At 37.8% G+C, this 144,179-nt stretch overlaps 2 protein-coding genes across 8 annotated transcripts; both read right to left on the bottom strand.

Annotated features, from left to right (window-relative positions):
• Positions 1-52,994: 52,994 nt before the first annotated feature.
• On the bottom strand, positions 52,995-100,145 carry FHL5 (four and a half LIM domains 5). Of its 7 annotated transcripts, none has more exons than XM_004767070.3 (8): positions 99,982-100,145; positions 89,826-89,853; positions 88,883-88,948; positions 70,320-70,490; positions 69,341-69,515; positions 68,206-68,397; positions 63,098-63,284; positions 52,995-56,779 (listed from the first exon to the last, which is right to left on the bottom strand). In XM_004767070.3, the coding sequence occupies exons 4-8, from the start codon at positions 70,406-70,408 to the stop codon at positions 56,616-56,618; spliced, it is 807 nt and encodes a 268-aa protein (XP_004767127.1). In that variant the 5' UTR covers positions 70,409-70,490; positions 88,883-88,948; positions 89,826-89,853; positions 99,982-100,145; the 3' UTR covers positions 52,995-56,615. The 7 variants fall into 7 exon arrangements, with proteins under 7 accessions (XP_004767127.1, XP_004767122.1, XP_012919273.1 ...); XM_004767065.3 differs by having other exon boundaries at positions 68,206-68,375; XM_013063819.2 differs by lacking the exons at positions 88,883-88,948; positions 89,826-89,853 and adding an exon at positions 99,357-99,378 and having other exon boundaries at positions 68,206-68,375.
• A 5,260-nt stretch (positions 100,146-105,405) lies between these two features.
• Positions 105,406-137,578, bottom strand: UFL1 (UFM1 specific ligase 1). The gene is made up of 19 exons (XM_004767063.3): positions 137,392-137,578; positions 135,977-136,122; positions 134,979-135,007; positions 133,981-134,078; positions 133,291-133,405; positions 131,352-131,482; positions 126,463-126,521; positions 123,597-123,743; positions 122,158-122,333; positions 120,572-120,751; positions 117,822-117,942; positions 115,258-115,374; positions 111,982-112,099; positions 110,664-110,830; positions 110,453-110,583; positions 108,827-108,907; positions 108,464-108,549; positions 107,767-107,947; positions 105,406-107,164 (listed from the first exon to the last, which is right to left on the bottom strand). The coding sequence occupies exons 1-19, from the start codon at positions 137,466-137,468 to the stop codon at positions 106,946-106,948; spliced, it is 2,379 nt and encodes a 792-aa protein (XP_004767120.1). The 5' UTR covers positions 137,469-137,578; the 3' UTR covers positions 105,406-106,945.
• Between the last annotated feature and the right edge of the window lie 6,601 nt (positions 137,579-144,179).

Raw genomic sequence — 144,179 nt, 5'->3', positions numbered from 1 at the left:
TTCTCTTTATGTAATTTCCTACACCAGGCCTCCCCACCCGCCATTCCTCCAAGGATATATTTCAAAAACCCAACACAATGAGAGATCTTCTTTATAGACCCTGACACACACGTTCCTCATAGAAGTGAAATGTTGCTCACCTGCTCCTTCCCAGGGTGGTGCTGCCTGCAGGGGCCAAGCGGACAGTTGCAAGCCTTGCACGGTGAGAAGATGTGGAGTGGGCAGGCCAATCCCCAGTGGAGTCTTTTGGCACCTAATGCGCTGTCCTGTGAGATCCGTACTCACATTTAGTCAGCTCACACTCTATTTTTATTCTTCTGCATCCTCTAGTGAAACTTGCACAGCCAAGCCGTGGTTACATGCGAATGAAAGTAATGAGCCTCCAGACTGAAGAAAGAAACTAAAATGTAGACTTAGGTTGAAAACAACTATGAAGGACCTTACATTTGAGATCTCATGAGCTGTTCCTTAGAACACGATTGTTATTTGTTCTGACCCCATCTATATCATGGAAGCCATGAATGTAGATGGTAGTTACTGCAAGTATTTGGAAAAAAAGAGTTTAACTGTTGGAATAATTGAAGTGACTACTGGCACTTGCGTGCAAATTTGCGGCATCCCAGCATCCCCACACACCCACTCTCCAACCCCGCTTGTGAAATTCCTCTTCTGCTCTGTTCCTGGATCTCACATTTTTGTTATAACAAACACCTCTTCCTGGAGACAGCTTAATATCTACACATTACTCCTTGATGAATCTGTCTACTGATGCGGTAGACTTTGTAGGAGGTAGATGTGATGATGGGGGCTAGAACGGAGATAGTTGGCTTCAATTCCTGGGACTTCATTAATAAATCAAGAAAAAAAAAAGGCTTCTCCTATTTCTAAAACAGGATTTCTCAAAATGTAGCCTTTCCCAGAAATGTATGATTAGCATCTCCTAGAGAATGCTTGTTACATGCTGATTCCTGGGTCTTTCCAGGTACACTGAATCCCCAGAGGGTAGAGATCTGGAACTATGTATTTTGAAAGCACCATAGGCAATTTTGTTAGGCATTTGAGAACCACTTCTACGGCAAAAGAATAGAACTACCTTCTTTCCTCTCTCAGATTGCGTTGGAGTGAATTCTTTTTCCACTGAAGTTGACTCTGAACGTATGTGTTCATCTCTTGGGGCTGCTATCAGAGAATACCATAGACTGGGTACTTCATAAACAACAGAAATCTTTTGTCTTATGGTCCTGGAGATTGGGAAGTCCAAGATCAAGGCACTTGCAGATTCAGCATCAGTCGAGAGCCTACTTCCTGTTTCATAGATGGCTGTCTTCTTTCTGTGTCCTCCCACGGTCACAGAAGGGACATGGGAACTCCTTGGCTTCTCGTTTATAAGGGCACTAATCCTTTTCATGAATGCTCTGTCCTCATACCTACTCACCTCCCAAAGGTCATACTTCCAGACACCACCATGCTGGCAATTAGGTTTCAACAGGTGAAATGCAGATTCCCCATGGAGTTGGGAGCCTGATGTGGGGCTCAATTCCGGAACTCTGGGATCATGACCTGAGCTGAAGGCAGTCTTCAACCAACTGAGCCATCCAGAGAAATCAAATGAGATGTACAAATGCTATGTGTGACATATATAGCGTTATGTGTTAAGGGATGCGGGATGTTGCATTGAAGAGGTACATTTGACCTGGGCTTGGGGGCTCAGAAGAATTTGTATTCTAGAAATGGGCATTCCACTTGTCAGAAAAGTCATAAGCAAAGTCTCAGGGAGAAGAAAATATATGGCAGATTAAGAGAACAAAACATGTAACCAATTTTGGCTGAAGCAAAGAATACTGGGAATCATGTATAATAAATCATAATGGTAAGCTAAGGCCTGTTTGAAGTTTCATAATCTTAGGAGTTGTAAGCATTGAATCATACTGAGTGATAATTCTTTTTTTTTTTTTTTAAAGATTTCATCCATTCATTTGACAGAGAGAGAGATCACAAGTAGTCAGAGAGGCAGGCAGAGAGAGAGGGAAGCAGGCTCCCCGCTGAGCAGACAGCCCGATGCGAGGCTTGATCCCAGGACCCCGAGATCATGACCTGAGCCGGAGGCAGAGGCTTTAACACACTGAGCCACCCAGGCGCCCCCTGAGTGATAATTCTGATGAGAAAATTATTCATGTGAATAATGGTGGGGATGGTAAACAGGTCAAGAACATCTGGTATTGTCAATGGGAAATATTTGCTTTCCTCAACAGAAAAGTTGATTTTTTCTAAACAAAGAATTGACATGAGGAGGGAGTTAGGAGACTAGCAACTTACGAGACAAGAGGAAACAATGGCCAATATCTGTGTAAACATGCAAGTCAAATATTTGAATTGAACTTCTGCCCCTCCCTCCATGCTAAAACAGCAGTAAAGAAATTTTAGTTGTTTTTTTTTTATATTTAATATTTATACATTCACATTACACACAGGAAGAAATAAAATTGTCATATTTGTAGAACATGGTTATATACATAAAGCATTGTTTAGAAATTTTAGTTTTTAAACCTAAAATGACAAAGAGAATGAAGAGGAGCCAATAGAAAAAATTGGGGAGCTGGCAAAGTTGATGGATGAACAAAAACTTAATTAGCAGACCTGAGAAATATGAAGAGCTGAAAAGCAACCCAAGTTACAGTCCGGAATTCTCAATGGCTAAGGAGTTGGTGGCACCAGGTGGTTCTGGGAGTGTGTGTGAATTTGGGACTATAAACCAAAGAATCAACTGGAAACTTATTTAAGTAGAGGATGGTCCTACGAGGGTGGGGGGCAAATTTTACTTCTGTGCATTTTAGGTTTTCAGCTGGGACTCTACCAAAAAGAGATTAACAAGAGTAAACAACAGTTTATTAACATGGGCTGTACATATCATGGGAGAGAAACCTAAACCCAAAGTAAGTAATTCAAAATGATGGCTTAGAACTCCAGCCAATATAGCATCTTCAACAAAGAACAATACATTTGTAAAGAAATGACATGAAAGGAAAGGCAGTTTTAGATTTCCAAGGGCTGCAAACTGGGAAGGTAAATATATGTGATGAAACTAATGGAGTCAGGTTTGCTTGAAGATTTCTTTCGTGTCATCTCTGGGCTGATAAGAATCTGTTTCTAGTAAAAGGAGAATTATATCCTGGCTTCAGGTAGACAAAAAGGGAGCCTTCCCTGGGTTTTCTGCTTCTTAATTGCCTTCAACTTAAAATACTTCTTATGTCAAGGGGGCATATTTTGGGGTGACATATTCTGGTTTCCTTCATCTCTTTGTGTTCTTTCTTCTATTGCATAAAGGCAAAACAATTGTCTCTTTTAACCAGGCAGGACACCAGAGATTTATTCTTTGGGAATTATAAAATAGTCTTAGGAATGGGGAATACCAAATCACTTTGAGGGCAAGATTATTATATGAAAACAGGGGCAATAAATGTACTCTGAATCTGAGACTCTCAGCCCACTTTGTCCTCTCATTTATCATAATACTTACTGGTAGCTAGGCTTATACCATTCAAGCACAAATTGGAGGTTTTCCCTAGAGAATAATCTGATCATCCAAGAGGAAATGTTTTATAGAAATTGATATCAGGTATTTCACCCCAAATCCAGTCTGACTCTTTAAGATTACCCTTTAGTCAGGCTTCTCATTGAGAGCTCCACACATTCATTCAGTCAAGGCTTCCAAAGAGCCCATTAGTGGGCCATTCCAAAAATGTAACCCGTGATATGGAAGATAGAGACCAAAATAAAAACTTAGAGAATCAGACTATGCAGAGAAAAGAAAATGTCAAAGAAATCAATTATTAATATCTTCCAAGAGGAAAAAAAAAAGATTTTATCCATAAAACAGGATCAGGTGCCTTGAAATGGAATAGGGAACAAAGAAGAACTTTTAAAAATTAAAAATATGAGATACCATAAATAAATTAAAAAAAAAAAAACCAAACCTCTAAGCATAGTAATCAAAAGTAAATCTCCTAGAATGTAGAGGAAAAGGGGAATGTTCTAGTGAGTTCAACATCCAAATATTAGGAAGTTTAGAAAGAGCAAACAGAGAAAGTGAAGAGGAAATTTTAAAATTATATATAATATATATTTCAATTAAATATATAATATTTTAATTATTTATATATCTTATATATAGTATATATCATCTATGTAATACATATATATATTATATATACTAAATATATAATGTGCATATATATGTGTGTGTATATAGAAAACAGTATCTTCTATTCTCCAGTGTGGCTATTATCTGATTTTTATTTTTTGGTCCTTTGTATGAATTCCATTTGCCTACTACTACTATTTATTTTTTTCTCTCTGGAAGCCTGTTGGATCTTACCTTTGTCTCCAGTGTCCTGAAATTTCACAATGATGTGCTTCAATGGGAGTGTAGTTTCATCCATTTTGCTGAGCACTCAACTCAGAGAGCCCTTTCTATGTGGAAACTTAATGTCCTTTAATAGTGAGATTTATATATACATTAAGTGAGATTTATGCATACAGTATTTTTATGTGCATAATGAATGTATAAATCTCACTATTGAAAGACATAACTTTAAAAAAATTTTTATTTATTTATATGAGAGAGAGAGAGAGAGAATGAGAGACAACATGAGAGTGGAGAAGTTCAGAGGGAGAAGCAGTCTCCCCATGGAGCTGGGAGCCTGATGTGGGACTCAATCCCAGAACTCCAGGATCATGACCTGAGGAAGGAGTCACTCAACGAACTGAGCCACCCAAGTGCCCAAAGGATATAACTTTTCTAACCTAGAATTCTATACCCATACATACCCTCAGTCAAATGTGAGGATAGAATTTTACAAGTCTTAAAAATGTACCTTGTATGCACCATTTCTCAAGGTGCTCCATCAGCAAAATGAGAAGTTATGGCTAGAAAAAAGAAGACATGGAGTCCAGAAAACAGAACTCCAACCCAAGACTTGGAAGATGGGATTCATCAGGGTGATGGTGGAGGGTCATTAGCCTGGGTTTGGGCAGGGGTAGGGAGTGTCTGAAGTTCCGTGAGAGGTGTGGCTATGATGAAACTGAAAGTACACCTGAGCTGTCCGAGCATATTGAGAAGGTGCTGACACCATAGGGGAGGGAGGATTCATGGTTGAATTCATGATTGAAAACTCAGCAGATGACACTCCAGAGCAAACAGACGGTTCATTAAGGAGGGGAAAGACACATTATGCTACATGAGTCAATGAAAGTGTATGCTTGGTCATAGCAAACACTGATCCAACCAAAATCACAATGTGTTTATATTTGAAGGGTGAGATTGCTGTGGGAGTGGGAGCTGGGGAGAAAGAGAACAAAATCTTCATTCTCTGTTGAGAGAAATCAATGGTCAATGCCTAACATTAAAAACTCAAGCAGTAGCAATATATACATGTTTCTTAGAATAAGGATGTACATATCCAAAAGAATCATCTAAAAGAGCAGAGAAGGGCGCCTGGGTGGCTCAGTGGGTTAAGCCGCTGCCTTCGGCTCAGGTCATGATCTCAGGGTCCTGGGATCGAGTCCCGCATGGGGCTCTCTGCTCAGCAGGGAGCCTGCTTCCTCCTCTTTCTCTCTCTGCCTGCCTCTCCGACTACTTGTGATTTCTCTCTGTCAAATAAATAAAATCTTTAAAAAATAATAAAAGAGCAGAGAAAAGAAGTGGGAGTCTAAAATTAGATGAGTGAGTGTGTGTGTGTGCTGGGGGAAGAGGGTTAGGGCTAGGTGAGAGAGATGGGTTACATCTACGGGCCTGGGCAATTGGCTGGATAAAAGAAGGCTGAAAAGTGGTGACAGAGGGCTCAGGCAGGGTAACTGAGAGTACAGTGATGTTGCTAACAGAATTCAGAGAAGAGAATTTCAGAGAAGACATGGGTTATAGTAGGGGAAGATAAAGAAAGACAGTGGAATATAGTAGAAATATGATGGCTCAGGAGTTTGAAGACCCTCATTCTGTAGCTTTGTCTATGTCGCCTTGGACAGACCACATAACCTCTGTGGGTTGCAAGTGTCCTTGCTACCAAGTGGGAGAGGCAGTAGAGCATAGCTTGGAGGAACCCACTCTCTGGAACTGGGTCACCCACGTTCATATACCAGCAAACCTCGTGCTCCTACCCCAGTTACTAACCATACAGTTTGGCCCATTTACCAAACTAACGTGTGCCTCATTTACCTCCTCTGAAAATGGAGATAATAATATCCACATTATGTATGTTTGGAGAATTAAATGGATTAATACATGAAGCACTTAGAACAAAATCCTATATACAAACTGGCTGTTTTTATTTTGGTTAAACTGTAATGTCCCTTCCACTTCTAAGCCTTTTGTGAATATGTGTTAGGACATGTTGTATCTGAGATTCCAATGGAATATTCAGGAGAAAGAACAGGACAAGCAGTTAGAAATACACTTCTGGAACCTGTGAGGGGGATGAGGATGATCAAGATAGGCAAGTTCTTTGACTAAGGTGATTGGTAAAACTGGGAGAGAGAATGAGATTGTTTAAGGATAAGAGGGAAAAAAAACCAACAATATAAAACAAAATACCTGATTGAACATAAGTTATAAACGGACTAAATTTGAAAAATAGGAAAGAGGCTGTGCTGCAGCATCATTAGACTTTCCCCAAGTGCACACCAGGTGCCATAAACAGGTTATGGTGAGAACGTGGGTCTTGGACCTGAACAGATCAGGGTTTGAGTCTTGATTCTCAAGCCATATGTGAATTGGTGACATCCCTAACCTACTTTACTGAATTTCAGCTGGGAAGTCATGGAAGTTTTACATGAATTAAATCACCTATAACAAGCAATGTGCCCCAAACAGTGCATATCGCAGAACAAGCATTCAAGTCCTCTATACACATAATGGGAGTTATTTAGGTGAATATACCCAGGATATCGTTGCATGTGTGCCATCTGGAGTGGAGCTGTTTCATTCCCTCTACCAACCCCTTTTCTAGGTTTCTTCTCCCATCAATCAGGTCCTCATCTCTCTTAGACTCCTGTGCAGCTATAACTTTCTAAGTGTCCTTAATCTAGTGTCTGCTCTGTGAATAAGGGCACTACTGAGCTAGAGCCATGACCATGTACAGCATAACATCTCTAAAGTAGGCATAGTATTTTGCATCTGCATCCTGAGTTAATACCCGATGCTGTCATTGCACTCAAGGTCGTGATTAGATTTGAGAGTCCTCTGGTTTGATGTAATGAAGGAAATTCAAATCCTGGAAAATGCTATGCTGACCTGAATGTTATATCCCGTAATGAAGAGTGAAGCAAACAAGGTTTTATGGGCAGGATATGAATATACTGGAGGTTGGTTGCAAAAGTAGGAGTTCAGTACATTTTTGTTTTATTGAATGCTTAATCTGTGATCCAAAGCACTGGTCTATGTACTTGAGGAAAGCAGAAAAAATGTTAAAATGACAAGGAAATATGAACAAATAGGACACAATCCTTCAGATAGATTGACATAGGATCATAACTGATCATAAGTTAGGATCTGATAGTAAAGATGTGTGCTAATACATCTTTGTATTATACAGCTTATGGCATATTCATAGTCTCATCATAGCCTACATTTTAGCTTTTCCTTCTTATTTGGGCATTCTCATGCTTCTCTAAAAAATGTTATAGTATTTTGTCATTTAAAAAACGAAATGCAAGAAATCGATCACAACTCACAGAATATTATTACATCCTCCGAACTGTATAATCAGAACCTTGGGCTTTGAAATTAGGTCTTGTAGAATTGGAAAGAAAAAACCAGAAAGTCCTTCATATCCTATAAGGTATATTGCATTAAATATGTCCATCTGGGAGCAAGAGGACCAGGAAAGGAAGATGCTTCAAGCTGTTCCATAGCCCACGAAAAGTGCTGGACAAGGCTGTTTTCTAGTGACCCGCAGTATAATTCCAACATGTGGATTTATGCTCTATTTTACACTCCAGGCTTAATGCTACTGGCAATGAATCAGTTGGTTCTAGGTAAACTTATCAGGTTTTAACCAATGCTCATAACTCGTTAATCATTCTTAAGGTTTTATATGACTTAGCCCAAGCTAGTCAATAAGATCAGAGTGACCTCTAGTCATAAGCGATATTGTGGCTCTTCTGAAGAGTTTCCCGCAGCAAGGAATGAATTGCTTAGATCCAGCAAAACACATGTAGTGTGGGGAGGCAGCGTTGATTTTGAAGCTTGAGAATTTGTGGGTTGTGTATCTTTGGCTAATATTAAAGCATCAGTTCCCTCTTTTGTAAGGTGAAGATAATAATATCTTACAGGGTTACTGTGGACACTAGATGATTAAACATGTTCCCAACTCAGGGTCTGGCATATATTTAGAACTCAGTAAATTTTAGCTGATTTGTGTGTTTCTCTGAATGGGAAAAGAAAATGCTTCGAGACAAATGACTACAAAACCCATTTTTGTGTAGCTGAAGGTAGAAAGGAGCTTACCCTTGTAGTCACATCAACCCCCGCCCCCTTGCATTTCACTATGGTCAGAGAGGGAAGCATCTGTTGGCCCAGCCAGCTTGGAGCCCCGCAGCCATTTTTAGTGGAAGAAGACTGAGAAAGGCAGTCTTGGTCAAACGCCAGCCACTCTGGGTTGCTCAATTGATGTTAATTAATCCTTCCTGGCAGGATTTTGGCAATAGACCTTGACTTGTGTGACCTTTCCTGCTGGATCGAATTAGTCTCTGGTGTTCCATTTCCTCAGCCAAGCCCTTTAGAACCTTCTTAGGCGTTTGGCAGAATTCCACGAGCACTCCAGTTTCCTGAGAAGTCTGAAATTGGCACCTTCAATGTGTTATTGCTAAGTAAGTGGAATGTGAGACATTGCATATCCAATTCTGGTGATGAAAGATACCCAAATAATCACTGTAAATATACAAAAATTCCCACTCTGAGCTCTGTGGAGGCTCAGGAGGATGAAAATAGTCTCCTGCTTCCTACCTTGGATCATTCACAAGGTCTGTGGTTCTTTAGCTGTCCATCCCCCGTGACAGGGGTATCCAAACAACTGCTTCTCTGGGAGCAGAAGCACCCTCAGTTTCGCGCCTGGAGTTGCGTGGGCTTTCCATTCCTTTTGGGTCTCCTCTCACTTTTCCTCCTGCTGTTTATGAAGGGCTTCTCATGACGTGATTTTTTTCTGTACTTCAAATGAAGGCAGCAGGAGTCACAACACTTAGACTTCTGGCCCCACGTGAGCCTCTTGCTGCCCGAGAATGGTCAGGCCTGGGCCCCGAGGGCAGCAAAGGAGGAGCATGCAGGGTTCTCACCATCTTTTATGTCCCCACGACCGACTGCATTTTTTTGGACGGTGTGTTTAATGCAACTTAAAAAAAAATCCACTTTGAAGATGATTCTCAAGAACTTGGTGATAATGGTTTTTATTTTGTAGCTGAAGACGCTGTTCCTGCTCTCACCTTCTTTCCTGAAACCTCAAGGCACCTGTCAGGTGTGTTGAAATTGTCAGTTCACTTTTCTTTCTCTTCCGTCTTCATTTAAGGCTTTTTTCATTGCATCCCAAGCATCTGGGACTGTAACAGGTACAGAGTCAGGGTTTCAATCAATACTGGCTGAAAGGGTGAATGAGGAGGCGAGACACCAATGCTAAAAATGTGGCCGGGGGCACCTGGTGGCTCATTGGGTTAAAGCCACTGCCTTCGGCTCAGGTCATGATCCCAGGGTCCTGGGATGGAGCCCCGCAAAGGGCTCTCTGCTCAGCGGGAGCCTGCTTCTCCCTCTCTCTTTGCCTGTCTCTCTGCCCACTTGTGATCTCTGTCAAATAAGTAAATAAAATCTTTGAAAAAAAAAGTGTGGCCAAAAATTTAGACTTCATCTGGTGAAAAAAAAAATTTTTTTTTTCAAATTATTTCACTCCCTCAAACCTGCCCTTGGTTAATTCCAACTTATCCTTCAGAGAAACTGACTTTCTCCTTCTTTCAGGCTCCTTATCTTCTAAGCTTTGTTAAGTGCAGAGACTTCGTTTTGTTGTTCTGGCCCAACACTCTAGTTGTAGCACTGAGTGAAGAGCCTGACATTTATAACGCAGCCAATATTCAGTGAAAAACTGCTCTGTGCTCCGACTGCTCCTCTTCTCTCTACATACGCTAGGCTCTCATCATGATTCATTTAGGCATGTTAGTGATCTTAGTGCTGGACTTCCTCTTCATCCCCCCCGCCCGCGCCTGCCCCACTGGTTTCGGCTTTGGGCACAGCTGCCAAAATAATTTTCAGCAAACAATGCTCAGGCCATAAACTTTCTGTCCTTAATTGCTTTCAAATTATTTCTATTTGTTAACTTGTAAATAGGGACTTTTCAGTTTTATATCAGTTGCTCTCCATCATCTTTTGAAATCTCATTTCTCCATAGAAGTACTTTGTACTATTCAGCCATTTTTGCTTTGTTTTTATTTTTATTTATTAAAAAAAGATTTATTTGTTTGAGATAGAGAGAGAGAGAGAGAGAGAGAGAGAGCAGGAGCAGAGGGAAAGAGAAGGAGCAGATGAAGAGGGAGAAGCAGGCTCCCTGGGGAGCAGAGAGCTCAATGCAGGACTCCATCCCAGAATCCCAAGATCATGACCTGAGCAGAAGGTAGATGTTTCAACAGCTGAACCACCCAGGTGTCCAGTTTGTCTTTAAATTTACGTATACTTCTCGGGACACCTGGGTGGCTCAGGTAAAGCCTCTGCCTTCCACTAGGGTCGTGATCCCAGGGTCCTGGTATAGAGCCCCACATCGGGCTCTCTGCTCAGCAGGGAGCCTGCTTCCTTTCTTCTCTCTGCCTGCCTCTATGCCTACTTGTGATCTCAGTCTGTCAAATAAATAAATAAATAATCTTAAAAAAAATAAATTTCCATATACTTCTGTCCAGGTTCACCCTGGTTCTTGTCTTTCCCTGAGTCGTCAAGGTTCAGGTCTTCCTAGTCATCTTCATATTGCATATTCCACATGCTTTACATGTATGGAAACGACCCAGAAAATGTTTTAGTTCCATGGAAAATGGGCTCAAGATAAAACAGCGCATAACATGAGGACATGAGCCACAGACAGAGACCTGAAATTATTGAAGAATCTGAGTGAAACTATAAACTAAGTATGTTCCAGCTGATCATAGAAATATAAGTGTTTCCCTGTCAGCAGGGGAGGGGGAGGAAAGAGGAAGCAGGGAGCGGGGGTCCCCACTGTGTCACTGCTGCCTCACTGATCTCTGAGCTGGAGTGGGGGGCCGTGGAGGTGGGAGTCTTGGAAGTGAGTGCAAGCGCCTGGAGCTGGTTAGTAGTTGATAAGGATAAACTCAGTAATGTTAGCAGCAACATCTGTTGGCTGTTGGAAGTGAGAGGGTCAGAGCTTGGGGACAATGTCCAACTCTATCAGAAAGAAATCAGAGGTCTATCCTTGAAGTCTTAGAAAATCTCTCAGGTAAGATATCTTATTGGACCTTGAACACCACTCAAAATATGTGTTGATGTCCATGGTCTGTCTGTCTATCTATCTATCTATCTATCTATCATCTATCTATCTATCTATCTATCTATCTATCTGTATTTGCCTTTTTTAAGTATGGTAGTTGCTCCCCAAACAACTACTATTTCTTGAGAACATTAGATGGGAGGGGGCACCTGGGTGGCTCAGTGAGTTAAGCAACTGACTCTTGATCTCAGCTCAGATCTCGATCTCAGACCCGTGAGTTCAAGCCCCATGTTGGACCCCACACTGGGTGTGGAACCTACTTAAAAAAAAAAAAAAAAGATGAGCAAGTATCCTTGCATTCACTAGGGACCATCAGTGTACTGTTGGCCTCCAAAATCAACTACCCAGATGGGTTTTTTCTTCTCAAAGGAAATTATAAATGTTAATTAAATTTATTAATTTTATAATGAATGTAAAATAAGATACGATATTGAATCATGAGTAATTGTAAAGCATTCCCATAAGTAAGATTTAGAACTTATATAGTAAGCCTTTCTGTTTGTTAAAGGTTAATATGAACTTTTGCAAAGACACCAAATTAGTGTGGAGAATTTGATAATGCAATTGTCATGATGAGTGTAGAAGAAATGCTTACATGTATTCTTTCTATATTTTTGAAGTTTCAGGAAAAATAAAGCCAAATTTCAGTAGATTCATAATACCACCAAAGAGTAGGATCAAAGAGCAAGCAGAAAAGCAAAGAGATCAATTTAATATTGTTTACCTGAAAGTTTTAATGCAATATGGTTATCTTGCATTTTTTTTTAATTTTTTTAAAAGATTTTATTTATTTATTTGACAGAGAGAGATCACAAGTAGGCAGAGAGGCAGGCAGAGAGAGAGGAGGAAGCAGGCTCCCTGCTGAGCAGAGAGCCCGATGCGGGACTCGATCCCAGGATCCTGAGATCCTGACCGGAGCCGAAGGCAGTGGCTTAACCCACTGAGCCACCCAGGCGCCCTATCTTGCATTTTTTAAACTAATGTGTAGTAGTCTTTTTTTTCCCCCCAAAATAATGAGTTTATGGTTCCTCCTTAATTTATCATTGTATAAATGGCAGTTGCTAATTACAACATAAAAATAAAAGATTTTCTCCATTTCTAGGTATAATGTATATCAAATTATATTACCTGTTCCATTTGCAAACAACTTTTGTTCTAAAAGGTTACAGCTATAAATTCAAAGCCATAAATATAGAATTGGTCTTATTTGTCTCTTTAAATGTATTATGACTGCTTATTTCTTATTTTTTTCCATCATTTCTTTATGTTTATTTACATATTTCCTTCAAAATTTTAATTCCAATACAGTTAACATGCAGTGTTATATTAGTGTCAGGTGTACAATATAAGGATTCAACAATTTCTTACAGTACTCACTACTCATCACCCTAAGTGTATTCTTAATCCCCAACCCTGCACCCCACCCCTCAACATCCCCTCTGGTAACCATCAGTTTGTTCTCTATATAGTTAAGAGTCTGTTTTTTTGGTTTGTCCCTTTTTTATCCTGTTGCTGTGTCTTAAATTTCACCAATGAATGAAATTATAGGTCTTTGTCTTTCTCTGACTGACTTATTTCATTTGGTTATAATCTCTAGCTACATCCATGTTGTTGCGAATGGCAAGATTTCATTCCTTTTTGAGAGGGAGAGAGGTGGGGGAGGGGATGGGCAAAGGGAGAGGGAGAGAGAGAATCTTAAGCAGGCTCCAGGTCCAGCACAAACCTGGCATAGGGCTCAATCCCACAACCCTGAGATTATGACCTGAGCTGAAATCAAGAGTCACATGCTTAACTGACTGAGCCACTCAGGTGCCCCAAGATTTCTTTCTTTTTTTATGGCCAATAGTCAGTATCCATTCATCAGTTGTTAGACACTTAGGCTGTTTTTATAATTGCACTATAGTAAACAAGGCTGCAGTCAACATTGGGGTGCATGTGTCTATTTGAATTAGTATTTTCATATTCTTCGGGTAAATACCAAGTAGTGGAATTACCAACATATCATAGTTCTATTTTTCATTTTTGAAGAACCTCCATACAGTGGCTGAACAAGTTTACTTTCCCACCAACAGTGCACAAGTTCCTTTCTCTCCATATCCTCACCAACACTTGTTATTTCTTGTGTTTTTGATTTTAAACATTCTGAGAGGTATGAGGAGCTGTTTCATTGTGGTTCTGATTTGCATTTCCCTGATGATGAATGATGTTGAGCATCTTTTTCATGTACATATTGGTCATCTGCATGTCTTCTTTGGAGAAATGTCTGCTCATGTCTTCTGCCCATTTTTAATTGAATTATTTGGTGGGGGGTTGGGTGTGTGCTGAATTGTCTTAGTTCTTTATATATTTGGGATACTAACCCTTTATTGGATATGTCATTTGCAGATACCTTTTTCCATTCAGTAGGTTTAACTTTTAGCATTGTTGATTGTTTCCTTTGTTCTGCAGAAGCTTTTTATTTTGGTGTAGTCCCAAGAGTTTATTTTTGCTTTTGTTTCCCTTGCTTCAAGAGATGTATCTAGAAAAATGTTGTTATGGCTGATGTCAGAGAAATTATTTCCTGTGCTTTCTATGATTTTTATAGCTTCAGATTTCACATTTAGATTTTTAATCTAATTTGAATTTATATTTATGTATGGTGTAAAAAAGGGGTCCAGTTTATTCTTATCTATGTTGCTGTCCAGTTTTACCCTCATCATTTGTTGAAGAAACTGTTATTTTCCCATTGCACATTCTTGCCCCCTTTGTTGAAGATTAATTGACTATGTAATCATGCATTTATTTCTGGGCTCTCAATTCTGTTCTATATTGCTCCATGCGACTATTTTTGTGCCAGTACCATACTGTTTTGATGACTACAGTCTTGTAGTATATCTTGAAATCTGGGATTGTGACACCTCCAGTTTTATTCTTTTTTTGAGATTGCTTTGCCCTTTGGCTATTCAGGGTCTTTTGTGGTTCCATGACAATTTTAGGATTATTTGTTCTAGTTCTGTGAAAAACACTTTTGGTATTTTAATAGGGATTGCACTGAATCCGTAGATTGCTTTGGGGACTGTGGACATGTTAACAATATTTGTTCTTCCAATCCATGAACAAAGAATATCTTTCCGTTTGTCTGTGTCATTTTCGATTTCCTTCATCAGTGTTTTAAAGTTTTCAGAGTATAGGTCTTTCACCTCCTTGATTAAGTTTATTCCTATGTATTTTACTATTTTTGGTGCAACTATAAATGGGATTATTTTCTTAATTTCTCTTTCTGCTACTTCATTATGGCTTACAGTTAGCTGTGGGATTTTCATAGATGCCCTTTATTTTGTTGTGGTATATTCCTACTAAGCTTGGTTGGATGTTGCACTTTGTCAAATGCTTTTTCTGCACTTATTGAAATGATCATGCTTTTATCCTTTCTCTTTTGATGTGAATTGTCTTGTTGATTGATTTGTATCAATTTGTATCTTTGTATCCCAGGAATAAATCCCACCTGAGTGTGGGGAATGATTTTTTTAAAAAAGTATTGTTGGATTTAGTTTGCTAATATTTTGTTGAGGATTTCTGCATCTGTTTATCAGCAATATTAGCCTGTTCTCTTTTTTGTAGTGTCTTCATCTGGTTTTGGTATCAGAGAAATGCTGGCCTCATAGAATGAATTCCATTTCTTGGAATAGTTAATTCCAAATAATTAATCCAAATAGTTATTTGGATATAAACTTGAATATATAATAATCCAGATAGCTAATTCCAAATAATAATTAACTTATCTTTAAATGTTTGGTAGAATTTACCTGTGAAGCCATCTATCTTGGACTTTTGTTTTTTGGAAGTTTTTTGATAACTGATTCAATTTCATCACTGGATATTGGCCTCTTCAAATTTTCTATTTCATCCTGCTTCAATTTTGGGTGGTTATATGTTTCTAGGAATTTACCCATTTCTTCTACGTTGCTCAACTTGTTGGAATGTAATTTTTCATAATATTCTCTTACAACTCTGTGTTTCTGTGGTGTCATCTGTTCTCTCTCATTTCTGATTTCATTTATTTGTGTCCTCCCTCGTTGTTTTTTTAAGAGTCTGGCTAATGGTTTTATCAATATTGTTGACCTTTTCCCAGAACCAGCTCCTGGTTTCGCTGATCTATTCTATTGTTGCTATTCTTTCCCCAGATTCTCTATTTTGTTTATTTCTGCTCTAATCTTTATTATTTCCTTCTTTCTACCTGTTTTGAGTTTTGTTTTTTCTTCTTTTTCTAGCACCTTTAGGTGTTAAGTTAGGTATTAAGGGTTATTTGAGATTTTTCTTGCTTTTTGAGGTAGGCCTATATTGCAATAAATTTCCCTCTTGGAGCAGCTTTTGCTTTATATATCTCAAAGATTTTGGACTGTTGTGTTTTCATTTTCCCTTGTCTCCATGTATTTTTTAATTTCCTCTTTGATTTTTCTGGTTCACCTCTTCATTGTTGAGTGTTATTTAGCCTCTAGGTATTTGTGTTCTTTCCAGATTTTTTTCTTGTGGTTGATTTCTAGTTTCCTAGTGTTGTGGCGGGAAAGATGCATGGCATGTCTTCGATCTTTTCGAATTTGTTGGTACTTGTTTTGTGGTCTAATGTGTGATATATTCTAGAGAATGTTCCATGTATACTGGAGAAGAATATGTATTCTGCTGTTTTAGGACAAATGTTCTGAATGTATCTGTTAGGTCTGTCTGGTTCAATATGTCATTCAAAACCACTGTTTCCTTGTTGATTTTAAAAAAGATTTTATTCAAATTGCAGTTAGTTAACATACAGTGTAATATTAGTTTCAGGTTTACAGTATAGTGATTTATCAATTCCATGCAACATCCAGTGCTTATCACATATGTATTTCTTGATCCCTATCACCCATTTAACCTGTTTCCTCATCCACCTCTACCCTGGTGCCATCAGTTTGTTCTGTAGAGTTAATCATCAGTTTCTTGATTTGCCTATCTCTTAGGCAAATGAGTAAAGGCTTTTTATCCTTTACCTATTCGTGTTGTTTCTGAAATTTCACATACAAGTGAAAGAATATAGGATTTGTCTTTCTCTGACTGACTTATTTCACTTAACATAATACTCTCTAGTTCCATCCATATTGTTGCAAATGGCAATATTTCATTTTCTATGGCTGAGTAATATCCCTTTATATATACATACTATGTCTTCCTTATCCATTCATCAGTTAATGGACACTTAGGATGTTTTTGGAATTTGGCTTTTATAGATATTGCTGTTACAAAACTAAGCATGCCTGTATTCCTTTGAATTAGTATTTTGTTGCTTTTCTGTAGTTGGCATGTTGAAGTTCCCTGCTGTTCTCATATTACCGTTGATTATTTCCTTTATGTTTGTTACTAGCTCCTTTATGTATTTGGGTACTCCCATGTTAGGTACATAAATATCTATAATTGTTCCGTGAATTCCTTTAACATTTGTTTGTCTGGGGAAACTCCTCATCTCTCCTTCTATTCTGAATGATAGTCTTGCTGGATAGATTATTCTTGGCTGCAGGATTTTTTCTTTTAGCACTTTGAATATATCATGCCACTTTCTTCTGGCCTGAAAAATTTCTTATGAAAAATCAGCTAATAACCTTATGGGGTTTCCCTTGTGCATAACTGTTTTCTTCTGTCCTGCTGTTTTTAAAATTCTCTACTTATTATTACTTTTTATCATTTTAATTACTATGTGTCTTGATGTGGACCTCCTTGAGTTGATTTTGTTGGGGGCTCTTTGTACCTTCTGGATCTGGATCCGTTTCCTTCTCCAGACTTGGAAAATTTTTAACTATTATTTCTTTCTTTCTTTCTTTTTTTTTTTTTTTAAAGATTTTATTTATTTATTTGACAGACAGAGATCACAAGATGCAGAGAGAGAAAGGGGGAAGCAGGCTCCCTGCTGAACAGAGAACATGATGTGGGGCTCGATCCCAGGACCCCGGGACATGACCAGAGCCGAAGGCAGAGGCTTTAACCCACTGAGCCAGCCAGGTGCCCCGCTATTATTTCTTCCTTTCCTTTTAGAAATGGATTTTTTAAAAAATATTTTATTTATTTATTTGTCAGAGAGAGAGAGAGCGAGAGAGCATGTGAGCACAGGCAGACAGAGAGGCGGGCAGAGGCAGAGGGAGAAGCAGGCTCCCACTGAGCAAGAAGCCCGATGTGGGACTTGATTCCAGGATGCCAGGATCATGACCTGAGCCAAAGGCAGCCACCTAACCAACTGAGCCACCCAGGCATGCCCTGCTATTATTTCTTCAAATAAATTTTCTCCTCCCTTTTCCCTCTCTTTTCCTTTTAGGATCCATGTAATGCTAATGTTATTATGCTTGCTGGTGTCACTGAGTTCACTATGTCTATTTTCATTTTTTACTATTATTTTTTCTCTTTTGTTCAGTTTAATTACTTTCTATTACTCTGTCCTCCAGATTACTTATCTATTCTGCTTCCTCTAATCCACTAGTTATTTCCTCTAGTGTATTTTTAAATTAAGTTATTGAGCTCTCATCTTTGATTGGTTCTTTTTCATGTTTTCTTTCTCTTTGCTCAGGATCTCACTGAAGTTCTCCACTCTTCTCAAATTCAATGGGTATTTTTATGACTATTACTTTAAATTCTCTGACAGGAATATTATTTGTCTCCATTTCATTTAGACCTCTTATTGTAATTTAGTTCTGTTCTTTCATTTGAGACATATGCCTCTGTCTCTTCATTGTTTCTAACTTTCTGTGTCTGTTTCTATGTGTTAGGAAAGTCAGCTATGACTCCTGCTCTTGAGGGTAATGGCCTTAAGAAGAAGAGGTCCTGTAGTGTCCTGAAATAAAGTGTCCGCTGTTCACCATAACCTGGTGCTTCAGGGATATTGGGATATCCCCTGTGTGTTTTTTGTACCCTCCGGTTGTGGCTGAGCTGTGTTTGCCTTCAGTCCAGTCATCTGCAATGGCTCTCTTTGCCTACTGTGGGAAAGTGTAGTCCCTGTATTGTTAGAGGGCCAGCCAGCAGGAGACAGCCTTTGTCTTAAGTTGAATGAGAGTAGGTGTTTGCTTGAGATGAGGTAGTACCCAACTGCAGTGTGCTTTCCCTTTGTTTCCTCTTGTGGGGGCGGGGCCTGCAGTCACACCAGCTGTCTGCCCCTAGCCCACAGTTGAAGCTACAGGTCCACTGTGGGAGGATACCTGGACATCAGGGTTGGCTTCAGGATGTACATCTTCATGAGAAAATGGAGATGGGGTGCACTATTAGCAAGTTAGGTGGTGGTGTTTCCGCCTGCTGGTTCCTGCAGGTGTAAGTGGCTAGTCTAGGGGATAGGGAAGGAAGTGGTTCTTGCTAACTCCTTTTTTACTGGAGAAGTCTCCCAAGAACCTCTGTTTCTCTGAGATTAGTGAACAAATCTATATGCCCAATGAGTTTTTCAAGCTCTTCCTTCTGTATTGTATATCCATGGGGCTGTTTGTTGTGCTGTGTCTTTAAAGGGGGAAGACTCCATTGCATTTTGTCCTCTCTGCTCTCTCAGAGAAAGACCATTGATTTTTAAATTTCTGGGTTTTAAGCTCTGATGATTATAAGAACTCAAAACCAGCTAAGGTTTTTGGGGTATATGGCACTATTGTTCCCAGATTTTTCACCCCTTTTTATAGTCATGTCCCTTGTTATATTGAAACTGGATGAGAGGTAGTGACCACTGTTGCAGGTTTTTGGCTTTGAAAATCAGATCTGTTTACAGATCCAAGCAATATTCTAGCAGGCTGCCAGTTTATTTCATTCCCAGAGACAGTCTTGATCCACTAGCCAACACCAAACATCTCTATAGGTCAACATATTCTGAACACCACTGGGTGCCTGAGTCCTTTTTATTTAAAATATCCACTTTGTTTTTGGCTGTAAAGTGCTAACATTTGGTCCCTGCCACTTTGGCATCCCCAGGGTAGTGAGGGAACCCATCTAAATGGCCGTATCCCAAAGGTCGTTATTGGCTTAGAAATGTAAGCAAACACAGATATTTTCAAGAATATTCTTACCAATATATTTCTCAATGTCTCAATGAAGGGAATGAATGCTTTTGGGCCTTCTCATAAGACATGGTTGGAATGTGGCTATACAATGTTGGTATGTAGGTTATACAAGATAAACCCATCCCAACATACCTGTCTTCCTAAATCTTTGTATTCCTTTCTCTATATTGTGCCTGAGAAACACTGGAATCTCAGCTTCGTTAGACATAGGCCACCACTGAGTCCAAGTTTCAGTTAAATTAAATTGCTAGAGTACATTCTGACTGTACAAGCTAATTAAACCAATTATCTTTAGTAATGCACCAATATCAAAGAATTCAGCCTGATAAAGTATTATAATCTGTTCTTCTTGGTATACAACATTAAAATCTATTCTCGTACACATTCCCCATGATTCTCCAATATACATTAGCAAAATATTACAATTCTTTGGTATGTAACTACTTCTTCTTTGGTCCTACTTCTATTTCACTCCTTGGAGCAAGTTCATATTTGACCTTAGTTATGGCTCTAGTCAAAAATGGTGTTGGGGTACATTCTGAGCAGAATGGGCATCCTTTACCAAGGCATCTGTCTCAGGTGAAATTATTACAGAGTTTACAAGCAAAGGAAGGATAGTCTTCTTACAAGGAAGAGCAAGCTCATTCTACTTGTCAGAAAGATTGACGACTCAGCTTTAAAGATTTTCAGTTTTGTCTAAGTTGAGCCAGATATTCCCCTTCAGTTTCAAGGTCCAATTACTTACCAGATGGTGCACTAAATGTTACATCAGAAATTTGATGTAAAAAAAAAAAAAAAAAAAACCAACCAAAATTCAACTGTTTTTGTAATTCTGCAACCCACATATTAAATTTTATATTTAATTTTAGTTAATTATTTTAGTATATGTGCTGCCGAAGCGAGCACAAGGATTATATCATCACATTACTCAGGAGGAGTTTGAATCAAACTTCTACTTCATATTATGTTTGACAGAAGGGATGACACATGTGAATTGTCTTTCTATGTTCAGTGCGAAGAGTGTTCAGGCTCCGTTTAGCTGGACAGCCTGTAGAGGCATACCACTGAGCACTTCTGTTTCCATTTTAAAACTTAAATTGTAGAGCTCTTGAAAAGATAAATGAGGAGTGAAAACTTAGTATACAGACTTCTCATTTCAACATTTGTCATTTAAAGCATCTCATATTCTTACCGATGTAAAATAAAAATACCATATGCACATTATTATTCTCCTAATTATTTTCTTCAGGAAGTTGAAAGAATCCATAGAAATAGAATTTTCATGGTAGTCTCCAGAGATCCCAAAGAGACAGTCATATCTGTATCCTGAATCAGAACACATCTATCATTGGCAAAATGAATTAGCGGGACTGAAACACAAATGAATCTTATTTTTGCCTCCCTCACCGCCTTCAGTGTACTTATTTCATTTTATTGTTATTGTTTGTTTCATTTTCTGCCTATGACAGTTTAAGCTAAGTAAAGGCAGAATTTATGTGCCCTCTGATGTAAAACAATCTGTATTAAATCTAATTGGATTGTTTCACCCTGTTGTCACAGTACTTAATGCAATGTCTGGCTCATGGTAAATTGTTTAGTAAGTATTTGTTGAATGTGTTGGAAGAATAAATAGATGAATAATGCTATGAGCTCATTGCTAAAACAATGCACTGCTAAATAGATGGCAAAAATTTTTATGTAAGTGAACTAAAGCCCATAGTAGGGATAATCAAATGATTCATCCTTGGCCAATGGTCAGTGGCTGAGCCAGTAATATTCAACCTACTGGGAAATTCTAAAGTTTAGCCATTCATTATATCCTTTGAAAAAGCATTTATGGAACACTTGTTATGTACTGGTTCCTAGAAAAAGCTTTAGCATGGAAGTTTCCAACAGGAGCAGTACCCAACTCCCACCTCCCTCCCTGGTGGTGTTTTGGAATTATTGGGATATTTTTGTTATCATACTCATAATATTTGGCAGTCAGGAACCAATAATTCTAGACCTCTTGCAATTTCTTAAAAAATATTTTATTTTATTTATTTGTCAGAGAGAGAGCAAGCATGAGCAGGGGAAGGAGCAGGGGGAGAAGTAGACCCCACGCTGTGGGAGGCTCTATTCTGGGCTCGATCCCAGGACTCTGGGGTCATGATCTGAGCCGAAGGGAGATGTTTAACTAACAGAGCCATCCAGGTGTCCCTAAACCTCTTGCAATTTGTAGGACAGTCCATCACAATGACGAATTGTTTCAGGTTCCACAGGATTTCTTTTTTTTTAATTTTTTTTTTATTTATTTTTTTTTAAAGATTTTATTTATTAATTTGACAGAGAGAAATCACAAGTAGACGGAGAGGCAGCCAGAGAGAGAGAGAGAGGGAAGCAGGCTCTCCGCTGAGCAGAGAGCCCGATGCGGGACTCGATCCCAGGACTCTGAGATCATGACCTGAGCCGAAGGCAGCGGCTTAACCCACTGAGCCACCCAGGCGCCCCAGGTTCCACAGGATTTCAAAATATTTTGCAAGACATTTGTGTATCATATTTCATTTAATAAAAGATAGTATTGATTTTAAGATGTACCATTATTTTATGTAACTGAGGAGGAAGAAATGCTGCAAGTGAAATGATGGCACAGTGCTTTTACTACAGTTCTGCATAACTCTCAGGTCAGTCTCAACAGCTCTGGTTCCTTTGAAATCTCTCCTAGCTTCTCTGAGGGATTTACAAATTCTCCTGCCATCTGTTGTATTGAATGACATGGAATAGGCAATTCTGACACGTGTTTTATTAAGAAAAAAAATATAAGCCACCAGGTATTTATGGTGCCTTTCTTTCTCAAAGAAGAAATGTGCTTTTCTTCTTAAAGAAGGAAGCAATTAGATGGTCCTTTGGAAAACAAATATTGAATGATGGTCATTCTTCCAAAGATGAATATTTTAAAATTTCAAAATGATGTCCCATTGCTGTTTCCGTGCTTGTGAATAGCTACTTATTTCAAAGCTGAATCACAGCATCATTCTTTAAAATGACATTTTCCATAGTAATTAAACTCAAGGCAGTTAACTCAATTGAAGTGACACTGAGCCCCTGACAATATTTGCTGATGTGACTGCCACCTAGGAAAAAGAAACTGTAAGAAGCCAAGAACTTTAAGATGAAGTCCCTCATTTCAAAGAGGTTGAAGTGCGAGGAAACCATGTACCCAGCAACGATAGGGGAAAGTTTAGTTTTTGTAATTACCTGAGTCCAGAACCGAGCCCCATTTTATTAATGTATGCTGATTCTCCCAGGAAGACAAATATGTGAGAAACACAGTCAGATTGTACTTTGCTTCACTCAGAACATGCGGAGTTGTTCATCATTTTGGAAAGTTGAGTCACTGATGGAAAAGGTATTTGTGGTATGGGAGTCTCTACAGCACATGCCTATAACTGTGTCAGGAACTACTATGTAATTCTTCACATAGTTGCAAATTGGACTAATTAAAATTTTGTTCTGTTTAAGGATTTTCCTATTGACGTAAAGCCTCCTTAATTATAGGTAATTCCCTTTTGTTACTCCCTTATACTGGCTGAAGGCATTTTGTTGATTTTTTTTTTTTGAATAAAGAGTGCTGCTTTATTATATTTATAGCAATACATAAAAATAGAATTTCTTGTGATTGAAATTGCATTGTGTATTGTGGTCAATAGTATTTATCTACTGACAGTGTGGTAACGTTTATATAATACTTGAAATTCACTGACCTTCACACAGATGTAGATTTGAAATGCATGCCCATGTTTTTTTAAGGTCTGCAAAGTTTTAATATGCTCTTTCTTATTCATATTCTTAGAATTTTCACACATCCTTAATGAGTTAACTAAACTCCAGGATTTTTTTCTAAAAGAACTGGCCTTTTTTACTAAAACAGTTATCCCCCAAGAAGCTGTTCGTATTGATACATATTACCTGCTAAAATATGGATGGGCTTTTACCTAGTTCTTTCCATACAGAACAAAACCCAAAACTTCCACCTAGGCAATAAGATCGCCTACTAAAGACTTGCTATATCCTTGGATCAAGCTCATTCAAACACACTCTGACAGTCATTTCCATTTTAGTAGTCAGATGAAAATTGTAGCGTTCAATCTGAAAATCTTCAGCTTTGAAGTTACTAATTATCGCAACTTTTTGAAGATTGTGAGCTTGACGAAAGGTGTCATTATCAATGGTCTGGTGTGATTTAAATAGTCACGAGGATCTCCCAAAATTTATGAACAGTCCCTTGGCTTCAGGTTCTTACGTATGGGATCAGTTAGGTGATGCTGAGGGGCTCTGTGAGGCCCATGTCTCGGTCACTCGGACGGCACCAGCACTGGCAAAGGGAGATTTTGTGGATTGTAAGCACACCTGATGATGTTTTTGTCACTGGGTTGGTTTTGATTGTGTCAATAACTGAGAGCAGTTGGTTCCCTCCTTGACTTGAATAGATTATTCATCACTTTGCATTCTGTCCCTGTTTCTACTGAAAAAGCTAGTTTCCAGTCTCCTCCTGATGGAAATCTTAGACTCTCCACAAAGGTTTCTGCATCCCCTGGCATCTGATCTTTGCTTCCTTGGGAGACAATTATTAAGTGTTTGTGGATGCCTTGATAAGCCACAGTTTCTCAGGGTACACCATTGGCGGCCAGCAAGGGCAGCTGCTCTCTTGGCTGTATGTCACGTGCCCCTGGCATATAGACTGCTGGTATGTCCTTCCTGAAGCCACAGCGAGGAACTGTTCGGTTTTCCTTGGGTCTCCGCGGGGGGGGGGGGGGTGCTGCAGAGATGCGTTCTGGGTCCCAGCAGGAGGGCTCCAACAGCCAGCGCTACCCGTCTGCGCAGCACGCAACTCCTGGGGCTTCTGGAAGGCCATTGGGCTTATTTATGTTCTAAGTGTGTGTTTCTGTAGGGTGCGTTAACTCTGGATTTCACTTCAGTATGGTGGAAGGACAATATGACTACTAAATAGGAGGGTTCGGTCTGATAAGATTGAGAGCCACGGAACAGAAATACATGATTTCTGTCCTTAGGCAGGTAATGGTGCCATCCAAGAGGTAGAAAGAAACGGTTGCAGCAAAACAGGAAAAGTGTTGTGATCGAGGCAAGCACATGGCGGTGCTAGAAAGAAGCAATACCGAGAACACTGAGCACTGAGGGATGAAAGGACAGGCGGGGCTTCCCCGGGGGCAGGGGGCTGTCTCTGAGTTGACTGGAAGGAAGGATGGAGTCACCCAGATGAACGGACACGCTTCCAGGCAGACCCGTAAACCACGGAGGTGCGAGCCAGCCTAACACGGGTGGAGATCTGCAAATGGTTTGGGAAGCTGAATCCAAATAAGTGGTCGTTAAAATCAAATCTAGACTTTGTTTCAGATACCTTGCCCCACCCCAAACAATAGGTATAAAACCACAGGGAGAAAGAGAATGAGAGAGATGTTAGTGGGTGGACTTTTGTTACATTTTTGTGAGGTAACAAAGTTAAGAATAGTAGGGATGATATTTAACATAGTTGAAAATAATAATAAATGGCACAGGGTCTGAGCCACTAAAGAACTGGCAGATGTGGTGCCGGAGTCGTTTTCTGGGGACCCTCTGCGGAGGCAGCTGTGTGCCGCATGATCTCTGTCATGGTCTGCTCTCCACCAGACCCTTCCGGCATAGAGGGTTTGACTCCCTGTTCTGCGGCTCACAGAGGCACGGGGGTGGGCAGTGGTGCTGGCGTCAGGCTCTGTTTTCTGCTGGCCGCTTCCCTCCTGGGCCAGCGTCCTGGGCTCTGCCGAGGACCACAGCTCCTGCAGGGTGCCAATGGCTCTGCAGCTATAGCTGTGCTTAGTTGTGACAGCTGTCCCCTTTCCCTGTCTCCTTAGGCCTGGAGGAGTTGAGAGCTTTCTAATCTTGATGATTCCTGGAGCCTGACCCATTGTTTGCTGATTTCTCTTACCTTGTCCACATGTATGGCAATGGCTTCTTCATTAAACCCTTCAACAATCCCATTTCAGGGTGTGTGTGAAGATGTGTGTGTGTGTGTGTGTGTGTGTGTGTGTGTGTGTGAAGTGCTCCCCAGAGATGCCCCCATGTTCCCAGAGGGCACATCGGGGTTTTGGAGTGGCAGCTGATGACCAATAGTGCAAGAGTATTTCTCTTTTAAAAGCTAAAATGACTGGGCTGATGAACTCCGGTTGCGTCTCAGGACTGGCTAGAAGAAAGATTACATACTTAGCAGAACAGAATTTTACACAGAAGAGGGGAGGGCTTCTCTGTCCCCTCATATGTAGAGAGTCCAAATTTAGGGATGGTGCTTATGTCGAAGTATGGGAAGGAAAGTCGAAAAGTGAAAGTGGTGCAAACAAAGGCACTGATCATGTCTGTATATGGAACCGAAACTTCAATTGCTATCTCCCCCTCTGTGGACATTGAATATAAGTTTGGATGTGCTGCCTTTAGACAGGTGCTTGTGTATTATTACTCTGTAGAAGCTGAATGAGGAACACTCGGGCTTTAGGGCAAATGCGGGTGTGTTAATTGAAAGTCTTCATCATGCCACATTTACTGAATTGGTGTATGAATTCTAGTAATTTGGGGGTGGAGTTTTTTGGGTTTTCCATACAAAGTATCATATCATCCGCAAAGAGAGAGAGTTTGGCTTCTTCTTTGTCAATTTGAATACCTTTTATTTCTTTTTGTTGTCTGATTGCTGTTGCTAGGACTACTAGTACTATGTTGAACAACAGTGGCGAGAGTGGACATCCTTGTCATGTTCCTGATCTCTCAGTATTTCTGCATTGAGGATGATATGTCGCTCTGGGCATTTCATAGACTGATCTCTGTTCCCTTGTCCCCATCCAGCCCACATTGCGTGTACCTCCAGACAGATTATTAGACAGTTCTCTGGAGGATCGAATGGCTCTAGAGAAAAGGTCTTTGCACGTTGAGCTGATCCGACAGGAAGTCCAAGAATTCCCCAGCAAAAATATGGCTCCGGCTCCCACTCAGTCACCCCAAAGTAAAACATACCAGTTGACGCAGCTCTTCCATACATAGAAAGCTACCAATTAGCTTTGTAAACCTTTATCTTTAACAGGTATTAACAATCAAAATCTCTAGGCATGAGTAAAAGCCTTCCAGATGAAAGCAAGGCCAAACAAACATTCGGAAAAAATACCCAGGGGAAACAGAAATAATGCAGAAGTCATAATTAAACTCTCCCAAATAAAATTTCATGACTCTAGTATTTTAAGATGAGCAAGAATATGTTACAATTATCCAACAACAACAACAACAACAAAAGTAGAAAGGAAGGAAAGAAACAAAGAAACCAACCAACCAACCCAGGGTACTACTTTAAAAATCAGTTCAATCGAATAGATTTTTTTAAAGATTTTATTTTTTTATTTGACAGATCACAGAAGGGCAAAGAGGCAAGCAGAGAGAGAGGAGGAAGCAGACTCCTGTTGAGCAGAGAGCCCGACTCGGGGCTCGAGCCCAGGACTCTGGGATCATGACCTGAGCCAAAGGGAGAGGCTTTAACCCACTGAGCCACCCAGGTGCCCCTCCAATAGATTTTTTAAAAAGCCGGGCACATGCACTGGTTTTATAAAAACATTTGTATGCACAGAAACAGATGAGTCTGGAGAAGGAGACAGGAGTCTCCTCTTGCTTATCATAGTTAGTAGTTTGCAGGTGCCTGTGATCAGAATAATGTTTAGGAGATGACTGATGGTGAAATGGAGAATAGAGCCGAAGGGGCAAGAATTGGTAGCTCTAGGGTGCCTGGGTAGCTCATTTGATTAAGCCACTGCCTTTTGTTCAGGTCATAATCCCGGAGTCCTGGGATTAAGTCCCACACCAGGCTCTTAGCTCCATGGGGAGTCTGCTTCTCCCTCCGACCTTCTCCCCTCTCAAGCTCTCTCTCACTCTTTCTCTCTCAAATAATAAATAAAATCTTAAAAAAAAAAAAGAATTGGTAGCACTACCAAGCAACAAAGAAAGAGGCTTGTGTATAATTAGATGAGATAATGAAGATTAAATGAAGGCTCTAGCAGAGAAGCTCAGGTCAAGCCATATCAGAGAGAGCTGGAGCTGACAGAGCTGCGTTATCAACCATGAGAAGAGAGTGGAGCCGGGAAAGAGCTGATACAACAGGTGGTGGGTCCAAGTCACTTGTCCAGTTAAGAGGATTTGCAGGAGAGGAATTGGGCTCGTGTAGGAGTCACTGGGATCCAGGTGGACTCTGAAGCTATGGGAGAAATTAGTTCTACATCTAAGAGCAAAGAGCAAGGAAGATAACAGGAACACCGGGACTGAAGGGAAAGGGAGGCTTCGAAGAAATTAAAAATGAAAAAGTGGAGGTTGGGTCTGGGGACTAGCGGGGAGCAACGGGAAATAATTTCAGGGAGTGTGTCAGCATTCTTCAACATGATGAGGCTGTTGGGCATGTCCACTGGGTTAGCACCTGTGGTGCTGATGCCAGCCTCGGTGGTCTGAGGAGCAAGGAGTTCCAGGGCACAGAGCACAGGTGCTGCAAACACGAGAAAAGCAAATGGAGCCCCGGGCTGAGGGCTGTTCTCTCTAGAAGCCTGTCTGGGAATGAGCGAACCGGGAGAGATTTGAGAATGTTTATACATGAAAGTACGGTTTCAGAAGGGGAGAGAGAAGCAGAGAGAGAGAAAAGAGGAGAAAGACTGTACATGAGCGAACGGGTCCCTGAGGATCTGTTCTGTTCTGATTTTTCTATTTTGCCTTCTTAGATGAGTGAGTTTTGTAAATCCCAAAAAGATGAATTATTGTTCTTGGCACTGACTTACATAAGAGCTGTTTTAAAGCCCTCATGGGAAGGCGTGTTTTTCCTGTTGTGTACCCTTTATCTGTATGTTTTCTTAAAATAAATAACAACATATGCAAAGGAACACTGCGAGGGGACTCAATCCCCAATGACACCCCAATGCTAGGGGTTATTCTCTGTGCCCAAACAGAAATAGCTCTGTTTGACAGCTTTCCTATTAACATGCCACCTCTAGGAAGAATGGGCAAGTGCTGTGCCCCACAGTCAGAAACTTTCTATTTCATCTAATCCAGAAAGGAAATTGAAGGATTTTGTCTGGTGTAAAGGAGGGTAGCAGGTGTGTGCATTTGTGTGTGTGTGTGTGTGTGTGTGTTTCAAAGAGACTCTAGAGTTGAAATAGAACTCTAAATATAATTAAATAAATATTTTTAAAACTTTCAATGGGAACAATGACAAATAGAATGAAATATATATGATTTCAGGTGTGACCCAAGGCATTTCTGCTAACAAGCAGTAGATGCGGGCCGCCTCTGGAAGGCGGCTCCTGCCACTCCTTTTGAGAACCACAACAGGAAAAGTGCACATAGGAGAACAGAGCTGCTTTTCTGCATTAGCATCTGACTGACCTGGGAAATGCATTGCTGTTAATATTGAGGACAAGATAAATAAAATCTTTTCAAAAAGGTGGGGGGCGCCTGGATGGCTCAGTCAGTTAAATGTCTGCCTTTGGCTCAGGTCATGATCTTGGGGTCCTGGAATCGAGACCCCCCTCCCACTTTCCCTGCTCGTGTTCCCTCTCTTGCTGTCTCTCTGTCAAATAAAAAATCAAATCTTTTAAAAGTTTGAGGACAAGAGCTGGATGGTTATTATTAAACTATTTTGAATACGTTTTCAGTGCATGTGCTGCTTGACTTGTAAGGAACAGGTGATTGACATTTACCATGTTGAGAGAGCTGATAAATCTCCAAGAGAAATGGGTTTCGTGATTACCAAGCATATGTCCTTCTAGGCAAAAATACTCTGATTTGTGTTCCTCATATGAATTCTGACTTTTTTGCCAGGCAACTGTGCTACACATTTTAAAAGTATTTTAAAAATTCTAGTAATTACAAATTCTATGTCATAAATACTAGTAACACCCTGTTTAGCCAGAGGCTGAGTTTGAGACTGAAAAGACGTTCCTACATTTTGAGATTTGGTATGTGAGATTTAAAGCTATGAGGAGGGAGGCCAGTCTTCCTAGCAGTGGTATTCTGAGGCAAAACAGCTAAGATATGAAGAAAAAATTCTTATTTAGGAGCACTAGCTATTGAGCGTCCCTTATGAGAATCCTTATATCTAAGAAATTTTCATCTTACCTGGAAAACTCAGCCAAGTTCTGCTATTCTGATTGGTTATTTCCATCGTGTATGTTCAGTCATATATGTTACTTGACAACGTCTATTGTTACTTTTCAGGGTTCCTCATTTTATGGAATTGATATAACTAAAATTGTGGGCCAGTAGTATTTTTTTCCTTCTCTCCTCTCTTCTCTTCCTCCTTCCCATCCTCTCTTTCTGTCTGTCTCCCTCCCCCTTCCTCCTCTTTCTTTTCTCTCTCTCTTTCCAGATGCCTATGGCTCAGTTTAAAAGGGGTCCTGCTGTGAACACCAAGTAAAGAATAACTTTATGTTATTAAAAGTATAAATGAATACTTTCCAAATAAGTACACTTGTCTTTAACTAGCTGCTGCACAAATAGGGATCTGACGGCTTCAAAATATGTAGCTAAGAGATGGACTCCTTGTAAATTGAGCACTACGGCCCGTGGTGGCCACTTAGAGATGGAGCTACTCTCTGCCAAGGGGACTGAGGCACTTTGGGCCTAGGATTACTTACAGTCCAGGGGCACCCGATCTCATGTCCTCTTCTTGCTAGGAGTAGCTATTCCATCTATGTTCCCATGGTTCCAAATCTGTTATAGAATATTTTTATAAGTTTCCTATAGCCTCCTAAGAAAGTGTTATCATGTGATCCTTTATTTCTTGCCTGTTTTGTTTATGTTGTTGTAGACTTCTAGCGACGTGAGACAATAGGAAGACGTATGCACGCCGCGCCCTTACCCAGCCACACCTCTTGCTTACCCTTTGCCTCACTTGCTCTGTCATTTTCTTTCACTTGTTCTAAATGTTTATTTGTAATGTTTTTTCTGAAACACTTGAGAATAAGGCTTAGACATCATGCCCCGTTGTCCTGTGACTTCATTGTGTATTTACTGGGAACAAAAGACATTTTCTTATATAACTTGCATAATAAATGTAATTGTAAAATTAAAAAAAAACACTGATATATTACTCTTATGCAATCTATGGTCCATATTCAAATTTTATCAACTGTCCCAATGATGTTCTTTATAGTTATTTTTCCCCCCAGTCCAAGCTCTGACCAACGATCATGAATGGGTTTAGCTGTCATGCCTCTTCATTCTGGAACTCCCTCTTTCCCTTCCTTCCTTCCTCTTATCCTCCCTCCCTTCCCTAAGAACGCAAGTGATTATTATTTTTTAGAAGATTGTATTTATTTATTTGAGAGGGAGAAAGAGAGCATGAGAGAGAGAGCTCAAGCAGTGAGGAGGGGTAGAGGGAAAAGCAGGGTCTTTGCTGGGCAGGGAGCCCGATGTGGGGCTCCGTCCCAGGACTCTGAGATCATGACCTGAGCCCAAATCAAGAGTCAGATGCTCAACAGACTAAGCCACCAAGACACCCCATACTTTGGTCTTTCTTTGCCTTTCATGATCTTGATATTTTAAAAAGGTATAGGCTAGTTATTTGTTGGAATGTCCCTCAGTGCGGGTGTGTTGATATTAACTCATGACCAGACAGTAGATCATGTATCATTAGGGAGAAAACAAAGCAATGATGTTCTGTCCTTCTTGGTGCTTCCTAGCAGGGCAGCACAAGATTCACTTACTCCCATTACTAGTGATCCTAACTTTCACCACCCAGTTTAGGTGCCGTCTTCCAAGCTTTTTCTCTGTAAAGTAACAGCTTTTCTCTTTGTAATTAACAAACAACTTGAGAGGCATTCATTGATGATTCTTACCCGAATCAGGTATTACTGTGATGTTGCAATATGGTCATTTTCTAACTCCTTATATAGCAGGGAACTTTTTCTCCATCATCATGTATTTATTCATGTATTTATTTATATCAATTTGGACTTGTGGGACTTTTATTTGATTCAAAGGGCACAATATTTTTTAATCATCCTGTGAGGTGATAGATGTGTTAATTAAGTTGCTAGGGGAAATGCCTTTGCAATTTATATGAGTGTCAAACCATCACATACACTTCAGATATCTTACAATTTTGTCAATGATACATCAATAAAGCCAGAAAAATACATCCTTACAACATGGAATTTGACTCTACTTAATATATACAAAATCAATTATGAACAATTAATGATTTTAAAGACCGGTAGTATGCAACTTTTTAAACAATCTCTTAATACTACTAATTTTTCTTAAAAAAAAAAAAAAGAAAACTGGTGTGGTGTGAAGTTCACCACCATCAGTTGCCTGATTTTCTCTTTCAGATTCTAGGTACTGGTACATTCACGTTAGTCAAATCTTCTGTAAGATTTTTCTGGTTTCTCGGCTTGGGGACCCTCTTAACTTCAAAGAAGAGAGGTCAGGAATAAATCAAAATGTATGTTAGTAATAAAGAGTTGCTCCTAATTATTATTGATTCATTTCTTTGTGTGGCTTAATCTGGTAAGCATTATTCATTTGGGCTTTTATTAGGTCTGTATTGTTTGGGCTATCTTTGAGTCAGTCTCTTTTTCAAAACCCTACATTATAGTATTTTCAATGGACCTTATTTGCTTGTATAGAAATCTAGAGACTTATGCCAAGTAGAACTGTGGCCATAAACTCAAGTGTGAACCTACTGATGATCATTGCTTCTCCTATTGTCATTGAACAAGGAAGGCATGGGAAGATTTCACTGATTTTACACCCACAAAACTCTATACATTGGTTCAAAGGCTAAAAAACAAGGAATCTATTAAGTGTGAAACTGCTTGGAGGAAAATTTGTTTGCAAAGACATCAAATCTATATCAGAGGTAAGGAAAACATACATATAATGCTTTTTTGACCAGATGTCTTCTTGGATTTAGGAAAATAGGTGGGACTATTTGGAGGGAAAAAAGGGCTCTAGTGGGGCAGAGGCATTGAAGTAGGGCTAAGGCTTCCATTCAGCAGGTCACTGAGGTCTTGAGCTAGTTTTGTGCCTAAGCCAAATAAGGCATTCTGTTGGTGGGAAGTATTTTCCCTGAGCTACTCTAAGTCCTTACTATGTTCTGTGGTATTTTTAGAAAGCAGCCTTGACTTTGCATTAGACAGATGTTTACTTGAGTGTGAAAACTGTTATTTTACGAGGTGAAAACCACACTGAGGTATCACTTTGCTACACATATGGTTTTTTTTTTTTTTTAAGATTTTATTTATTTATTTGACAGACAGAGATCAAAGGTAGGCAGAGAGGCAGGTAGAGAGAGGAAGGGAAGCAGGCTCCCTGCTGAGCAGAGAGCCTGATACGGGGCTCAATCCCAGGACTCTGGGATCATGACCTGAGCCAAAGGCAGAGGCTTTCTCAGGCACCCTGTACACATATGGTCTTAAGTAGTACCTACTTTTTTTTTTTTCCTAAAGATTTTATTTATTTATTTGACAGAGATCACAAGTAAGCAGAGAGGCAGGCAGAGAGAGAGAGGGGGAAGCAGGCTCCCCCTGCTCTCTGCTGAGCAGAGAGCCCGAGGCGGCACTCGATCCCAGGACCCTGAGATCATGACCTGAGTCGAAGGCAGAGGCTTAACCCACTGAGCCACCCAGGCGCCCCAAGTAGTACCTACTCTTAATCATATTTAGATAGTTCTCTTGGGAAAATAGATTCTGTTTGTTTGCATTTAATTTTAGGGAAATGCTATTTGTTTACCCATGGCCTCAATTCAACTTATCTGAAGTGTTGGTGCAGGAAACACAGCACTCTATAGTAGGTTCACATTTACTTGCCAGAATTGCTGATAGAAAAGTTAAATATCTCTCTGCTGCCTATGGTAGTGTAGAGAAAACGAGGTCAGGTGACTGCTCTGTCCGGGTGCTACGGCTTCTATTCTTCCCACACTGATTCAAACAGCCTGAAAAATAAGTCCCGTTGCAGAAACTGAATGCTGCCACTCTGGGCTGTGGGGGCATAATGACTTTCCCATTCAGCCTCACCATGCTGGCTGCAGCTCCCTGATCACTCATCAGCCCTGTGGTAGAGAGCTTCAGAAGGAAAATGATGACTCCTCCTGAATTCTACAGTATTTTGTTCACACTCACGTTAATGGGAGGGCCTTTGCCTCTATACTATTGCCGTTATCTTTCTCACAAGAATAGAAGGATTTACTCACAATCATTTAGTCAGTTAATTCGGGACTGTTTTTATATTTTAGACTCATCTTTATGACCAGTTGATGACTAGTTTCAAGTTAGAAGCAAATGTTGATTGATGATGATATTTATTAAATACTCACAAGTACTAACTGCAGCATAAAACGTTTGCAAGCCATGTTTCCTGTCATCTAACGGCTCATTATTTAAGATGCTAAGATAGTCATATATTCATCCTTCTGCCTCACTTATCCATGAGATCCAAAAGAGAGTGGCAATTAGTCTGTGCGTGAAACAATAACTTCTCTAGACGTTCTTAATTAAGTCAGCTGTTTGTTCAGTAGAAGATGTTTGAGAATGTTTTGGGGAGGGGTAATTGATTACAAGTGGGCCCAAGGGAAGTTTTTGGATGATGGAAATGTCCCATGTTGATTGTGCTTGTGTCTACATGCTCATTCATTTCGACAAGTGAATACATTTGCCTAAACACATCAAACTACATATTCAAAGTGGATGAATTTTAATGTATTTAAATCATACCTTGCTTCTAGTTTATAAAGCAATCCTAGATGTTAACATAAAGCCTACCTAACTGATAGAATGTTCTTCAAAGTATGTGAGCAAACAATTCACAGAAAAGGAAATACAAATGGAAAGATACATACTGATGCTATACTCTCCTCAAAATAAAGGAAAAACACATTAAAATAACATGAAATTTCTACTCCTTTTCACCTGGAGGTTTGGGGGAAATGACTGATAACAAATACATTGTGTGGAAAAATAGGTACTCTCATACTTAACTGGCTGAAGTGTAAATTGGTACATTCCTTTGGAGTTTGACAATAACTAACAAAATTACAAATGCATATATCTTTTGAGCTAGTAATTCTATTTTGGAGGAGCTTGTCCAACAGATATAATTGCATGCATGCAGAATAATGTATGTATCACATATTACTCGTAGAATTGTTAATAATTGCAGATGATTGTTCAGATGTTCCAAAATAGGGGACTGGCTAAGTGAGTTGTGGTTCATCCACGCAGTGAAATACTATGTAGCTGTGAAAATGAGAAAGTCTTTAGAGGTTCTGGTACAGAGAGTTCTTGTTAGTTGAGTGAAATGATAAGGTACACTTTCCAGGAAGATAGAGTGGATATAATTTTCCCTATTCCTTACTCTTAAGTACAAATAAAAATTCTGGATATTTATATATGTGTAAACAAAGAAACAAAATGATGAAAAGACTGAAAGACAGAGAGAAGGCACGATTGATCAGGTGGGAATCTCAGGACCAAGAACCATGGTGGTGAGTGCTTTGGGTTTTCCTGGTGCCTCATCGTATCCAGAGTTATTGCTGAAAAAGCTGGCAACTTGGAAATGTTAATGGGAGAAGACAAAAATGCCTCGACAAAAGCTTGCTCGTTCCAACCAAAAGACTGGGAAATGGAAAGGCTAGCAGAAGAAAAAACTTGCAGAGTAACTACACCAGCTAAGTCCCACAGAAAAACCTGAGCACAGGTTTTTCGAAACCTGTGCTCGGGTACCAGGCATAAAAGCAAAGCCTGAATGGGGGAGGAGATTTCCACCCCACTGTTCCTACTCCCCTTTGGTCAGGATTGTGTCAGACAATGAGCACTAAGTAGGGAGCCCAAACTTTCATCCATGCTGGGGATAGATTAGACCTAAGAAATAAATTAAATTTGTGAATGACATTGTTAGAGGATGAAAAGATAAACCTTGATTGGGAGAAAATATTGGCAAACTACATACTAACAGAGGACTTGTAAGTAAAATATATGAAGAACCCTTAACACTCAACAGTAAAGAAAATCCAACTATAAAACAGGCAAAACCTGAAACATTTTAATGAAGAGGGTATACAGATGGCAAATAAACACATCAAAAATATGTTCAATGTCCTTAGCCAGCAGGAAAATGCAAATCAAAGCCATGATGAGATGTTATTGCATACCTTTCAAAATGACTAAAATAAAAACTAGTAATAACACCAAATGCTGGTGAGGATGTGGAGAAAATGCATCACTTATTTGTTGCTGGGGGGAATGTTAAATACTACAGCCACTCTGGAAAATAGTTTAATATTCTCTCATTAAACTAAATATGCAATTACCTTGTGCTCCATGATTTTTACTCCTAGAAATTATTCCAGAGAAATACAAACTTATGTTCACACAACAGTGAATATACATGAATGCTTATATTGGTTTCATTTATAATAGACAAAAGTTTCTTGATGATTGAACGTTTGAGACTGTGATATATCTCTACTATGAAATGGTACTTAAAAAAAAAAAAAAAAGAATGAGCTATTGACATATGCAACAACCTGAAAGAATCTTTAGAGAATTGTGTTTTGTGAAAAAAAAAACAAGTAGGTTACATACTACATGGTTTCATTTATATAATCTTCTTGAAATGACACAATTATAAACTTATTTTTTTTTTAAGATTTTATTTATTTATTTGACAGAGAGAGAGATCACAAATAGGTAGAGAGACAGACAGAGAGAGAGATGAGGAGAAGCAGGCTCCCTCCTGAGCAGAGAGCCCAATGCGGGACTCGATCCCAGGTCCCTGGGATCATGACCTGAGCTGAAGGCAGAGGCTTAACCCACTGAGCCACCCAGGCGCCCCAAAATGACACAATTATAGATATGATGAACAGATTTGTGGTTGACAGGATAGAGGTGGAAGAAGGAATTGGTGGGAAGTTAGTAGGAAGTGGCTATGCAACGGGCAATATAAAGATCTTTGTGGTGACAGAACTGTTTTTTTTTTCTTTTAAGATTTATTTATTTGACAGAGAGAGACACAGTGAGAAAGGGAACAAACACAAGCAGAGGGAGTGGGAAAGGGAGAAACAGGCTTCCCACAGAGCAGAAAGCCCAATGCGGGACTCAGTCCCAGAACCCTGGGATCATGACCTGAGCCGAAGGCAGGCGCTTCACCGACTAAACCACCCAGACGCCCCTGACAGAACTGTTCTGTATCCATACTGTATCAATCTTGGTATCCTGATTGTGATATAGTTTTTTTTTTTAAAGATTTTATTTATTTATTTGACAGACAGAGATCACAAGTAGGCAGAGAGGCAGGCAGAGAGAGAGAGAGGAGGAAGCAGGCTCTCCGCGGAGGAGAGAGCCCGATGTGGGGCTCGATCCCAGGACCGGGATCATGACCCGAGCCGAAGGCAGAGGCTTTAACCCACTGAGCCACCCAGGCGCCCCCTGATTGTGATATAGTTTTGCAAGATGTTACCATATGGGGAAACTGGGTAAAAGATACATGGGATCACTTTGCATTATTTCTTCTACTTGCATGAAAATCTATAATTACCTAAACAAGCATAATTTTAAAAAGTCAATGTACAAAATAATATATCTGAAATGTTACTTTATATGTAAAAATTGTGAGAAATAATCTATAATTATTTTGTTGTAAATGAATAATGATTTGCTAGAAAGACCCTCTAAGAAACTTAGAAATCTGGTCACCAGGGGAGGGAGGAATGCAGGGAAATGGGGACAAGAATAGAAAGGAGACTTTTCCTTTATACTCTTTTAACTTTCCAATTTGTATGTATTTTAGATGATAAACTCTGATAGGCATATATACGTATGTATTCTTTTGATACAGACCTGCAGTTTTCCATGCAATTAGTTTTCTTTTTTTGAATAATCTTAAAAAAAATTCAATTAGCATGTAATGGATTAATTAGCATGTAATGGATTATTCATTTCAGAGGCAGAGTTCAGCGATTCATCAATTGCATGTAACACCCAGTGCTCACTGCATCACGTGCCCTCCTCAATGTCCGCTACCCAGTTGCCCCATCCCCTCACCTCCCTTCCCTCTAGCAACCCTCAGTTTGTTTCCTAGAGTTAACAGTCTCCTATGGTTTGTCTCCCCTTCTGATTTCTTCTTATTTTATTTTTCCCTCCCTTCCCCTATGATCCTCTGTTTTGTTTCTGAAATTCACATATGTGTAAAATCATGTGATAATTATCTTTCTCTGATTGACTTATTTCGCTCAGCATAATACCTTCTAGTTCCATATACATTGTTGCAAATGGTAACATTTAATTTTTTTGGTGGCTGAGTAGTCTTCCATGAGATAAATATATATAAATATATATATATATATTATATATTCCATGATATATCTATATTCCATATAATAGATATTTATCAGATATATCTATATCATGGAATATAGATATATCATGGAAAATATATATATATATATATATATATATATATATATGTATATACCACACACATATATATGACACATCTTCTTTATCCATTCATCAGTTGATGGACATCTGGGATCTTTCCAAAGTTTAGCTAATGTGGACATTGTTGTTATAAACATTGGGGTGCAGGTACCCCTTTGGATCACTACATTTTTATCTTTTGGGTAGATATCTGGTATTGCAATTGCTGTTTTGTAGGGTAGCTCTATTTTTAACTTTTTGAGGAACCTCCATGCTGTTTTTCAGAGTGGCTGCACTTGCATTCCCACCAACAGTGTAGGAGGGTTCCCCTTTCACTGCATCCTCATGAACATTTGACTCAACTCTGTCTCTTGTTACTCTGTGTGTGTGTTTGTGTGTGTGTGTGTGTGTGTGTATGTGTGTATGTGTATGTGTTAGGTGGAGGGGGAGTGAGGAACAAGGAGAAATGGCATATTCTACAATTTAGTCTTTGGGTTTCTATTCATTTCTCAATTTACTTTCTATCCCCAAAGGCCACATGTGTTAAACAATTACATGTCAGGTACATGTTAGTACTTTATATATTAGTTAACTTAATCCTTGTAACACTGCTATGAAGAAAGTGTTATAATTATTACCCCCATTTTACAGGTGAAGAAAATAAAGATAAGTGAGGTAAACAACTTTCCCAGTGCCACCTAGCTAGTAAGGGATGGAACATAGATTTAAATGCAGCTGTTTCTGACATCAAAGTGTATGTTCTTTGCTGCTTTGCTTATCTGGCTGAGGAATTATTGCATGAACTTTAGGAGAACAGAGATGATGCCTTGATGAACTACATGTAACACATCTCCAGCAGATTTCATGGGGAGAGAGGTGAGAAATGGGTAATACACTGACCAGGTAACAGTAGTCTATATGTGAAGGGCCCGAGTTACCATCAGTGCCTGGGTCATTATGAAAGAAATGCATTCTTTATAGAAAAAATAAAAACTATTTTGTAAAAACAGTTGAGTGTGGGAAAAAAGAACAAAGGGTTTGAGGGGAAAGACATGGTTTTGACTCTCACCAGGGATCACTGGTAGGGGAGTTACCTTGGTTAATAAAGAGAGAGAGAGAGAGAGAGAGAAATGCTTCTATTGCCTGATTTTGCTAGATGTGTCAGGATTTTGTGCAGACAGAGAATGAGGAAGAGGACTGGCTATTTGATAGAGGAGAAAATTGGTGATGTGAAGTATATCTTGAAGTCGTGACTCAGGATGATTAGAATAGCTAAACTTGTTATAGATAGTGCACTTGGAAAGGAAAGGACAGTGCTAGAACAAAGATGAAGAAAACCACACTCCTCGAGAAAAAGAGGAGGGAAGAGAGTTGAGCATGAATCAGTTCAAGGATAGATGGATAAATCTGAAATAGGTCTTTGAAAGAAAGTATCAGATACATCTTGTGCACCTGTTTAAGACAGGATGGTTCTTTGTGCTGAATTATGTCAGTGCATAATTTTCAGTTAATTTTAGGCTGATAGAAATATCACTTTCCTGTAGCCTGCTATATCTCACTTCTCCTCATGTTTGGCTTTCTGCCACTGAAAGTACACTCAGGGACCAGAGCCATAGCAAAGTGCCAAGTCCAATTCCAACTCTAAAATTGGCCATTATGGCCCTTTGGGAACCCCAAAGATAGTCTTCAGTTGTAAATCGTCGCCTTTCCTTTCTGCACCTCTTCACTTCGTGAGGCCAGAATTGATGCCTGGCTCTCCCAGATAAATGTTGGGTGGCTGCCAGCGCTGACTGGGACAGTGGTTTAGAAAAAGCCTTTCATTGATCTCAGGGAATTTGCACACAGCGTGGGAGAAATACTCCTTGCTGTGGCCCACACCTCAGAGACTTCGCGGATTAACTAACTAAAACAAGAAATCTCTGCCTGGGGCAACAGCCTCCTTGTTAGTCCTGTGTCTTCCAGATGAGAAAGTCTAAGCCCAAAGAGCTGTTGTCAAGGTCATTTCCTTGTTGAGAGTACTTCCTCCAAAGGCAGCTCCCCTGCATTGCACTGTCCAGTTGCAATGAAAGTCTCCCCTCAGCTTAAAAATTATCATCCAATCCAGTTTGGGGGATGTACAGTAGAGTTCTCTGGTTTGTTAAATCACTGTGTCCAAGATCTAACCCACCATTTGTTGCTAATGTCTAACCAGAAGAAACATTTCTTTTTCCTCAAAGGAAATGGTTACTAAGGAGATTACAACCATTTAACAAACACAGTCACAAATTTAAACAAAGTGGTAGGGGAAAACAAGGTAAACTTTAGTGCAGTACTGAGGACTTTTATATTCTTCCTGGTTAAAGTTTATCTGACAAAACACTTTCTGAAAATAAAAATTTGATTCCTCAATGCTAACGTACACTCCTCAGGGCTAGGACATCCAATAATGAATGAGATCCAAATAAAATGGTTAATAAAAAGGTAATTATTAATTAAATACCATAGAATGATTATGTTCTCTTAAAGAGAGCCCTTTTCTTTTTGAGAGTCATTCTAAAATTCTTACAGATGAAATAATGTCATGTCTGGGATTTGCTTCAAAATAATCTGTATGTGAGGTGAAGGGAACAGGTAGAGGTACAGATAAGAGATTGGCAGGGAGTTAATAATTGTTGACTTTGGGTGATGGGTGCATGAGTGTTCATTGCCTCACTCATTCTACTTCTACATATATATTTTTTCCCATCATAAGAAAAAAAAAATAATACCACATCATGGTCACCCTTAGGGGCGTTTAGTTCTTGTGAACATCATTATTCTTCTCAGAGACACATCATCCAAAAGTTCATAGCAACTGGACATCATACTTACTATTTCTCTCTGTCCCCTAGGTCTTCATTTAGTGAACTGTGTTGACAAAAAGTGTTAATGACTTTCTGAAGAGAAGCTCCAGGGAATTCAGCTTGATCAGCCAAGTGGGGAAGAATCTTTTCCATACCCTCATGTGCTTCTAAGGAAGGTCTCCCGGCTGGGTCAAGAAACCTGCATGTTCAATGCCAGACAAACAAAAATGAGGTTTTAAAAAAAGAAGATAGAGGCTGACAGAAGTCAGTTCTTGTGAGCTCTGGGGTCAATCCCCTACGATTTACTTAATTAGAATTTTCTTGAAAATTCCAATAAGTGCATTTCAAATGCTCTTATTTTGCAAAATACCAGAGATTACTGAGTTCAGTTACAATCTCATCCAGAAAAACAACACTCCCAAATACACTGATTTTTTTTTCTTTTTTAAAGATTTTATTTATTTATTTGACAGAGATCACAAGTAGGCAGAGAGGCAGGCAGACAGAGAGGAGGAAGCAGGTTCCCTGCTGAACAGAGAGCCCAATGCAGGCTCAATCCCAGGACCCCGGGATCATGACCTGAGCAGAAGGCAGAGGCTTTACCCCACTGAACCAACCAGCTGCCCCCCCCTTTTTTCTTTTCTTTCTTTCTTTCTTTTTTTTTTTTTTAAGAGTTGTCCTTTGCCATAGTTCCCAGATATAGTATGCTAATTTTCCAAACAGGTCAGTAGTTATGACTTAAATAACAATGTAGGAACCATAACTGTTAGTGCAGGTACAATTTTACAATTTTAGGATAGAAAAATAGAGATGGATATAGTTTATTCAATAATCAACTATTTTTGAGGGAATTATGACATGCTATATGCTCAGACTCTGGAACCAGACTGCTTGGTGGCATCTCATCTTTCCTTCCGCCTGTGTGGCTTTGGGCAAGTTGTGAAACTTTTCTGTGTCTCACTTTCCCCAGCTCTGTCACGTAATTTTGTGGATTGACTAAGTTAATATTCATGAAGGATCTAGAACAGAATTAGCTCTTGCACTCATGGAGTATGTCGTTAGACACCAATTCTAGAATTTGATGCTGGAAAAAAAGACTCGAATGTCTAGTCCTACCCTCTTATTTTATATGAAGAGACTTTAAAAAAAAAATACCGATGGCCAGATGTTTGGGGTCTGGGGTAGGACCCTTAGGTGATTCTACTGTGCAACAGGAATGAGGGCTGTGGCCCGAGAGTTACAGAAAACCATCCTCCTGGAGGCTTTTCTGCCTAACTTTAATATTTGACATGTGGATGGAACATTCTATGTGGGATCCCAGCCCTTCTCCCAAATGTCTGTGCATCTGTTCGTACTATGTGAAAGCAGAGCAACAAAAACATATAATTAGCATGCTCATACTTAATATTTATTACTGTGAAAGCCTCTGATTTTTCCCAGCTTAAAAATAGCTGTTTTCTTTAAAATGCCATATTTGGGGTGCCTGAGTGGCTCAGTTGGTTAAGCATCTGCCTTTGGCTCGGGTCATGATCCCAGAGTCCTGGGATCGAGACCCATGTAGTGCTTCTTGATCTGCGGGAGCCTGCTTCTCCCTCTCCCTGGCACTCACCCCTGCTTGTGGTCTCTCTCTGTGTCAAATAAATAAATAAAATCTTTTAAAAAATGCCATATTTGAAAAGGACAGTATGGCTAGAAGTACAGGGGAAAGCACTTGCATAAATCTGAAAGTGAGGAGCTGGGATTAATCCAGCAAAGTTGCTTTGGACCGTAACAATTTTCTGCCATCTAGTGGATAATTCAAAGAATAGACCATGTCTTTATTTTAAGATCCAACATTAACCCAAAACTATGATTTCCAGGCCTCCTGCTCCTGGAAGGGAATGTTTTTATGTTAACAAAACAATCAGTTTCCCACAAATCGTGCTTCCAATCTATTCTCACGTTTTTATTGATCTGTTGGTTTTTTAATGTAAAAAAATTCATTGTGTCTTATGATTTCTCTTAATGTTGCAAAAAAAAAAATTGTGGACACTCAATAAAATGGAAATCCGAGTAGAGTAGTCACCCTTATTCAGTTTTGCTTGCTGCAGTTTCAGTGTCCTGGGGATCAGCTGTGATCTGATGGTCCTCTTCTGACCTATCAGAAGGTCAATAGGAGACTAATGCTATGTCATTCACCTCGCTTCATCTCGGTCTGTGGGCTTTTTATCATCTCACTTCATTAGGAGAAGAAGGTGCGTTCAACGCAGTAAGATATTTTGAGAGAGGGACCACATCCCCATAAGTTTTATTACAGTATATTGTCACAATTGTTCTATTGTATTATTAGTTATTGTTGTTAATTTCTTATAGGGCCCAATTTTTTTCCTAATTTTTTTTTTTAAACTAACATACAATGTATTACTGGCCCCAAGAGTACAGGTCTGTGAATCGCCAGGTTTACACACTTCACAGCACTCACCTTAGCACATACCTTCCCCAGTGTCCATAACCCAACTACCCTCTTTCTACCCTCCTTCCCTCAGCAAACTTCAGTTTGTTTTGTGAGATTAAGAGTCTCTTATGGTTTGTCTCCCTCCTGAGCCCATCTTGTTTCATTTATACCTTTCCTACCCTCCAAACCTCCCACATTGCCTCTCAACTTCCTCATATCAGGGAGATCATATGATAATTGTCTTTCTCTGATGGACTTATTTCACTAAGCATAATACCCTCTAGTTCCATCCACGTCATTGCAAATGGCAAGATTTCGTGTCTTTTGATGGCTGCATAGTATTCTTTTGTATATATATACCATTCTTCTTTATCCATTCATCTGTTGATGGACATCTAGGTTCTTTCCATAGTTTGGCTGTTGTGGATATTGCTGCTATAAACATTCAGGTGCACGTGCTTTACAGGGCCTAATTTATAACTTAAATTTTACTATACATATGTTTGTATAGGAAAAAGCATAGTATATATAGGGTTCTGTGTTATCTGTGGTCTCGGGCATCCACTGGGACTCTTGCATGTATCCTCCACAGATAAGGTGGGGGAGGGGCTACTCCATGCTCAATTTCTAAATGGTTGAGTACTTATAGCCCTATGGTATAGACAAATGTGTCTATATTTGGCTCTTTTAAAAAATTCTCCTTTCTCCAATGTTGGAGGAGGCAGTGGTATCCAAGGTTAAAAGCATGGACTCTAAGTCCAAATTTAAAGTTGGAGATCTCCCTTGTGCTAACTCTGGGAATTCGGAGAGCTTAATCTGTCTGTTCCCCTATTTCCATCTGGTCACGATCCTACCTGCGTCAAAGGGCTGCAAAGCACTTAATGTTCAATGTCATCACTATTTTTTACAATTGTTATTTGTCTACAGGTGTGCCAGTAATTACTCCTTATGAGGAGGAAGTTCAGAATTGGCTTGTACCCAGACTCAGTTCAATTTAAATAATCAACAAACCTTTCTTTAGGCTTATTTTATATTCAGCATTATGGGAGATACAAAGCCGAAGAAGACATTGCCCCATTCTTGAGTCAATGTTCTCATAAACTAATAGGGGTAAATTAGCTATATTTCAAAGCAAATATAATGAGTGTGAGGTCCCAGTTATTATAAACAAAGTATGGAGGAGGAGAAGGATGTTTCCAGTGGGAGACGTCAACTTATGAGCTGGAACGTAAATAATAGGTAAGTTTTAATGGGAATTAAATCATGTAAGTGGAGATGGTAACAAAAACTCTCTAGGTAGGAGACTATTTTAAGCAAAGGAATCAAGTTGGAAAAAAAAAATCAGAATTTACTTATTTCGGGAGCCGTGAGTAATAAGATTTGACTAAACCGCAAGATTTCTTCATTCTTATTTGAGCACCTACTCTGCCAGGGTCTGTTCTAAATGGTACCTACATGCTGGTGAATAGAATATACAAAGATTTGTATTCCAGGGTAGAAGAAATACTGGGAGAGAAACCTTAGGAGAGAGGATGGTGCTAGACTTGGGAGGGGGTCTAGTGGAGAGCCAAGAAGCCTGCTAAGCAAGATGGGGCCATGATCAGGCATTACTTAAGAAATACGTATCTGGTGGAGGAAATATGAGGGGTAGACAAAAGAATGAGGCATGGAGCCATGGAAACATATTTTCATAGGAGGCAAGTCCAGGTGAGATGTGATGAAGCCTTGCACCACTGGAAGTGAAAAGGACAAAGGAGAAGGAGATCCAACAAGGGGAGACTGGCATCCGCAGGACGGGCTTCCGGAGAATGATGTGAAGTGATGATTCTAGGTTCACTGCAGAGAGAGGAGACATGATGTGTCCAGGGTATCATTTGCATCACGGACAGTGTAGCTTTTAGAGTTGGGGCCGCCTATATTGTAACAAGTTGTGGCAGTCAGTTTATCTCTTTAAAGCTCAGTGTACACGGGGAATAACTGAACCTGGCATTTTTCAGAGTGTTGTGGAAAACAAAGACAACATCTCCCACATTCCTGGGAGTGTGGCGACCCTCCACCCCGGAGTCTGTAATGAGAGGAGTAAAGAAGTAACGCAGAGTCGTCTACACCTGCTTGCATTTGGCATCAGAGAGGAATTTGAAAGGGAATTTGTTCCCACCTTGAGATTGACCAAAAAAAAAAAAAAAAAAAAGATAATTAGCTGAGAATTTTTCAGCAATGACCCCACATTAGAAAATGAACCACAAATCATAGGATATTTTTTAAAATTTGGGAATCAAAATCATTGTATATTTTGATATTATTTTGCTCACCCACTGGGAAAAACTTCATTTCAGTATCTGGAAACATACTTCTGATGCAGGGATAAAGAGAGATTTCATGAGAAATCCAAGAATGAGAATTTGACTACGATTTCAATCCCCTGAGTGTTTTATTTCCCCAAATCTCAGAGCCCATCTCTGAACATTTGCTGACTGCTGACCTCTACTAACCCACCCTTAGGAGCTATGCACAAAAATGCTTCTGAATATAGAAGCATCAGGCAGCAGAAGCGTGCGCATTGGTTAAGGAGCGGGCGGTAACAGATCCAAAGAGGGCCTAGATGTTTATTTTCTGGAATTCCACCCAAAATAACTCTGTGAATAGTTGCAATCTAAGTCTGGAGGGAATTAATGCACATTAAGAGAAAGAAAACACCAAAACAGGAGAGGTGAAACTGTCAAGAAAAGGAGAAGCTTAATAAGGAGGAAGGAGAGCAAGGCGGGACCCCGGGTGGCTTGGGCAGCCCATGGCTGTGATGAGAGAATTGAAGGTGCCCAAAGCGACACATACTCCGTAATAGGTTAAAGTAGCATCCTCTGCCCTTTTAAGAGACGCAGAGAATGCATTTGGTTGTTTAAGCAAAGTAAGTGCAATCACATTTCTAACTTTGAGTACATGATACAAAACTTGTTGGACAGATGGACTCCAGAGTCAGCAGGCTTGGGATGGTCTGGCTTCATGTAAAGCTATGTGGGGTAGGCAAGATCAGCTTTCGAGGTCCTCGAGGAAAGCTTCAGAAACAGCCAGTTCTTCTCCAGAACACCTGGACAGTACGTGTCTCAGGACACCCTGGGAGTGCTGGCTGCGAGGCACACTCTAGGGATGGGTCGTCTATAGACAGAGGAAACAGTGACATCAACTTGAAAAATTCCAGGCCGATGCCTGAAATTGCAGTTGCTGATTTTCAATCCAGCTGTGTCTTAATGGGCCACTCCCTAGAACATGATCAAGGCGAGTAGGGAAAGGGATTTACATATTTAGTCATGGTGAGTGACAATCAACATAGGGAGAATACTGTTATAGAAAGAAGACTATTTTCACAACTAGAATTTAGTTCAGAAATTGTTGGTTGTCTATCACATGCCAGACATTTTGCTAAGCACTGGGTTTATGAAAGATGAATAAACACATGATCCAGGGGTGGGTTGGGGGATTGGAAGGTAGGTGAAAATAACTGATATTTAATAAATATTACTGAGTTAAATATGTTGCCAGTAGACGTGAAGCAGTTTGTGTATATTTCCCTTAATATTAATTACAGTTTCTTAAAGTTCGTATTCTAGGTCCCCACTTAAAAATGGGAAAACCAAGGTCCAGACTGTTCAGTAACTATTGTCCCACACCGAGGAAATGGCAGAGCTGAGCTCTGTACACAGTTTTTCTGGCTCCAAGGACCATCTTTTTTTTAAATTAGATTGCCTCCCATCCCTAACTTACAATTGGAATCAAGTTGTTCAAAGTTCTCAGAGAATTGTAAAAGTTGAAGAATAGTGATTACATTTTTCTTATTTCTTTTTTAAGATTTTATTTATTTATTTGACAGAGAGAGAGACAGCGAAAGAGGGAACACAAGCAAGGGGAGTGGGAGAGGGAGAAGCAGGCTTCCGGCCGAGCAGGGAGCCCGATGCGGGGCTGGATTCCACAACCCTGGATTTTTCCTCCAGTTCATGACCTGAGCTGAAGACGGAGGCTTTAACTCACTGAGCCACCCAGGCGCCCAAATGATCACATTTTTCTAATCCATGTTCGTAAAGATTTTACACCAGAGGTCACTTGGGTCCGGGTTTTAGAGGGTTACGGTTTTGGCCGGTACGTGAGAGGAGGTGGCTCCTACGCACAGAAAAATGAATAGGAATGGGATTTTGGAAAAACAAAAGCTTGCAAGGGAAAGTTAAAAAGTTATAAATTTTCCTGTAGGATTCAGAAGTAAGGCATCGAGGAAAGGAAGAGTGAAGAGAGATAGAAAAAACAGCTTTGTTGATATATTTTACATATCATACAATTCACTCTTTCTAGTATGTAATAGAGTTTTACTAATTTTACCAAGTGGTACAACCACCACCATAAATGAGTTTTAGAATATGTTCATCCCCTCAATAAAGGTCTCTCATTCCCACTCAGAATTAATTCCCATTCTCACTCCCATATACTCTGTCTATAGCTGGGCCTTTTCTGGGTATTATATATAGTTAGAATCGTACAATCTGCGGCCTTTTTTGTCTGGCTTCTTTGACTTAGTATAATGTTTTCAAGGTTCATCCATGTACCCGAACTTCATCCCTTTTGATAATGGAATAATATTCCAGTCAATGCCTCTTCTATGTTGTGCTGATCTGCTCATCATTTGAGTACTTGAGTTGTTCCACTTTTTGGCTATTATGAATAATGATGCTGTGAACACTTGTGTGAACATATGTTTCCACATCTCTTGGATAGATACCTAGAAGTAGAATTGCTGGGTTTTATGGTAGCTTTATATTTAACTTTTTGAGAAGCTGCCAAAATATTTTCCCAAGTGGCTGCACCATTTTACATACTTGCCAGCCGTGTATGAGGATTCCTGTTTCTTTACATCTCAATGGCGCTTGTTACTGTCTTATGTATCACAGACATCCTAGTCTGTGTGAAGTGGTATCTCGTGGTTTTAATTTGTGTTTTTCCTAATGACTAATGGTGTTGAGCGTCTCTTCATATGTCCAAATCATAAATTACAAAGGCTCTCTTTGGATAATGTGTTAAGATGCAGGACAAAGGAAGATAAGTGGAGTTTGCAGGAAGGGTAATAGAGTTGCAAGGAACTGTTTGCACAACACTGAGTTGCATTTGTCCAGAAGGCTGTGAAAAATCCGAGACTGTACCTCAGAACTTGAGGCAGAGGATGTAAGTTTGGGACGCAGCTATGCAGAAAAGGCAGTTGAAATCATGTAACTAGAGAAGCCCATTCACATAGAAAATGTAGAGCAAGAGCCTTGAGGAGAGGATATTTAGAAATATCTGTTTGTAAGGAATAGATGATCACTTGATTTTTATTTTGTAGAATTCTTAAAAAATCCTAGTGAAACATTATATTAAAAATCTAAAATAAAACAAAATAAATCTTAAAAAAAGAAATAGATGAATCATCTACAAAGTTTTAGGGGACTTAGGGAAGACTGGTATCATGGATACCATTGGAAGAAACTTTTTTGTTGTTGCTAATGTTAAAATTTTATTGTACTTCTTTGCAGAATTTTCTTCACATGTATATAGCAACAATGGATCATATCATACATGTTATTTTATAACATTCTGTTTTCACTTAACCTTACATCATGAACATAGTTCCATGTCATTAGGTAGTCTTAAGTTAAGCCTTTTTTAAAAAAAGAATTTTATTTATTTATTTAGAGTGTGATGAAGGGAGAGGGAGAGAGAATCTCCAGCAGACTCCCCACTGCCCGTGGAGCCTGGTGAGGGGCTTGATCTCATGTTCATGACCTGAGCCGAAATCAAGAGTCAGAGGCATAACCAAGAGAACCACAAAGGCACCCTTTAAAGTTATGTCTTAATGGCTATTTTAAAAGTATTTTATTGCAGTTAGGTATCATAATTTTTTGCTTTTGTTTTATATATACATGTATGTATATATATCCACATAATATATATAATTATATATAATTAAATATATATAATTACACATAAATATACACATATATAGAAGTTCCTTTTTATTTGGACCTTTAGGTTGGTTTCTTGTCAGAGGCTATTTTAACAGCACTGCAATAAACTTTCTAGCATAAAAATATTTGTGTGGCTCTTCAGTGACTTCCCCAGTATAAGTTCTCAGGTATTAGACTATCTTGCTCGAAGCTAATGAAAACAATTTAAAGACTCTTTTATATGTATTGCCAAATTGTCCTGAGAAGTATTTTCCTCTCCCCAGCAATGTATGAAAGTAATATGACAAGTGTATTGAGCATGAAAAATATCTCATAAATGTAAGGAAAATATTTAATACCATTACTATTTCAGAGAATCTGTTTTAAAGACTGGTATGAGTAACTACTGACAGGACTGCCTCCGAGCATTTGTGGTTGTTTTTTTTTAAGTCTTTGAAGTTATTTTATTTTTTAAAATAAAAATTGTACATATTTAAGATGTACATCATGGTCAATTGTCATACAAATATATAGTGAAGTGATTATTACAATCGGATTTTGAAAGAACAAGGAGAGGCTTACAATCACAAATACCTCACAACAGCAGAGAAGGCTGAAGAGTACTGACTTTGGTAACTGCATAACCATTGTTGGCATCTGAAAGAGTACTTTCCCTTGCTGGGAGGAGACAGATATTATATTGTAGTTCCCAAGTACAAAATTCTATTGCAGTTTTTTTTAGTCCATTTAGTTTTTTTACTCCGGATGCCTTGTGGTTTTGGAAATTTTTTATTATACAGGGAAATAAATTAAAAATGTAATTAATTTGGTTTTATTTCAGGAATGTCAGTTTTTATACCAGTCTTTTTTATTCATTTGCCCTGTATCTATACTTCCTCACTCATTTCCTGTTTGAGGGCTTGGATTGGTGTTCTCATATAAATGGCTCCATACGTGATGCTGTAGAGACAAACCAGAGATCTGTCATTTGTATAAAGAAAGAATAAGCCTTTGGGGTTCAGCTTGTGGACTTCCATAAATATCAAGCTTGATTTTTGTTTTTGCGTGTGATCAGAATAGCATTTAATGTAACTGTTTGAGTCATTGAATGGATGTCTGTTGAGCTCATTACTGTTTCTTGTTCAGAGAACCCTTTATGGACATCCACTCCATAAATTTATTACCATTCGTGGGAAAATATTTGACCCACATATTCTCTGCTCCTCTGTGACACGGGTCATAATTCTATCACAGTGAGCTGTTTCCTTTTCAACCGCAGAGATATACAATCCAGTCATTCCAGATACACACATATCCTACTATATCTTTTATGTAGACTCAAACTTGAGCATGGATCTGTTGCTGCTTTTCCCTCCTTTCTGGGTCCCAGTTTGTGAAGTCTCTTTTCCACCTTCACATTCAACAAGAGAGCTTGTCCTAAAGCTGATCATTCAGGAAAATTCAGAATGGTCAGAATTCTGGAAAAGAACTTCTCTAATTTTCTCCGTATGATGCATATTTAGTGCCATCTGGGAAGCCATACAGATATCTCAGTGGATGGACTCATTTCTAATTTCTCTGAGTGGATTAAGTGAAGATGCTTGGTATCCTTGCTCCTTGGTGTCCATTTGTTACATTGGCATAAAAAATCCAGATACCGTAATTTCTGAAAAGTGGTAAGGTCAAATCTATCTTCTGATATATTTTCCCAAGTTTTGATAGATCTTTACCTGTCCCTAAAAAGGGGTCCTCTTTATAGGACCTTTAGTTTTTTTGTTTTGTTTTTTTAAAGATTTTATTTATTTACTTGACAGACAGCTCACAAGTAGGCCGAGAGCCAGGCACAGAAAGAGGAGAGAGCAGGCTCCCTGCTGAGCAGAGAGCCTGATTGTAGGGCTCAATCCCAGGACCCTGGGATCATGAACTGAGCTGAAGGCAGAGGCTTTAATCCACTGAGCCACCCAGTCGCCCCTGGACCTTAACAGTTCTTTACAGTCACCCCCAGCTGACTCTTAAATAAATGTTTCTGGTTGAGTTATAGCGATCTAAAGATCTGACATTTCTTGGGGGAGAGGTTCAGGATAAAAGTACTATCTTAGCAATTATAACTTCTAGTGACATTCTGACTCTTTTGTTGAAGAAACACTGTTCCAAGCCATAAAGTTTTTTGAGTTACCCATTCAAATTTCATTATATTTCAAAGCCATGTGATTTTCAAAAATGAGTTAGAAATTTTTGGTAAGAGAGGTTTTTCCAAATGTTTCTCTGTGGTACACACCTGCATATTAAATGAACTCATAATCTATAACATAACTCTGAAGAGAACCCAACTAATGCTTACAGTGTGAATTAGCTAGTTTCTTAAAGGCTTGGGTTACAGACACAAAGTTCTCTTTAGATAAAATAAATAAGAGTTTAAAATCACTTTGATTTATTTTGAGATATAATTGACATGTAACCTTATATTAGCTTCAGGTGTGTAACCTAATGATTCAGAATTTGTATATATTGCAAAATGATTACCCTAAGTCATCATACTAGTTACAATTTTTTTTCTTGTGATGAGACTTTTAAGATCTACTCTCAGCGTTCAGATATGCAGTACCGTATTATTAACTATCGTCACCATGTTGTACATGACATCCCCATAACTTGTTTTGTAACTGGAAGTTTGTACCTTTTGATCCCATTCACCAATTTTACCCTCCCTCACTCCCCGTTTCTGGCAACAACCAATCTGTTTTCTGTACCCAAGAGCTTTATTTTTTTTTTCTTTTCCATATTTTGATTTAAATTCCAGTTAGTTAGAGTACAATGTAATATTTGTTTCATGTGTAGGATTCAGTGATTCATCACTTACATACAACACCCAGCGCTTATCACAAATGCCCTCATTAATTCCCATCACCTATTTAACCCATCCCCCTGCCCACCTTCCCTCCAGGAACCCTTAGTTTGTTCTTTATAGTTAAGAGTTTGTTTCTTGGTTTGCCTCTCTTCCCTCCACCCCCACCATGGTCATTTGTTTTGTTTCTTAAATTCCGTGAATGAGTGAAATCATATGGTATTTTTCTTTCTTTGACTGACTTATTACACTTAGCGTAATACTCTCTAGTGCCATCCATGTCTTTGCAAATGGTAAAATTTCCTTCTTTTTTATGGTCAAATAATATTTCATTATATATATACACACACACATACCACACCTCTTTATGCATTCATCAGGTGATGGACATTTGGGCTCTTTCCATAATTTGGGTATTGTAGACAATGCTGCTATAAACATCGGGTGCCTTTTTTTATACCCTTCAAATCAGTATTTTTATACCCTTTGTGTACCCAGGAGCTTTAAAAACACTAAGAATTCCAGCAATTCCTCCAATATAGAAATAATAAGAAATTAGCTATAGCTATCCAAGTTAAAACAGGGTAATCAGATTAAAATAGGCCTTTTCTGATAAGATATTTTTAGGATCACAGAAATGATAATTAGAAATAAAATAATTCCTAGCTTAGAATATATAAAAAATTTGATCACTGTAGGAAGGATCACAGATGTGTTATTTGGGTCAGCTAGAATTCAGTTGTGCTATTTTTATATTAATACTCTGAAATGGTATCTGAACATGTAGTTAATTTGGGTATTGTAAAAATGGATGGGACAAGAAGATAAAAGTCATCATGCTACCTTATGTACTAGAAGTAGAAACACAACAAAGCTATTCCATATTGACACAGTTAATGTAAAAAATAAATCTCTAAAAACAATTGAAGAATGAGTATTGTGCAAATTTATTCAGCATAAGAAACTTCTGAAAATGACAATTTGTAAAAATACGTAAAAACTATGTTATTACAATAGTAAATATCTATCTAAATTATTTGAGAATAATTTATGTGCTCACTTAAATATATCTGAAACATACTCTAACAATCATTTTCTTATTTAAAATATGATTATGAGTATACCAAGTAGATTAAAAAATACCTTTTTTCTTAAATTCAAAACTGGTGTCACTAATATCAGAGATATGTTATTAGGTTTTATTTTTTATTTGTGCTTCTATATTTTGCAACAATTTTTAACCAACACCATTTGTGACAGCATCATGCATTTTTACAATGGTTGGCCAATCTTTCATTCCAATGTGTAACTTAATGTTCTTTCTTTTCTTAATGTTCCTTTTAAAGCTATAGTGACTGGGTACATTCTGAATCCAGGATGGTACTCTGTCATACTTCACTTAACCAATGAACCTGGACTGTTCCAATATAACATGTTTATGATCTTGTTAAGTGAAAATTGAAACCTTGTGTACCCTACCTATTATTATGGAAACAGAAATTCTTTTGTTTTTCTTTGTTATATTTAATCCTAACATGCTAACATAAAATATTTTGATTCATTGACTTGTATTCTCATCGATAGCTCTTGGCTTGCATTACCCATTGCTCCTTCTTTGTTTTCTGTGGCCACTCACCAAATGTGTTACTGCATTAAGAGACTTAGCTTTTGAAATCCTGCCCCCTTCAGTTCTAGGCCATACAGAATCATTAGCATAATGTTCCTCAAACACAGGCATAATGCTTTTCTCCTCTCTTTGAGAGCAGTTAGTCACTTTCTAGTCTCTGTTATATCACATATAAAGCTTTTATCCTCAGAATTAATATTCTGTCTTCATCTGACCTTTTTAGCTCTCTCATTTCTTCTTGCTCTTTGGCACAGTCTCTCTGCTACTTCCAAGCCATCTGGTTGTTATTAGCACACAGGATTGGCTTCTAACTGTTTTCCTGCCCATGCACATGTCACTCCTTGAATCACTGGGTGCCCACTGCTTCCTGAGGCAGTCTATTCCATCTCTGGATAGGTCAGAGAGCTTTTCTCTTTACTGACCCAAAATCAATTACAGTATACAGTATTTATATCTTTGTGTGTATGGCAGTCTAATGAGGTCTTCTTTCTTCAGAGTTTTGCATATGTATATTACGTCCACAGTGGCACTGTTTTTCAGCTCTAGGGAAGATTTCTGTATCTGGCAATCTCGCATTTCCATAACGTGATCTCCCACCACCCCAGAACCACAGCGGTTTGAGCTCCAACTCTGTGCATGGTACAATACATATCTGATAATGAAGCTAAATTCTAAATATGAAATTATTTATATGTGAAAGTATATGTATTTAAGTATATGTATCAAAGGAGAAACGAATATCTCAGATATGAGAAAAAGAATCTCTATCTCAGAAACGATTCTGTAAATTTTAATTGTACAGATAGAATGCAAACCTGACCACGTGCATACTTGCCCATACACAAAGCGAAATGCTTAAACATTACTCATTGTTTAACTTAGAAAATTCATCACATTTTGCATGTTTTTCTGTAACTGGTTAACTGAGACAATGTTACATATCATATATTTATCCAGACCTTTTAAAAGGGCTTGGTTTTCTAAACATATAATGCACTATTATGTTCTGGTTCAGAGAACAATTGGAGTGTTTAGTTCTATATGTGCAATTTCAAACAATGCAGGAAAAATATTGACGGTTTTGCCTACGTCTTAAACTGTGAATGTGAAAAGTTATCTTGGTGTTGTTACTACACATACACAAAAAAAGACAGTTATATCTTTCAAACAGCCTTTGTAACCTGACCTTTTATTAGCAACTGTAAATTGTTAGCATCTCCAAACGTCCTTGCATTTTGAACTATTTCAAAAATTGTGTTTCCATAACAATTTTAATTGCATCTCCTGTGATACTATTTTAATCACTGTAATCAGCTACATCATATAATTAGGTTTCAATCAGAACCTTTAGTGCTAGGCAGTAATCTGAAAGTAGACACTTATAAAAATGTTACGTCCGCATAGCTTTCTTCTGACCTCCCTCTACTCCACCTAAGTGACACTATAACAAAGACAGTAATTGACCATGGAGAAAAGAGTTTGCTTTTCATTTGTCCCTCATAATGTGGAAAATATTGCAGCTCGGTAGGGCGATCATTAGTTGATGTCTGGCAGAACGACATGCATATGGTGATAAACTTTTCCTTAAGGCTGTTTCTTCTCTTGTGACCGATAAACACTGACTTATTTGTAGAATGGCTGCTCAGGGTTGGGAGAGAACCTGTGGGCCATGCAGGAGCTGTGGGCCATGCAGGAGGTTGGAACTCTTGGTACATGGTTGGCATGGGGTGAGGGGGGTGGCACAGGTGTGGCGCAACAGTGGGGAGGGCTCATCTACCGCCCATATTGGTCTATGGTATTGCTTTATAGGTCCAGAATTATCAGCAGTGAATTATTTTTTCTCACTTCTTATTATTACTAAATTCTGTCAAAGCCCACTTTCATGTCTTCTCATTAATCAACTGTGTAATTTTAGAAGGCAAAATGCATGAAGCTCAGAGGTAATTATGCATTCTATTATGCCTGTAGATATCGGGATGAAAGTCATGTTCCATCGCTCAATCCCTTTCCTAAAACTCATTTCCACAAGTGATGACTTAATGATCTATTTACTTTAAAGGTTTGCCTTTGGGGACAATGATTACCCCAGTTAGCTCATTTGAGAGAATAGACTTCTCTTTCATGGAATCTGTTAAGTATTTAGAAAAATCATGTGGGCTTTGAAAATGCATTTGGTGCAACATGTGTTGAAACCTAGGCTTTAACTATCCCCAGGTAGAGAAGATCCCTTCATAACCATGCAGAGTATGAGAGCCACAGTGTCCAAATTCTCATTTCCATTTGTTAAACATGGAGCCAGCTAGCTCTGGAAGCAGCATATAGGAGGTCAAACTGCAGTTTTGTTTTGCAGCTCCAAAGTCAGTATGTGTGAATAAAAGAATGATAAAGGGGCAGAATTCTCAAATCGGATGATTACTGATCAGTTTTTCTGATCAGTTTTGTTCTTCTACCAACAATAGCCAGTCTATCACTTTATATATAACTAGCTAGCTAGGAATGCAAACATTAGCTTCACATATGCCTGTCAATTTAATCTCTTAATTTCCTTTTTTTACTCTGCAGTTTTAAAACCATCAGTCTTTGGTAATAACATCCATACTTCTAGGTATAGGTCATATGTTTGATTGCAATAAGGAGATATACTCCTATGCTTTTAACAGCAGAGTGCAGTATTTTGCAAGGAGAGATGCCTTTGTGAGTTAGGATATGTTCATTCCTGTTCGACTGCTTTTTCTGAGCTCTTATGATACAGTTCAATCGGTGTGTGTGTGTGTGTGTGTGTGCAAAAATCCTCCTGCTATAAACGCTGCATTAAAATGTGCTGAAACATAAGTCAGAAATACTACTTCAAGCAAGGTCTGGATTTAGTGAGAACAAAAGCAAGGTGGATTTCAGGTGAGGAAGGGCTCTTCTCCCTCTAGATGTCAGTTTCCAATCCAGAGCCACATTTGCGGCAGAAGATTTCCTTGTTCTGGGTCAGGAAGCCTTCCCCCACCAAGGAGACTGAGCACTTTCCACAGTTAAAGCATTCACTGTGCCACTGGCGGTCTTGAAAGCAGATAAATTTGGCGCCTCTGAGACCTGTAAAGGAATTGGGGGGAAAAATATTCTTCCAATGAACAGATTAAGGATTCCATCTGGTAGAGTCTCCTAGGAACTGTAGAGAACAGCAACGAGCAAGAAGACCGCTTAGAGGCAAGTATGACCTTCCATGCCCCTGTGTCCATCTGGGAATGTCACCCTAGGCAATTTCCTGATGAGGTCCAGTCTGAGTCCCAATTTTTTCCATAATTTACAAAAGTAGATAGAATCTGAATGTACAAAGCAGGTATTTTGGGAAACACATAAAGATCACCTAAGAGAAGGGGGACAGATTTCAAATTAAGAGATACCTGGGTGTGACTATCTTTTTTTCTCTCTTCATGGCCCTGTTTTCTTAAAGCAAAATTAAGATACAATAAAATAAATGTATACTACCTAGCCTGGTGTCTGATGTTTTAATGACTTTGAGTTTTCTTTCCTCTATTTCTATGTTAAGTTTTACTCAAGATAAATTCCCATGGTCATACTGTGGCTTGGGACATGATTTCCAAAAGTCCCCAGTAGAAGATTTCATCCAGACCATCATGTAACTAGCCTAACATGATACCTGATTGCCTTGCCCAGAGACAACATCAGCCCAGGCTTGCAATAAAGATCTGTGAGTCTGCTCACTCGGGCCACTGAAGCCATGCTATCCAGTAATTTGTCTCTAAGAGATGCCTGGTCAGCCTCTACAACTTCTACCTGGGCTTCGCCTGAACCGTAACATTTCCAAGAAAGGGAATAGAATTTGAGTCTTCAGTGACAATCTCTTTCCATATCCCTAATATGGATCTAGACTACAGTTTAAGGGACTGACTTTGAGGAGTTGAAAGGGAGAAAAGATGTAGCGGTTGGGAATGGTTTGGGATGCCTTGGGTCTTTATTTATTTGCCAAGATTTTTTCCAAGTGATCATAGTGTTACAAACCTCCCGTGATTTGCTTATTACTCACAAAGTGTGGCTAACATAGTTCGTGGGTTGATTCACATGTAATTTCCAAATATTCCATTTGGGGAAGCAAAAAACAAGAATAAGCATTCTATTTCAAATAAACTCTCCTTAAATATGGATATATATATAATATAATATAATATAATATAATACAAATATATGGTAAGTTATAAATTTATAACATAAATTTGTATATAATACATAATATATAAATTTATAAAATAAAAATATAAATATGGATATATACTATAATAATACTTAAATATGATAATGAACACTTATTTCCATACCAGAAATGCTATTTGATGTCTTTACATGAAATTTATTAGTTTATAAGTAAATGCACATCAAATTTCTTTACCTTCTTTAATTAAATTTATAGCTTGCTTATTTATGATGCTATCATCATTACTTGCTAATAAGAGTAAATCAATAATGAACCAATTAATTCCCTGAGTGTTATTCAAAACATTAATAAGCTGACTGCAAGAATCATGTTCTATATATGCATGAATCATCGCTGTTCATAAAACTGATTATTACATATCTTGCATTTTGATGCTCATGAGCTTTTCTTGATTTTATTAGTAAGCCCATATAAGGGGTAAATATAAAAACAATTCTGGAGAAATAGAAGCATCTGGTAGCTGGAATTCAAGAGAGGCAGACTCAACATGTCAGATGCTTATAAATTGTTTCAATTTTGAATAAATTTCCTCCATTAAGTCATGAGGGTCATTGTAGTAGGAAAGTCCCCCAAGAAACCTGTCTCTGGCCCTTGTTTTATTTGACTTCATTTATTAATGAAAATTCAATAGAATAAAAGCTAGCATCTGTTGAGCACTTGAAAATGAGTCCATCACTATCCTAAGCCCTTCACATATCTGCATCACATAGCTCTCATCTTACCTTCATGAGTAGATATTATCATCAACTCTGCTTTGCAGACAAAAATTTATGAACAGAGAGGGTCAACCACTTGCCCAAATCAGCCGTTTGGTATGTAGCAGGTCTGGGATTCAATCCTAGGCCATCGGGCTTTAGGACCTGTGCTCTTAACTTCCCCAAATTCACTCTGAATTTATCTGTTGTAAAGACCATAGCCGGGAACACTAGCATTCTTTTCTGAAGAAATAACATCTGAAACTCCTTTTACTCAAAATAAATAGAAATGGCAGAAAGTGAAGATATGATCCTGTTCAACTGCGCATTTGCAAGTAAGGAAATGAGGAGCTCCATGCTGGTGAGTCCTTTACCCAGGGTCACACAGTAGTCAGGGGGCACAGGCAAGGCCAAGTTCTTTTACTCCTACTGCATCAAGCTGCTTCACTTATCCCAGAAAATTTGAAAGGTTGATCCTATCTTAGAGGAGAAAAAAATTACAGTTCCACCTTGAATTTGTTCAAATGAATCAAATTTATTTGATGAGATTTAAAAAAAATCACACCTGAGACTCATAGATAGATTTAGTTAATACGAAAAAGTATTTTCAAAACACCCTAACATAGTTTCTTAGATTGACATATTGTTGGCATGAATGTGCAACTTTCAAAAGATAAATATATGGCAGCATAAGAATTCCCTGTGGAACATTAATTCAAAGGGCTCAATTTTAAAGAAACACTACTATAAAGCATATATATATATATATATATATATATATATATTCAGATAAAAAAATAGTGAAGTGAATCGGAAGTTTTTGCAGACATTATAGTCTCAGGTGTCTCTCATCAGGGCCAAAAGAAGATTATGATAATTATAAAAAAGCTGATTATTCTGAATTAACTACATAGTCCCATATTTGGATTACTTTTGGGTCAAATCTGTGATTCTTAGGGCATCCTTATATTACATGCAGGACAATGTGTTTTTTCTCTCTGAACCTCAAAGACCTGGGCTCAGTGATTAACAGAAAACAACCCAACAGAAAAAAGTCACTTATCTACATACATCTGTGATGGATCAGAATTGAAACTCCTCAAGCTCAGGGCTCACACAGGCTCTTTGCAGGTCAGTATTAGCCATTTGAGTGCCCAGGAAGTTTTTAAACTCATTTGATTTGTTTAATTTTCTCATTTCCTCATAGAACTCCCCCCGCTCCTTTTTCTGGCTAGTTAAGAAAAGTGTCCTAGAATAAATCAACTGCATGCATTGGGCTGTAATTGCAGATTCTACCAAGGAGATTTATGAGCTCCCAGTACTGATGCATTTCTGGAAGTTCCATTTTCTAACCCAAACTGGTAGTGAGTGACAGTGGCTTATTCCCCTGACTGTAGGACATGTGAGATGTATAGAGGCAGGGGAGTGGAGTGGTGAAGAACCCAAGTTTGGAGCCTGGTCGTCTGGGATTGCCAAAGGAATCCAGCGCAAGGGCTGGGAATGTAACAGAGCAGAGGGATGGAGAGGAGCTGTGGGGAACAGAGCACTGGGGCAGCCACTGAGCCTGTGACAGAGACCCAGCTGGGGTACGCGAGGGCAGTCTGCTCACCCCGGGCAGGCTCTTCATGTACTTTTGGCTGCAGAGATGGGTTTTGCACTTGTTTCCAAACATGTGCAGGCCAAACAAAACAAACCTGCCAGCCAGCTGTAGCCCTGGACAGGGTGGGATGCTGAAAAACAGGCCCTGTGCAGACAGATTGTCAGGGTAACTCTCTCTCTCCCTCTTGCAAGTCAGTGAAAACCTGCCAAGCTGGGTTTGCAGTGAAACTCTTCTTTCTTTGGAAATAGAAGAAGATTCAACTTTTATTTTGTGATATATTTGAAGATGGAGGAGGAGGAAAAGGATAAAATAATCTTTAATTCTATGTTACATAAACTGAACTAAAAGAAATGGAATATGATCTAAGAATCCCAGGAATGGGGAATAGAAGTACAGTTCTGCTTAAAATTGTAGCTACTGTGGTTCTCAGGTCATGCTAAATTCTTCTTCTTCTTCTTCTTCTTCTTCTTCTTTTTTTTTTTTTTACTATAGGATTAGCATTTTTGATGTTTCTCCAAGGAAAATAAAATGCATCATTTTACCTTGAAAATCTTTTAAACATGAATCAATTTATCATTTGTGATATTTTAAAATCATATCACATGTATTTTGTTCATTCAGCACAATGCTATCCTGTTTTATTTCATCTATTCATAATTAAAATATATTGCAAGTGGATAGAAAGAAAAGAGAATGATATATTTGTTAGAAGCATCTTAAAATGAAGTTTAATTAATTCCTGACCTATGCCACCCTAAATATTACAGCTATAGATTTTTGTACAATACTTTGCATTTAATTAAAACCTTTTCTATTTCAGGGACCTTTGCCCTTATTTGGAATTAAGCAGGATTTTTCTTTATAAGTATTCCTTTCTCCCACTCAAATCGTTAAATGTCAGGCTCCTCGTGAAGTTCTTCTCTGACCTCCCAGCTCATCCTGTTCCTGAATGATTACTTTACTTTAGTCATTACCATTAGGTTTAGTATTAATTACCCTCTACAGAACATGGGTGCCTTAATTATGCTCTCCACTTGCTTTGAGGGGGTCTGTGTAATATTTGTATTTATGTGTGGGTACCCCTACATGTGTATCTTAGAAGACACAAAGAGATGAAAGAGCATTCCATGCTCACGGATCAGAAGAATAAACATTGTTAAAATGTCTAGACTGCCTAGAGAAATCTATACTTTCAGTCCCATCCTGATAAAAATTCCACCAGCATTTTTCAAAGTGCTGGAACAAACAATCCTAAAATTTGTATGGAACCAGAAGAGATCCCGAATTGCTAAGGAAATGTTGAAAAAGAAAAACAAAACCGGGAGCATCACGTTGTCTGATTTCAAGCTTTACTACAAAGCTGTGATCACCAAGACAGCATGGTACGGGCACAAAAACAGACACATAGACCAGTGGAACAGAGTAGAGAGCCCAGATATGGACCCTCAACTCTATGGTCAAATAATCTTCAACAAAGCAGGAAAAAATATACAGTGGAAAAAAGACAGTCTCTTCAATAAGTGGTGCTGGGAAAATTGGACAACTATGTGTAGAAGAATGAAACTCAACCATTCTCTTACACCATACAGAAAGATAAACTTGAAGTGGATAAAAGACCTCAACATGAGGCAGGAATCTATCAAAATCCTAAAGGAGAACATAGGCAATAACTTCTTCGACATCAGCCACAGCAACTTCTTTCAAGATATGTCTCCAAAGGCAAAGAAAACAAAAGCAAAAATGAACTTTTGGAACTTCATCAAGATCAAAAGTTTCTGCACAGCAAAGGAAACACTCAACAAAAGAAAGAGGCAACCCATGGAATGAGAGAAGATATTTGCAAATGACACTACAGACAAAGGGCTGATATTCAAGATCTATAAAGAACTCTCAAACTCAACACACACAAAACAGATAATCAGGGGCAGAACATATGAACAGATACTTCTCCAAAGATGACATACAAGTGGCTAACAGACACATGAAAAAATGTTCGTCATAATTAGCCATCAGGGAGATTCAAATCAAAACCATATTGAGATACTAACTTACACCAGTTAGAATGGCTGAAATTAATAAGACGGTAAAAAACAAGTGTTGGAGAGGATGTGGAGAAAGGGGAACTCTCTTACACTGTTGGTGGGAATGCAAGTTGGTGCAGCCACTTTGGAAAGCAGTGTGGAAATTCCTCAAAAAATTAAAAGTAGAGCTACTCTATGACTCTGCAATTTCACTACTGGGTATTTACTCCAAAGATACAGATGTAGTGAAAAGAAGGGCCACCTGAGCTCCAATGTTCATAGTAGCAATGGCCACAGTTGCCAAATTGTGGAAAGAACCAAGATGTCCTTCAATGGAAAAATGGATAAAGAAGATATGGTCCATATATACTATGGAGTATTTTGCCTCCATCAGAAAGGATGAAGACCCAACTTTTGTATCAACATGGACGGGACTGGAAGAGATTATGCTGAGTGAAATAAGTCAAGCAGAGAGGGTTAAATATCATATGGTTTCACTTACTTGTGGAGCATAAGGAATAACATGGAGGACATGGGAAGATGGAGAGGACAAGTGAGTTGGGGGAAATTGGAGGGGGAGACAAACCGCGAGAGACTGTAGACTCTGAGAAACAAACTGAGGGTTTTGGAGGGGAGGGGTTGGGGGGGGTTGGGTGAACCTGGTGGTGGGTATTATGGAGGGCACGTATCACATAGAACACTGGGTGTAGTACATAAACAATGAATTTTGGAACACTGAAAAGATATAAAATAAAATAAAATGAAAAAAAGAAGATTATCATTTTTTGACTCACCTTTCCCAAATTAACTATATAGCATCCACATAGCCATCATAGGACCATATTAAACTGAAGAACTTACCAGTAATAGACTTGGTACAGGCTGCACACTTTTTGGCATAAAGATGATTGTAGCAGTCCAGACAGAATGGATAATCATCTCTGGACATAAACTCTTCTTCACAGAGCTCTTTCCTACAGCTACTGCACAGAAAACACTCTTTATGCCACGGCTGGTCATGAAACGTTATCCCACCTGATGTTATCACCTGCCAAAGGATCACAAAAAGCCAGTGACCATGGGATCTAGTACGATCTGTCATGATCCTCTTCTGTGTCCACAAGTGATACTTTGGGCTGCTCTATCACCTTGTGTCAGGATGTCCTTTCCCTGTGATTTTTTTTTTTTTAATCAATATGAGAAGCAAAAGGCTATAGGGATTAAATAGAACTGGCTAGAAATATCCTAATTTTTTTCCTATAGTGGAATAGAAAAGAAGCAGGGCCATCATGGACTCAGGAAAATGAAAAAGAAGTAGAGCCTTGATTACTTTTCTCATTGTTCTCTTTTTTTGTTGGGCTTCAAAGATATGCCATCAGCACTAAGATATTTTCTGCACCAGGTTCTTATTTCCATGTCTGACTTTTAAGGATGCTGAAAAAGTGGCTTTTCCCTGAAAGCTTTAATCCAGCAGTAACAACCCTGAATAGCATTGTTAAGCACCATCATCCACTAATCATGACTAATATTTCTGAAGTGAGCTTTCAGTCCTCAGCCCTGTGCTAAGGGATGACCTCTTCTTTTGTTCTTAACACCACAACACAGCTAAGACTATTATCTTCTCCCCTTTAAGAGATGAGAAACTACTGAGTGTTAGAATGGTCAGGTCACTCGCCAGGTCTCACAGAACTAGCATTCAAACCTACACAGTCTGACTCCTGAGCCTGTGTGCTTAGCCAGTAAAACAATACTGACCAAGGTTACTTTTCGCTCTTGAACAGTTGATAAGTCCTTGTCCAATGAGTGAACAAATGCCAAGGGAAAAAACATTTGGACAACAATTCCGGTATTGTATCGAGCACAGATGGAGTGCTGTGCCAACTGTGTGGGTTTTCAGCTTTAGAACACTATGTAATGAGCACAGCTTGTATGTCGAACCTTAATGTGTGATGTGCGAGGGTTTTGTCAGACATACTTATTATTCCTCCATAATATATATAACGGAGGAATTATATATAAATATATATACACACACACACACACGCACATATATACCAAACCAGTTTGTTTGTTTGTTTATTTTTAATGATTTACTTATTTGACAGAGATCACAAGTAGACAGAGAGGCAGGTGCAGTGGGGCAGGGGGAAGCAGGCTCCCTGCTTAGTGGAGAGCCTGATGTGGGCCTCGATCCCAGAACCCTTGGACCATGACCTGAGCCAAAGGCAGAGGCTTTAACCCACTGAGCCACCCAGGTGCCCCATATACCAAAGCAGTTTAATCCATGGGTTGTAATCAGATGGGTAAATATTGGACAACTGTTCTTGGGTAGCAATTTTTAAGTCACAGTGTCTTTAGAACCCATGGCTGTTGAGCTCTTGGAGTAGCTCTGGAATCTAAAATGTGTTCCTCTGCTCCCTGAGGCAAGTCCTGCAATCTCTGTATTCAAATTAACTGGACATAGAAAATGTGGAGACTCTTCTAAGCCATCTTATTAATGAAGAATTTTAAAAATATGTTGTATATGATACAGGCTTTTGAAAAGATGATTCTAAAGATATTTTTGAATCTACAACAAATATCTTAAAAATTAAAGATATTTGATAGAAAAGTTACTTTTCCTACTGGAAAAAATGTATACTAGTCTAAATAAGTAATGGGAAACATCATGGTGTGTGTGAACTAAAGCAATTTAAAATACCCCCTACTGATTTCAAATGCCTCATTGCGGGCACAGCAGAATTCAAGATGCCTTTGATTTGTTTGGTCAAATTATTAGCAGGCAATGCTTTAAAGATTCCAAGCTTGAAAAATATATTCACAGCAAAAGAAAACTTGATATATACACCAAAGACTGTTTAATTAGACAGAAGAAACTCTGGAACATTAAAATAGTTTGCTTGTGATGATGTTCCTTTTGAAGAGGCAAGCCCGCTAAGATGAAGCTGGATATCCAGGCGTGATGTTTGCCATTGGTTAGTCCTGGGATTTGGAACAAGTTTCTTCTCTGGCAACGTGGAGGCAGTACTGGTTTTGTGCTTAGTAGCCATAGCCAGTGAATCTATTTGAACCTCGAGGAGCTTGGATTCAAAGCACCTGTGGTTTGAGGTTACTTGTTTTTGGTAGAAAATAAGTTTTATCTATTTATTGATCTATTTTTATTTTATTTTATTTTATTTTATTTTAGAGAGAGGGAGGGAGAGAGACAGTAGGGGCGGTGGGGGCAGAAGGAGGAAGAGAGAATTCCAAACAGTCTCCATGCCCAGCGAGGAGCCTGATGTGGGGCTTGACCCCAGGACCCTGAGATCATGACCTGAGCCAAAATCAAAAGTCAGACCCTTAACCAACTGAGTTGCCCAGGCACTCCAGAAAATAAGTTTTAGTTTCACAAAATAAAATCTATGAAATCAGTTCTAAGGGGCTGGTTGTCCAGTATTTTTTGCCCATTTTGTTTGTTTTATCTGGTCTTTGGTTTGAGTTGAAACATTGTTTTTCTTGATCAGAAACATTTATATCCAGCTTTCTTTAAAAGACTTGTGGTTTTAAAAATTAAATAGAAAATAATCTGGCATGTCGTGGTCTGTCTACTACCCAGTATAAATATTTCACAAAGTTTTGGTGACTTCAGATCATATTCTAAATATAGGACAGGCTCCTATAACTTGGGAAATGCCAGTGCTTTGGCCTCAAACAGTGCTTAACATGGATATACTAGAGAAATTCCTTCTCTTGAATTTTTATAGCATTGAAAGAAACTTTATTGTATGCCCAATAAATGATTTTAAGATAATTTCCACAAGTCTTATTCATATTTTAACTGAAGTCTTTAAGAAACATAATGTGAACATGGTCCACTTAGTTGTCCTACAGAACAGTGAGATAAATCTATTTGTTCCTAGCATCTGTTTCTAAAGATTTTATTTATTTATTTGACAGAGAGCTCACAACTAGACAGAGAGGCAGGCAGAGAGAGAAGGAGAAGCAGGCTCCCTGCCGAGCAGAGAGCCCAATGCGGGCTGAAATTATGACCTGAGCTGAAGGCGGAAGCTTAATCCACTGAGCAACCCAGGTACTCTCTAGCATCTGTTTCTAAAATGGATGTCTTCAGGGGCTCCTGGGTGGCTCAGCTGTTAAGTAGCTGCCTTTGGCTCAGGTTATGATCCTAGGGTCCTGGGATTGAGCCCCGCATCAGGCTCCTTGCTCAGCAGGAGGCCTGCTTCTCCTTCTTCCACTCCCCCTGCTTGTGTTCCCTCTCTCACTGCGTCTCTCTGTGTCAAATAAAATCTTTAAAAAAAAAAAAAAAAGAACGAATAAATAAATAAATAAATGCATGTCTTCAGGGTGCCTGGGTGACTCAGTCGGTTGAGCATCCAACTCTTGATTTCAGCTCACATCATGATCTCAGGGCTGTGGGATGGAACCCCATGAGGAACTCCATAACCAGCATGGAGCCTGCTTAAGATTCTCTCTCCTTTTTTCCTCTGCATCTACCTACCTCCCTCGTGTGTGCTCTCTCTCTCTTTCTCAAAAAGTAATATAATAAAATAAAAAAATAAAATGCAGGTCATCAGCTCTAATAAATCGTCTGAGCTACATATATTGCAGGGTCATAGGATCTGAAGGTTTTCTATAAAGTCATTGTCTAAGTCAGTGTTTCTGATGGAGTAATGGAAATTTCTGGGTATAAGATGGTTTTCTATCATGTTACTATCAATTGTAATTTCAGCCATAATTATAGTGTATTCTAATGGTTATGATGTAGGAGTTTATTGTTTTCTCTGCAAATGCAGTCCTTCTGTTTTAAATACATATAAAAAATTACTGTGCACATGCACTCCCATAGAAAGTGGTAGTGAGGCTTCTAGCTGTCTAGATGCAATTATACAAGTGGTCTTGAGATCTGCCAAAGCAGCCCATAGATCAAAAATGTTTAGAGAACGCTGCTTTCCCATCACAATTTATCGTGTTATTTTAAACTTGATGATGCCTTATGGGTCAAGGTTTTCTTCAAGTACATCAATATATATTTTACAAAATACAGACAGATTTTATCAAGGTAATAGAGATGAGTGACTTTTCACATTAATGCTTAAAGGCTAAAAGAGGTTGGATGACGTTTACTTGAAAGCATGACTCTTTTCTTATTGGAAGATATGGTTTGAATGGGTGTCCAAGTCAGAACAGTCTGGAACTGGAAGCGAACCACTTGCTGCCCTTGTCCTCTTTCTGTCTTTCTGTCTAATTTCCCTAATGATCTTGTCACTCTCTTGAGTCTACTTATCTACTCTTTAGAAATATTAAAGCTTCAAGCCAAGAAGACATTTGTGTTGCTGGGACATAATGTGAAAAGTTAAACATCCCATTTAAACTGGTTCCTTTAGTGACTCTGTGAGAAAAATCGTATTTCTCTGAAACGAAATGGATCCAAAGCTACCTTCCAAAAAATGTCTTGTATTCTTCGAGAGATGTATGCCCTTTGCCAGAATACATAATCTTGTGAAGTAACAGTGAATGGAACTGGACTATCTTGAGCTTTTGGAACCTTACATTCACGTTCTGGGTGGAATTTTATGACGATGAAAGTAGGTGGCTGTCTTCATCATGACGGGCAGTGTGCGTCTGGCCATAATGGAATTCAAAACTAATGTGAATGTGTAAAGACAGACAGAACATGGGGCACCTGGGTGGTTCAGTGGGTTAAAGCCTCTGCCTTTGGCTTGGGTCATGATCCCAGGGTCTTGGGATTGAGCCCCGCATCGGGCTCTCTGCTCGGTAGGGAGCCTGCTTCCTCCTCCCTCTCTCTGCCTGCCTCTCTGCCTACTTGTGATATCTCTCTCTGTCAAATAAATAAATAAAATCTTAAAAAAAAAAAAAGAACATGATGGTATCGTTGCATTCCAAATATCTAGAGGGTTTAAAAAGCAATGGTCTGGAAGGTTCCACAAGCTTCATCCTCTTTAGATAATTACCTTCTTACAAAAGCTGCAGTAATGAGCAAACGCCTTCTCAAAACATGGCACACAATAATTGCCACTCTCTTTGGAAATCAAAGGTTTAGTTCCTATTGGCTGTCGACAATGCTCACACACAAAGCAGGTTTCATGCCAGTAGTTTCCCTTAAATTCCATTTTGCGGGAACCTGTGCCACCCCAAATAAGAACCTGTTAGTATAAATGAAACATCATTTTATTTAAGTAAAGGTATGTCAAATTACTCAAACTGTATATTGTAACGTTAAGATGATACGCCTAATTGTCCTCACAGAAAAACAGTGTTTTGTTGGCTTCTAAAACACTTACCTGAGAAAAAGAAGGTATAGTTCAGCCACGATGAGGATGAGTCTCTCTTTTACTGACTCTCTTGTGCTGTATAAGCTACAATTTTGAGATTTGAAAGTACAACTGGTGGAGATTCTGAAAGGCTGCATGGGATTTAGATAGACTGGGCTGTAATTATCAATCTGGGAAATTAGGGATGCCTGAGGCACAAACTCTTGAGACTGATGTTGTACAGTTATGGTCTTCTAGAAACTCTTTGAATTCATAATAAGAAAATGAGAGAAAACTGTGTTTTATGCTGCCGTCCCTGGGGATTTAGAAGAAAATCAAAACAGAGAAGGTGCTTGCCTGGAAGTATAATGATGTACATGTATCCTTGACTTGCCTAGAAGGAATAAAGATGAGGGACCCTCAAACCATATTTTTTGTCCTGCTACAAAATGATGGTAGGCCCCATTCTCCTATGAGGAATTATGCTTCCCGATGACATTGTTTATGCCTAAGACAGGGTGTTTAATGCAGCCTTAGTGTTGTTGGTTTAGATTTTATCTTTATTCTATGGCCCAAATTGTGGTTGAAAATGTCTCTGTGAATTAACTTCATGAAAATACATCGAACACTGTAATGTACCCATACAGAATAATTACCCAGAAAGAATAATCCTTTAATTTCTAAAAATGTACAAAATGAAATCAAGAGATAGCAAGATAGACATCTTTCTCCAAAGGGGGGGCTTTCTTAGCTACTCTGCTTTTCCTTGGGTGCTTGGGTGGAATTCAAAGCCTTGCAGCTTCAGTGAGAGACTGGGGCTCCCTTGGGATCTTACCAGGCATGATGGTCCTCTTGCAGTGGAAGCACTTGCAGGAGCACTCGTTAGAGTAGCACTCCGAGCACAGCAGGCGCTCGTCCTTGGCAGCAAAAGGCTTTTCCACCAAAGAGTGATTGCATTTGGCACAGTTGAAGCATGCTTCATGCCAGTGTCGGCCTTTGTAACCAAGATCCTTCGAGGCAGTAAATATGAGTTAATTAAATGTGCTAGTGACAAAACAGGTCATTGGATAAGACAAAAATGAACACTCCTGGGACTCTGGTGTCAGTAGTTTGTGCTGGTAGCTTGAGGGAAAGTTGTCATTGATACTATTACCCATGAAGAGGAGGCTCTCTGGGGCAATTAAGAGCTAGAGCCTGGGGCTTTCTTAGTTGGTCACTGAAGACACATGGAAAATAAACTCTTTTTTCTTCAGATTTCCTCTTCCTTCCTTTTGTAAACTGTAGGATCATGGAAATCATGGAATGATTTTTATTTTTAGGTTGTAATATATTATTGTTTGAGATTAAACAAAATCTCAACACCACAACACAAAGACAAAAGAGGGAAAAGAGAAAAACAGTAATGTGCATGGTGGGAGGAATGGGCTGTATGAGGGCACAGTGGACTTAGGGGAGATGAACCTGATTCGAAGTCAGAAAATACAGATTTTTGAATCTCTACACTTGCAATGATTTATGTATTTATCCATTTATACTCCTGTTATTCCAGAAATAAATCAGCATTTTCACTGTGTAACATAACCTCCTTAGTCTTTAACATCTTTAACTATCTTCTAAGACCACTGTGAGGATTAAAATGTATGTTGTGTTTCATAGTGCTAGACACCATACCTGGTCATCATGGTAACTTTGAAGGTGCTTATATCCAGTAGTGGAGGAATACAGTATTAACAGTCAATACTGAAGGAAACAAGACATTCCCAAGCATTGGTCTGATTGTTCGCATGCAGTCATTCTGTGAATTGAAGACCTACCTTGGAACCTGATTCGATTGGTTCTTTGCACTCCTCACAATAGTTAGAAAAGATACGATCGTAACATGAAACACAATATGGATTGTCATTCTTTAGTACATACTTCTTCCCAAGAAGTGATGCTGTGCAGTATTGACAATCAAATTGAGCTGTTGTCATTTTGGATCAGTCCTGTGAATAAGAAAATGATTCACGTACATGAAAGCAAATTTTTTATAAGAGAAATTATAAAGCCTTAACAGGAGCCAAACACTTGAATGAACTTAGATCTTAAGCAAAACAAACAGACAAAAAAACCCCAAAACCACCAATTTAGGAAAATATGCTGTAGTCATGGTGACATTTGGAGTGATTTAGGAAAGGCTCCTCTCCCATTTTGGCAGTTCCTGTGTGTTTTGTTAACAAAATGCAGTAAGCCAGCAGCCAGATTGTGCAAAACATCTTGTATTCATCATTCATTAATGTGAACTTCAATGAAAATGTGATATGTGTTGAAAGAGGACAGTTTCACCTCAAGGATGTAAATATGAACTGTTGATAGGTCTTTCATTAACTGTCATCACTTACTAACTTGCTGGAGAGTTCTGGAGGTAGAGTTCTTTGGAAATCACAACAATCTGAAATAGAAGTTACTAATCAAGCACACTGTCATTTTCTAGGCCATTCTTTTATTTCTCAAATTATTATTGGGCACTTACGGAGAGTTCTGCCCATTAGTCCTTAGATCTGTCTGTACTACATACTCTGTTGGGACATCCTCCTTCTTTGTGGCTTGAACATCTCCAAATATGCTGTTGACTCCCAGATCCACAGCTGAAGGTACCCTTGTCTTCTGGGCATCTGCTTTGGGATAGCCCACACTAAACTGGCCAAATACAACTCCTAAGCAGGTAAGACTTAGTCCAAGCACTTGGTCTTTCTGGTTACTGTTGAGCAATTGCCCAGATGTAGAAGCATTAGTGGAAACCATCAGTGGTAGGAAAGAACTCAAGCCTTCTTTAGGTTTTAGAACTAAACTAAAACTAAGATGTATGTAGAATGGTGAATTGCAGGGGCATTTGCTGAATGAGAAACTGTTATGAAACATAAAGCAAAGGCAAGGATAAGAAACCAGTAAAGAACAGAACTTATGGCTTTCAAAAGGTTTAATTAGGCATTGAATGTGAGTTTTTCATTGTCATCAAAAGCACTATCACTGATTTTCTTGGAAAATGAGATTTATCATCTCTGGATTTACTGGAATATATTAGGAGCTATGAATATGTCCTAATTCTCTACCTTGGAAATTTTTTTTTAAAATTTTAGCAAAATCAGAAAATCCATTAATTATTGTGATGCTTTTTACAACATTTTTTGAAAATTTTTTTATTATGTTCAGTTAGTTTTTACAGCATTTAAAATTTTTTTTTTATTTTTTATAAACATATAATGTATTTTTATCCCCAGGGGTACAGGTCTGTGAATTGCCAGGTTTATACACTTCACAGCACTAACCATAGCACATACCCTCCCCAGTTTTTACAGCATTTTTAATGACAGTTTTTATTTAATACATTAAAATTGTATTCCCATACATTTTTGCCTTCTTTTATTTAATGATGAGGTATTCAGAACAATGTCTTGCTGAATATATATTGTCATTAATTCTGTACGTGGCAGCTTTGTTATATTGTTCTTCACTAACAAAGAAAAGACAGGATTTAGAACATGTGGGGTTTTTTCCCAGGGAAGATGAAAATTCATACTAGAAAGTTCCCAATGGAACATGCCAAAATTATCTGCAAGGAACATTGAATTCCCTATTTGATTAATTCCACAGAAATGTCCTTTCCAAGTGAATACAAACACACTCAAAGAGTTAGTGAGGACTTAGAAACAGGAGGAAAATAGATCTGATTCCCTTGAAAGACTTTGAAATGCGAGTTTTATTCACATTTACAGTGATCATGTGTTTATCTCTTAATAGTGAAATAAGGTATATATACCTTTAACTTTGTATGGAAAATGCCATTTTCATTATTAGTATTTATTTGGCGTTAGATGTATATAATAGCATCGTGGAGCAAGGGAACTCCCAGTCCACTTCCATTTTGTGAGGCTTTTAGTATCTGATAAAATGAAGATGCAGCTAAAGGGATTACAAAACTGGTAGTGTTTCAGCATTTTAAACACAACACTGCAATACTTATATCTCATTTATTTTATAAATATATACATATAGATATCAAAATATATATCAATAAATATAAATATTTATCTAAATAAGTATCGCCATCCTAACCACATAATAGGTCTTGCTTCCTAGAAAATTCTTAACAAAATGGATCGTATTTTATTATTTTTTTAAGGAGAAAGTTTTATTTCCTTTTTTTGCTAAGATTTTATTTATTTGGCAGAGAGACAGAGATCACAACTAGGCAAAGCAGCAGGTGGGGGGGGGGGCGAGCAGGCTCCCTGCTGAGCAGAGAGCCAGACGTAGGGCTTGATCCCAGGACCCTAAGATCATGGCCTCTGAGCCAAAAGCAGAGGCTTAACCCACTGAGCCACTCAGGCACCCCTAAAGAAGAAAGTTATTTCTTATTTTGTCTTTTTTTTTTTTTTTCCCTTAAAGCAGCATCAGAGAGTTGGGTAGGGTGAGAACAGTCATTTCAACATCCCAAAACCTTGTGATTTTGCAGTATACTGTGAGTGAGTCAACATGTGTTGAATATCTACTCTGTAATATTTGAATTCCCTGCCCTCCAGAAGTCTGGATTCTCTTAGTATAACTCTTATCTTGGTCGTAGTGGACATAATTTGAGGTAAGAGAACAAACTAAATATTCATTTTTTATTCTTGGTTGGGGAAAATACCCTAAGTAATTCAGCCCTCATTTTCATGAAGTCTCTTATTTACCTGTAGGTATGTGAACAATGTCCAAAGCGGTGTTATAACCGTATAAGTGATACATATTCTACTGGAACCATGGAGGTCTTAAGGAGCTAATAGAGAAGAGGCTGAGGAGCTATAGCATCAGGAAACCTTCCTGGGGAGATTTTAAGAATGTTGGAACTCAGGAAGGGAGGGAGGGAGGAATGTTCTTGATTTGGGCGGAAAAGGAAGTAGAAAAGACTAACGGGAGAACGGCACGGGGTCTCTTCTGAAGTTGGGAAATGGTGAGTCTTGGGAACAGATTTTCAAGACTTTGAAACTAAAGCTTCTTAAATCTATTTGAGCTTCTAATACAAGCAGCTCTAAATGGGGTGGAGACAGGCAAGAGAAGCATTGTCTTTCTCTAATCAAGTCACTTCTTACCTAACCTTATTTTCTTCTCAACATCATTCTATCCTTTTTCCTCTTCTTTATCCCTAACATTAGTATTTTCAAATACTTGGGGAATAACTTTGTAGCTGGGAGAGCAGATCAAATGGCTTGCTTTTAATCATTTCCTACCACTCAAAGCTGTAAGGAAGGGGAGGAGGACCATGTGATTTTTGTCTCAGGAACCCCCATCTGAGGGTTAATTTGGCAAATACTGGGAAAAATTTCCCTTTCAAATATTTTAAATCTTTCTTTCAAAGATTTGAAAAACAGATCTATAATAATAAATGATAAGAAATCTTAATATTAACAATGTAACCCAGTTGGATAGCATTTAATTTTTTTAGGTATAAATTCAGAAATGCTAGTATCAATATCGAGTAGACGTTCTTGTCAAACTTCTTTCAAAGGGATTATATATTTCAACTAGATATATTCTAGTCAAACTTCTTTCAAAATCATTCTGTAGTATACAATAGTTTAAGTACAGAATTTTTATCTTTGCATACTGGCGTTTTAAAAGATAGATTTAGAGATACACTGATATAGCAAAGAACTGATACATCTAAAAATAAATAAGTAGCTCAGAAATCCAGTGTCATGACCAGTGTTCTGTCCTTTATTTCAGATTTCTACTTAAAAGGATGTGAGTTTATTGGCAATAGTTTCCAAAAACTAAAAATGCCATTGCTTAGATGTTATTTTTTCAAACCAAGAATAATTATGTGTCAAGTTATATTTTATGGTGAATTATTGATTAGAAGACTAATGCTGTGAGCGATATATCCATTTATATTTTTACTATGCTGAGCAGAATTAATAGATTCACAAGAAATGTACTTGAGACAATGTCAAGCAGGAGGGAGACAGGGACTTGATGTGTGGTATCTTTAATGTGTTTTTGTTTGCAAGGCATCATACATCATTTATTCATGTAGTCAATCAACATTAAAGTTTTTTTTTTATTTGCAAAGTAATCGACCAGAGGTTGTGAAGGAAATAAAAGAGAGTAGATTCAAATCCTACCCTCAGAGAACTTATAATCTAGTAGGAAGGGTAAAAACATTTTATAAATAACTAAACAGAAGTTAGGAAGTGATGAGGAGAAATGAAAGATTGTAAGAATTTAGAGCAGTGGTTCTAAACAAAGAGTGCACCTGGGAACTTAAACATTTCCATAGTGCACCCCTAACCCAAACCAATTAAATCAGAACTTCTGGAGGCGAAGAACAAGAGTCAGTGTTTTTTCAGGTCCAAGGTGCTTTAATGTCCAATGGTGGTGGACACCACCAACTTAGAGGAGATGGAAGAACGGGGACTTTTAGCTCGGAAAAATCTGGGAACAAGTTGGAGAAGGTGGAGTCTGAATGAATCCTGCAGTAGATATTATAGGTTAGCTCTCTCAACCTTGGCTTTACCCTCCTCGCTCAAGAGGTCAGGAAGCTAAAATATTTCCTGACCCCTCTTCAGTGGGTTTCAGGAGGCAAATTTGGCTCTGCTAACTCAAACCATGTGTGTAAACTGGATGCTGGGAGGGAAGCGGAGGATGTGTTCCTGCTGCTGTTGAGGCTGGCAGACGGTGTTCGAACTATGTGAGTGGCTTCTACGATTTTGAAATGCTTGGGACCCGAGTTGTCCAGGGTTCAGTGACTGGAGTTTTGGCTGTGAGAAACAGTTGTAGTGGTATCAGGGGCAGCCGCAGCAGGTCTCTGATCTCTGGATTACAGAGCAGAATGGATGTAGAGGTGGACAAAGATTGTCACTCCTACCCTTGGAATTTTATAATACAAACATGACCAATGATATCAAATATTCATGTTCCCTGAGCCCCAAGGGCTGTATTAACCATTTTGTATGGATTATCTCCTTTACCCCTCACTTAATGCTCTATTATTATTATCCCCAGGAGTATCCCCTTAATGAAGAAACCAAAGCTTAGTGAGGCCAAGAGCACCTGACTGGTAAAAATGTTGGATCTAGAATTCAATCTACTGGTCAGAAACTGAAGCCTGGGGTCTTAGCCTGTGCAAACCTCTCTTTCCCTGGAGATGTTGGGAGGGGCACTTAAGATAGAGCAATGGAATTAGGGCAGACATTCATACTCGGGTATCTGATGCAGGGATGGGAAGTGACAAGTAGTTTATTCAAAGTGGCTTACAGAGCAGGAGAAGGCAAATATTGGAAGACAAATTGGAGTTGAACATATTTTTTCTATAGAAAAGAAAATAACCACTGATGACTGAAAATAGATCACTGAAATTTTTTGAACTGAGACTCATGAAAATTAATTTAAAGATAATGATAGGAAGGGTTGGAAGATGAACCTACCACAAACAGGCAAATCAATTTGGATTCTATTTTTGAATATTCCATTTGATCAACAAATATTATTGTTCTTCCCATGTATAAAAAGTGTGTTTTACATGTTTTATGGGGAACATGAAGGAGAATTCTTTTCTTTTTCTTCTTCTTCTCCTTCTTCTTCTTCTTTTTTTTTTTTTTTTTTTTGAGAGAAATACAGAGGGGGTGGAGAGGGCAGAGGGAGAGAGAGAGAGAGAGAGAGAATCCCAAGCAGGCTCCACACCAGAGCAGAGCCCAACAAAGGGCTCAATCCCAGGACCCTGAGATCATGACCTGAGCTAAAATCAAGAGTGGGACACTTAACTGAATGAGCCACCTAGGCGCCCCAGGAGAATTCTTATTGAAGAAATAATGGCCAGTCTTCCAAAACTGACAGATTACATCATGCTACAAATTTATAAAACTAAACAAAGCAAAAACTATGAACCTCAACCAGGCTTAAAACACACACACTGAGGCATCTCAGGGCAAAATCACCAAAAACCAAAGGCACATAACATCTAAAATATAAGGTTAAAATATTATGTGCATTGTAACAATAAGTTAAGAAGTTGCCTACTTCCTGATAGAAAAATATGGAAGCTAGAAATGGGAAGGTAAGGTTAAAGTTGCTGAAAGAAATTAGAAACGAACCTATTTTATTCTCAGATAAAACGGTTTTTGATAATGAAGATGAACAAAAGACATTTTTCAGACAACCAGAAACTGAATATATCCAGAGCACACCCAAATTAAAATAAATGCCAAACACCACTTCTCAGGCAAAAAAACATTGATCTTAGATTTAAGCTCAGAGATGAAGAAAGCAGTAAAAAACAACAATTATAAATATGGAGGGATATCTAAATAAACACGGACTCTGTGGAAGAACTTTGGTTAAATAACTAGAAAATTTGGATAAAATGGGAAACCTCTAAGATAAATAAAATATTAAATACAACAATATAAAATTATAACTAGTTGGTAATTATCAGAGAAACTGAATTTGTTATTCAAAGCCTAGGATCACAGTAAAATGCAAGCCCAAATGGCCTCACGAGTGAATTTTACCAAGCCTTCAGAAATAGCACCATGCCTAATAAGGTATGCCAAATATTATGAACAGGAAGCATGTTGTGAGCCCATTAAAACTCTGATACCAAAACCTGAAAACACGAACAAAAAAAACCTTACAGGCCAATTATGCTTATAATAAACAACAAATTTTGCAGTATACACAATCTTTCCTCAAATAATAACTAACTGACCCTAGTGATATGAGAAAATGTTAATCATATCATGATAGATTGCGTTTCTCCCAGGAATGCAATTTTGGTTTAAAATTGAAAAGAGAATCACTATATTTCACCACATTTAACCAGTAAAAGAGAAAGCCATGTAATTATCTTAGTAGATGCATTAAAGGCCTTTGATGAAATTTGACTTCAATTCATAATCAAAAACTTAGTAAACTAAGAATAAAAGGAATTTCTTTAATGTAATTTGAAAAATAGCAAGCATATTTAATGGTGAATGCTGATAGCTTTTACTCTGAGATCAGAAACAGAAAAAAATGTCTGTGATCATCACTTCTATTCAGTTTTATGTGAGAGGTCCTGGCCAGTGCACTATGATGAGAAAAAGAAAAATATCAGAATTGAAAGGGAACAAGTAATCTGTTATTATTTGCTGCTGACTGATTCTATGTGAAGAAAATCCAAATGATTCTTTAATAAACAATTATAATTTGTAAGTGGGTTAATGGAGTTGTTGGATAAAAGGTCTATATGCAAAAATCTAATTTTTATGACAACAAACAGAAAATGAAATATAAAAAATTAATTGCAGGTAATGCATCCTCATAGATGAACTTTACAATATTGAGTGAAGCAAGTAGGTTGCAAAAAGTAAATACACTTTTATAAAGTTCAAGAACAGCCCAAACCGATTATTAGGAATGATAATAAATAGGTTAACATATTAAAAATGCATGTTAATATATTAGTTAACATGTCATTACACATAATAAATATGTATTATTCAAGCTATTTTAAGAAGCATGATGGTGATAAATACAAAAATCAGAATGCAATTTAAGATTAATTTCTGGAATTAGGGTGTTGAGAAGTTGCAAAAAGGTTTCAAATATATAGGATCTAGGTATTTAACCAAAGGATACCAAAACACTGATTCCAAAGGATACATGCAGCCCAATGTTTATAACAAAACTATCAACAATAGGCAAATTATGGAAAGAGCACAAATGCCCACTGACTGATGAATGGACAGAGAGGTTGTGGTATATATACACAATGGAATAGTACTCAGCCATCAGAAAGAATGAAATCTTGCCTTTTGCAATGACATGGATGGAGTTAGATAGAGTATATTATGCTAAGCAAAATAAGTCAGAGAAAGACAAACATCATATGATTTCACTCATCTGTGGAATTGAAGAAATGAAACAGGTGAACTTAGGGGGACAAAAAAGAGAGAGGCAAACCATGAAACACACTCATAACTGTAGAGAAAAAACAGGGTTGCTCAGGAGATATGGATGGAGAATGGGTTAAATGGATAATGGGGATTAAGGAGGGCATTTGTGATTGAGCACTGGGTGTTGTATGTAAGTGACGAATCACTAAATTCTACTCCTCAAACAATATTACTATCTGTTAACTAACTGCAATTTATTTATTTATTTGTTTAATTATTTATTTTATTTGCCAGAGAGAGAGAGAGAGAGAGCGCGCGCGCGAGCGAGTACACACAAGCAGGCAGAAAGGCAGGCAGAGGCAGTGAGAGAAGCAGGATCCCCGCCAAGCAAGGAGCCCGATGTGGGACTCGATCCCAGACCCCGGGATCATGACCTGAGCTGAAAGCAGCGGCTTAACCCACTGAGCCACCCAGGCGTCCCACTGCAATTTAAACAAAATCCTGAAACTACGAAAAAATCTACATGGATCTATAGGAAATGTTTGATTTCTTAGACTAAGTTGCTATCGTACTTTGCATATAGATTAGAAATATTCTTTCCTATATGTGAAATACTTTATTTTTTTAGAGATTGCAAAAAATGAGTTGGTGATAAATAAGGAGAGTAGTACGTATTAAACAATCCTTTCTTATGTTTATCAAAAGAGAAATAATCCATAAGGATGTAGTAATATCTAGAGAAAGGTTTTGCCTGCCGATGGTGGTCATGGAAGATCTGGGATGCATGTTGATTGAATCAAAAGGGACCTGAGAGGGATCATTTTATTTTACTTTTTATTTTTTAAAGATTTTATCTATTTATTTGAGAAAGAGAGAGAGAGAGATTGTGTACCCATGAAGGGAGGGGCAGAGGGAGAGGGAGAAGCAGATTCCTCGCTGAGCAGGGAGCCCAAAATGGGCTCAATCCTAGGACCCTGAGATCATGATCTGAGCCAAAAGCAGATGCTTAACCAACAAAGTCATGCAGGCACCCCAAGGGGGACCTTTTTAGATGCAGAAAAGGGGAGCAGTTGTCTCTCACACATTCTGTATTTCTCAGTACTGTGGAAGTGTGCCAGCAAGAACATGGTTACAATATGCATGAGCTTTGTGCATATTGTACAAATATGTACAATGCTTGTACAAATTTGCGCAAATCAAGGACAATTCTGTATGTATCTTATGACTCTCCTGTCATGGATTACAAGTTTCAAAAGTAAAAGGGCTTTTCCATCTTACGGTGGAGTTGAAATGTACAATATAATATATGTACAATATAATTTGAGTCTTCTGGCTTCCAGTAACATCTTTATTTTGGGTGTATTTTTGAGGAATTTTATTTATTGAGGTGGTTGAATTACCATATTTTTAAATTCTAAACAATTATAACTCACGTTGTTTTGGTAACAGCTTTTTGTTCCCTATGGAAGCGGGTGATAATGTATAAAATCATCACATTGATTGTAATCCTGAAAATAGAGGATATACAATAAATCGTATTTAAGATTACTTCTCTGAGGGGCCCCTGGGTGGCTCAGTGGGTTAAGCCTCTGCCTTCGGCTCAGGTCATGATCTCAGGGTCCTGGGATCGAGTCCCGCATCGGGCTCTCTGCTCAGCAGGGCGTCTGCTTCCCTCTCTCTCTCTCTCTCTCTCTGCCTGCCTCTCCATCTACTTGTGATCTCTCTCTGTCAAATAAATAAATAAAATCTTAAAAAAAAAAAGATTACTTCTCTGATACATGATCTGTAACTTTGGCTAAGTAGATGCAAATAATGCCATAACTACTACTTTTGCACATATGTAAAAGTGCACTGCTCTTTAATTCAAAGTTCACAGGGATTTCTGGCTTAATTCCCATCGGGTTATTCCAAGCAGCTTTGCTCAGTCTGTATGAATACATCCATGGTCCTAGGAGAGTGTGGTATGACTATTTCTTTTCTTTTCTTTTTTTTTTTTTTTAAAGATTCCATTTATTCATTTGACAGGCAGAGATTATAAGTAGGCAGAGAGGCAGGCAGAGAGAAAGAGGAGGAAGCAGATTCCCCACCGAGCAGAGAGATGGACGCGGGGCTTGATCCCAGGACTCCGGGACTCCGGGACCATGACCTGAGCCTAAGGCAGAGGCTTTAACCCACTGAGCCACCCAGGCGCCCCTGGTATGACTATTTCAACTGCCCATTCAGGCTTTCTTTGGCTCAGTAATGTAGATTTGTTTCTGCTTTTCTTTAGGGAAGAACTCGGGGAGGAACTAAATCTAAATGGTGTAGGGAATAGTCAAATCCTCTCGGGAAGTGTTAGTACAAAATGATGAAGTCTTTGAGATTTGTGATTGATCTACCAAACTTCAGTGGAAACAGAAACAGGATGAAGAATCTTAAGTCAGACTATACTTAACTGAATTTATCTGTGATTTTCCCATTTTGGATTTTATTCTTATTATTATTATTTTAAAAGATTTTATTTCTTTATTTGACAGAGATCACAGGTAGGCAGAGAGGCAGGCAGAGAGAGAGGAAAGGGAGCAGGCTCCCCGCGGAGAAGAGAGCCCGATGTGGGGCTCGATCCCAGGACCCTGGGATCATGACCTGAGCTGAAGGCAGAGGATTTTACCCACTGAGCCACTCAGGCACCCCTCCCATTTTGGATTTTAATTTGAATTGTTGCTCTGATGGCCAGTCAGGAGCATTTTGGAAACCTCATTGAAGAAAATAGATTTCCCTATGCTCTGTGGTTATAGAAACCATCTACAGTGCCTTGTTAGATAATTGCCTACACTCCTGAGGCAGCTGTTTCTACCATTCTCCTCTCCTCCCTCCCTGCCCACACCCCCTACCTATGTTTGTTGGGTACCACAGCCTATCGATCCCACTTCGGAAGCATCCTTTCAATCTTCATTTAAGCCCTTCTCTTATCTCTGATGGGTCATAGTGCTTTACATTGACCTGAGAGATTATTAAAGATTTTGTCTTCTATTGAGTGGAACCAAGCACATTTTTACTACATGACTTTTATTCTCTAATGATAAGCTCAATTTTCCCTAGGGAGTCCTAGAACATTCTCCACATGCTCAGGAAGAATCTTTCTCAGACTCTTGTAATCATCTCCCCTCTGGGGAAAAAACCCTCAGTGACTCATGTTTTATTATAAAATGAAGTCTAAACTCCATTACTTAGCATAAAGACGCTTTACTACCTTGTTACCCCCCCCCCCCAGCCCTTTCCAGACCCAGCACTGCCCAACACACCCTCATCTCATCTATGCTTCAGCTCCTGCCGTGACTCTCAGGTCTTCTAATACATTACATCCATTTATGCTGTTGAGCATCTACCCAGGGCTTTTCTTCTGGATCTAATGCCCTCCTCCCTCTCACACTGACCTTGTCTGCTTGACGCTTCTCCTCATCCATCAAGGTCCAGTTAAAAATCCTTCTCTCTGTAGCTTTTTCATAGCCCTCAGGAAAGACTTGTTGCTCTCATTAGTTCATACATATGTCTGCTTTCTTTTTGCCACATTTTGTGACAGTATTTTTGTCCCATATGGGTCTCTCTCACTTGTGAGCTCCTCAAAGAGTAAGGATGTTGCTTATTTCATTTGTGTATCTCAGGTCTGAGCAGCACCTCAGAACATGATTTATGACTGAAAAAACAAATGCCTGGAAAACGTCCTGGTCTCTGAGGGCTTGGAGTCCAAGACAAGTACTGATAGAAACACGTATCTAAAGAGGATTTCTATCAACAGAACAAAGCATAAAGCCTCAAGTAGAAAAGAGCTAAGAATTAATATGCAGAGTGTCTGTCCACTTGAGTAGTGAATTCATTTGTATCTGTTACCTCTGTGGCAAATATGTCAAAGGATGGAAAATGAAGGTGAGGGAACAGAAGGCAAAGCCCCCAGGGTCTGTCTGTGGCAAGGAATGTTCTTTCACTTTCCCTGTGAGGGCAGCCAAAGAAGACAGCTGGAGGGCAACTCCACTACCAGCCAAGGAAGATATCAAAGAAATAGCAGAAGTAGGTGATTTATCTGCTGATATTATTAAAGAGGTTTTTTTTCTAAACTAGGAGGACTAATACACTTCTATTAACAGTTTTTTAAAAAAGATTTTTTTTATTTATTTAAAAGCGAGAGAGTGTGTGGAAGGGGAGGGGCAGAGGGAGAGGGAGAGAGAGAATCCTGAAGCAGACTCCCTGCTGAAGGTGGAGCCTGACATGCTGCTCCATCCCAGGACCCTGAGATCGTGACCTGAATTGAAATCAAGAGTTGGCCGCTTAACTGACTGAGGCACCCAGGTGCCTCTATCAGCAGTTTTTGAGCTGTTGAATCAGATACTTCAGTTGTCTGTTGGAAGTTACACCAGGCTTTTCAGGTCTGTGCACATAGCATTTTGAGACAAACCATGTCTTTACCAAGATCACAAGGTCTTTGTCTTCTGAGATCTCTGATGTTAGCTGTTTGATTGAGTAGTCACTCAATTTGACAAAGTTTAGGGAAGTTAAATGAGATATATTAAAAAGTAAATCTTCCACAGTCTGTGTAAACTAGGCCAGATGGGGCAAGTATATGTTTTACAGCAGAAGCAATTAAAATGCACATATTTTTAAAACTATGAAGGAGTTAAGATAACTCATAAAGAAGTTCTACTTTTAGGTTTTCCTCTCTTCTCCTGGTTCTGAGGGTTGAGTTGAGCAGACCTGCATGTACTTCCTTAGCTGTTTTTGCTTGTAACCCAAGACAGAACATATTCAGAAGAACTAGTTAAGAAATCAGAAGCTGTGGATAGTTGCACCATTTGCTTGAGCACTAGCATGTAACTTATCCACTGTTGTGGAAACCATTTAACCTTCTGGGTTCTTATGTTCCTTAACTATAAATGAGAACAATAATAGCTGCTCATGATCCCACCCAAGTATAAGAATGGAAAAGTCATGGGTAAATCAGCTGTAGGTATACTTGACTTGATGGAAAATGTGTAATTATAACTAGTTCCCATTTTGAAGAAGGAAGCTATTTCTCCCCGCCCCCCCCCCCCAACACTACTTTTAAAAAACTCAACAAACAATTTTTAAAAATAACTAAAGCCATAACTTTAGGCCATCAATCAAAAATAACCTAAAACCAGCTTCATAGAATTGTGGTGGAATGTTTGATATTAGTCTCTAGGGACATATTTGCAAAACCAGTTTGTTGGAAGCTGAATGTCTTGTGTGGAAAGGTCAAATATGAATTCTCCTGAGAGCTGATGAACTACTCTCCCATGAAACAAAACAGCTGACTAGAGCCTTCCATCTGGTTAATTTGTTCTATGGATACTAACAAAGGAAATAAAAAATGCTTTGATGGTTTTCTTGGAGGGATTACATTCAGAAGAATCTAGTTTTAGCAGTTATTACTGAAATAGTGGTAAATAGATCATGGTAATATACAACTACATTTTAATCAAACATTATATTCTTTAAAAATAAATCATAAAATACGTAGGTTTAATACCATCCTCGATTTTTTTTCCTCACTGGGGTATAAGAAAATTGTCAAGACTAAAGAAAAACAGTCCTTTTAAGATGAAACTGGATTATCTAAATGTCTGTCTGTTCAGGTCCCAATTTTCTGTGTTTAAATTCATCGTTAACTTTGCTTCTGTATTTTGAGCACAAAGGAACCAGGAGCATTTCGGTAGCTTTGAGCTGAGTTTTCTTTTCTACTTCCTGCAAAATTACTGTTATTTCTGTAAAATGTGTATTGAAAAAGCAGATCTGTTCCTAGGTTGATTTAGTGTCTCCTCAAAGTCTTGAGGTTCTAATGAAGTGCAGGGTTTGATAAACATAGGGCCAGCACTAAAAGAGACATTTTATCTAAAAGTATTTAGCATGGGTCAGCACATGGTAGGGGCAGGGACTGAATGTTTCTTGCGTATGAAGCCCCCAAATTAACCCCATTTCCTACAGTCTATGAAGTCTATGAAGACACTGTACATCTAATATAAATATTAGAAAGTATTTTCCTTGCCTCCTCTCTATGCTTTTTTGGAAAATTCAAAGAATACTCTTTGAAGTAGTAATTGTATCCTCAAGGGTAGTAATTGTATCAGTTTGTTTTGTTATGTTGTCTTCCTTTCATTTGAAGAACACCTTCGTCATACTCATTAACTACGGTCTATGTAAACACTAGGAGCTGTTTTCTAACACTGAGTAGGGAGCACCCTTGATTCCTTTATTTAATCCGCCTCCCCTTGCCTCTAATGACAACTACAAGCTTCTTTAGCAAGAAGGAGAATCTGCCATTGTAAAAACGAAGGCTACTGAGGAAGGGCTGAATCTGGAATCTTGGCCATGTCTGTAACACACACTCATCAGCAGAGTTACCCCCACAGGGCCAGCTGTTTGAGCGCACGAGATCACATGAAAAATATGCTATGGTCTGGGGGATATACTTCATCAGAGAGAAAATACAGTGTCTTTTGTACCTCTTTTTCTTTCCATTTTTGAGTTCAGTATCATGGGTTAGAAAAAGGTTGTGAATTATGGGTTAGAAAAAGATTGTGAATTAATCACTGTAAAACCAAGATGGCTATTTTGTTTTCCCTGATGTTTTAAAATAAACTCTAATTTCCCTCCATAATTAGTGATGAGAAACTCAATCCTCACTTAATTAATTCATCTTAAGAGGATGTTCAATGTAAGCAGGTTAGGTTAATAACCTGTTAATAACCACGGGTCCAGGCACTGTGCCAAGTGTGCCAGTCTTCACAGAACAGTGGGTTCATCTGAACCCTATCAAATTCTGAAAAACTAAAAGTTACATACTCCTTATAATATAGGAGAACCAACCAAACAAACAAAAAAATAGTTCCTATGATTTTCTTTTAAACAAATATGTTTTTAAATATAAGAAATAAACCATCTCTATTCTGATAAAACAGTATTAGAAATTATCCAAGAAACGTAAGAGTGTTCTTTATTTGGAAGGTGGGCAATATAAAATGAAAGATGTATTCTTTATCCAATAAAGCCTATAAAGTAGTTTTTTAAATCCATGACTTACCTAAATGACAACTCCATTTAAACAAATTAGTTAAGAAGAACTTTTAGCCATTCAACTAAGAGCAATAAATAAGATTTCATGATAATCACATGATTCTTTCCTGAGAATAAGCCAAGTCTAACCATACAACATATTGGCTTTCATATATCCTGGCAGTAATGTGCATTATAGCTTCTGTTGGTTTATGATCTTCAAATTCATAAAACACAATGCTGAAAGAAGAGTTCCTTTTTGAACCTTCTGAAACAAGGGAAGCCTGTCAACAAGTTCTATTTCACCTTGGGCTCACAGCTGCGGACATTTCTGAATTTTAAGGTATATAAAGGCACATTTATAAATTGTATTAGGAGTGTTTGATGAATGCCCTTTTTGTTTTTCTTAGATATTATTTATATTCTACCTTGTATGATAGATGCTCTGGAGGTTTGTTGTATTTCTTATAACCATAATATAAATTCACTGAGGGCAACCCCTTGTCTTACTCATTTCTGCACTCTATTTGAAGCCTAGTGATGCCCCATACTTGGTGGGCGATCTTTCAAAATGTCTTGGATAAAACTGATGGTAATTGTTAAAGGATTTCTACGTTATTGAAAGTGATGATGGCTCAAGATCAGAAAAATAAGCTGTAACACCTCCAGTCTTAGAATTTTTTCTTGGAGGGGGCAGAATATCACGTGATTCCCCAGCAACTAGAAGTGCTCATCAAGCACCTTTTCCTTGATTTCTGGAGGGGAGGCTCCAGATACTCTCTTTTGTCCTTGGAACTAAGAGACCAAATCAAAGGATAACAAGGGTCCTATCTCTTTGCATGTCCACCAGCCATTTTGCAGATGATTGTAGGCATGGAGTAGGTATTTGCTGTCTCTTTGGATCTTTTTGTTCTGTGTTCAAAACTAGTGGTACCTGCAGCTTTTTGACTCCTACAGAGCCCATGGCTGGGAGAGGAGTGCTGGACCTTGGATGAGAGGAACTCTGCCTGGTCCTTTACAGACCTGGAGAGGACAGAGTCCCAAGCACTTCTGTGAAGCCCAGCAGCCTGTTACTAAGGCCTGGTGTTAAGACATATGCATCCCTTGTCATATGCATAACATTTCTAAACTATCACCAAATTAATTAATTAATTAATTGAATTTTTAAAAAAGATTATTCGTTTATTTGAGAGAGAGAGCAAGAGAGAGAGAGGGACAGGGAGAAGCATACTCCCTGCTGTCCAGAAAGCCTGACTCAGAGCTTGATCCCAGGGCCCTGGGATCATGACCTGAGCCAAAGGCAGACACTTAACTGACTGAGCCAGCCAAGTACCCCATCATCAAATTCTTAACTTTCAGTTGATTTTGGGGCACAGATAACAGTAACATTTTATAAAACCACTTAATTATTAACATTCTAATTTTTGGTATTTTGACAAAGCTAAAATACATATATGGTGAAAAAAAATGGCATTTATATTCTGCCTTGCAAAGTGGAATATTGTAAATTATGTCCATAAATGGTGCTTTAGAGCAAATGAGATAATATATATTAATATAGCTTAAAAATAATCATGCAAGTATATGCAAGTATAAACATTGCTGAAAAGGAGAGCATATAGGAATGAGAATAATTATAGGTGGAAAATGACAAAATTTTAAGAATATTTACAATTTGTTATCCTAGTAGAGTTGTAATATGTGGTATTGATCAAAGCCAATCTTGGCTTCTTAGCAACTAACATTTCACTTAAAAAATACTTAGAGTCAGGGCACCAGGGTGACTCCGTCATTTAAGCATCTGACTTTTGACTTCAGATTTCAGCTCAGGTGCTGATCTCAGGGTCATGGGACTGAGCCTGTGTGGCCAGGCTCAGTTCTGGGCATGGAGCTTGCTTAGGATTTTCTTTCACCCCCTGGCTCTCTTCCCCCCTTCATGCCCCACCTCTCTCTCTTTCTCAAAACACAAACAAAAAAACAAATAAACTTGGAGTCATTCTTGGAGAAACCACAAGACACAATATGATGAATACAGGAAAGATGTACTTTTCACAGTATAGTGAAATTTACTTTTCACTGTCTATATACCCCTTGTACCTTTTGAATTTTGTTCCAAAGGCATGTGTCTATTTTATTTTTTAAAAATATTTTATTTATTTATTTGACAGAGAGAGATCATAAGCAGGCAGAGAGGCAGGCAGAGAGAGAGGGGGAAGCAGGCTCCCTGCTGAGCAGAGAGCTCCATGCGGGGCTCGATCCCAGGACCCTGAGATTATGACCTGAGCCGAAGGCAGAGGGTTAACCCACTGAGCCACCCAGGCACCCCACTCTGTTTTAAAAATTAAATAAAATCTTAACACAAATCAAAAGACTACATATATTTTCACCTTACTTTCTTGTTCCTAATCATAGAATATAAGGCCTAGAAGAGACAGATTAGTTTCAACTCATTTTATGGATATGGAAACTAAATTCAAAAGGTAATACTCATAGTTACTTTCCAGAAAAAGTTAGGAAAAATGGAATATATCTTCCAAATAATATTTTGTAGGCACTTAATAGAAAATGCCCACATTGCTAATCAAAATGAGTTTTTAAAAATATCACCAACTATTTTATTACCACATCTGTCATTTGCATGAATCTTAACAAGTTTCTTTTTAGACTAGATTACTACTTTGTAATGAGTGACCTCTACAGGACCAGGTTGTTAAATCAATATGAAGAATTTTCTTTAAGATCCGCCAAAATTGATTGCCAGTTTAGTGACCCACTTAAAGAATCTTACATTTACCACCATTTTGGTAATTTTTCACAATTTCTCAGCTCTGCTCTATGTGAACTTGTTTTCTCAAGGATAAAGAAAGTATTAACTTCCACCCCCCAATAAATTAGTTGCACAACCAGTCTTTGCTATAATAGTTTACTCCAACAAAAACAAACAAACAAACAAACAAAAAACTTGACCATTAGATCTAGGAGGGGGAGGAGGGTGATCCCAGAAGAGAATTTTGGGAAACTCAGGAAAAGGAATCCCCTTTGGGTACAATAAGATATTTAGAGATAAAAGTCTCTTAGTGCCCCAGTCATTTTGATATTTGGCCTTCCCTGTGAAAGCATGCTTCTGATCCAGTCCCATTTTGACAGAATCTAGGAGCTGGGAGGGGTTCTTGAAATTCCCTAGTTTGTTCCTCTCATCTAATTAAGTGAGAAAAACTGAAGTTCGGGCTGGCACATTGTTTTTTAAAGCTGACAAAGTGGTTCCTGGAAAAGCTTCCACTGGAATTCAGATTTCTGGCTGGTGATGGAAGCCATTTCATGTATATAAAAGATTGTATGGAGTGACGGTCTTGGTTACTGCTGTGATTTTTTTTCCAAAGGTGAAAAAAAGTAAAATCTCTCCTTACTTGTATCTGGCACTCGAGGTTTGAATTACTGACCTGGTGACAACCTCCCATGTGTAAGCAGAGAGGTTCATTCTGTAGCTCAAGCCGAGCTGCCATTAGCTGTAGAAAACAAACCAATTATCCTCAAAAGCAAGTACATGTTCCCTCCAACATTCAAGGCAATTCAATTTGTTGGGTTTTGGTTCATTATAGCTGTTACTGATTTACTCTGGAGTTGGGACGAAAAATCTAAAACCACATTTGGTTTTATTTTCTGGATCCTCATCTAAAAAAACAAAACAAAACAAAACAAAATGAGGTAGTGATGTGTGTGTATGTGTGGTTTGTATATTTGTGTGTATGTGAATACGCGTGGGTATGTGTGCTGTGTGGCATGTGTGGAGGTGTTTGGGTTGAGAATGGGGGTGCGGGTGGTGCAAGTTGATGTTAACTAATTTTTTCAGTATTTTTGCCTGAAGCAAAATAATCTTCTTCCTACAAGAATGTGATTTTAAAAGACACAAGGCAGAAGTATATCCTATTCTTTGGTGATAACACTAATCAATAATTTCAAATTACCCTCTCGACAGTTTAAAATTCGTTGGTGATAGAGGGGGTAACCATTTGAGTGGTTGTATGGTATTTAAAACCAGCTTTTAAAAAGATTTTTAAATTTTATTTTATTTATTTGACACAGAGAGAGAGAGAGATCACAAGTAGGCAGAGAGGCAGCAGAAAGAGGGGGAAGCAGGCTCCCTGCTGAGCAGAGAGCCTGATGTGGGGCTTGATCCCAGGACCCTGAGATCATGACCTGAGCCGAAGGCAGAGGCTGAACTCACTGAGCCACCCAGGAGCCCCTAAATCCAGCTTTAATTTAATTTTTATCTGTTCCCAGTCTTAGAGATTTAGATTAAGTTGGTTCTCAGCATCTATCAAAGGGAAATGACCACAGTCAAAATGCTCACAGCCTCACTGGGTAACTGTGGCTTACACCTACCTGATGTGTTGATCTCAGGTGGCTTGTGCTAATTTTGGAGAGAAAGTAAATGGGAAAATCTGTTACCATTCCCTTGGAGACCAAATGTTCATAGTATTAGCTGACAAATATTGGTTATGATTTAGTATTATTTTCATTTTCACCCAAAGCCTCATTCAGTGTGTGAATTTTTAAGGCATGTCAATGTGTCACACACACAGGGGCAGAGAACTTTCCTGCCTGGTTCAGGGCTGTGTCCCTGGCATCTAACACAGAGCTTGGCTCAAACATGTGTTGAATGAATGCAGGAAGAAAGAAGTCAGTTGTTTGGCCACAGAATCTTAAAGGTTTAGAGCCAAAGAGCCACTTTCCTCCCATTTGATAAATAGAGGCCAACCCAGAGTCTTTGGATGACTTGTGTTTGAATCATGCTACTTTCTGTGACCTTCATAATCCAACCTCGTTGGCATAGCATTCCAGATCTTTCATAATCTTTTTTCATTTTTAAACCCAACAATATCCAACAGCTCTCTGAACACAGTGTACTTTAGGTCTGTGGGTTTCACAAAGAGCTCTGGAGTGCCAGCTTGGGCCATCCACGGTACTTGGCAGTGAAGGTAAAACAGGTCTTCCCTGTGAAAAGTTTCCATCCTGGCGTGGGAGAGAGACTCACAGAAAATTTCTTTACTCTGTCCTTCCACCGGATAAGGAATCTGACTCTTAAGTTCTCATGGCTCTCGGTACTCCTCACATACAGTTGGCCTTAGCTCTAGTTCATTATCTTTCGTACTCAACAGTAAATGCCAGGTGGGACAGATGCTCTGTTCCCACTAGACTCCTGGTGTCTGGCATCACACAACCATATGCTGAGTACTCAGTAAATATTGCAGATGGAAGGAATGAGGACAGAAAGGAGAGATGACATGCAGAAATACTTGAACAAACACATGGGGTGCTCTGGAAATTTCTAGAAAACTTCAAGAAAAGCTTCTTCTAGAGCTGCATCATGAAGGTTGAGAAAGGCTAGTCTCTAGGAAAAGGTGGAGGAAGGTTCCTAGGCAGTAAAGAGTCCACAGCACTGTGGAGGTGATGTGGGAGCGTGTCCGGGTGTGGGCGACAAGCTGGGGAGCACTATGACAGACGCTTGAAAGACCACAGCTGCAGGGCAGGATTTCGACCATAGTTGGATAAGAAAAAAGTCATTCAGAAACTAAATATTTTTACATGTCAGAGCTTTAAAAACTCAGCTATCCATTGCCACGAATATATTTAGCCTACTGTTTTGCTTTCAACTGAAGACCATACTTTGTAAAAGGAGGTCTTTGACATACACTTTTAACTAAAAATCTCTGACTCAGCACTTCCACAAGTCACCTTGATGACTTAAACTTAGAAGAAGCCAGGAATGCTGCTTTGAATTAAAAATCATGAAAGGGAAAAAAAAAAATCATATGAGAGCTCTCATTTCCTCAGGTTTCAAAGTCCACAGAAAAAGGACTTTTTCTTTTGAAATTATGGATAAAATGTCCCCACCCCACCCCACCAGATTTCTGGGCTCTCTGATTCTGTTACACTTGAGGAGTGACTCAACTGATAAGTACCCGGGGAAAGGGGGCCTCTCCTTTGTGAGTGAGGGTAACTCACTCTCTCCCCATCACTCTGATGGAAATAGCCAGTGCACCGGCTTCCACTCTGCTCTCCTCCCTAGACACAGCCCAAGGCAGCCCCTCAGCTCTGCCCCAGGAAGGCCACTGTCACTGTGGGAGTCCATGGGCTCTTCCTGCCCTGGCCTGGGAGGGGCAGTCTTTGGAAGAAAACTGTTCCAATTCAGCTTTAATAACAAAAAATTGATAATACGTGGATTCACATATGACAGCTGTGTCTACTTCTCAGTTGTCTTAAAACTTGAAAAGTAGAGATAATACGATTAAGTGGCGCTTTCAAATCCACACATATGTTGCAATAAAGGTGGTTTTATTTTTCAGTTTCTTTGTTGAACTACGTATATGTGTATGTGGGGAAAAGGGAGGAGAGAGAGACAGGAATCCATATACTGCTTTTATTAACCAGGATGTTGACAATTGGGATTTTTCTAGTTATGCTAACTTTGTAGTTTAAAACTTAAAAACAAAATGAAGGAATGATTAGCATTATTTTTAAGCTCCTGGCTCAGCCAAAAAATAAACAAAACAATAAATATTCTAATTACCTTGATCAGAATAACTGTTAATTCTTACTTTTAGTGTGTTTGGGAATGTGACTTAACTATTTTCTCTGTAGGTTCTAGTTTATAAGGTTTTTGGATTTCAAGTACCAGTTTCCTAGGTGCAATTTTGGCAATGGCATACATTTATTTCTATTAATCAATTTTTTCAGGTCATTTGGGTTTTCACTGAATTACGTCATAAGTGAAATACCGATATATGTTTTACTAAATGATTTATGGTTGAGATGCCTGCTTCTCCCTGTCCCTCTGAACCTCCCCCCCCAATTCTACATGCTCTCTCTTTCTCTCAAATAAATGAATAAAATCTTTAAAAAAACAACTTATGATTCACAAAGTGTTTTCATGTATATTATCTGAAACATGATTTTTAAACATTTTAGTTTAAGAATTTGTTTAACATCTAATGAACATCTAATGAACATCTAATGAAAGCTATTTACCTCTTCTTAAGAACATTTATCTATGCATGTTCTCACAGAAGCTTCTCAAACCTGGTGAAGCCAAAGTTCTTGGAACCGGGCTTCAGATTAGAGGTTGCCTTCTTAAGCCCAGGGAAGAAAATCTAGCCACTGCTTGTGTCTGTATGGCCTTTGACCTAAACTTAGCTTTTACATTTTTAAATGAAGAAAAAAAACCATAAATCCAAAAGAAGAATACAATGTTTTGACACGTGAAATGATAGGAAATTTAAATTTGTGCCCATAAATAGTTTTAATGGAATATGGCCACACTTCCATTTACATACAGTCTGTGACTACTTTATTTTTTTTTAAGATTTTATTTTTATCTTAAGTAATCTCTATATTTATTGTCTGGCTCTTTACAAAGATGTAAAGTTTCAAAGTATATTTGTGTTTTTTAGTTCTATTTTGTTAACTACTAAATTGTGTCTAAGTTTAGGATTTGAAAAGGACTTCTACAGGCTGCTTAAAAGAATATGAAATTATTTACCAAATGACTTTAAAATACTACTAGAAGTCACTAATATGGTGTTTGGAAAAGTATTTAATGATGTGGCAAAATGGTTCTGATATTGCTTTAAATAAGAAAAAGAGTATGAAGTGAATAATTAGTGTGATCGCAACCACATAAGTACCATTAAAGAATAGAAAACAAGTTTAGAAGAAAATACACTCAAATGCTAGGCCTCTTGATTGAAGTTATGGATTTTTAAAAACATTTTTACTGGCCAGTACTCTATAGAAATTATACAATGTATCCTTTGATAATAAGAAAAATAAAATATTGAACAAAGTTAAGAGTACAGTTGTTTAAAAAAAAAAGTTCAAAGATTAGAATCTTCTGTGATAGTATAACTCTAAAAGTGTTCAAGAGAACAGATTAATAGAGTGAATGTAATTATAGGACCAGAAATCATTTTTAAAAATTAAGTCTTACTTCATTTAGGTAGCATGACAGCTAGATGTCAGATGCTTTATTTTTCTCGCCATGCAAATTATACCCACAAATCTGCTAAAGATGCGTTGGTCTTAATGTTAAGACACAATTTCCCACAAAACTGAAGCATTGTGAGTTCTATCCTGAGAGGCGTTTGGTCAAAATGTATGCTAGACCATTCTTTGTTCAAAGAAAACTCAGGAAATGGTCATCAACGTAATGCAGAGATTCACGCTCTACAGAAAACTGAACGGTTGACCCATTTCTCTGAGGTGCTACGCTGGCTTGGTCTGCTTGATGAATGAGTGAATATATGAATGAATGAATGAATTACCTTTATGTATGACTTTTTGGCTCTGTAAAAAAAAAAAAAAGATTAATTTTTTTTTTAAAAACATGCTAGGAGATCAATGACCATGTTAATTAAATTGTCTTATGAACAGCTATAAGGAAAAGGAATCTTAAAGAGAACCGGATCAAGCTGGGAAACAGGAATCCCAGAAGCCTGTTCTGCACCATCTTCAGTGCTGTAATTGTGATTAAATTGCAAATAACCTCAGAAAGTGTATTGTTAAATAACATGAGGGGAGAATCTGATACATCAAAGTGATCGACTGAAAAATAAAACTCGGGATCCATTTGGTGAATACTGCTCTGGCAGAATAAACAAACAAAGGAATATCTCAAATCTTTGCTAGTAGCAACAGAATTGTAGCAGAAGAATTTGAGAAGAAAGAAAAATTAAAAATGCCTTTGCTCTAATACAAAATTCTGTAAAATAGGTGTTTGTATTCCATCATTGAGGCAGGGAAGCAAACTCATCTGCCTGAGTTCACAGGGAACTCAACATGGACCAGACTTCAAAGTCTTGACTCTCTTCTCTGTATCACACTATCATCATTTCATTGACTTACTAACCTTATTTATTTTATATATTTGAAACTTTTTTTCTCCTTTCCATTGTGTTAACAGTCCGACCCAGAGCAGCATTTGGAGTGTTACATACGATATTTCCCTTTTCTCAAACCAGATCTTAAAGCTCTCTGTTCCCTATCTCCATTTCTCATGTTACAGGTCTTTGGAAATGCATCTATAAAATGCACTCATTCTTGGGGCGCCTGGGTGGCTCAGTGGGTTAAGCCACTGCCTTCAGCTCAGGTCATGATCTCAGGGTCCATGGATCAAGTTTTCTGTAGAGCGTGAATCTCTGCGTTATGTTGATGACCATTTCCTGAGTCTCAAGCCCTGCATCAGGCTTTCTGCTCAGCTGGGAGCCTGCTTCCCCCTCTCTCCCTCTCTGCTGCCTCTCTGCTTACTTGTGATCTCTGTCTGTCAAATAAATAAGTAAAACCTTTTAAAAAAATTGCACTCATTCTTTACTGATCCCTGCAACCTGCAAAAGAGTGTGAGACGCTAGAAAGTCAGCAGTAATTGCCGCAGTCCTTTACTCTAATGGGACAGATTGTCTTATAGGAGATACAGATAAAAAAATGAGATAATCTGAGACCAGAGGGCACCCTGGTGATGTGAGCATACTCAAAAGTGGTATGAAGTGTGGACTCAGATGGAGGATGGTCTGTAAGTACTTCCTGGAAGATACATCATCTGAGCTGAGATGTAAATTAAGAAGAGCGGGACCGAGTTGAGTTAGGACTGTGTGCAGAGGGCTCTGCCCAAAAGTGCTATGGGAACTTGACATAAAAGAGGCATTTGCTCTATTCTTAATTTTCTAAAGGTCATTCGGTATGAGTGAGCAGTAGTGTGTGTGTGTGTGTGTGTGTGTGTGTGTGCATGCGCGTGTGTGTGCAGTAAAAACTGGTTTGGAGAAGAATGGAGAGGCTAAGTGATTGAAGGTCTTGACTAATGATAGTAAGTAGCACTTAACACTCTGTGCTAGGCACTGCAGCAAATAATTTTAATATAACATGTTTATTCCTCATAAAAAACCTAAGAAAAAGGTATACCATCATGATCTCCATTTTATATACAAGGCAAAGGAGACACACAGAGGCTAAGTGACTTCAAGTTCTTCGACCAAGTGAGTGACACACCTAAGACTTGAGCTCCAGACAATCTAGCAGGAGAAGCATGGTCCTTCAACGAGTATCATTAGCTTCACCTGGAAGTCTTGTTAGACATGTAAAAATTCAGGCATCGATCCAAACCTATAGAACCAGAACCTGCATTTTAACAAAGACCAGGCTCTACCGGAGCACCTTAATGTTTGGAGAGATCTGCTGTAATCCCCTAGACTCTATTGTTTCTCTTTAACCTTAAGAAGGAATCTGGGCATTATCTTAAGGTCAATGGAGTATTCGGGAAAAGTGTGAAGAAAGAGGTTGGCAGAATTAGATGTGTTTTTAGAGCAATTGTTTGAGATCAGTTATTCTGGCTTCAGTATGGAGAATGCAGTAGAAGAGGACAATTCGGAGGCAGGGAGACCAGTGAAAGGGCTGCTATTCACCGAGTAAAAGAAGATGGCAGCCTCAAACAGTGTAGTGGTAGTGTCAGAGGAGAGGCCTTGGTAAATAAATAAACTTGGAGATTCTTTGGGTCTCCAAAGATACATGAATTGAGGGAGGGAGGAATTCCCCCATATTTCTGGCTTGGGCAGCTGGTTTCATCATGGTATCATTTACCATGGAAGAGTATACTTTAAGGAATCAGGGCGGGGAGCAGGAGAGAGAAATGATGAATTTAATTTTAGATTAAATCGTGAGATTTGAGACTTTGGGGTTTCCAAGTAGAGTTGTTTAGCCAGGACTAAAGAGAGCATTGGAAACCATATAAATGACAGGGAAACCATATAAATTACTTGAGCATATTGGAAGGGGTCTTAGAGAAAGTCCTCGTTGTTCCTGATGTCCCTCCCTCCTTCCCCATTTTACTCACCAGCCCCAAGCCTACTCTACTCAGTTCTGATTTCAGCAGACAGTTGGACACATAGGTCTTTAGCTCAGAAAAGATATCTCAGATCTAGATTTTTGGGTTCGCCTATAGAACAGATGATAACTGAAGCAGTGAAATTGCCCAGGAAAAGAAAAGGGAGTCCAGCATACAGGAAGAAGAAGGGGAACCTGCAAAACAGACCAAGAAAAGTGGTCTTAGTGGGAGAGAGCACCATGAGTTTGGTATCATGGAAGCCCTGGGTGAAGAGTGTGTCTCAAGGTGGGGAAAGTGGAGAAGAGTGTGAAATTGATTTGAGATACTGATAGGTAATGAGAAATGTCTGCTGGATTTAACAATATGCTAGTGATTGATAACTTTCATGAGAACTGGGGAAAACCGGTGAGAATGAAAGCCAGACTTCAATAGATTGAGAAGTGAGACTCAGGAAGTAGAGATTAATAGAGTGTAGACAAATTTTCTGGAGCTTGATCTATGAAGCTGAGGGAGAGGGGAAGTGTAAGAGCTCAGTCATGAAAGAGAGGCATTTTAAGATGGAAAATTTGAGCATGTTTAAGTGCTGATGGAGGGAGCCAATAAAGAAGGGAAGGTTGAAGACAGTGAGCCTTGAAGGGTAAGGTATGCCCCGTTAGGGCACTGGTTTGGCTCTTCCTTTTAGGTTCCAGTGTACCGATAGGTAGCAATGGAGAGTTAGGAGGATGGTCAGAGAAAAAGGAGGACATCTCTATAGTCATCTATTCCACATTCTGGGGTCCTCAGTGGGTTAATCCTATTCCCCTTCCATCCTAAGCCTTGTTCTCCACAAAAGGAACTGTTCGGCTACTTGAATACTCCATTTTTATTTCCGTGACCCGCTGTTCAGGACAAGTATGGCCATGAATTCACTAAGCACCTGCTTTAAAAATTAACCCTTAAACTGAAATCCTTGCCTTAGCCTTACCTGTCTTCAGGTGAGGACAGTTTAAAGAGACAGTTTAGGTGTTCTTCCACCCTAAGACTTCTGAAGATTTTGGTGAACCTACTGGCACCAAGGTATGCCTAAAACTGAAGTTTCTGCTTCACAGAAAATGTAGTTCATAATCAGGACCTCCAAGAATACTCAAGGACAGAATTCAGGGGTCTGTCAACCCCACAAATGTCACTGAAAAATCTATTTGCAATAGGCCTTTTTTGTTTGTTTGTTTTTAGAAGAGAGTACACTGATTCTGTCAGATTCTTTTTTTTTTTTTTAAGATTTTATTTATTTATTTTTGACAGAGGGAGAGAGATCACAAGTAAGCAGAGAGGCAGGCAGAGAGAGGAGGGGAAGCAGGCTCCCCCCTGAGCAGAGAGCCTGATGCAGGGCTCGATCCCAGGACCCTGGGATCATGACATGAGCCGAAGGCAGAGGCTCAACCCACTGAGCCACCCAGGCACCCCTGATTCTGTCAGATTCTTAAGGGCACCTATAATCTGTGGAGACAAATAAATGCCAAGCTGATCATTTCCAGGGCATCAAAAGGTAACCAAGAAAAATTATGACAATCACAGAGGAAAAAGACAATTACGAGAGCCCAGAAATACAAGTCTGTTGAACTGATATCTGACTCAGAACTCCTCATGCGAACCCAAGGATTTGGTTTTCAATTGTAAAGAAATCATGTTTCCTAGATTGAAAACATAAAAAACAAATCAGAGCTTTTCCAACGTGTTCTAGATGAACATTTATTTTCAATATTACAGTAGAAAGTTACTAGGCTTGCCTAAGGAAGGCAAATTAATCCACCTTTATTCAAAATGTTGTTGGCAAGTATAATAAAAATAAGAGGTAAACTTGTCAGTGAGGTGATGTGACATTAAGACGCAAATGTGCCCCTCTTGGTTAGGTAGAACAGACTCAGAACTGGCAACTAATGATAACATGTGGAAATAAATAGAGCAAGTGTGGAAAATAGACGTGGGTGTTTACCTTCCCCATCAAACGATTCGGAGCATGGCTTCAGGCATATATCATAACAAATATGGTAAGAAATACCGTGTATGGAACATTTTTGCAGTGTTTGTGTTAAATATTCATCTATAGCCTTCGCTAATGAAAACACTAGAATTTATACATGACGATATTATGGATGTGAAATGACAGCTAAAGTGACTTGAGGATTTTCTTACATTTTATTTATCAGGATTACACATTTTATTAATGATTCTTTTTAGTTTCCACCTTTCTGAAACCCAGACTGACAGCTGAGGGCTTGCATTTGGTTTTTCAAATGGCTGACAGACTCTGAAGGGAGTCTGACTATATACTGGGAAAAAACATAAACACATGTGGGATGCACGCTTTTGCGGCAGTAACCGTTTGCTTCAGGAAGCAATGCTTTCGATTCCTGTACTAGGTTATATATTTGTGTGGGCCAGACACACAGACATTTCATCAATCTCTGAAAACCTCACATTAGGAATGGTGTTTAAGCCTGCATCTGGAAAGTAGACAGATTTTTCTTGAACATAGAAGGAATCTCACTAATATTTAAAATCTGTAAGTGGCTTTGAATTGTGCTGTGGATATATAAACCCAGCCATAAAATAACCACAGTAATAAAGTTAGTCATTCAAATAAGTTAAGCCAAGTAAATCCCCGGAATCCTGCCGCCTCCTTTTCACAGCAACAAAGCTACACATACCCCCATGTGTAAAGACCACTTTCAGAACAGAGGCGACAACTCGAAAGAGTTCTCTGACCACTGTATAACCTCCGCATGCATATTATTGAAATGAGACATCTGAAAAGCTCATCTTATAAAATTTGACAACTGTTGGCTCAAGTGGCTTTTGAAGAGTTTCTAAGAAACTTCAAGATATGCACTTACTTGCCAAGTAAGAATTTTCTCATAAGCAGTCACTAGAATGTTTATAAGAATCTCTCATACTTAAAAAAACAAAACAAAACAAAAACAACAACAACAAAAAAAAAACGAAAGCCGAAATACCACATAAAAAAACTACAAAGGAAATATTACAGAAAAGAAAACAAAACTTACTTTTTCTCAAGGCTGCCTTTTCCTGTGATTTAAAGAGTATGAAAGGAGAATATGTGATGATGATTTTTGTCCTCTGACACTTTCAAATGTCAACTCCAAAAGGAACAGAAAGGACCACCAGAGCTATCTGAGGGTCCCTCCCAACTGCAGCTTTTTCAACTTTGTAGGAGGAAATGGGAGAGTGAGTTGGTTTCCTCCAAGTCTTGTGATGTGCACGGAGCTGACTCCTACTGGGCTGGAAAAGCACTCCCTGTCAATTTTTACGTCAAATTGTGAGGAACAAATTCTCTGCAGGATATCCTTAAAGGGAAATCCTGCCAAAATGAGTACTTGGAATATCTGGGTAAGCCCCCAAAAGTTTAAAATGCAAGTGTATATACAGACAACTCATATACATACACAAGAAATTTCCACTGCTTAGGCTAAATTAAGGGCATATTTAACTTTTAAAAATTTCCAAAATGATGATGTACTTTCTTTTTCCTTGATTAATATATTTTTTTTAAATTTTGTTTTGTCTTGTTTTCTGATGACTCTCTGAACCTATCTTTTAGGTTAGAAATGGTTGCATTACAGAGCTTTTCTGTTGAACTCTCTGGAAAGAGATGAGGCCCCATGTTCTTACCTGCAGAATTTTTGGTGCTTGAGAGATTAACCTTGGGGTATGGCCTCTATCACTGCGTTCTTAGGAAATTTGAGAACTTAGAGCCTTGGATTTGACTAGAATAACTGCAGGTTGTTACCTGCTTCCCGAACCTCACTGTAGACTCACCATTCCCTGCTTTTGCCTATTGCCCTGTGAGCTGGCAACAATTGTTATGTCACGGCATGGCTGTGTGACTTCATTTAAACAGAGACTTGTCTGGTCTTTTGAAGTCTTTGATTAAAAAAAGAGGAAAAGTGGATTGGGATCCCTGGGTGGCTCACTCGGTTAAGCTTCTGACTTTGGCTCAGGTCATGACCTCAGGACCTCAGGATCAAGCCCAGCATCCATATTCTTGCTCAGCGGGGAGCCTGCTTCTCCCTCTGCCTACCGCTCCCCCTGCTTGTGTGCGTGTGCACTCTCTCTCCATCCCCTTCTCTCTCTGACCAATAAATAAATCTTTAAAAAAAAAAAAAAGTGGATAGAGATTTCGAGAGTTGAATCTAAAGAAATGTTTGAATATTGAACTAATCTAGGACAGGAATTTTCCGTGGGTCAGTTTGATCCATAAAGCAAATACGGTTTGTTCCTAGAATCTCTGCTTGAGGCTGTTTCTTCATTTTATAAGATGGGGTGAGAGGAGAAGTGTCCTGCCTTCACCCCATTTATTCCCAGACAAAAACTGTTCTTGTTCTAAGTGCTAACGGAATTACACACTAATATTTTCTGAGATCAAACTCAGGTAGATACAATAAAAAAACTTGAGTTAGGGAAATGCAAAGCCAGTCAAGTGTGTGCATTGCTATTCACTTGAATTCGATGATTAAGATATGAAAATGAAAACATGAAAAAAAAAAAAACCATGGCAAGCAACAACAACAAATCGATTCAGTGAGAGAACACGAATACATTCAACTAGTGATAGATTTCAACCCTCGTGATACTACTGCTAGCCGGGACTTATTTTTATTCTTTTCAGGGTGAGGAAGTGGAGTCTTGGAGATATAAAATTGCATATGTTCCCACCTAATTATGGGGCCATCATCCTTTGTTTACTCCTATGCTTCCCGAGAGGGTGATCTACATTCACTGATAAAACTTCTGATCCTGGGGTGCCTGGGTGGCTCAGTGGGTTAAAGCCTCTACCTTTGGCTTAGGTCATGATCTCAGGGTCCTGGGATGGAGCCCCGCATCCGGCTTTCTGCTCGGCGGGGAGGCTGCTTCCCCCCTCTCTCTCTGCCTGCCTCTCTGCCTACTTGTGATCTCTGTCTGTCAAATAAATAAAATCTTTAAAAAACAAAAAACAAAACTTCTGATCCTTCTGGTTCCTCCTCAGACAGTTGCATTAATTCTTCCCCTTGAACCACTCCACCAAAAAAGCTTCATTAAGTTCGTAAAAGGGAGCTGGGGGTAATTGGAAGAGGAGGTGAACCATGAGAGACTATGGACTCTAAAAAACAATCTGAGGGGTTTGAATTGGCGGGGGGTGGGGGTGGGGGTGGGGGGGGTTGGGGTACCAGGTGGTGGGTATTAGAGAGGGCACGATTGCATGGAGCACTGGGTGTGGTGAAAAAATAATGAATACTGTTATGCCAAAAATAAATAAAAAATAAATTAAAAAAAAAAAAAGGTCTTAATGAGCACTTTAAAGGGTGCTGTCTTTAACCTTACCTGAAATTTCTCGTCTTTGGCCCTATTTCTTTTTAAAATTTGCTCTAGGGTTCCCTAAGTTACACACTCCTGATTTCCTCCTTGTTCTTTAGCCTCCTCTCCCTTTATTCATCTCACCCTTCCCTAGAGCTTCCTCCTCAGGTCAGCAGGCTTCTCTGCACACTCTCCATGGCACTCCTGATGGAAACCATTAGCGATTACATGACTCCCAAACCTGTATTCTCACTTGCTCTGTAAGGTTCCAGACCTGCCTCCTGCTGGCTGTTGGCTTTGTCTACAGGTCCTCATGCACCTCAAACTGCAAAGTCCCTAATACATCATCTCATCTTCTTCTCACTCCAAACCTGCTAGTCTACTGGCGTTCCTCCTCAGGGCATGACACAGTCATCCAAGCCGTCATCTTAGACCGTCTTCCCTTATTCTGCCCCAGCCCCATTATTTATCCCCAACCCCAACTTCTGCTGGTTCTCCTTTGTTAAATCTCCCCTTCAAGTCTGTCATCATCCCTGCATTCTGGTGCTCACTTTTCTCCCTTGCATTACTGTAACAGTCTTGAAATGGTCAGTATCCCCTCCTGCCATTTCTCTACATCACTGTAAAACCATATTTTAAATTTATCGGTTTATCAAATTATAAAATACATGCTTCTTGCAGAAAACTTGGATTAAGATTTGAAACAAATAAAGTTTAAAATGACTTGCAATCTAAAAGAGTCACAACCCAAATCTCTTTAGAACATTTTGTATGCATGCATAGAACTATACAAGGAAATGTTTATGTAAATGTACTTATGCAAATGTTTATATAGTATATTTAATTAGAAAACCAAGACGACATTATATATATAGTTCTGCATCCTTTTCTACTTAATATACTGTGAATGATTTTCCAAATCAAATATTTTAAAGTGGTTATGAATTAAGGCTGCAAAATAATGAAACACATGAAATATATTGTGGAATTGTGCTCTTCTGTCTCTCTGATTTGTTTTCTTCAACACCAGAACTTACCCTGAGCGTTTATAATGTATGAATCACAAGGACTTAGATTTCAGTGAGAAATGGGGAAGGAGAAAAATACAGAACACTCATTTTAAGTTCATTTACGTTCATTAGATACTATTTAAACCACTATGTATTCTGTACTCACTATGTGTCCTGCCTCCAAGCAATCTATAAGTCTACGTGATAGAGTTAAGGTACAGGTATATTTTAGGTGAGTAGATAAGCTCAGTAGGAAAGCAATTTGACCAAGCACTTTTTCTTCTTCACATTGAATGACTAGAAATGTAAGAGAAAACCTTTGGGAACTTTGTCTTAGCTTGACTAGTCAGAGAAAGGTGTTTTTGTTTGTTTGCTTGGTTTCGTTTTGGTGGACTGTCATCTGAATAAGCAAGAATATTTCAGAGCCAAGAAGACCACCTCATTTCTTTTTGACTACAGGTTGGGAAAAAGACTCCTACATACTAAGTCCCCATTTTACTTTTCAGATAGGAGAGACACTGATTTCACAAATACTGTATTTTGGTAATAAAGTTGTCAAACTGCCTTTCAGAATGGCAGTGCTTGGACTTGTGCTCTTTCTAAAAGACAGATCTAATTACCTTACTTTCCTGCTTAATTAAATCCCGAAAAGGTTCCCCTTATTTTCAGGAAAATGGCTAAACTTTCTCGCTTAGTATACATATAAGGAATTTCAAGATCTCTCTCTGGTCTCTTCAGCTTCATCTTACCCTACTTCCCCAGACCATTTTTCATATTTCTCATACTTAGGGCTTCTGAAGTGTCTATTTCATGTTAGTTCATGTTTTAGTACTTCCGGATCTCTTCTGTCCCAGAAACGCCTGGCTGCTTTCCCTTCCCCCATTTTCCCAAGGCTGGTCCTCCTTTTCTTTCAGGACTCAGTTCAGGAGGTGATCTCTAGTCTGTTAAGTTCCCTCTCGCTGTCAAAGACATTTGACTTTCATTTCTTCCCCCACATCACCCTCTGAATATTTCTCTCAAAACACTATATTGAACTACAGTTGTTGATTCTTGCCATCTCCTTGAAAACAAGGTGTATTTTTAAGATGTACATTGGTACTTCTAGTACTTGGCAGTCATACCTGCATCCAGGATATTGTTGCGCCAAGGATTTAAATTCCCCACGTCTCCCCTTTCTTCTATCACACAACATAACCCCTTCCTGCTCTTTAAACACACATCAAGGTTAAGTCTTATTGCTAATCACTGAAGGGAAATAGAGGTACAAATAGAGGCAAGCCTGGTAAAACAAATAAAACACAACACTGAGAACTTATAAAAATTTAATACATGTCCAAAGTAATTATTCCCTCTCGTTTGGTGATGTAAATGAAATAAACACTGTATTTCTGAAAGCCTGAAAGTCAAGGTTTCTTTTTTCGATGGTTTGGAGTAAGTCTCTCTCTCTTGGGTCCTATTTATGTAGTGTGGTCTTCAAGGTAGAACAACTTGTGTGACTCCTTAGGCCACTTTTTTTTTTTTTTTTTAAGATTTTATTTATTTATTTGAGAGAGAGACCGTGAGAGAGAGCATGAGCGAGGAGAAGGTCAGAGGGAGAAGCAGACTCCCCTTGGAGCTGGGAGCCTGATGCGGGACTTGATCCCGGGACTCTGGGATCATGACCTGAGCCGAAGGCAGTTGTCCAACCAACTGAGCCACCCAGGCATCCCTCCTTAGGCCATTTTAATGGCCACTTTCATAGTGGTCCCAGATTTCTGTGGAAAATATACATCCCAGAGGAATTTATCTACATGTTTCTTTCATCTCCTATATACACTGGGGTAATGGCTTCATTGGTATTAGTCAAAGAAAGCAAACCTTCCATTAACCCCACCCTCTACCCAACTCACTTGCTAGTCCTTGATAGAAATAAAGTCCCATTTGGCTCTGGGTTGAGTAGCATTCCTGGGGAAGGAATGAACTAACTGCTCTTCTCAATCTATACACTATACTATCACGGTTGCACTTGGACCTCATTCTTGGTGCTTTATGGTCTGACTAAAATATATTCTCTAAAGAGTTCAAGATGGTTCTATATTCAGTTTAAGCAACTTCTACACTTACTCTCATCCAGTATTAATGTCTTTTCTGAAAATTCACTGATTTTGATAAGATATGCCACTGTTCATTGAATTCTTCTGATGACCAGAAGTGGGTTTCCCTCGACTCTTCAGAAACACATGGTCTGGAGACAGAAACATGAACCTGTTATTCAAGTATCTCTGTTGTATCTGCAACAGTAGGAAGTAGCAGATATGAGAGTACAGCTGCACATTTGCTGAAATTCAGCTAACTGAAAATGATTTACTAAGGTGAAATGGTTCACGAATGGTAAACATTCAAGGAATGAGATATTGAGGACTATGGAACTATTTTTGCATAAGAAAAATTTAATAAAAACTTTGAAAAATGTTCAGTATCAGGATTTTAAAATGTAAATACACTACATATAACACACACACAATGCATTCTAATAATTAAAATAATGAAAGCTTCAAAGTACCACAAAATTTAATAGAAACAGAAAACTTTATTTTTAATAACATCCTTCAATCTGCCTACCAAGATCATAGTAGATAACCATTTAAGAATTTTTATTTTATCAAAATTAGAATTTTACATACAAAATCATCTAGATTTTTTTCAAAAACAATAAAAACTCTTATTTACTGAGGAAAAATATGAACTATTTTGATGAATGAAAAAAAATGAATGTGAACAGGACAGAATGGTTTTCTTTTTATTTGCTTGGTTGTCTCTCCTATTTTTATTCCTACAAATTAATAAAGTCAGAATGATTTTATTTGCTTCATTGTCTATGATCTAGTTTGACACAAATGTGCATTATTTTGGTATCTGCTGAGACATAATTGAGAAGGTACTTTAAGACTGAATAACACATTAGACTGGGTGTTCAGTATTTTGAAAACTGAATAAACAAAACTAACTGAAATTTGTGGTCAGAGGATTTGTCATTTTTCTTCCTTTGCCCATATGAAAATACATTAATAGAAAATTACCAATGGAAAAACATTTTAAAATTTATGTTACATTCCTATCAACTTTAATAATAATGCTTAGTTAGCAATTATATCAATTTCTTTCACTAAGTATTAATACTTTGGAATTAGAAGTAGACTGATATTTGTATTGACATTTTGAAACATGTACCATATAAGAAATTACATAAAATAGTACTTTCTTGATACTTGAGATTTAACTTTCTATTCTATTCAAAATAAATTTCTTTTTGATATATAATAAATTGTTGCTTAAATCTCACTTGCTTGAAATTATTACTCCAAGGAACTATTTGTTACTTTTAACTACTAATAATCTTTAGAAAATAAGAATACCTATTTTCTTATAAGGATTTTCATTTTTGGAAAAAAATAAAGTTCTAATGACTTCAGTGCACTTATGGATCCTCTCATAACAAAGAATTAGATGCCAGAGTGAATACTGTTATTAAAAAAAAAGACATTTAGAAATGCAAACTGGGTTAAAGAAAAATACTTGTATTACATTTTGTTATTCCAATGTTGAAATGTGACTTATACCTCTTAAGAAGCAACTTTTTCTCTCACTTGTTAGCATCTTGTGTTAGAATAGACCACAGCAGTGCATGGGCCCCTCTGGTATTCTGCACCTTTAAAGATATCCCCAACCTAGGTCACTCTTGTGGGGGATATGGGAGGCCCTCTATCTGCCAGAAATAAGAGCAAGGGCCTAGTAATAAAATTTTTTGTAAATTTCTGTATTTTAGGTTTGAAGCACTCTCTATTAATTTTAAAATCCATGATTTTTATTCTGACACCAAAGGGTTTTCTTTTCGTTAAAATAAAAGACCACATTTTAAGGTGCTGCCTAATATATATATATATATATATAAAAAAATGTAAGAATGTCACTTGAAATCTAATAACACAATGCATGAGTCCTTTTCTAGATGAAAGATTTCAGAAAATTTATTCTTCATTCAGCATCTGAAAATAAAATAAACCTGAAATGGTAATTTTTAGAATTATAATGTGAAAAAGAAGTCTTCCATGGTTGAACCCAATTTACAAAAATTTCACATTTTTCTAAGATTTACACTGAACACAATGACACTCCTCTTTAAACTGAATTGTGTGTGTGTTGGGGGGGGTTATAGGGGGACTCGAGGGTTGTGAAGTGAATATTTTTTGGTAACCCCTCACTTTAAACTTCGGGAAAAATGTTTACTATATGACAAAAGTAAATCAAGATCATTACTCTTCTGTCACAGATGATTTCCTGGACTTGAGTACAAGGTCTTTAATAGATGAAGAAAGTTCTTGAAGCTCTTTGCGAGTAGTGTTGGTGATATCTTCTTGTTCTTTGTCTAATTCATCACTCAAGGGATCATCTCCCTGTCCAGTCTTCTTATTTTGACTAACTAAATGCTTTACAACTAAACCTTGATACTTTACCAAAAGAGTATGCTGATCCTGTGAAAAGAGAAAAGAGAAGAAAGATTAACAAATGTGATTTAATTTTCTATAGAACAAACCAGATTTGTTCAACCAATACACCATGAAGGTCTTCATCTTTACAAATCACTGGCTAAGTAAGTAGAAGGCTCAAACTAGTAAGGTCCTTGCTGGCAAGGAGTTGACAGGTTAGGGGTGATCACACATGAATACGCATCATTTTAATGTAAACTGACTCAGCTAAATTCTATTAACTAGAGATTAAGTCAAAGTGATATGGAAGTTCAAAGAAGCCAGATTCCTTTTAGTTGAGAAATCTCTCAGAAGAATTTGTGCAGGTTAAGACTTTTGGAACTGGTCCTTGAAGAACAGGTTAAATTTGCATAAGCTGAAATGGAAGACTTCTTTTTACCATAGATCTTATAGAATCCCCAAAAGATTCTTGAGCTATGCTGAGTTTTTAAAAATCAATCTTCTGATTCACTGTTCACATTCTTAGAACAGGAAGTCATATTAATATGTTTTTGTGTCTTATTGTTCATGATGATTTATACCTATCCATTCAAAATATTCAAAATCTAAAAGCTTTAAAAGTTTCAAGTGTGTGGAAAATGTAATACCTCTGGAATTTTACTATTAAGAAAAGCAATGATCTGTGGGACACATCTTCCAGGTGCATGGAGCATGCTGTGGGTCGAGAACTGAAACAGAAGGACTGCTGTGAGGTGCAGAATAAGAGCAGGGTCTTCTGTGACTTTTAGCTGTTCAGCCAGTGCTTGTCGATGCTGGAACAGTATCTGCCTAAACAAAAATAAAATCACAAAAACACATTCTCATGTTTTAATTTTAGTTCTTCCCTTCTGTATTCAGTTTTAGCTTCTCTAGTTTAATTATCTAGCTCCACAAACATCTTCAGGGACATTTTAAATATGAAATACAGACATGTAACCCAAAATGCTGTGGATAAACTAATATACTAGAACACGACATAGAAAACGATATAGTTGGGATCCTCAAAGTGTAATTTTTATTTTGAGTTGCTGCAGATCAAACAGAAGTGCACTGATACAGGTAAGATTTCCTGTAAAGAAGGTCTCAAAGCTGGTATAAAGTTCCCAGGCTTGGGATTAGGGAGCCTTGCTACCTTATTGATACTGGTCAGAGAGGGCCACCTATGTATTGAATATGCTCGACGGTATGTAGCCGTTTGGATATAAGCATTCTTTGTGCAAGGTTCAGAGAGTCAAATTCCAACTTCGGTTATGAAATATCACACATCTAAGAATTTATTAATAATACAGATTAATTCAATGTTACCTTTCCCTTTTTTTGTCTCCTCTTTTCACCATAATATCACAAGCTTCTGATGCAGAATCCAGACAAGAAAGAAACTCTTCTATGCTCTGAAACAGGTATTTAATACAGCGATTTACTTTTATTAACAGGTTGCCTAAAGAAATATAGTCAGTTAATGGTTTTGTAATTTTACATTCTAAATACAATTTTTTAAAAAGTCATTTTGTTATTGAACTTGAAATTATGATATAGGATAAAATGTTCCCAGCCTGTTCTCCCCCTTTACCTCTAGAAGAGATTGAGTTTATATTTATTCTGATAAAAATCTACTCAAAGATCACAAATTCTAGTCCCATTATCTAAACAGAATCAAACTTTACTTACCTTTTCATTCAGAGAGCTATGGAGTTTTGTGAGAGCTACTTTGGTTTCTTCTGATAATTTACTTAAAATTTTTTTCCTTACCTACAAAGGGAAAAAAGTTCTCTTGGGATTGTGACTTTGCCATGTGGTAGACAGAAGATCAAACAAAAGAAAACAGAGCATATCTGTTACTATAATAGAATGCGGAATGGAATTTATCCTTATTTGTGAATTTCAGCTTTCAAACTAGGGACAAAAATATGCTAAAAAACATTCTAAAATTGGAGAGCTAGCCAACAGCCAGTCAGCCAATCAAGCTAGGTATAGCCCTACTCCTCCCTTTTGGTCCAGAAGCGGAAGAGAAAGATGAGGAGGGCAGGGAGAGAGAGAGAAAAGCATTCATCTTTGGGGGGAAAAGAGAATTTGGGGTTAAGAGGCTACTCCCTCCATTTTCCATTGGGGTGGGAAGAATGTTCTTCCCTAATGCCAGATGAGGGGGTTCCCACTCCCAAGTCCCATTCCAGAATGCCTATAAACTACAGAACTTGCTCCATGGCTGGCTGGCTGTTATACTTTATGGTGGGTGGAATCTTTTCAGCATCCCTCTCCACATAAATGTATCTTGTGAAATATGATGGCTTTCTTGACTAGAGTCTGATGGCCCTATGAAGTGTGAAATTTCTGATGGAGACCTAGTGGAATGGGTTGACTGAAAGTTACAGTGAATCTTGGAAGACAAGGGAGACCTACTGACTCCCTGTCACATGCCACTCCAGTTCTGTAGCCCCCGAAGGGCATGGGACAGGACCCCATGTGTTTCCCACAGCAGAGGCAGGATATATGGAATTGTCCAGGCAGTTGGAGAGTCACTGCTCAGGCTGAAGGAGGGAAGGGGTACAGTACTTTGCTGGGGTAGGAGGGAGAAATAAATGTGTCTCTGTTTGGAGGTTTAGGGGAAGGTCCTTGCTAAAGGGGGAGTTACATGCTAAAAAACAGCCTCAAAACAACCTACACCACCGGTGGGGCAAGAGATACATAAGGCCACAGAATTGGACCCAGATGATAGCCAATGATATGCAGTCACTCTTATGAAACACTTGTGCCTCCTTCATTTTTCTTAAATCTCCAACTTTAAGTGGATCTATAGGGATAGAGAAGAGGAGGAGGAGGAGTCGTAGGGACAGATCACACCCTAGCTTCTCTAAGCAACTGGGAGCCACAGCACTACCTTACCTCTCAAAAGAGAGAGGAAGAAATGAATTTTGACTTTAGTTTGAGATTAGCATTTTAACAAAAAACTGCAATTCATCTAAATATTGAAATGAGATGGTGTCACTACTCAGAAATGACTGTGAAATTATGGAATCTGGCCAGAAACCAGTAAGCAATTGGCAACTTAGCCAGAAAAACGGATGCGACATTAACAAAAAGTAGGAAAAAAAATAAGTGTTGATTCCAAAGTAATTAAGCATTATTTTCAACAGACTGGTTATACCACCAATTTAAAATAAAAATCTTATTTTTTTCCCCTTAAAACCCCTTTCCTTTATTTTACTTTCCTTTAGACTATTTCTTACGTGAGAAAATAAAATATGCTTTTATTTCAAAACATAATGCATCAAGAATACAAGAAAATCACTATCATACTTCACTAGTAATGGCTGCAGGATCGTCTACTGCCATCATTAAATCCGAAGCCAAGAAGTTGAAAATGAGGTTAGTGATATCAGTACATACTGTCTTCAGCAAGTGCTTTGTAAGAGCAGCTTGTGTATCATCTGGAAAATGAAGGTGCTTTATTAAAACGAATGTCCAGGAACAATTATGAAAGTCACTGAAACAATAATATTAAGTATACCTGTAAAGAACTTCACCCCTTTTTCAAATAGCCGAATATTATTGTATAGATTTGAAACCTCTTCTTGCAAGTCCTTGATGGTGCGCTTTCTACCAGTTCCAGAGGCAGAAGAAGATGAAGACATGAACACTGAACGTACCACCTCAAGATAAGTTTTATTAAGAGGTCTGTGCACAAGATAAATACATTTAGTTTATTAAAACGTACTGGGTTTATGCATATAAGAAATTTTCCTTCTATGGAAGTAAGCCTTAAGAAAATACCTCTAGATTTTCTAAACAAGTAAGATTAATTTGGAATATAGTTCACAAGAATTTGTCCTCTAATCCTAAGACTTAATAACTTAAATGCATTATTTTTCTCAGTTTTAAAGTACTCAAAATTACTGCACCAAAGACAGCAAGAATAGCAGTAACAAAAGCTTTAATTCAAATTCAGTCCAAAGTAGTTTATAAAAGTTAATTTGGAGAATAGGACATAAATCTGTTCCCCACACACAGGAATAATAAATTCTCAATTACTAAAATTCTAAAAGAGATAATATATTCTAAATTTTTTTTTAAAAAACTTTTTATGCTCAACAACTTCAGAATAGATTATTTTAAGTAATGGCAAATGGTTAGTAGTAACTATCTTTTTACATACGAAAAATATGACTATGTACTGTATTCATGCATCAAAAATATTCAGTGAAAAGGAAAACAAAACGACAAAAGCTGTATTTCTGAATTCAAAGTTAGATGCACTGGGCTCCTGGATTCCATTTATCAATGCTTACACACTGGAACTAACTTGAGGGGAAACTCATGTTAGCTAGTAATGGTCAAGTTATACACAATTTCTTTTACTTCTGTATAAAAATAAATTTAGCTTGGCTCAATTATAAGCTAGTGCTGTCTAATTTGTTCTCTGAACATAGTTTGTTACTTTATTTCTCCCTAAAAGTGTACCCTGTACTCTCTGTCAAGTCTAGATAGATAAAGGTCTTTTCTTTTAGTTGTTACTTTTCATGGTATGTCAGAGAGCAGCCAGCAAGTTGGTGTTTTTCTCCCAACTAGGACTGAAACATCAATGACCGAGCCTCCACACTCTTGCCTTTTATTTCCCACACTACCTCACCCAAAGCACTTACATGTTTGTTAAACTGAACAGCCCCTATAGGCAAACAAAATCTGGAACTTGGTGGCTGGATTAAATTCTAAGCTTTGAGAAGTAAAGACCTAAAATCTATATTTTCCATGATGTTGGGTCAAAATTTTATTTAATAACTCACTGAATTTCTATCATAAAACAGAAAAAAATATGTTTTTATACTTACTTTATTAAATACTCAGCAAGTTCAGAAATAAATTCCTCAGGGGCATCTTGTATGTGTTTTCTCAAAACATCTTCAATTTCATCCTGGAACATAAAAATGATCTCTGGCTTCTTCTTTCCTATGGTAGAAATGCGCAATAGGAAAAAGAACAAAACATAAAGCAACCTAAAAGCAAACAAGGCTCATTAACATATTTACTAAGATGGTAATTCATTCACGGCCTACCATAAAGACTCCTACATTGCCAGTGACAACAGTACCCAATGAAAACAATTTTAAAAATAGTGGCATGATCTCAGGGTCCTGGGATCGAGCCCCGCATCAGGCTCTCTGCTCTGCGGGGAGCCTGCTTCCTCCTCTCTGCCTACTTGTGATCTCTGTCTGTCAAATATACAAATAAAATCTTTAAAAAAAAATAGTGGCATTTCTTATGAGTAATAATTTTCTAACTTTAAAAAAGTTTTTTTTTCTAACTTTATTTAATGACTGTTTTAATGTCAATCAAAAAATAATAAAGATGATTTTCCCCGATCTAACTTGGATGATGCAAATCATGGCAAATCAAAACAATCAACTAGATGGAAAAAAATCTTTAAAGAAAAAGATAATTTCTCTTTGTTGAACAATGTATACCGAGCAGAATATCCTTCTTTATAAAAATGAATAGTTACTAAAAATCAAATCATCCTTACAATTTGTAGAAGATCTTCAGGAAAAGTCTTTATAATCATATGAACTCAACTCCAATAAAATTAAGCTAAAAATTGTCCTTTGGGAAAGGCAAAGATGAAGAAAAATCATAGTTTTACACTCATCATTTATTTTTCTTCTTCCAAAAATAATTCTTTGTATTTTTGTACACCACGCCTGGATGGCTCAGTGGATTAAAGCCTCTGCCTTCAGCTCAGGTCATAATCCCAGGGTCCTGGGATCCAGCCCTGCATCAGGCTCTCCGCTCAGCAGGGAGCCTGCTTTCCTTCCTCTCTCTCTGCCTGCTTCTCTGCCTACTGTGATCTCTGTCAAATAAATAAATAAAATCTTAAAAAAAAATAATTCTATGCCAGGGAAAATTTGTATGCAGCTACTATAATGGAAATAATTGTTAAGTGTGGAACGGTCATGCCTTCTCATGACTTAGATAAGCATGGGTTGCAAAGAAAGCTAACAATATTTCTAATATTAATGTTGTAAAAATATAAAAGTGATTATTTCCAGCTAAGTTTGGTTATTGTAAAAACTTAGACATAAAAATAAAAAATAGTAAAATAAATAAAATAAAAACTAGCTCAAAAATCACTCTTCGCTATGTGTCAAGATCTAATTAAGTTGCCATCACAGCTTTAGAACAGATGGACATGTTCGAACAGATCCACTATCCTTTCTTTTTGAGATCTGCTATCCTCCATTCCTGATCTTTCACATCATATAGTTTCTGCTTTCTCTGTTTGTTTCCTGAATGCATTTTATAAGTTATTAAATTATTTTTCTATCTAGTAATCTTTCACACTGAGTTGGTTCTGTATTTTAGCTGAGAACCTAATTATATCCCCCATTTCAGAGATTTTAACACAACCCCCTTTCAAAGGCACTGAAATTATATCTTTTTAGGTAGAATGGTTTTACTACCTTTATAGCCCCTCTCCATAATTTGTGCATAAAAGGAGTATCACATGCCTCATTTAACAATTACTTACGGCTACAGATATTAGAGAAGTATTTTATGAAATGCCCCTTTTCTCCCACCCCTTGTCCATCCGAGGAATAGAAAAATTCATTTATCAATGAAATATTAAAACCCACAGAGGACAGTCTTAATACTATTTAAAATAAGAACAGGGCTAGTATGAAGAAGGTTTTCATTAATATTGTTTTATACATGTTGAGAACAGTAGCTATTTTTACCTATCTTAGAATATTTTAAAGATAGCTCTTAAGCAACGATGCTATCATGAGTAGTAGCATATTAATTGCTGAAGCCATGTCACCTGATACCTATACCTTCCAGCGCTAGCCCATACATAACAAGCTCTGTAGAAGAGGTAAAATAAGAAATTTCAAATTATCATCATTTCAAGTTTTTTTCTCTCTTCAGTTTTGTTAAGTAAATTTATTTAAAACACAAACATAAAAGAATCATAGTTTTACTTAGAAAAACTAACATATCCCATGCTAACTTAACTGTGCCAAATGCTAACAAGTCTCCAAAAAGGAAGATGGATATACTTAATTCTCCTGTTAGAAGCAATCAACCAATTAGCATAAAATCAATGTTTCCTACTTGAATATGCAGAAATCCATTTTTTAATAAAATATTGTAATTTGTTTTGTAGGGCAGTGGGAAAGCATAAAAATGGCTGTGTAAGGTCTTCTCATCAAACAATGGGAAAACTTATGATTATTCTGTGATTTTTAAAAAATATCTGTGAAAACATTAAGAGGTCTTACTGTTGCTTATAAATGTACAGGGAAATGAAAAAGAAACCAATACTTATAATTTAGTATACTGTAATTTAGCTTATCAGAAACACTGGGCAACAATGTTGTGAAACGTCTCTGAGAATTCCTTTAATATGAAGTTTTCTGCCAACTTCACATCCTCTAAGACATTTTCATCCTTTGTGTCACTGTCACAACCACTTCCCCCGTTTACATCAGCAAGTGCGCCTTTGCCGAGCTCCTGTGGCTGCGTACCTAGTCTCCTGAACAGTGGCAATGCCAACATTCCCCCAGTCAGCTAGTTCTTCTTGAACACCATTTATTCATGCTTCATATTTTATTTCCTGTGTTATCACTTTTCATTCCTTGGCTGCATTTTCATCTTTGTTGGCCAATTCCCTTTTGATTATCCATTTTGCAAAATGTCATATGGATTCATCACTGGGAGACAAGGAGGCAACATAACTACATGGTTTGTTGTCTGTGCATAAAGTGAAGAAGAGACGCACAGTGATCAGACTTTGAAATAAGTGATGTGACTGTCATAGCTCATGACGCACATGTATTATTTATGTGCTGATCAATGGACTGAGGAGCCAGCAGCTATGTCTGTACTTTATGCGATTACTCACTGTTAATACACCCTGGTAACTAAAATATGAACCGTGTTGTTGTGGCGTGGGGGTCAGCAACTAAGCTGTGGTAACTGAAATTCGTGTCCCCTCACTGGGCAAAGCAAGGTCTTCTTGCATTAGCATATACATCTAATAATATACATCTGAAGAAAACTGTTTACAAAATCACACACATACAAAAGAGGAGTAAAATAAAGCTACATACCAGTGTGAGATGACTCATCATCACTATCCTCTTCTTTCCTTCCTTTCTTCTTGACTTTTTTGATTTTGTACTCTCTGGCATTGCTGCCACCACCTCCTCTCACACTTCCGCTGCCCTCTGGTGGAAAACGGTATTAGTGAGTAGAAAATGATGACACTACGTTGTCATATTAAACTCTACAGCAGAACAGTAAAAGCCAAATAATTGAACTTTTAGCTGCTATTTAAGGTGGGAGGTATTTTTTTTTTAATTATAATGGAAGTTTTGTAATTTGGTCAATAAAAAAATCAATAAAATGTGAAATCTCTTGAATTTGAGTAACTCACTTGGCTTATCAGCTCTAAAGGCAATCTTTTCCAGTCTCTTCTTCCTTCTCTAAAGATACTCTTTTCTATAGTTTTGTCTGACTTTTCCTTGGCCAAACCCATTCCTTTACTGGTTCTTCTCCCTTCCCCAAAAGAAATGAGCCCTCCTTTGCCATCTTTGTTACTACAGCTTCATTAAAATCCCATTACAGTACTTCACAAGTTTAATTACCCTCAGTTTTGTCTTTCTGGTTGAAAGATTATTATTCTTGTTTACAGGAGACATCCCAAGTCTCCCACCGCCCAATGAGATAATGAATTTTTGAGAACAGGGAGCATGTCTCACTAATGTTTGTATCCTTGGGGTTAAAGCAATGCTTGACACATTAAAAGGTGCTCGATAAGTGCTTACCACAAATATTAAATTAGATGAGTAGAGAAATACAGTTATCAATCACCTATTGGCTAAAGACTAAAAAAATACACATTATGAGACAAACTAAAACACTGTATATAAAGATAATGTTATTGAGGTATTTCTCTGCTATTACATATTTACATTTAAAGTATCTATTCAACAAAATAGAATACTTATCTAGAAATGCCATTGAAACATGAAAAATAATAATACACTTCTTCATAAAAGACTCATTTTTCGATAAAGTAAAATGACATATAACTACAGATCTTTTTCTAAATTCTAAGTACAATTCCTTTAAATTTTATCATGTCCTATAATTTTAAGTTCTATTAATTTATTTTCCCTTGCTTTTATCATAGAAAAATACAATTTTCAAAAGCAGACCTATGGCAATAAATTTCTTATAGGGAAGACATTTATATTTGACATTATTCCATGCACTACACCTAAACTATTGCAATATGATAGTACTATAATTGAGATGATGACCAGATGACTCTGAATTTTTAGAAGGAAATAAAACAGACTAGCTATTTTGACATAAGTGCAACCAACTGATTAAGGTGAATTTATAAGAATAACTTCAAATCATATGATAAAATATGCATGGCTGTGAACAGTACTATGATTTATTGGAGTAGTCTTCCCAGAAAAATAGAGAGAAATTTCAAAGTATCAAAATCGAAAGACTTTGTAGAAAAATGTGTTTGAAGAGGAAAGAAGCAATCTCAGAGATAGGAGTGAATTTCCACAACAAATAAAAATGAAGTTTTGGAGGTGCCTGGGTCGCTCAGTGGGTTAAACCTCTGCCTTCAGTTCAGGTCATAATCTCGGGGTCCTGGGATAGAGCCCCACATCAGGCTCTCTGCTCAGCAGGGAATGTGCTTCCTTTTTTCTCTCTGCCTGCCTCTCTGCCTACTTGTGATCTCTCTCTCTGTCAAACAAATAAATAAAATCTTAAAAAAAATGAAGTTTTTATAACACATATCCAGTACAGCCGTATTAATGAAACATGTCGAATATCTAGTTTCTTTAACCCTGATAGAGCACTAATAAAACTGTTCCTACTATAGAAAGAATGGAAAACAAAAATAATTTCCAAGTGCAAGTTACTAGTATACCAGTGTTACCTCAAATAATTTCCAGTGACTCTTAATTACCAAAAAGGAAAGAAATGAGATGTCCTTGGGAATTTCACTAATTTAATAAATATTTACAGAACACCTAAAATACACCAACAGGTTCTCTAAGAACTAGGAAACAATAAACAAGATGTACAAGGTTTCCCAACAATAAAACACAAAACAGTGATAAAAGCAATGCAAAAAGACTGGAAGATAATATATGGAGAATGATTGTGTCTACAATTCCAGGTGGTGAGAGAGGCCTCTATGAGGAATTGACATTTAAAGGTGAGCTCTGAATGACAAGAAATCTGTTACCTGAAGTTTAAGAGAGAACATTCAGGTAGAGGGAATAGCTAGTGCAAAGGCTTTCAGGTAACCACAAACTTGCCAAATATGGGGGTGGGGGGAAGGCTACTGGTCTGGAACATAGAGAGTGAGGGGGAAAACAATGGGACATGGGCTGGGTCATGAAATTAACTTAGTTCTCACAAAAAAATAAAAAAAATAAGTAATCACTAATATTTCCATTATCATAATCAAAACTTAATTCACTAGCAAAATATTTGGCTAATATTAGCAATTAAAAATAAATCAACCAAATAAAAGGGTGTAATAAATGTAGAGTTCACTGCAATAAATAAACGAAACTCATCTTTGACTCTTCTTGGTTAATAATAATAATAATATAATAATAATAATAATAATAATTACCTGTTGCTTTTCTCCTTCGTTCATCTTTTTTATCCTTTTTACTTGTATTAATGCTTTCTAAAATGGAGACCTGTTTCAGGTCTTCTTCAGTGATTAAATGAACAGGATTATTTTTCATTTCCTGAAATAAAACATGCTTTTCTTGGTAAGCAAAAATATATGACATTACTGAAAACATAAAATAGTTAGTTACATATTCAATTATTATTATTCATCCTAATTATTCTTATTTGAGCTCACTGCTAAGAAGAACTATAGAGCCTGGTCCAACAGTTGCCACTCTGACACTATTTCTCCTTGCCGAAGATCAGTCTCTTCCCTTGCTCTTGACTTTTTCAATCTGTGATCAAAAAATAAAAAATCCTATCTGGTCCCTGAAAAACTGATCATACAACAGATGCAATCCTCTTCAGCTGATTTGGGTTCTTTACCACTGCTTACTGGGTGACCTTGCTTTTTCTCTCTTTGAGGCTCCCAAGTCCAGTGCCACTTGGGTACCTGATTACAAAATCTCTATCCTCCAACCTAACAGAACAAGCAAGTGGGATGAGTTGTACACTTAATCATATAATCTGTTTTTTCCTCCAGACTCATTCCTGATCTCTGCTTTTTTAAAAAAATTTATGTTAAGACTAATGAACTATTTCCATGTTCAGAAACTGTTTTTTCAGAATGGGACAGGGTTCTAAATCTGCAATGACAAAAGTACATTTTCATGTTAAAAATGGTATTCCCCACCACAATGAGATATCACCTCACGCCAGTCAGAATAGCTAAAAGTAACAAGTCAGGAAATGACAGATGCTGGTGAGGATGTGGAGAAAAGGGAACCCTCCTACACTGTTGGTGGGAATGCAAGCTGTGCAGCCATTCTGGAAAACAGCATGGAGGTTCCTCAAAATGTTGAAAACAGAACTACCCTATGACCCAGCAATTGCACTACTGGGTATTTACCCTAAAGATACAAACGTAGTGATCCGAAGGGGCATGTGCACCCAAATGTTTATAGCAGCAATGTCTACAATAGCCAAACTATGGAAAGAACCTAGATGTCCATCACCAGATGAATGGATAAAGAAGAGGTGGTATATATACACAATGGAATACTATGCAGCCATCAAAAGAAATGAAATCTTGCCATTTGCGACTACATGGATGGAACTAGAGGGTATCATGCTTAGTGAAATAAGTTAATCGGAGAAAGACAACTATCATATGATCTCCCTGATATGAGGAAGTAGTGATGCAACATGGGGGGGGTAAAGGGGTAGGAGAAGAATAAATGAAACAAGATGGGATTGGGAGGGAGACAAACCGTAAGTGACTCTTAATCTCATAAAACAACTGAGAGTTGCTGGGGGGAAGGGGATTGAGAGAGGGGGGTGGGGTTATGGACATTGGGGAGGGTATGTGCTATGGTGAGTGCTGTGAAGTGTGTAAACCTGGCGATTCACAGACCTGTACCGCTGGGGATAAAAATACATTATATGTTTATTAAAAATAAATTTAAAAATTAATTAATTAATTAATTAATTTTAAAAATGGTATTTCCCTTTTGGTTTCCTAAAGAAAAATGTTTAGAGTGTTGACAGTTCAAACAGCAGAATCACCTTTTTTTCTTCCTCAAAGTTATTTTTGCAGTTGGAAGGAGGAGCACAAAGAATGAAAACTGATGACGTTTTTATCTTAGTGCAAATAAAAATAATGTAGCCATTTAGTGACTTGGGAGATAATATGTGCTAGACTTTTGGTATACATCTCTTCTTTATTTAAATTAAATTTATCTTTAGAAAGGAGAAAAGAGGCATCATCATCCTTCCTTTGAAGATGTGGAAACTGGAGGTCTATTTGTCTAAAGTTGAACAGTAAACAAGGTGAGAATGGAACTCAGGTGTATTGGTAACAATCTTATGTACTTTTACTCTGCTGCTTTGTAGGCAAGACAGAAAATTATCTCTCCTTTTTAAACTGTTAAAGAGCTTAAAAGGAACAGAGATGAATACAAATTATTTACATACTTAATAAGCTCTCATGGACTTAGTAACAGTCTATGATAAATAAGCTTGTTCTGCCTCTCATGAGCAGGCTTTATAAATAGATGGAGCTGCTAACTAGAAACATGAATTGAATAGTCATTAAAGCAGACCTGACTGGACCTCTGCTTCTAGAAACTATAGCACTTGCTCTCAGGAACTAATCAATTTTTGATAGTATCAACAATTTCTTTCCTCAGTAAGTCATCCCATTTGTGCATCCTAAATAGGTAAAATTAATAAGGCTCTACCTGATTTAGTAAATAAACAGTATAGTGATTGATAGCTATACTGTATACTTGTACATATAATCCACAGATATAATTTTTGTGGATTTCAATGTTAGACCAATACCCTTAGGTAACTTAACTGTGAAATGTATAATTTCATTTATATGATTTCAATTTATAAAATTATTATACATTATAAAATTATAAATGTAATAATCATAATTATAAAATTTATAAATTTTATAAAAATATAAAATTATATAATCAGCTCCTTAAGTTCTAACTTGTATGTCCTGATGGGAGTGAAGAAGAGGAAAAACAAATCGAGAAGAAATAAAAAGGAACGATGCATTAAAAGGAAATGATGCATGAAACACAGTGTTCACTTTTCGGGTGTATGCTGCTTACTCCATTTTTCAAAAAATGTCAGATGATTCTAACGTGAAAATCCTATTAAGATTAGTAGAAGAAAGGAAATCTGGCTTACCTTTTCAGCTTTCTGGTGCATCAGTTCACCGAAGAGTTCTGTGCAGTTATTTATGAATTTCTCACTGACTACAACAGTGTCACTGAAAACTACAGCTGAAGCCTGCTTGCTGAATGCTCTCATGACCTGCTGAAGCAACATGGCAGCATCTTCAACTGATAAAGAACTGGGTAACAGAGGCTAGAAGCAGAAACAAAGTGAAAACAAGCATAAATACAATAACATACAGATAAACCATTTGTTACATATATGCCCTCCCTAGGTGATCTCATTAAGTCTAAGAGCCTTCAGAACCATCTCTATGCGGATACCTTCCAAATTGTATTTCTGCTTTCATTATCACTCTGAACTCTGGAGTCATATGCCCTCTGTCTCCCTAACATCTCTGCTCTTGTGCCTAATAGGCATCTCAAATTCCACATGTATGGAACGACACTGATTGCAGCCGCCTACCCACCAACACCTACTTCCCACCCACCTTTCTCCATTGTTCCCCCATCTCAATTAATGGTACTGTTCTCCATGCAGTTAGCAGGCCCCAAATCTATATGTCACACTCAGTTCCTCTCATACATCCATAAACAATCCATCATCAAGTCCTGACAAATTTACCTACAAAATAGATTTCTTAGCTCCTTGGACTATCTGAAATTACTGTTTTCATTAACTATCTACACCTAGGAAACTTGTGTGGGCACCACATTCCTAGCAAGTAAAATGGTTCCTCGCACACAGATGGTACTTAAAATTTGTTAAATGAATGAATGGAACACCAAAATCTGGAATCTCTGGAAACTTGTGTATCCAAAAAGTAATTTTTTACTTTATAAAGACAATCTGGGGGGCGCCTGGGTGGCTCAGTGTGTTAAGCACTGCCTTCGGCTCGGGTCATGATCTCAGGGTCCTGGGATCAAGTCCCACGTCCGGCTCTCTGCTCAGCAGGGAGCCTGCTTCTCTTCCTCTCTCTCTGCCTGCCTCTCTGCCTACTTGTGATCTCTCTCTGTCAAATAAATAAATAAAATCTTAAAAATATATATATATATATTTAAGACAATCTGGGCCTTGCCTAGTAATAATGGGATGGCCTCTTGTTTCTTTCTCTTCACCTGTACTTTTCACTTTGGCATAATAAAGGCAGGTCAATACTGAACACTGAAGTAAAACACCAACAGGACTAAAGCAGGTCATGTTAGTACACGAGCAGAGATTAATGAATGGATAAAGGATACACAAACACTATACAGTGGCTAATACCAATAAACTTGTAAATACTTGGATAAGATTGTGAGAAATCTCATCAGTATCAATGGCAAGACTGTTATGAGTATTATATTGTTTGCTTACTTGTTTTGAGATTTATGGAATTCTGGATGTTGACTATCTCTATCTAAAAGGTCATTCTACCTCAAAAGCTAAAAGTCTTTAAGCATAATTAAGATTGTTTTTGCCATAACGATGTCTGCTACAATTTGGCTACAAAGCCAAGACTATCTTAATGTATCCTAACTATTAAAATGACCACATACTGGTGAGTATCAGTTCTCATTGGTTTAAAGAAAAATTAACAAGAAGAAGATAAAACATACTGCAATATCGACCCATGTTCCAGAGCTGATGGCTTCCTCTACTGATGCTTCCACCTGATCCACAAGTCCTTGACCAACACAAGCTGCTTTCAAAAACAAAAGTTGTGTCGTCTTATATCTTTTCTTTATGTAGCTCACAGCATCTGGGATTCCAAGTCTGGACAAAGCATCAAATTCTAGAAATACATCACAAATAGAATTGGAATAGAAATTGTCAATTATTCCCATCTTTTAGAAATCCTAGAAAAAATAAGTTCTACCAATATCTATTCTTTGTGAATGCACTTCCAAATTTTTATTACTAAACATAGCTGTAGAAAAATTAGTTCAAATACTTCTTCCATCCCAGCTATGTCACACCCTCTCCAATTGAGGGGTCAAAGGGAAACATGAAAACTACAGACCAAAAAACTACAGAAATGGGGGTGAAGGAGAATGTAATAATTTACAGAAACAAAAAGTAGAATTTATTTTGCTTATTACAGTTAACTAAAGGTATCAGATAACGTAAGACAAAGTAATTCCCTAGTTTAATTTAAACTAGACTTAGCATATAAACAAAAGTAAAAAAAAAAAAAGAAAAGAAAAAGACTTAAATTTAGAGCCATTAAGGTTACTGGAGGTATCTATTGTACTCTCTGCCCCCAAATAATCTATTTAAGAAAATGGATTATAACAAAGTTCTAATCCAAGTCCATGGTTGAAGAAACTGAAAGGGCATAACGGAAAGTGAAGAAAACATTAAGTGAAACCCAGTATTCTAGTATAGATTTAAATTGTTTGAACCATTAGTATCTTACAGGTTTATTACTGAGAAAGCAACTGATTTCTTACATGATTTGACTTGGGTTATGAAACTGATCAAACTAAGTGAGCTACATGTACATATATAATGTATATGACTATTATATATAATATACATATACTAATTGTTTTAATGATTAAGTTCAGTCAATCTACTTTACCCAAATGACAGAACCTCAGAAAAAGGAGTGAGAATAGCTTTAGTGTTTCTGAAGAAGTGAGTGACTAATAAAAATGCACACTGTAAAGATGATAGCCAATAAAGTATTTCTAAGATTCTGTATCTGAATAATTGGGCAACTTCATAAAATATAAGATATAATAAATAAGATTATTTTTTGTGACTTAAAATATACTTGAAGTTGTAATAGTATCACATCACTGGAACACTGGTAACAAACAGTTCCAGTTTTGGCCTTCCCATATTAAAACTGTTCAGTAACTATGAAATTAAACTCAGTTCCAAAACCAACAAAAATCTGCAATTTGGCTATTTTTACATTCACAGAGAACCATTATAATCTTTTGTCAATCGTAGAGCATGTGTGTACTCCCAGGACTAATAAAATACTTTCTAAGAACGTGTGCAATAGAAGAAAGAAATTTTAGTTTCAAAGACAAGAAGAAATAGTTACCTAGATAGCCATTCTGTCTGAGAAAGGAATCCACCCAAGTACTTTGTGTTCTGGAGTAAATGTCAGGGACAAACACCGCCTTATCCTGTCTCCCACCAACCACAGTGCCTCGTAAACGTCCACTATTAACAAGTTCCTCAAGCACAGCTTAAAACAAAACCAAATACAAATAAATCAGAGCAGGTATAAATGTCAAAGAGTAAAATACTATTTCACAATTTAGTTATTCTCCTTTAAAAAAAGCAATTTTAAAGTTTAATTGCATAAATGAAGACATTATATTCTAGACAAAACTTTCCTGCCATTTATGAGAATATTCAGGTCACAAATTTAGGAAATTCTGGCGACTAGCTAAAAGTAATGAACTTGTAACACAAACTGGTTAATATTAACATTGAATTTTTTTTTTAAAGATATTATTTATTTATTTGACAGAGATCACAAGTAGGCAAAGAGGCAGGCAGAGAGAGAGGGAGGGGAAGCAGGCTCCCTGCTGAGCAGAGAGCACGATGTGGGGCTCGATGTGGGGCTTGATCCCAGGACCCTGAGATCGTGAGCTGAGCGGAAGGCAGAGGCTTAACCCACTGAGCCACCCAGGTGCCCCTAACATTGAATTTTTTAGTTAAGAGCAATTTGGGGGGAAAAATGCCATTATTTATATGTTTGAAAGTGGATGACTAAACACTTTGAGAATAGATAATATGCAATCACTAAATTTTTCCAAATTCAGTTTCTCCTATTTAGAACATTTAAGATACCTGGATCACATTAGAATCAACTGTGTGAAATAAAGTCATGAAAATCTTTAAATTTTTTAAAAGATTTAATTAATTAATTAATTTGACAGAGACACAGTGAGAGACGGAACAAAAGCAGAGGGAGAGGGAGAAGCAGGCTTCCCACCAAGCAGGGAACCCGATGTGGGGCTCGATCCCAGGACTGTGGGATCATGACCCAAGCCAGAGGCAGATGCTCAACTACTAAGCCACCCAGGCACCCCAAGCCATGAAAATTTTTATGTTATTATATTTCTACTTTTTTTTTAATGTCATTACATTTGTACCATTTAAATTGCAACACATGTAAGAGAAGTATAATGCTTAGGTTAAGAGGATGGATCTAGATTTAGACACCCTTTAAGTCCAAATCTCAACTCTGTCACCTACTCCCTGACAAAAACTGGGCAAGTCATTTTACTTATGCTTCCATTTTTCTCAGCCATGAAATAGAGATAATAGCAAGTGTCTCCAATAATTGTCGTATTCAAGTAAAGTGCTTGGAATAGTAGCTGGTGTATGATGAGCACACAGTAAATTTTAACTAAATATCATCATCACCACCACACATCATCATCATTAATCACCCTCATCATCGTCAAAAGGCTAATGCCAGTTGATACCATTAATATAAAATACACGCTTTTTTATTTAAACCATAACATCTAACTAAACATTTCATTGTTTAAATACCAAAATACCCTGAAAAAGACAAAAGCAGATAGGAAGGAGTTATTTCTAAGCAAATTAGAAAGCACAGTCAATACATGACTGGCAAAGAAATGTTCATGAAAATCAGCCTTTACCAGAAATAAAAATTAGCTTATATGAATTACAAGATTTTGGTGCTGAGTAAATTAGGATAACATTAGAAAAGTCTTTTTCAACAGACTGCAACAAATAAATTTCATGACTGTACAGCACAAATCCGTGCTAAATTAAAAGTTATCAATTATTACTTGAAAAACTACATGAAATCCCACCAATCGCCAATTTGTAGATTCCAATATATGTCACTTTTTTTTTTTTTAAAGATTTTATTTATTTATTTGACAGACAAAGATCACAAGCAGGCAGAGAGGCAGGCAGAGAGAGGAAGGGAAGCAGACTCCCTGCTGAGCAGAGAGCCTGATGCAGGGCTCCATCCCATGACCCGGGATCATGACCTGAGCTGAAGGCAGAGGCTTTAACCAACCCACTGAGCCACCCAGACGCCCCATACGTCACATTTTTAATTTTAAATTTATTAAACAAAAAACTTAACTCCATATTCTGAAAAATACAGGAAATTAAAATTAACTTTTGGTTTTAAACATGAATTTCTTTTCTATCCTTCATTTTAATTCTTCTATTTGCACAGGTATCTGAGCCAAAAGATTAAGTCATTGTTTTTAAAAGTTGTTCCACCAAGACTTTTAAAAAAGCCCTCAAAACCTGGTAACAGCTTCACAAACACACACATAATATAGGTAATGAATCAAGACTATTCTGGAGATATTACAATGTTGTTTAAATGCTAAGAACATATTTTTACTGGTATCCTCTTTGTAAAATGTTTTTATTTCTTAAAATATTTTATTTACTTATTAATTAAGTAAGCTCTATGCCCAATGTGGGGCTTGAACTCATGACCCTGAAATCAAGAGTCGCATACTCCACTGACTGAGCCAGCCTAGCACCTCTGTAAAAATTTTTTAAACAAACACTATTTACTTTCATGTTAGAAAATGTAGCAAGAATCTGTAAGAAACAAAGTGAAAATTATTCTTAATCCTACAATTTTAAATATCTCTCTATAAATATATATGCATAGCAGTATTTTACACACACACACACACACACACATACACACACATACACACAGAGTTTGTTTTTCATTCTATTCCTTTGGGGTAGCCAACACTAAATGTTTGGTGGATATAACAGATATATACATGAAAATTGGTATAGAGAAGCTTTTCAATGAGAAATATTTCAGTTATGTAAGTTTTAAGGTTAAAATAAGTCAAAACGTGAAAAATTAGTTAAGTTTCACTTTAATAGTCTATTTAGCAGCTAATTAAGTGACATATAATTTAAAGCAAACTCACAGTAAAGCAGCTGCTCTTGAAATCCATATTTTGAAATGAGAGAATTTAATGCTGTAGGCCTTTATGGAAAGAAAGAAAAAGCCCTTAGTCATTCTAGAGTTACACATGTTTATGAATTATAAAAATAACTAGAATAGCTAGTTTATGAAAAACACCAATTAATTTAAAAGAAAAATGAAGGCAAATAATAACACCAGATTTTACAACATTAATCAGAATTACACTACTGAAATTCCAGGGGAATTGATTTGTATTCACAGTCCAAGATCAATTCACTTTCTCACCAAATTCCCTCCTCAGATTTAGTGGTATCTGATCAGCTTTTATTTTATGTTTTTCTTTATTCTAGTCTTTCTCTCTGGGAGGCTCTTTCTCTACCTAGGAATAGCCAGGTGAATGTTATCTGATCCTGTTTTTGAAGAAAAGTGAAATTATATATGTAGTGAAAGGAATCTGGAATGATATTCTCCCAGATTAGGTGGATGACTGGAAGGGAGCCACTGAAAATGCTCCTTTTTGTTTATCACTATTTTCTGTAATGACTGCTTTAAAAAAACAAAACAAAACAAAACAAAAATCCCGGCTTTAATGAGGCATAATTTACATACAATTCAAGCATCTTAATAAATTTATGAAGTTGAGGAACCATCACTATAGCTCTCAAGTCTAGAATATTTCCATCACCCAAATAATTCCTGCACAGATGTTTGTAGTTAATTCTCCCTCTACCCCTAGTCCTAGAGAACCACTGATCTGCTTTCTGCCACTACATACTTGCCCTTCTAGAAATTTAATAGAAATGGAATCAATGTATGGTCTCTTATGTCTGATTTTTTTCACTTAGCATCATTTTGAGGTTCATGCATGATGAAGCCTGAATTAGTATTCACTCCTTTTTATTGCTGAATGACATTCCCTGTATGGAGATACCACGTTTTGTTTATTCATCCATCAGATGATGGACATTTGGATTGTTTCCAGTTTGGGGCTATTATGAATAATGCTGCTACAAACATTTTTTTTTCATGCCTTTGTGTGGACATATCTCTTCATTTTGGGGGGTAGATCCCTGAGAATGCTTTTCTTTTATAATTATCTTTTTAAAAAAAATATTTTATTTATTTATTTGACAGAGATCACAAGTAGGCAGAGAGGCAGGCAGAGAGAGAGGAGGAAGCAGGCTCCCTGCTGAGCAGGGAGCCCGATGCAGGCCTTGATCCCAGGACCCTGAGATCATGACCTGAGCCAAAGGCAGAGGCTTAACCCACTGAGCCACCCAGGCGCCCTATATGTAGATTTTTAAAATACACATATAGTACAGCACTGAAAATGTATTTTCTTTTTCTTATGACATTCTTGGTTTTTTTTTTTTTTTTGGAAGATTTTATTTATTTGAGAGACAGAGTGAATGAGCACAAGTTGGGGGGATGGGCAGAGGGAAAGGGAGAAGCAGACTCCCTGCTGAGGAGGGAGCCCGATGACATGGGACTAGACCCCAAGACCCCAGGATCATGACCCAAGCAGATGCTTAACTGACTGAGCCACCCAGGTACCCCGTCTTTCTTATATTCTTATTATTTTCTTTTCTCTAGCTTACTTTATTGTAAGAATAAGGTATATAATTCATATAACATACAAAAGATGCATTATTCAACTATTTGTCACTGGTAAGACTTCTGGTAAACAGGAGGCTATTAGCAGTTAAGTTTTGGGGGAGTCAAAAGTTATTCTCAGATTTTCAACTGCAGTGTGGGGGTTGGTGACCCTAACCTCTGTGTTGTTCAAGGGCCAAGTGTATATTAAGGATAATGGGAAGTAGGTTTCTCAGGGCCAGAGAAGGGAGCTGCAAATATGGAAAAGGAGAAAACTAGGACAAAACTAGGTGCTTGGAAGGGAACTGGAAATATCAGTGTGAACTCATGGTTTTCGATAAAAAATACAAAAATATAGGTAAATAGAGGGGTGTATACTAACGTGTCTGTGTATCCCCTAACTTTTCTGCTGAGGGGGCTTGGGAGCGTTGAAAACCAAATAGCAATAACCAATTTAAGCGTCCAGATCTTGGTTTCTAAATAGTATGCTCAACTAAGAACCAGGCAGGGTTCCTTAAGGAAATGGCTGATTCTAGGTTTGGGGCAATAAAATTATGAGCTGAACTTATAGCTTCTTGTTTTACCAGAAAGAAGAGATGTGTTCCAAGAATGATGGGGTAGTATTAAAAGGACACAGAAGTCAGCATGAAGGGTGGGCCAATAGCTAAATCAGAGCCAATTTAAAAGTATCTAAATAATGGCAATAATAGATTTTAATCCAATGGATAAAACAGGGAGCCATGAGTCCATACTGATTTAAACAAATGAATAAACTGAAAGTCTGATTAAAAAAAAAAAAAAAAAACAGCGTAACTTATAAGATCTCAAACTGCCCTCCCCACAAATACTTAATTATAAAGAAAATACAAGTAGCTTTATGGCAAGTCTAACAGATATCTCCTTACTAAGAAGTTATACTGCATACCATCAGTAACTAGAAAAATCTAAACTGTCTACTCCCTGCTAGGATTCAATAACAAGAACACAGAATCACTTTGGTTACATTCCTGTCAAAGATGCATTACCTGAACATCAGCATGAAAAAAATAGCAGACAAGCGAAATTGAGCATTTTATAAAATCACTGGCCTATGGTATTAACAAAAGTGTCAAGGTTATGAAAGTAAAAAAAAAGACCACATTTAAGTGTTCCAGACTGAAGATGCCTAAGGAGACATGACAATTAAATGCAATATATGATTATGAACTGGGTCCTTTTACAGTAGAAGACATTATTGGAAAACTGGTAAAATGTGAATGAGCTCTGAGGACTAGATGGCAGGAATGTATCAATGTCAATATTCTGATGTTTGTATTGTAGTTATGTGGTTATATAGGACAATGCCCTTGTCTGTAGGACACAGACTAATGTATCTGTGATGGGATACTATGTTAGGAAGGAACTTCCTCTCAAATGGACAGAAAAAAAAAGGTTCTCTTGAATTTTTCTGTAATTGTGAGATGATTTAAAAAAAAAAAAAGGAAAAAAGAAAATGGTTGCACTAACTTGCACACTTTCTTCTCTAACCTAGTTTTTTGTACCAGTGCCTTGCATATATTGGGTGCTCAATAAATGCTTTTGATTTGCTGAAGGACAAAAGAACAATGTCCCAGAAGGTAGTAAGAGTAGAGGAAGTGAGCCTGGTTAGAAAGCTACTAGAATAGTCCAGCTAAAATATGGACTGAAGTGGGAGCAATGGTCATGTCACATAAGTAAAGATTACATAAATCTTTAGAACACAGAATTCAAAAGCCTTTGTGTTCTAGAAAAGGGGGAAGTAAAACAAAGGTTGGTATAAAGGATGGCTCCCAGAACTGTGGCAAAACCAACTGGACTAGTAACATTCACTACTAAAATGGAAACACAAGTAGAATAAATTCAGGTGGGGTAGGGTGGGGCTCAGGGATGATGAGTTATTTTAAATATGTTTAAATATGCTGAATTAGAGGGACTTATCAAACATTTCAGTAGAGATCTGTGTGGGTAATATGAGTCTGAAATTTAAAAGAAAGGAAAAGTCACCTAGGAAGACAGTGCCACACTAAGAATAAAAGATGGCCTGAAACAAAACTTTAAAGGCTAGGAAAGGAGGAATACCCAGAAAGGGTGACTTATAATGTACAACCAAAGGAGGTAAGAAGAAAGCAGTTTCTTTTGCTTTAAAAAATAAAATGTTATGTTAAAAACAAAAACAAAAACAAAAAGGAGAGGAACATTTTAAGAAGACTTAAATGAAGTTAAGTGCTGCTGCCAAGTCAAGGAAAACAATGTCAGAAAGTATGCATTAAAGTTCATGCTACTGACGTCATTACTTTGTAACCTGGTAAAAGCCAGATGGGTGAGCTGAGAAGACATCAACTCTTGAGATCGTTTACTTTAAGGAAAGGGATAAATAAGGTGGGGTAGACAGAGTGGAATATGGGGCTGAGAGAGGTTTGATTGTTTTAAAATGGGAGAAATTTGGACCAAAAGCCACTGAGATAGTTAATGACACAAGAGAGAGGACATAATTGAGAATGTCCTCCATATTGGAGAGTCACTCGGGGTCCACACATTTCAGAAATTCTTTTTTTTTTTTTGAAGATTTTATTTGAGAGAGAGCAAGAGTGAGAGAGAGGGCATGAATGGGGTGAAGGGCAGAGGGAGAAGCAGACCCCTGCTGAGCAGGGAGCCCAGTGTGGGGCTTGATCCTGGGATTTTGGGATCATGATCTGAGCTGAAGGCAGAGGCTTAACCAACTAAGCTGTCCAGGCACCCCCATTTTCAGAAATTCTTATTTTAGAAAAGTTCAAGTGATTTTGAAATGAACATTGTTATTCATTAGAACTGTAGGATGGCATTTAGTTTGAACCCCTCTGAGGTTCAAAGGAGTTAGGTAACTGACATCTGCTGCAGCTCACAGCAGGGCTCTATGATAGAGCAAGGGCCTGAGGACTTCTGACTTTAAATGGCCTGCTCCTTCCATGATCCTAGGATGACTTCATATACCCCTCTAGTTGTTCTGTAGACCCACATCTGGGGTTATGAGGGTGATTAACGTGAGGAGTGGAAGGAGATGTGGGTTGGAGAGAGTCTGGCTACATTCTAGGGCTCTGGAATCCCCACTTCCGTTTCACAGAAGGAACCAATCCTTTTGTATGCCTAAAAAAGTAGGGTCCTGAATGAGATTTTAATTAAAAAAAAAAAAAGGAAAGAAAAGAGGAAAAGCTCATAGGGAAAAAAAAGCACACCATGGTCAAAGATATGTAAAAATGTACCTATTTTAAAACAGGCTTAAAAAAAATTAAATAGGCTTACCGGGTAATGGCACTGAAGAGTCCACGGATGCGTGCTTTATGTCGAGCTACGAAAGCTTCAGTAAATATTACTCCTCTATTATCAAGATCAATGTGTCCATTAATAATTCTACCTAGTCGCTGAGTTAGGGCCTGGGGGTAAAGATGCAAATTTTTATTAATTTCAAAGAACAAAATTATATATATATAATTGTATAATTGTATAGTCTCAATAAAGTCATGCTGCTAGTATTACCCATACAATTGAACATTTCAACAAACACAAATTCAGAGGCTCTATAAGCTAAAATGAAGATTTAGGATCTAGGAAACTTCATGTCAGAGCAAAATCGAGAATTCAATGAGTCAAATAGCTGGTATCTTAAAAGGCTTTGCTACTTCCTAAGAAGGGCTTTTTTTTTTTTTTTAAAGATTTTTTAAAAATTTATTTATCAGAGAGCGAGCAAGCGAGCACGCAAGCACACAAACAGGCAGAGGCAGAGAGGGAGAAGCAGGCTCCCTTCCAAGCAAGGAGCACAATGCAAGACTCGATCCAAGGACCCTTGGATCATGACCTGAGCTGAAGGCAGTGGCTTAACCCACTGAGCCACCCAGGTGTCCCAAGAAGGGCTCTTTCTAATGTAAAATAAAAGTGACTGCTTAACCAGTTTTCTAGATATAGGCAGCCTGAAACATAGAGGCAGCCAACATATTTACATGGGTCTTCAAGGAGACCCTATCTGGAGTTTTGAACACTGAGTAAAATAAATGTAATTCCAAGATTCTGAAACCTACACAAATATTAAGACCTAAAAAGTTCTCTTCTCTGATGCAATTATTAACAAGTTTATCTGTGCCCAGAGATCTATACTAGCAGATAACATGATTCCCTGGTAATCCTGAGAGTATTTCTAGGACTAGGGCTGGGGTCAGGTACATCTGAAATAAGTCTGGACATATTTCACATCCCAAGATGAGTTAGCACTACTTAGGGGAGTAGCTGATACTTTTCTGATATAGAAAAATGCATTTCAACAATTTTTTTTTTTTTTGCATTTCAACAATTTCTTAATGAGCTTTTAGAATACTGCCTGTGATATTCAGAAAAACTAAACTGAAAAATGTTAAGAAAATATACGCATTTCCAGAATGTGTCAACAGTGCAGTTTCCTAAGAAATCATTTGGGCCTGTTCTGATACTCTTAAAATGTGTTTTACAAAAAATTTTTTGACCTTCTGTGATTAAAATATATTTGCTCACTTAAAATAGAATGTAGGCTCCTGAAATACTATATAAAATAGGTCTGTATTCAAATGGTATTTTAGATGCCATAATAGGAAATCACTCTTACAAAATGGGTGAGTATATCTCTTTGTATTATAAATTAGTCTCATGCAATTATGAGACTGAATTTTCTTAAAGTGATATATACCTAAGAAGAGATTTGACTTTTCTCTTATTTATTCCAGTAAATACAAAACAAAATCATTTATTGAGTACCTCCATTGTTCCAGACATCTCACTAGATACACCATGTGTATAACCTTACTAAGTCTATGAAAAAGCTAATTATTCTCATTTCAAAGATATGTAAATTGAAGCACCAAAGAGTTGAAATAATTTTCCTAAATAACTAAATAATTTCCTAAATTACTAAATAACTAAACAGTGGCATAAACGAATTCAAATCAAAGTCTGTTTAACTCCAAAGCCCATGCACTTTCCATTGTACAAAATAAATGTCTGTAATTCTAAAATACCAAACTACTTTAAGAACAAAGAAATAATCATTTCTAAATGGTCTCATCAGAGCCATAAATGTTCAGAAGTATCCCCCAAATAAACTGCTACAACAGCAATAGTCAAAAAAATCAAGTAATGATAAGAAAATCTAGTTTTTTTCTTCCAATTAAAATTCTTTATTTATCTGAAAAGATATTATACTATTAAGAAAAAATACCTGTGTCAGAAAGTTTCCAGGAAGATCATAGGTTTTACACAGCTCTGATATGGTGACCTGACCATTTTCTTGCAATTTATCATTTACCTCTTCTGCTAAGCGATCCAGATAGTTCCTAATAGTTAAAAAAAAAAAATTACAAGTAATGATTTTCCTCTTTATGTTTAATTTCTGTGCAATAAAATATGCCAACAAAATAGTGAATAGGGTATGTTTAGATACACTTGATTCGTGACTCATATTCTTAAGATTATTTTTTTCTTATCCATGTAAATATGTAAGGTCAATCAAATGATAAGTGCTGGGATTATTTTTTAACAATGTAAATACAATGTAAATTCCTTCAGTCATTTTTCATTAATATTTTTGGAAGAATGTTTTGCTTTCAGAGTTAATATTGTAAAGGAAAGATCATAAAAGTTATGTTTTATGCTGCTTTAAGATAACAGGAAAAAAATCCAACTTTTTATTATTTCCAAGTACTTCATACAATCAAGCATTTATTAAGTACAATGATCCTAATAATGAAAATCAGCATTATGAGAGTTCTAAACGAAAGGCCAAACTGGCCACAACTGTTCTAAATTTAAACACTAAATTATTTAAACTTAAACACTAAACTGTTCTAACTTTAAACATGAAAAAAAAAATAAAGAAATACAAAAAAGTGCTCTTAAATACTGTACTTACTCATCTATCAGTTGTCCCAACACTAACTGAACATGTTTTTCTGATTTTATAATGTCACCAATTCTACTTTCAATATGAGTCAGATCCACATTAATTACCTGGAAAATAAATAAAATTCTATTAGTGATAAGTTCATATTGTTTCTTGAGTTTGTTACATATTAGAGCTATAATATTACATATTAGAATTATAAATACAGTGACTATTAGAACTATCTACTTAAAAACTTTCTTTCTCTTAGGTTAATTTGAAATACTGTGAAAAAGTCTCAGTCAAATAAAAAATTAGAAGCTTATTGCTTACTAACTTTCATTTCTGAACAATACATTTTCACTTGCTAGGACAGTTTGCATTAAGAAGCTATATTTTCATACAACAGGCACCACTTACACAAGATTTTCCAGCCTCTTGTATATAGTGTACCTTGCTAATGACATGCACACTTACATATTCTAGAAATATCTTCTACTTTTAAAAATATTTCTTTACTCCATTCATATACTAAAAGCATGTAAACATGAAAATTATTTTCCTCTCCAAATTACATTAACTCTGTGACTACATAAAATGACAACTATGAGTTTATCTGGTAAAGAATAAGCAAGAAACTGAGAAAGAAGAATTTATTTTTCTAAAGATTTTATTTATTTATTTGACCGACAGAGATTACAGGTAAACAAGAGAGGCAGGCAGGGAGAAAGAGGAAGAAGAAGGCTCCCCGCAGAGCAGAGAGCCCGATGTGGGGCTCGATCCCAGGACCCTGGGATATGACCTGAGCCAAAAGAAGAGGCTTTAACCCACCCAGGCGCCCCAGAAAGAAGAATTTATTAAATCATTCAATATATCAGAACTTATTAAGTTGATTAAATTTATTACTGAGGACTATAAAACTATTTCTTCACAAACATTGTACAAATACGATACCAGCATTAATGAATATTTAAGTCACACTATCAAAAACTTGAGAAAGTAAAAAATTTTATAAATTTAAAATTTACCTGTTGCAGATCAACAATGTTCACTCGACCTTTAAAGAAAAGACATCTATTAATGTCATATTTACATATAAGTACACACAAGCCAAAAACTGTAAATGTCAACAGATTTACATTATGGGCAGTCAAAGTCCTCCTTCTACAAAGGACATAAAGCCACAATAATTAATGTTTTCAAATACAAACCATTAGCTGAATAATTATTTATGGCTGAAGGCACAGGCAATAATTTATTTTTGAAGTTTTATCTGTCACATCAGGCCAGTAACAAACAGCAACTGATACACAAGTTGGCCAGACCTATAGACTTAAGATTTACCGCCTATCACAATTTATCTACTGTGACCAAAGGGATACAACTAAATTCAGATGAACTTTTAAAAAATTTTTGGAATGAGTACATTTCCACCTATTGGCAAAAGAAAATCTGTTAAGTATTCCAAATTATAGCTAATATTTTATTAGTATTATGCTGGAAGATGAATCAGCACCAAGGGTGTATCTGATAACATCTACTGAAGAGTTGTTTTCATAGTTGCTTCTATTTTAATCAAATAGTATTCAAATTAGCTCGGTAGTTTGTTCAAATTTTAAAAAGACAAAAACTTCATATGTTTGTAATAGCATTTCCTACAATAGATATAGCACCATACTACTTGCTAATTTACAAACACATAAAGTTAAGTTTTTAAAAAGAGTGTGGTAGTATAGCCTCATGTTTCAACAACCTATAATCCTTTAAAATCTCTGTTCTCCTTTCATAATTACCACCTGATAATAGATAGCTGAGTAACCTCCCTTGAGTCATGCAATAAACTCATGAACTATGAATAGAAACAGTTGATTAATTCACCTATAGGATATATAACTCCTAAAAATAATATTATTATAATAACAATATAATTGGGTGGTCCTATACCCTCCAAATAATTTATTATCTATGTTTTAAGTTGTTTTTTCCCTTCCAAATAACCAGAGGAGAAAATTGAGGAATTACTTACCACCTCGGACATGTAGCTCGTCTCTCATTTCTTTACTAATTTGAGCTGGTGTAATATATTCCTTCCCATCAAGTGTGTGAACTACTTCTAGCTGTTTTTGAGCAATCAATTTATTCACAATCTCAATGCAGTTCCGCTCTGACAACCTGAGAGACACAAGAAGTTTTAAAATGCACTCGATACATTTGTGCTTAACAAAATTAACAATGCATGAAAACGGGCTTTAAAAAAAAAAAAAAAGTTTGGATGAATAGTCACGAGGGTCTATATTACAAAATCTGCATCTCTTATTAGTAATAACCATACTGATTCAGTAAGTTAAACAACAACAACAATTCTTGGGAGCAAGCAGGTTTACATAAACTTAAGTCATGTACCTAATTGGTACAAACCATTCTATGACAGAATTTCAAGTTTGCTCCCTCCTCTGGACCCGCTTCTACTCTTCAAATCTGAATAGAAAAGTGAGGACATATAATTTAGATAGGGAAAAATCCTGCTCTTTTAACTTCAATTTACAGTTTAAGGTCAATAAAAAAAAAAAAAAATGAAAAAAAAAACCAAACCAGAATTTTCTTTTAAATTAAGTGTGTGATTGTTTCCCTACTGCTATTGGTCTGTAGACAGGATATGGCCTAGGAAAACCAGGATGGCAACTGTTATCGAAGCACTTAAATACCTGCCCTAGTTTGCTCTCAGTGCTACAAAATACCGTATTAAAGGATTTAAGGTCTTCAAGCCCCAGAAGGCACAAAAACATCAAAGGTGAGAGACAGTCCAGAGAGAGAGAGCATTCTGTTAACACTGTGCATGTGTTCTGTAACATAAAAAGCAGAGTTAGGGTGCCCAGAACACATCCCCCCAAGGTTAGTGGGTTTGCAAGAAATGCCAGTGTCCAAGGAGTCCTTAAAAATGACAGATGGGACCATGGGTCTGGCCTAGCACAACTCTTCTGGTGCACAAAAAGGCAAAATGTCTGAGAAGAGTCAACAGGACATTCGCTAAGTACTGTATTTTGGCCTTAGCCTCTCCTCTCCGGCTTATTCTAGGTCACGTAATGCACAACAGGCCCTGATGCCGAAGGGACTTGACGGGTAAGTAAGGCTCAGAGGGACACTCTGCAAACAGCTGGAAGTCGCCAGCCTCGGCCATCGGGAGGGCGGGGCGCGCCAGCTCTTGGCTTGGGCATGGCTGGGGGGGGGGGGGGGGTTCTTCGGGACGTAGAAGCTTTCGGGCTTCACCGCCGAGAAGTAGACTTGGAGCTGCAATCCAGGCTACGGGAGAGAGGAGAAGGCAGAAATGGTGACACAGGGTGGGAAGGTGCGGGGTCCAGAGCCAGGGATCCCCGGCCTCAGATCTCGGCGTGGCTGCCAGGGGCTATTTTGGACCCCGCAACGGAGAGGGAGGGTCGGCACCTCTGTGTGGCCTCGGCGAACTGCGCCCGCTGGAAGTCAGCCGCCAACCGCCTGATCTCCTCCCAGGCGTCCGCCATCACGGCCCCACTCGCCGAGCCGCCGCAGAACTGCAGACACGTCAGCCTAAGCCAGCGGGAGCCGAAGCGGAACAGGCCGCGCGGAGCGACAGGAGGCTCCTCCCCCGACGCAGACCCCGGGCGCGCGTGGTCCGCGCCGGCAGGGGCGTGCCGGAAGAGCCGCAGCCCCGCCCACCTCGCACGGGCGGGGCGTTCTCCGTGCTGTGTAGCTACAGGTTTTAGCTTTGGGGAGACAGTACTGAAGGTAGGTACGCGTTGTGTGTGTGTTGTTTTTGTTTTGTTTTGTTTTGTTTTGTTTTGTACAAAGGTGACTAATTCGGGTACCCTAAAGACTGGGAATTGCTTTAATCTCATTCTGGATTTAGAATGTTACTTTTTCCTGTTTCTCCTCTGCGGAAGGTTGGCTCCATCAAGCAACGAAGAAATAGAAACATACGATGATACGTATATACCGTTATGGATGAAATAGAGAAGGCAAAGGACACGTTTATTTTGCTTTCCCCTGCATAGATGCCAGTAAAAGCTATTTAATCTGGAGTAAATTTCTTGTCCCCTTTTACTTTTAAATATATATATATATATATATATATATATATATATTTAAGATTTTATTTATTTACTTGACAGAGAGAGGTACAGCAAGCGAGGAAACACAGCAGAGGAGTGGGAGAGGGAGAAGCAGGCTTCCCACTGAGCAGGGAGCCTGATGCGGGGCTCGATCCCAAGACCCCAGGATCATGACCTGAGCTGAAGACAGAGGCTTAATGACTGAGCCACCCAGGCACCCCCCCCCTTTTACTTTTATACCAAAGTCTTCACTTTAAAAGAAAAAAAATTGTCATTCCTTTTAACTGCATGCCCTATAGAGTAGGTGAAGGGGGATTGTTTCAGTTTTTTTTTCAATCTCAGTATCTTATTCGGGGTGACTCATATCCAATGCCACAAAGGTACTTGTCCCGTAGAGTTCCCAGCTTTATTTAAAATGCAGAGAACCCGGTCAGGAAACCTGTTACTAAGTACTGCCACCAAATAGCCACACCATCTGGCCATGTGATTGCCAACCAAGAGGTGGAACAGCAGAAGTCAAGAAGGTAACTTGGAAGAGAGTGAGTGGTGTGGTTCAAAGAGTATCAAGCTTCAGAACAACCAGAAACATTCATTCATATCACAAAGACTTAACTGATTCTCTGTCAGATACCATGGAATACCTTGGTTGGCAAGGCAGACATGATTTTGCCATAAACAACCTATAAAACGAATAAAGCAAATTTTAAAAAAACGTACTCAGTATACACTATAATGCAGTAGGGAGGGATAGTGTACCATGTGACCACTTGGCATTCAAACTTCTTCCTTACCATATAAGTCTCCGTGAGCCTGGATTCTACTTTTTGGCAGCATCACACCACATGTGAAGTACTGGCCTAGACACACCAAACCCTTTCAGGACTCCATATCGTTCTGGAATGCCTGTTCTATTCCTCACTGCACCATACTCCCATTTATTTTGTAACTTATTTTTCCATGATGTCCCAGATTAAATAAAATAAAACTCTTTAATGAAATTAAATCAAACTCTCTTTTAAAATAAAACTCTTTAATGAAACCTTTTTAAATTTGTACAGTTGTTTTGTATGCAGTGTCTCCACAATTCTTTATTCAGGTGTCTATAATAGCAAGCAAAACTGCGTTTCATTTTTACTTACTACATTTTTAAATAGTTTGAACTCCTCAATGTTCCATAGCATTAGTATAACAATTGGTACATAGTGCCTGATATATTTCATATATATTTCGTAAATAAATCAGTGTAAATGTTTTGGTGCAGCATTTTACTTTGGTTTAATAAAAACATTTATTCTCTTCTTTAAAAGATTTTATTTATCTGAGAGAGAGAGTGAGCAAGAGAGAGCTGGAGTGAGGGGAGGGTCAGAGGAAGAGGGAGAAGTAGACTCTCTGCTGATCAGGAAGCCTGATACGGGGCTCAGTCCCAGGACTCCAGGTTCATGATCTAAGCTGAAGGCAGACACTTAACCAATTGACTCACCCAGGCAACCTCATTTACATTCATTCTTAGGAGGCAATAATTTCTTAAAAAGGAATAATTTATTATTGTATTTTATAGAGACTAGACTAAAATGCTAGCCACTAGCAAGATGAAGTTATTTAAATTTTAATTAAAATTAAATAAAATGTACCAACAATGAACAAGTAGAATTTGAAATTGAAAACACAATGTAGACTACATTAGCACCCCCCAAAATGAAATACTTAGGCATAAATTTAGCAAAATAGCTATAAGATCTATATGAGAAAAACTACAAACTTTGATGAGTGAAATCAAAGAAGAACTAAATAAATGGGAAGGTATTCCATGTTCATGGATAGAAAAAACAAGTGGGGGGGGGGATCTCATATTGCCAAAATGTCAGTTCTCCTCTGAAATATGATTCTATGCAATCCCAATCAAACCCCCCCCAAAACTAATCGGTGGATATCAACAGACTTATCGTAAGTTTATATAAATAATAGTCAGAATAGCCAATACAATATTGAAGGAGAACAAAAAGTTGGAGCACTGGCAGTACCCGACTTTAAGACTTACTATGAAGATAACCTAATCAAGATAATGTGGTATTGGTGAACGAATAGGCAAATACATCAATGAAACAGAATAGAGGGACCAGAACTAGACCCACATAATTATAGTCAACTAATCTTTGACAAAGGAAAAAAGGCAATACAATGGAGAAAAGAAACTTTTTTCAACAAATGTTGCTAGAATAATTGGACATTCACAGACACACAAAGGAATCTAGATGCACAACTTACAGTCTTTGTAAAAATTAAATTGGATCACAGATCTAAATGTAAAATGCAATGAAAAAGCCCCTAGAGGATAACTAGAGAAAATTTAGATGACTTTGGGTATATCAATGACTGTTTAGATACAATACCAGAGGTGCAACACATGAAAGCAAGAATGGATAAGCTGGACTTGATTAAAATTAAAAAACTGCTCTTCAAAAGTCAAAGTAAAGAGAATGGAAGATAAGATAAACTGGGAGGAAATAGTTGCAAAAGATATATCTGATAAAAGACTGTTATCAAAATATATAAAGTCCTAAAACTCAACGGTAAGAAAGCAAGGAACCCAATTAAAAAATGGGCCAAGACCTTAAGAGACACCTCACCCAAAAAAGGTATACAGATAGCAAAACAACATATAAAGAAATGTTCAGCATCATGTCATCAAAGAAATGCAAACAAATAAGATACCTTCACACAGCTATCAGATTGACCAAAATCCAGAATACTGACAATGCAAATGCTGATGAGGCTGTGAAGCAATAGGAACTCTCATTTGTTGCAGGTGGGAATGCAAAAAGGTACAGCCACTTTGAAAGACAGTTTGGTGCTTTCTTACAAAACTAAAAATACTCTTACTGTATAATCCAGCAATTGCACACCTCTAGTATTTACCCAAATGAGTTGAAAACTTATGTCTATGCAAAAACCTACACACAGATATTGAAGGCTTCTTTATTCAAAATTGCCAAAATGTGAAAGCAGCTAAGATTTCCTTCAGTAGGTGAGTGAATAAATGAACTGTGATACATCCAGACAATGTAATATTATTTGGCACTAAAATGAAATGAGCTATCAAGTCCTGAAAAGACGTGGAGAAACCTTAAATGCAGGCAACTAAGTGAAAGAAGCCAATCTGAAAAGGCTACATACTGTATGTTTCCAACTGTATGACATTATGAAAAAACCAAAATTATGGAGACAGTGGAAAGACCGGTGCTTGCCAGGGGTTGGGGAGGGTGGAGGAATGAACAGGCAGAGCACTGAGGACTTTTAGGGCAGGGAAAATACTCTGTATGGTATTATAATGATGGACATGTGTTACTATATGTATGTTCACACCAGTAGGATGTAGGACACCAAGAATGAGTCATGATGTAAACAATGAACTTTGAGTGATTATGATATCTTAACGTAAGTTCATAAGTTGTAAGAAATGTTCCTCTCTGGTGGGGGAGTTTGATATGGAAAGGCTATACATGTGTGGGCATGGAGATTATATGGGAAATCTCTATACCTTCCTTTTAATTTATCTATGAACCTAAAATTGCCCTTAAAAATAGTGTTTAAAATATTAAATAAAATTTAAAAGCAAGTTAGTCAGTCATAATAGCTACCTTTCAAATGTGTAACAGTCACATGTGGCTCATAGTTATCTTATGGGACAGTATAGAAAACCATTTTCACCTTCACAGAAGTTCTGTGGGACAACTCTGACTTCGACCTTTGATAAATGCTCATGTTTGTTTACTCTGAGATCCTAAGACTCATAACAACGATCTGAACTTAGCAGCTGTATACCTTAACTGCAGCAGTATCAGTTATTTTGAAGGAGAAATAAGAATTTGAATGGGGACCATTGCAAAGTTGGCTAACATTGTGGTACAGAGTAGAGGAGCTTTAAGTGATCTAATGTATGAATAGGGTAATGGTAAACAGTACAAGTGGCTGCTGAATAAGAGATGAGAGATTCCTTTCAAGAACAAACTTCATGTAGATTTAGAAAACATAGCTTCATTTCTCTAACAAAACAAAACAAAACCCTTTCTAACAGCTTGTGTCTACAAACGTAAGTAAAATTTTGACATGTATTATGTGGGAGGGACTCATGGTCTTTTCAGCTACAGTAGGTCCATGATTGTGACATCGTCCTCAGACTCATTTTAAATTTGAAGACTAATAAAACATTCTAACATAATGTGGATTGATGGTTTCTTTGATAATATAAGATGTGATATTGTAAAGTTTCTCCAAGATAAACTGTTCTTTTAATAAAATTTGAAGCATTTTCCCCCGTTTACTAGTATATAGTAAAATTTGAATTGCTTTCTCTACCCCAACTAGAAAAATAAACCGAAACAACTGCAAAATGTATATTGTCAAGCAAGTCATTGCAGAGAAATTACAAATACATTGTGTTAATTTTGTCACTGATATTATTTTATTGTAGTCAGGGACTTAAAAATTACCTTAATACTACCATCAAAAAGGGCACTAAAATCTTATACATAAAAAGCATTAATGCCTTAGGAAACCACTATGATTTACGAGTGGAAGAAAAGCAAAAAGGTCAGAAAAAGATGAAACTGAAGAACTAGCAATAAAGGAAACAAGAAGGTATAGGGGATGGAAGAGTTAATAGCTCTACAGAGTCAAAAATAATGAAAATAGATGCAAGCCCATTAGCTAGTAGAGCAAAGAGGTTATGACTTTTAAGAGGGTATTTTTTTCCTGCTATGATAGCAATGGAAGTCGGATTGTAGGATACCTCATGAGCAAATGTAGGATACCTCATGAGCAAAATAACTGGAGCAAGAACAAAGAGAACAAAGATCAGATGTTGCATGAATAGAAGATAAGTCAGTGGAGAGAGAGATTATGATGATGTTGAAGAGGTAGGCAGCAATCACTCAGGAATCAGAGAATTGCAGCATTATAGGTTAGGAAAAGCTCTTCAGATCACTCATGCTAATATCCACCCGCAGTAATAATTTCTCTGCAAGGCCCTGGCAGATGATGTACTTTTTGCTTGACCATTTAAAGTGATGAAGTATTCCCTTTTTTGCAAAGTAGGTTAATCCATTTTGGGACAGATCTAGCAATTAGAAATTCCTTCCTTATAATAAGTAAGATCTCTTTCTTTGTAGCTTCCACATTCTTTCCTTGGGTCCACAGAGTGACTCTAATATATCTTTCCCATGACAACCCTCCAGATATTCAACATGTTCCTCCTGTTTTAGTTCTTCAAGTTAAGCATCTCAGATCCTTTGATTATGTCTCCTGACTGAAGTTCCAGACCTCTAGTCCTGGCCACCCTCTCTTATGGAACTGTAGTTTGCCAATATCACCTTTAGAAAGTGATGCCCAGAGGAATGTAGTCTGACTAGAGCAGATAACAGTGACATTAAGTTCCCTAGATGTTATATTTCTGTTAATTGGACTCTTGGCTTAAATGGAGCTGGTAATGCACTATATCTGACTGATCTTTATCTAAATTGCTATCAAACTAGGTCTAGTCAATTCTGTACCTAAAAACTTACTTTCACCTTGTTAGCTTTGATTGATTGATGGATTGATTCATCCCTTTGTCCATTATTTCAACAAACAGTATTTGAGGATGACTATCTGCCAGGCTTTGTGGTATGCCTTGAGAATACCAAGAAGAACAAACGGTTCTAACCAATTGAGATTATTTCAAAAATTAAGTATCACTCAACTTTGTTCTTTCTGACATCACTTGTCATTTCTATATTTTAAAAAAATATAATTAAGCTTTTATTTAAGTTAATAATAAAATTGATTAAGAGAGAAATAAGGATATATATTGTGATAAGCTGATGACACTGGTATGTTAGGATCCCAGATTCAAAAAATTTTAGAGCTAGAGGGGACTTTAGGGACATCTAAAAGTCTGATTCATTTATTTTATAAAGTAGAGTTAACATGTATCTTTGAGTGTGATTGTCTTAAATATCTTATTTCTCCTTTTGTCTAAGGGGAAAGTCATGGAATGACAGCTTTTATGAACTAAAAAATAAAACTTTTATGGAATTCCAGAATTCAGATTTATCAGTCTTAGAGCAAATTTTTCAAGACTTAAAGAGCTCAGGCTGTTTCATAAAA

Source organism: Mustela putorius, unplaced genomic scaffold, assembly GCF_011764305.1.
Source record: "Mustela putorius furo isolate JIRA1106 unplaced genomic scaffold, ASM1176430v1.1 tig00000759_pilon_pilon_pilon, whole genome shotgun sequence".
Taxonomy (NCBI): Eukaryota; Metazoa; Chordata; class Mammalia; order Carnivora; family Mustelidae; genus Mustela; species Mustela putorius.
Note: the sequence above shows the minus strand (reverse complement) of the source record. Positions and strands in the feature narration are given on the sequence as shown.

Bases quoted from the DNA above. Each gene is read 5' to 3' on its own strand.
- FHL5 (XM_013063819.2), bottom strand. From the start codon at position 70,478: ATGACAACAGCTCAATTTGATTGTCAATACTGCACAGCATCACTTCTT. The intron at 69,516-70,319 runs GTAGGTCTTCAA...ACTGCCTCGAAG, and splicing joins CAATCGAATCAGGTTCCAAG to GATCTTGGTTACAAAGGCCG. The intron at 56,780-63,097 runs GTAAGTTCTTCA...ATTCCTTTACAG, and splicing joins CTGTACCAAGTCTATTACTG to GTCTCAGAGGCGCCAAATTT.
- UFL1 (XM_004767063.3), bottom strand. From the start codon at position 137,468: ATGGCGGACGCCTGGGAGGAGATCAGGCGGTTGGCGGCTGACTTCCAG. The intron at 135,008-135,976 runs GTAAGTAATTCC...TTTTCTTTAAAG, and splicing joins CGAGCTACATGTCCGAGGTG to GTCGAGTGAACATTGTTGAT. The intron at 120,752-122,157 runs GTATGTTTTATC...TTCTGCTTCTAG, and splicing joins GAACATGGGTCGATATTGCA to CCTCTGTTACCCAGTTCTTT.